Here is a 144,179-nt window from a genome sequence, read left to right on the forward strand (position 1 = left end):
TGTACACACATCAAACTTAATTACTGATCACTAATACGTTTAATCACATCTAGACTTACAGACTCAGTAGAGTCACCCTTGCTATTCAGTGGGGGTTTGGTTAAACCGTCAACTCAACAGGGTAAGTCAGCTCTAGTGTGTTCAAACACACCTCTCTCAAACATCCCTGTTTTATATAGAAGCCTTTTTTATTTTAAACACATTTTTGGGGTTTATTCCCCCCACAAGATTCTACTACACATATTTCAGCTTTTTGCTATCAATGGGTCTCTCTTACACAAAGACACAAGAACTAGTTTCTCACAAACTATTTTTTTTTATTTAAAATACATACAGCTCCTTGCAAACAAATCAAGATGCTCCATCAAAACTTTTATCTCACTTAAGGGCTACACAGACCTTCTAACAGAAACACATAATCACAAAGCCCTTTTCAATAGATATTTTTATTTGCAGCTACCAAGTTTTATATTGCATGTTTGTCCCTCACCATTCTCTAACTTAATCCTTTTAGAGATTTCTTACAAATAGTCTTTTTCTTAAGCAGGGATCTGTAACTTTTTGTGCGGATGAGATGGTTAATATAACGCTGTAAGCAGGTATCTTCTGGCTTGGTCATTTTCTTTAAAACACTGTCAGGGTCTTGACCAAATTGCACAGCATTTATCGAGGTCACTCCTTGTGCTAAATTTTCTTAGTTTAGGCACAGATGTTGCATAGCATAACCTATGGCAATAACCATGTTTAATAAGTTTTCCAAACACAGTTTAGCACACAGGTCCTGGAGCTTGCAGTTTATATCCTCCAAAGTCCAACTCACACAGTTATGGTGCCATTGGGCTGGCGTGTCTATGACACAGCCCTCATGATCTTTGAAAAGCTTTTCCCTAAGGCAGTGATCAAGGACAGCATAAACAGCAACACGTACAATAGAATGCACCATGTAGCACTGGTTCAGTTAGTTCTATACCAAGTCTCCTCCTTAAATTCCTATAGCTGTCAACCTCATTGTCCTCGTCAATGATTTCTACCAGCTTTGAGCAAAAACAAGGCGGGCCCGGTTTGTCTTTGTTGTCTGAGGCAATGCTGTTCAGAGCCTCTGGGTCCTCTAGGAAGACAGTGAGAGATTTTTCAGAAAAGAAAGAGTGTAAGTCCCCACTGCTTATTTTTAGATTTACGCAACTCCGGGTCAGTTCCTAATCCCATTACACCCCATCCTTGACCATCACTACTTAATCGTTCATTTACCTGAATAACATCTTTTCCGTTCACCTTGTCCACCAGTGACTCCCATGAGCCTCAGTCGCCTTCCTCCTCTAGGGGGGGTGGATGACAAGAGGCCATCATACTTGCCAGTGTTCCTCATGAGCACTTGGGTTTCGGGGTTGGGTTCCAGCATATCCATCAACTGCTGGCTCAAAGGACTCCCCATGGCTGTCCCTCCTCTTCCTCGGAACTGTTGCTCATGTAGTATTTTCTCCATGGGTGGTCAAAGGTCCTCAGAGTTAAAACAAAGTCTGAAGTTCTCAGGGGGTTGGTGAAGGAGTGCATCTTTCCTCTCAGCATTTCCATGATTTCTTAAATGTGTACTTGGAACAAAATGGCCTCTTTCACACAGTGCCAGGACTTCTGGGGGCGATGATGTGCTCCAATTGGTAGAGGGCAGTAGGGGTAGTTTTTAGAAGGGTCACATGACCCACTTTCAGACAGATCATCCCACCTCAGAACTTCCCCCGATTGGTCAGATCCCTTCTTGGGGTGGTCCTTTTATGTCTGAGGCCCATCCTGATTGGTAGAGGGTGCTGGGAGGAGTTCTTAGAGGGTCACATGATACCCTTTGCTTCTGGTCATTTGTCCATCTTGTTTCCAGAAGTAATACCTGCCAGGGGCGGGTCTTAGGGTGACAGGTGGGCAGAGCATAATGGGTATGGGGAAGGGGCCTGCGTTTGATTTATGGTAGCCCCGTTATACTACTGTGGCAATTAAAAAACTTTCTAGTATCTTTCTAGTTTCTAGTATATTTCAAAGGCTAGTTCTGCATGCACAGGCAATTACAAATTAAACCTTCCATCAGGCAGACTAGATGCTTACAAATGGAGAAGCATTACATTTAGAATTCACATTCTAAACCTTTTATTTGATCCAAACTTCTTATTTTTGGGGCTTTCTTTTTATGAGAACCACAAAAGGGTCAGACTGGCATTGAAATAACTTTTCTTTCTTGGTTTTTCAATATGGCCAACAAATTGAAAAAATGATCAATTATTCAACTATTAGTTCAGCTTTACTTCAGATTATGCCTTCAATAGCACCCATTCAACTCTTCTCCTTTCAGTGGGTTGCACAGGTATCAGTCATTGGAATTCAGTATACAATCTGCTGCTGAAGTATAAGATGGAATACAGTACAGCTCATTCTCTCTTAGATGTATGGGCTAAAAGGAATAAAAAGCAAACTTACTTTTGTCACTAAAGTCAGTAGACATGACCCTGAATATTTACAAGGACCAGATACGATGAACAAGATGTCATTATTGCAAAGTCATAGTTCAAAGTACACTTTAAAACAGGGAACATAGTACTCCTCACAGCTCTTTAATGAATGACTCCTCATAATCCTTTGTTACCTAGGTAATCCTTATTATATTTCTCTAAGGAATAATACGGCACAGAGAGGTTAAGGGGCCTGTTCAAGGCTACAAGGTAAGTCAGGGAAGGAACTGAGAATAGTGCTACCCAGAACTCTAGCACCCAGGTGTATACACAGCTTTTAGAACAAACCTAACCTCGGACATAAGGGAACTACATTTTATTCATGCTTTTTGATGCAGCATGAAGGGCTAAAAATAAATCCTTGCTTCTCCCCTCACCCCAAAATAATCTAAGGGCTAGGTCCTGCTCACTTTGAAGTTGGTTAATTTTCAGTCTAATATACAAGACAGACAAAGGGTAAGAGAAAGGAAGTTTTGTTATCTCTATTAAATGGATGGAAATTTGAGGCACAGGGAGATTGAGTTCTCCAAATGTCACGCAGAAAGTCTATGGCATAACTGGGAGTTTAACCCAGATCTCCTGAGTGCCAGGCCTGTGCATTAGCCACAAGACCAAATTTCTTCTCCTAGAGTTCTTGAGCTTGATATTTCAGAAGAGCTGAGTACCAACAACTCCAGTTTAGTCAATGGGTGCTCAGTAACTGAAAATCAGTCCCGCCCCATCCCCTAACTGGCAGGCTCTTGGGCATCACCTGCTGACTAAGATGCTTCACATTGATTCAGGGATCTGTACGTGTGAAAAACTGTAGGATGGTCATTTCCCTAAGCAAAAGTTTGGTGATTTCAAGGACCACTGATTAATGATATCCAAGACCTCTGCATTGCAGTCATCTGAAAAGTGTGGTGAACTTGCACAGCAATTTGTAGTGTATCATAAGTTCTGCAAAAGTTAAGCTAAGTGTCAGACTCCTTCTATAGAAACTTGGCAAAAATTCTCAGATAAACTACATCAATTCCTGCAAGATTCTGATGCAAACCACACTGCAGTGATCCAACAGTACACACTTGTTTCACATAGAATAACAGTTCTTTAATTCAGAGATGTCAAAAGCAATTCATACAGAACCAGTTCTTCATTGCTAATGTCCTGGTAATGACACAAGAAAATTAAGAAGGAGCCTGCTGTAGTACTTTTTCATGTTCATAAAAGTTAATTCTTGGGGGGGAAGGATTGCTGATTAATTTTAAGGATGCCTTGGAGTAATAACTTGCATTGATGAATAGATAGCATTATTTTCCAGGGGTTTTCCCAGAATGTGAATTATGAAACAATGAGGGAGATATCCACTGAGGAATGATACCAATACCACTGCTCATTGAATGAAGGTTTACTGTCTTCAAAAGAAGTATTGCAAAATAGAACTAAAAGGTATTTGGACACATTCTGCTCTAAGTTATGCTGGTATAAGTCTGAAATCACTTCAGTGCAGCCAGTGATGTGACTATTTACAAGGTTGTAGCTGAGAGCTGAAATCTGGCCATTGAGCAGAAATCCGCCTTTTAAAGCCCTATTCTGATCTCATGTCAGTTTAATGCCACTGCTTTCAATTCAAACTGATGTGAGATCAGTCAGGCTCTCACTGTTCATAGGTTGTTATAGGCATGGTGGTTCTCTAGCAGATAATGCTTGATATGAAGGGCTTTAACAGGGGCTTGCATTGCTCTGTGACAAGGGAAATGCCATGTGTGCTAACCAACACTTAGTGTAGGTCTATACTTGCCTCCGGGTATGGCGGTAAGCAATCGATCTTCTGGGATCAATTTATCGCGTCTTGTCTAGATGCAATAAATCGATCCCAGAAGTGCTCGCCGTCGACGCCGGTACTCCTGCTCGGCGAGAGGAGTACGCGGAGTCGACAGGGGAGCCTGCCTGCTGCGTCTGGACCTGCGGTAAGTTCGAACTAAGGTACTTCGACTTCAGCTATGTTATTCATGTAGCTGAAGTTGCGTATCTTATTTCAAAGTGGGGGGTTAGTGTGGACCAGGCCTTAGGCTGGAGATGTTGTTTTTGGTGTACTGTAGGCATTGAATCTACATTACATGCTAAAGGTTAGACACCCGCAGCTGGCCCGTGCCCACTGACTCAGGCTCGCGGGGCTCAGGCTAAGGGGCTGTTTAATTGTGGTGCAGACGTTTGGGCTCAGGCTGCAGCCTGAGCTCTGGGACTCTCCCAACTCCAATTATGAATACTTACTAACAAGAACACAATTATGTACTAGTACCAGCTTTTAAACAGCATTAAATCAGGGCTGGTCTACACTACGAAGTTAGGTTGACCTAGCTACATAGCTCAGGGGCGTGACAAAGTCACCCCTTGAGAGAGACAGTTAAGCCGACTTATGCCCCGATGTAGACACCATTAGATTGAAAACAGAATTCTTCTGTCGACCTAGCTACCACCTCTTGGACAGGTGGATTTACTACAATGATGGAAGTACCTCTTCCATTGTTATAGTGTCTATGCTACAGCTGCAGCTGTGCCGCTGTAGAGTTTCTAGGGTAGACATACCCTCGGTATTCTCAGCAACCAACAGAATAGCCTTCAAGTTGGTTTTTGTTATTTTGTTTTTTTAAGGATTGGCTGCCACCAGACCACAATCATTAGAAAAGATTTCCTTGTGCCTATGATTTGCTGTTCCTGAGCAAAAAGCCATAGACACAATAAAAGTCTGCCTGAACGTTTTTCTTGCACATGCTTGTAAGTAGTTTGAAAGACACTTACATAGGCTTGGAAAGATCAGATTTGTATTTGTAAATGTCGATTTCACTGCACACACACACACACACACACACACACACACACACACACACACTATTTCCACTGTAATTTCCAAATAGAAATTTACACACGGCCAAGTGACACAAATGCTGCTTGAGAACTTGAGTTTGATTTAAGGATACTGTGTCTATTTTGACATGTGATCAGAATTTGGGTTTTGATGGGTATAAAGCTTTAACTCTTTGAATCTCAATGAACCCCATGCCATAACTTCCAGCAACTGCAAAAATTTAATTAAATAAAAATGTGCTTAAAACCCATAATTTTGTGCACATGTGAAAAATTAAATTGATAAAAATAGAGAAATGCTTTAAAATAAACATCAATATTATCCATCAAAAATTATACAAAAATAGAATTCTGCCAAGCCTACTTTTACGTTATGGTCTGTGGCAGGCCATTGTCAGTAGGCTATTGATATCCTCAGTCACTTTTGACTTGCCAATAAACAAACAGTTATGTTTTTCCCGTAGTTCATTTATATTATTATCTTCAAGTGTTCTTCCAGAAAGAGAGAGAGAGAGAGAGCCTGTGGAACATATCTAGAGTGATTGTTTGGCACTGGGTTTTATTTATTTAGTTAGTTTGCATACATTTAAAGTGAGGGCAAATAGATAATACAAAAGAATAGTTTATCACTGATAGCTTCTACTTACAAATTGATAATGAATGAAATAATGCAGCATAATATATTTCACAATAGCGATGATCTGTACCTTTGGTAATTTTTCTTGGCCTCACTTGCCATCGATATTAGGGTGTGCTAATTCATACTTGACTGTGAATGTAAAAATGCTATTTCCATATTTATAAATTGTTAGATGGTGGGTGGATTTACTAGCACCTGCAAATCTTTAAAACTGAACGAGCAATAGCATGACAGTCCCTCCCCACACCCTGTTTTTTAAGTTAGCACTGGAGCTTTGGAATCAATTGCCTGTGACTGAGGAAGTCCATACAGGTGGCTAACAAAACCAACATCTGGTTCTTGATCCAGAAGTATCAGTCTGGTTTTTTTTAAGGGGCATCACAGCATTTTGTACGTGGCCAGGTAGGAAAGCACAAGGCGGTTGTATTGGTGTAACTGACTACATGGCATAAATGACTTTAGGGCCATGTGTAAAAATCAGTGCAAGTTAGAGTATCCTGCCCACAAAGTATGCAAAAGCACACACAGATTCTGTGTGTGTGTGTGTGTGTGTCTAAATATGAATTGTGAATACATCAGATCTATAGCAGGCTGAAACAGATTTGTTGTGTTTGTGATTCACATGCCCTGGGGTGTTTTTCTCTTGCCCCTTTGGCACATGTACAGACTGCACAGTCGACATCGGATAGGAGGCAAGCTGCAGCAATTTTGAGTGGGGTTTGAGGAGCTGGGTTCACCACCCAAGCCACAGACTGCATTGACAGCACAAAGCTCTAACTGGCCTCTGTAGACCCCGCTAGCCTACTCTGAAAGGTACCTAGGGAGGGGACCAGCAGGGTCTATGCAGGACAGTCAGAGCTCTGTAAAGTCCGTGTGGCCTGTTGCTTGGATGGTGAATTCAGTGCTCCAAACCCAGCTGCAACTGGTGATGATGACCTTGACCAGCAGCAGCTTGAGCTGCGGCTTCAGAAGTCTGGAAGAGGAGGGATCTAAAGAATTGTTTTGTTTTGTTTTTCACTGCCCACACCATCTACTTTATGGGAGACACCAGGGCCAACCCATAAGTAAGTGCAATGTGCCCAGGATAGGGCAGCTCTATACTGCCCTGGGTGCCTCTCCTCACCAGCGGCCCTGCAACACACAGTACCAGGCTGGCTCTGCTGCTGGCCAAGTCCAATCAGTCCCACATACTTTGGCTGTGCCCTGACATGACCAGCTTCCAGGGACACAATAAGGGAAGGGCAGGTGGCCCATCACCCCACGTTGGCCACAGACAGGGATGGGGGGAGAGGTGATGGCTTCCCTCTGCTGGAGAGGGACGGGAAAGTGGGGAGACCCCATATGCACATCCCACTTCCCCCAAAGTTCACAGCCACCACTGTGTAAACTACTTGTGCCTGGTTTAGCAATAAGTTATTTTAACTGTCCCAGTGCAAGGGGATCATAGAGTCCAGATTGTCCCCGCTTCTGGAGACTACCAAGGAACGAGAAAATTACTCCCTCAAGATGGTGAGTTCGTCCTTCTGATTTGAAGCATTTTTGATCTTGTAATGTAATAAAGAAAAAGATTGCATAGAAGTATTGAGTTGATTTTTTTACATTAATTTACACAAATACAATTCTCTATAGGGCAGGGGCCATGCCTATATATTTGTGTGGGGCCCCAATCTTGAATACGGCCTCTAGGCATTTCTGCCATATAAACATTTAACAACAATTTTGATACAAAATAGAATTCTTCAGCTAATACGGCAGGCATGACTCACACTTAGACTTCAAAGGCTGTTAGGAATATTGACCAAGAGCAACGAGAGGTTGTCACTGACTCATAAGTCTGCAATTCCAACAGGAAGAGAGAAGAAAAGAACTTGATACAATGACCCAAATACCTGAGGGCTAGAATGTGTGTTATGCCAGCTGGAATCTGTGATTGCAGGAAATGTGCCTTGTTTGGCTAAACTGTTATCCAGTTACAAGAAAGTTACATGAGGTGTTATTCTGAGCTCCTTTACTTTCCCTAAAATAATGAGCTTTTAATAGACTGTTTAAAAAGATTATTTTCGGTCTGTTTTGGGGAGTTAATTCACTCAGAAGTAAATGTCTTGTGTTTGAGAAGTTGAACGAGGCATCTGAGCTGCAACTCTGCTTGGGTTCTTTAATTGAAGAGATGGACCCATTTGGTCTCATCACAAAAGATACTATTGGCACTCTAACTATATAATTCCTAATCGGGGGGGAAGGCAAAGACTATAGATGAATGGAAAGGTTGATGGCCAACGGCAAAAATTGTCATAAAGTAGTTACATTTTTAATAGGGGTGCAGGTATTTTAAGAAGAAGTGAAAAATGTTGCCTGTGCAGAAGTTCATTTTTAAATAACGATAATGCATCATTTCTTTATTCATTCAGGACTTTCATTTACTTCAAAGTTTATCTATATGAGAGCTGAATGAGAACTAAGGGATTTGACCAGATGTGTCAATATAAAAATACCCAAGTAGCATTTGTGCACTATGAACTAATGAACTGTAAATTTAATTAGTTTTAAAAAGCTATATTTGTATTGAAAGAGCACCCAACAATTATCTGTAATTGGGAAATCTATTTCAGTTTGGCCTATGATTTAAAGGTGAGCCATTTTGACTTATATTAATTTATGGGGGGAAAGATGGCTCCAGGGAAGAAACCTTGAAATTCTGGTGATTTTGTGTGTGTGTGTGTGTGTGTGTGTGTGTGTGTGTGTGTGTGTGTGTGTCCCCATAGATAAAACACCCAGACAATAAGAGTGTATAATGGAAACACTCACAGACTCTTAACTGTAACATTGCTAGCAGGCATTGCTACAATAGATGGACAATTTTGCAGTAATGAGTGAGTAGGAAGAAAATTAAGCAGTTTGCTACCAAAAAATGAAGCCAGAACATATTTGGCCTCATGTGAGACTTCAAATGCTTAGTCAGTTCATTAATGTAACTCAGCCCTTGCATAAGCCTTTGAGTAATAAATTCTATTAATACAGTTGAAATGCCAGCTGTAAGAATAACTTACCGACTGTTAAATAAAATTGAAGAAGATGGGATAGAATATTGTCTGCCACTTGCTCTTTTCAGCTCGGCAAAATTAGTAGATGACAGGTTTCAGACCTTGCCAGTCTCATGGCAAGAATCCTCATTCCACTTCGTTCAGTCTAGGCCTTAGGGCAAGCCAGTGTTTGCTGCAATTTTGTACAATAATAGCAAGACAATTTAGCAGTAATGGATAAGTAGGGAGAAAATTAAGCAGTTTGCTGAGATACAGAAATGGAGCCAGAAAATATTTGGCCTCATGTTATGCTTCAAATTCATAGTCAATTCATTAGTATAATTTAGTCCTTGTATAAGCATTTGAGTGATAAATTCCACTAATACATTTGAAATGCCAGCTGTAAGAATAACTCACTGAGTGGTGAGTAAAATTAAGAGATGGGGTAGAATAAATCTTTCATTTTCATCTGACACATGAAGATTTATTAAGGCCTTTGCAAAAAGGAGTCTGCTTATTGTAAACGGATAATATTTAGGGAAAACATTACAATATCAACATTACATTCATGAAGTGAGTGTTTTTATTCAGTCAAAATGTTTACTGGGCCTTTATTTTGAATTTACGTTTGACTGACTTAATGGAGGATATTTTATGAACAGCTCGATGTTATCAAATACAGAGCCTACCTGCAATGTTGGTGGAGTATCAATAGGCCTTATTGGTTTGAATATAACCGTTTGAGTTAAATCTAATATATTTGGTTGCGTAACTTAGATCGATCTCCCTCCCGCTCCCCCCCAGTGTATACCAGGCCAATGTATTCAGGGTTAAGTCCTTCATCCTTTAAGGAGTGCCACATGGTTGAAGGAAGAAGCTTCATGGCAACATCAGGTAACTTAGTTGCCCTACTGAACTCAAAGTGTATATTTGTGAACTCTAGAAGGGTGATCAAATTGACTTTTGGAAGGCATTTTAGTTCAAGTTGGAATATTTTGGCTCAAGAACTCTGAAAGGCCTGGTTTCTTTGGTGGGGAGAGCTATATAGGTACTTGGCTGAATGAATGAATGAATCTGTGGAATGCCACAAAAGTTGACAGAGGGTCTTTAATGGCTATGCATAGCTGTGATTTTTAAGGTCTTATCTGAAAGATCCTTACACAAATAGAACAGAGCCTAATCTGCCTTGGAAGGACAAAAGGCTGTGCCAACCTTACTGGGGTTTGAACCTCTGGTTTAAGGGAGTCAAAATTTGAAGCTTCAATCACTCAGCCATTCTCTCTGGCAGCACCCAAAAAAAAAGTGGGGGGGAGGGTTTGAGGAGTAGGATAGGTAAGATAATACGTACAAGCACTGAGGATATGATATGGATATGCTTGTTTGTGACAATAGTGTGTGTGAGGGAGAGAGATAAAGCTGTCTCTCTATACAATGCTGCCAAACAGGCAGAGCCAAATCCACCAAGTAGGCCCTAAAATTTTGCATGCCTCCCATCTATTATTCTTCACCCTTTAGTCTTGATGTACCACTAAAGGGGAGCCTCAGAAACAGCTCTCCTTGGCTGACTCTACAGTTCCTCCTCCTGCCTGCCTATCCTGCTGCCCGAGAGGCCCAACTCTTCCCTCCTCTTTTCCTTGCCATCTGGCGTGCCTCTCTTCCAGCATGCAAAGCTGGCACTCTGTTGCAGCTCCTCCCCTAAGCTGGCTGGCACTGCTTCTAAATGCATGACAGCTGGTAAGCCACTATTCTGGGTTTTCCTGCCCACCTGCCTCCACTTGCTGCTGATGCTTTCACATTCACCTGCCTTCCTTTCCAAAACTGTTCCCCAGAATTGATGCAAATGCAATTCAGGCCTTTTGGGTTTATTAGTTAATACGCAGGCAGGCAGGCAAGCAGCATGGAGAAAAAAAGAGTAGCGATGGGTGAGTCTCAAAATGTTTATAGGATGAAATGTACCTATAGAAGTTCAGATTATTAGCTTTACCTTATCCATACCTCATGAGTCTACAAGATTTGGCTGGAAATTTCACAAGATCTTCCTTTTTTTCATCATATGTTGGCATTTCTGTTTCTGGTGCCTGATGAAAGCTGGAGGTGCAGAGAGATGCAAAAATAAAAACCAATGTGAAGAAATGATACCTAGCCTTTTTTATGTCTCTAAAAGGTTTGTTTTGAGCCTCATTTGCTATTATTACTTTTGATCTTTGTATGAATTAAGACAGACTTTCTGCTTGCGGATTGATGCTAATTTTCTTAGTGCATATATTGTAATATGTAAGTATTTGCTGAATAATTTGGTCCAATAACTATCAGACTATTGGTTGTTTACAGAATAAACAGGAGACTCTCAAATAGGAGTAGAGAGGTTATTTTATTTCTGTATTTGGCACTAGTGTGACTGCTGCTGGCATATTGTGTCCACTTCTGATGTTCACAATTCAAGAAGAGCCACTAGAAAGATCATAAGATTAGAAAACATGCCGTATAGTGATAGACTGTAATCAAATCTCCATTAAAGATTTTGTTAAGCTTAATAGATTTGGCTCCTTGAGTCTATCTACATTTGGACCCAGTATTTAATAATGGGCTCTTCAATTCAGCAGAGAAATATATAACATGATCCAATGGCTAGAAGTTGAAGCTAGACAATTTCAGACTGGAAATAAGGCATAATTTTTTAACTGAGAGTAACTGACCATTGGAACAACTAACCCAGTGTCATGGTGGAGTCTTCATGATAGCCAATTTTAAATCAAAATTGCACGTTTTTCTGAAACGTGATCTAGGAATTATTTTAGGGAATTTCTGTGGCCAATGTTATATGGAAGGTCATATTAGATGATCATAGATTCCAAGGTACCACTGTGGATTATGAACTGTCCACTTTGCCCATTTGATATTTGTTCATTGTGTGGTTGGTCACCTATGTGACATGGGATTGTTTCTGCTGTCTGAATTGGTAACAGTATCTTTAAATGGGAAAATAACAAATGGCATAAAAGAAAATTTTGGTCACTGTTTTTATTAAAGGTACATTTATAAAAAGCTTAAAATGGATTAATTATTAACAGATCTTATGATCATGTTACAGACCTAAGTAGAGTGTTATATCTGCACATCAGTAGAAAGTGTTATAGATGGTTATAAGCCATAGTTATAAACAACCAATTGACATGTCAGAATCCAACAATATGTAACAATTGATTAACCAATTGTTAAAACATTATCATTTAATGAACTTTTATGTTCTATTTATAAATCTACTTAAATCTAAAATGTGACCCAATTTTATTACTATTCATCATTTATGCTAAAATTTGTGAGAACTTCAGAATTGACCAGTATTGTTACAAATACCTGTCAGTTATCTGAATTCTCATGAATTATGAAAAATAATAAATGCCAAAAATAGCAAATTGACCTTGGGACTTAGACAGTTAAATAAATGTGCAAAATAGTTTCTTTACTATTCAACCAGCTCCAGTTACTTTATTTTAACTGCTTCAGCCATCCTCATATATAACTTTAGGTCAATTGTCCCAGAGATAATTTCCCCTACTTTCTCTTAAAAAGGTATGGTAAAATGTAAAAAAGCATACCCTGTTTAAAACTGGAAAGGAAGTGCTTGTCTAAATAATCTTTACTGTGTTTTTACTTGCAAAGCGGTTGTTTTATCTGCGTAGGTTTATACATGGATTCAAATGTTGAACATTTCCACATTCCAATTTTAAATAGGAATCTGTCTGTGTAGCCTAATGCAAAAAGTACTTGTTTGCCAGATCATGATTCTATAGAATTATATTTATCCACATCCTTGAGATCCTTCATAGCACTGAAACCAAAAATTTAATATTTTATATAAACAGTGCAGTACCTCATGCTTGATCTCTATTATGCCCTTTGTCTTCATGAGTGCAGAGAAGAAGGATAACTCATGAACAGCAGTGGCTGTTGCACCCCTCCTGAGTTATCCCATCTCTCCTTGCTTATGAAGACAAATGTTATAACAAAGATCAGCCATCATATATAATATACAATATATATATTTTCCTTTCCCCATGCTGCTTTGCAGGACTTGAGCTGACAGGCATGGAAAATTAAAACACTTGGAAAGTGGGGGAATAAAGGGTTCTGAATAGAGTGAAACTTTTGATGACTTGAAGTTATCAGTGAAATAATAAATTAATTTTAAACAAGAGAAAATATCACATGGAGATATCTCTTCACACACATTGGACCAAAATAATTCACTTCAGTGAAGTCACAGCAGGGAAGAATTTGGCGCAGGGTATGACAAATCCTTGTTGTATGTGAAGATATTTGTGTGAAATTGTTTAAACTAGGAATGGACCAGTGGCAGCAGAGAGAGAATTGTTCAATACAATCATGCATTGGCTGTAGTTGCTTGAGCAAGGTAATGAAGTTTTACATTTTGAGCAAGGTAGTGAGTTTTTCAAATGTAGACCCCAGTCCTTCACAGCATTTGGTCTTGGGACCAATCTTATTTAACATTTGTATTACTGACCTTCCTGCAAAAAGTGGGAGTGTGCTAATAAAATTTGCAGATGACACAAAGTTGGGAGGTATTGGCAATATGGAAGAGGACCAGAATATTAGACAAGATGATCTGGATGACCCCAGTTTAAAAGAAATGGGATGAAATTTAATAGTGCAAAGTGCAAGATCGTGTTTTTAGGGACTACTAACAAGAATTTTTGCTATAAGCTGAGAACGTCTCAGTTGGAAATGACAGGAGGAGAAAGACCTGGGTGTATTGTTTGATCACAGGATGGCTATGAGCCGCCAACATGATGAGACTATGAAAAAGGCTAATGCAGTCCAATGTTAGTACTATTATGCAAAGCACTAGTGAGACCTCATCTGGAAAACTGTGGGCAATTCTGGTCTCCCATGTTTAAGGAAGATGAATTCAAACTGGAACAGGTGCAGAGAAGGGCTATTAGTATTATCTGAGGAATGGAAATCCTACCTTATGAGAAGAGAATCAAAGAGCTTGGCTTGTTTAGCCTAACTAACAGAAGGCTGAGGAGAGAGATGATTGCTTTCTATAAACACATCAGAAGGATAAATACCAGGGAGGGAGAGGAGTTATTTAAGTTAAGTGCCAATGTGGACACAAGAACAAATGGATATAAAGTGTCCATCAACAAGTTTAGATTTGAAATTAGACAAAGATTTCTAACTACCAGAGGAGTGAAGTTCTGAAACAGCCTTCCAGGGGGAACAGAGGGGGTAAAAAACCTAACTGGTTTCAAGACTGAGCTTGATAAGTTTATGAAGGGGATGGTATGATGAGACTACCTACAACGGCATGTAACCAATCTGCGACTGCTAGCAGCAAATATCTCCAATGGCTGATGATAGGACACTAGATGGGGAGTGCTCTGAGTTACTATAGAGAATTCTTTTCCATGTGTCTGGCTGGTGGGTTTTACCCACATGCTCAGGGTCTAGTTGATCATCATATTTGGGATCAAGAAGGAATTTCCCCCCGGTAGGATTGGCAGAGACCCTCAGTTTTTTCACATTCCTCTGTAGCATGGGGCATGAGTCACTTGCAGGTTTAAACTAGTGCAACTGGTGGATTCTCTGTAACTTGAAGTCTTTAAATCCCGATTTGAGGAATTTAGTAACTCAGTCAGAGGTTAGGAGCCTATTACACGAATGGGTGGGGTGAGGTTCTCTGGTCTGCAATGTCGAGGAGATCAGACTAGATAATCATGATGGTCCCTTAAGATCTTAAGTCTGAATCTGTATGCTTGACTTAAGCATGTGAGTGAATGTCCATTCTGATAACAAGTGGACACTTGGCATTTTTAAATCTGGAAGAGGATAGCAGAGAACAAAGTTAAATAGAATGAAAACTTTAAAAGCCAGATTCTTTTCTTAAGTAAATCAGTGATTCTTCACTGCAGCCAATGGACTACCAATGCGCTACAGTAACATAAATAATAAATACACTGATTTATACAAACAGAGGATCTTGCACTAATAGTAATTTAGCCAGAGCTGAGTTCTTGACTTGTTCCTACTGAATTTGTGACTGTTGCTTAATGTGTGGACCATCACATAGTGCCCCCTCCTTCACAGAAAGAGGCGAGGCATCTCACCAACAAGAAATCTCTAACAGAGATGCTTCCCCACTGTGACTTCGTCATATAGAATGTGTTTGGTTGATCTTAAAGAATGGAAGCATTTTATACAAAGAGTGAGAGGGTGTGCTCATAAATCACTGCATCCAGAATGCAGCAGTAAGTTCTATCCCTGCTGACAAAGTTGAATACATCTACATATCCTGCTATTACTATGACATGTACAGAACTTCCAAGATGCAATCAACCTTTCAGATTGCAGTGTGCCATGTGATTGCATGGACACATAATAATTTTTAATGAGTACAATTCAATTTTTGCCCTTCAGAGGTTGGTTATATATAGAATATGAAATGTGTGTTCCCCTGAGCAATCATTTGGCTGTCAGTTTGGAAAAGTCCAAGTGTTCTAAGGGTTAAGGGCTCCATCCAGAAGGGAAAATATTGATGCATCTCCATGGACTCCAAGATCACCATAACTGATCTTATACACTGCTCTGTTTGCATTAGTGCAGTGGTTCCCAAACTGGGGTTCGTGAACCCCTGGGGGTTTGCAGATCATTACAGGGGGTTTGCCAGAAAAAAATCACTAATGGCGGACAGAGGACCCCAGGAATTGGAGACAGCAGGTGGGACCCTATTGCAGGGCAGACACCCCAAGCCCCAGGGAGAGCTGGGCCAGGTAGTTGGGGCTGGCAGCCCGAGTCCCAGCGGTCAACGGGGGAGCCGGCAGCCTGAACCCCAACGCTCCCCATGCAGGGCTGGCAGCCCGAGCCCCAGGGAGAGCGGGATCGGGCAGTTGGGGCCGGCAGCCCGAATCCTGCTCCCCATCAGCCAGGGAGCCGGCAGCCCAAACCCCAGCGCTCCGTGCGGGGCTGACAGCCCGAGCCCCAGGGAGAGCGGGGCCGGGCAGTTGGGGTAGGCAGCCTGAGCCCTGCCCCCGTCAGTGGGGGAGCCGGCAGCCCGAACCCCAGTGCTCCACGGGGGGCTGGCAGCCCGAGCCCCAGGAAGATCGGGGCTGGGCAGTTGGGGCTGGCAGCCCGAGCCCTGCCCCCATCAGCGGGGGAGTCAGCAGCCCAAACCCCAGCCTGAGCCCCAGGAAGAGTGGGGCCGGCAGTTGGGGCATCCATCACACTGAGGAAATTTTAAACTTAAATCCCTGAAAATATTCGTTTTTAGGAGGGGGTTCACGAGATTTCACAATTTAGTGGAAGGGGTTCACGGGCTGTTAAAGTTTGGGAACCACTGCATTAGTGTATTTGTGTCTTAATTCAAGGCCTGATGTGTATAGGGTATAACCCATACTGTACATATCTTGTCTACTGTAGGCATAATACTTAGCTATTGCTTCACTAGATATATGGTAACAGAGAATTGTGACCTGGGATTAGCTTGTACATCATGAGGAATAAACAATCTAGAGCAGAAAGTATTGGTTCTACACAGTTTAGCCAATTGCATCTATACAGAGGGCCACAGTTTCAATTGCGGATGCATAAACTATGCGCACCAAAGTGACCTGCATAATTCAGTCAGATGCACAAATTGGGAAATTGATATATAGTTGTATTAGCAAGTGCTTGTACATGTAGTTGTTTGATATACATACTCATTATTGCAGGAGCAATTAGGTATCCATACTTGCAAGTATTTTCTGAATTATTTGTCCCTAATTATTGTGTTTTAATGTAACTAATTGCATACAGCACAATAATCCAAAAATAATAATTCCTTTCACTGCTCTAATGGATTCCATCTGATGTTAAATTAATAGTTGCAAAGTGCTTTAAGAACAACATCCATATAAAATAATAGTATCCCCATTATAGGGATGAAGAAAATGAGGCATAGAGACATTAAGTGATTTGTCCACTGTTACACACTAAATACGTGACAAAGACAGGAAAATCCCCAAGATCTCTGACTCAATCTTACACTTCAGTCATAAGACCATCATTCCTTTAAAATCTATTGCAGTCATATCTTTGATATGTTTGTGTCACGCAGGAGTATGCAAATAACTGATGCACAGGGCTAAAATCTCTTAATATATAGAGACATGGTTTAACTAATCACATGCTTCTGAAAGAGACCAATATTCCTACTCAGCAGCAGAGTTATGTGGAAGTTGCTTGTATATCTCACCCCTTCAAACACATGGGTTAGTATGTTCTTTGCACTATAGATATTGGGATTGGGGATGGGACTAAATGAATATGTCCTCATTCTTACTACACTACATTATACAGGACCTATATATATTGCAACGTTTTACAGTTCTCGCAATTTGGTATTACATTGCATGCTGCTTAGTGAAATGAAATATATATCACTCACAGGCTGGCTTTTCAGCCATGACAACCCACAGCCTAGATGATAGGCATGAGACACTCAGTTTTTCAATTCAGGCATCTCTTCACAGAGGCATTCCATGTGTTACCAAATGCTAACACCCCCTCATATTTTGTATAATCTGCTACCATTCAGTTGTGTTTTCTCTCACAGGAAATTCTGAAATAAAAGTAGCCTCCATTTCTATTAGTAACTTCTATGTAACTAAACTCGGGTTGATTTATTAAATATTATTCATAATATCCATCAGAGATTAAAAAGCTGCGGATAAGCATCTAGTACTTTATGGACTCAAGGTTCCTCTGAGTGGCACAAATGTGAGTTTTGTGCCTTAGTGCTGGATTTTGCATTTGGATCTTTGATATAGTAAAAAAATGCATGAAATTCCATATCCTTTAAGCAAATAGATCTCTATTGATGGTGCACCTGAGGATCATGATGTTGTGTTTATTCTGGCAAATACATGGAATGTACTGTGGTCATGAAATGTGTTTCTGATATTCTAGAGTCTAAAAGGCGTATTTGCTTAACTGGTGCATAATGCTAAAAAAAAACCCTTCCATTTTAGTCACCCCATGCCTCTTCTAGAACAGGTGCATTATACATATGTTTGTTCTAATTCAGTAGAGCAGCCATCTTGTGTGGAGGCCACTACTACCCCTTCAGACACATAAGTGGCTCCAAGTTTTGGTACTGCACATGGCCCAAAGCCTGAAGAACTTACATTTTTTGCTCAGCCCACTGTTGGCTAAGGCAAAACTTCCACAGATGTTAATGGGAGTTTTGACTGAGTAAAATAAGATTCAGCCCAGTGGGTGGGGTCTGCTATGTCTCCACCCCTGTACCATTGGCCCACTCTCCACTTAGAGTGGTGCTAAATGAAGGAAACTCTCCCATCCCAGAAAGGGAGGAAAGGCCACATGGACACCGCTTCTTTGTCCAGTGGCAGCAGTAAGGCTCTTCTTCCTCTTGGGAGTAGCAGAGGTGCCAGCAGGTGTTTCCTCTCCTCTCTCCTGCCCAAAGAGACAGAATGGTAATATGGGGGTTCTTCAGTGCTTGCTTCAGCCTTTAGGGTAAGTCTCCTCAGGTCTGTGGAAGGGCTGGGCCTATTGCATTCTTTTCCTCCTGTGTCTCTCACACTCACACACTCACAGTTCTCTGCTGGGGTGGTGGATCTCCCAAAACAATTGTTCTTGGTATTGACAGCCCATTGAGATTTACCCATCTGAGTTTTGTTTCATGCTGTCTGCAGAGCTAAACAGGCATCAATGCATCAGTATCACTTGGTTCATGTTTCAAGCTTTTCTTCAGAACCAAGGGGCTAAAACATCTTACACACGCAAACTTTTAAAAAAAATTGTTACAAAATGTTAGCTTTAATCACATGCTTCCAGGATCTGGGACCCTGGCCCCGGGGCTTTTAGTGCCTGTGCCTGAATCCATCCTGTCAATTTGTTGCCTGCTCTATTGGTTAGGTATTATCTAGCATTCCCAATTTAGCATGACATGTTTTGGCAGGGTTCAGTTGCCTCTAGATTGGCCACAGTATAACAGTGTGAGAGTGAGGACCCCAGTGGGTATGGGGTGGGGGACATGTGGACTTACAAATTCAGAAGATCTTTCCTAATAGTTTTATTAGTACAATCAGCAATATCACAAACACTATAACATAGCAATAATATAGGGCATCCAGCTCTCGCATACTCATATCATCCTTTGCAGGAAGCCCCATAGTAGGTGAGATGACTCACTAGTAGTTTATGGTCTGGAAGGTTCCAGAACATCTCCCTGGGATACGCTGGCCGAGTATCAACTTTGTTAATGCTTTACACTAAAGCCCCCTATACCTTGTACATAAGCAATAGGGATTTCATCCCCTTTTCCTTTCCTTTCCCTACTAATGTTGGGGTGCTCTTCTCTTATAGACAATCAAGCCATTTACCTCAAGCTTATTAGCATATGTTACCATGGCATTATTGTAGTTCAACATCTGCTGATGCTCCTAACCTAAAATATCCAAAGCAGGTACAAACTAGTGTTCGGTGCTTACATGTCAGCCCTTGAGCAACAATTATTTCACATAGCACTCTATCTTGTGACATCTTGTAATGTAGGGTCACTTACCGGTTAGTTGCTTATAATCAAGTCATTAGGCCTTAAGCCTCAGTTAGTTTGACTAAGCTGGTGTCTTACAGGGTTGAGGCCTGTAGGTTTTTGTGTTACTGCCTTACTCCATACCTGTACCTTATCTAGCATATGTCTATATAGTTATAGCAAAATAGCAGGCTACAACCTGTGACTGTGAGAGAGAACTTACAGGCAAATTCTTTTCCTGGGGATTGTTGTGGAGACAAGAAGGGAAGAGATCCCTCCCCACATTCTCAGGCAATAAGGGTCATTCCAGGTGTAGCTTCTGGCTGGAATAATCTTAGTTGTTCTAGAGCACCTGCACTCCTGTGTGCAATCGCTGATGGACCTGCACTGAAGACGATCCATACGTGCAGTTGAATGAGGCTGCACTCATACGAGGGTTTCTCCCAAAATACTACAGCTCCCACTCCTGGCACAGTGGAGCTGAGATCCCATGCCCTGCAGAGGAGAGGGATATGCTCCTTCTCTAAGTGAATATGTATTTAAATGTAGTCGCACCAGTTAATACTTCAGGCAATTTTTGTATCAAATATTTGTCTGTTTTAATTGGAATGGAAACATAATAAAATAAAAATAAAATAGTCCATTGAACTGTTTTCTTCTGAGCTGCCAATTGGTGCAGTTGTGAGAAGGGAGCACTAAACAACTACTCTACTACAGCTGCTTTATTAAAAAGAGAAATTCCAGGTTAATACCAGCTATTGACCCTTTGGGCAACACTTTTATAGGCAAAAAGAGACATTTCCCAATGATCTTATTGATTTCCAAGTACAATTCCCCTTCGCTGAAACCTATCCTAAGTCCCACCCTGTGTAAAAGTAATCATTTCCTTTATGAATCAGTCAGACAGTCCATATGACTGGCTACTCTTTGGGGGTGGGGAGAACATAGTCAAAAGGAAATCTGACCTCATAAGAAGGTTTTATATTTGCAGGGCCTTAGGGCATTGCATTCCCTGAAATCCAAAACCAAAAGGAAACTCCACAAAAACAATAGCAGTGGCCACACCACAAGTTTACTATAATATCATCCTGATTTTGTTGCAGAGTGAACATGTTATATTTGTGTGAGGAAGCTTGACATCAGTCAATTTCTATTGAGCTTTTCCCAGACAAATTCCATGCTCCAAATGGCTAGACTTCTCTGGTTGTTTTGCAGGCTGGACTGCAGTTGTTATGCTGCGTACATGAAGATGTATTTGTTCAAGAGGTCCAGTCATCGTGCTAAATAGAATCGCTCACTTTGGTTGGCAAATATTGACTCAAGCTGTTACGCTTTTATGTATTTCAGCGACTCACAATGTTTGAGAGCTCAGCAAGCAAACAAGAGCAGGTACAGGAAGTTATTGTGATGTTTTGGACTGATGTTTGTTTTTCTGCTGCTGATGTATGTTCTCCATTGTATGTGACTTGTTACTAATGACCTTGTTATATAGTGTGCTGCAGTTGATAAGGCCAAAGGCTTTAATAGAATACAAATACATTTTACATTTCCACTTGAAGAGTTTATTTTAATTGTGTTTTGAAATATACTGTACCCTAAAGGCTCTCTTCCCTGTAATGTACTTTCATGAAATAAAATCCTGCAAAGAATGGAATGTGTAATGGGATGGGATGTAATGGACAGTTTTTGTATTCAATATGAGCAGTAGCTCTTGGTATCCATTCAACATATATCTAAACAGTCCTGAGATATGGAAGAAAATTAAATAGTGGCTGGAAATAATTGCTTCTCTGAAATGTCTGGCTTACTCATATCTCTTGAAGGGCGGGAGTGAGGTGGGGGGAAATGATAAATATGTATTTAATGGCCTGCTAAAGTTTCTGAGCTTTTTACTGTCACTCTTTCCATACCCCTCTCTACTGTTTCGGTACAACTTCAGAATCATAAAGGTAAAATATCTATATTGTATATCTATATTGAGTACTCCCTTTCTTGTGGATTTCTGACTCTAGGCATATTGAGAAAGTGTATTATAGACAAGGTCTTTAGTGCTTTGTGGCCACGCTCTGGGAAAAGTTTAGATCAGGCCTCAAAACTAATGGAAGAGCCACCCATTGTTCAGTACTCTAACAGAAAGAATATAACTAAAGTGGTGGGGTTTGGAAAAATAATAAGGGAAAGGCAAAATTAGAAATGGAGTTTAGAATTTAGAAGTTTAGGATGTTTAATTTAAGTCATGTCACTATTTGAATTCTCAGTTCATTCTTTGTAAATAAACAAGTTGCCTGATAGGCAGCTGTTTATTTTTTTTAAAGAAAGTACACACAATCTTTCTGTAGAGCCAATCGTAAATGTCTCTAGGAGTGGTTATAGCATGGTTGACAGTAAGGACCCTGCCCCAATGGCTGGTGTGTAATATTCAAAACAAGTACTTTCATGTTGTCAGGATCATCTCTTTGTGTTTTTTTTTAAATATGGCCAATTGTAATTATTTGCAAAGAAATTATTCTCTTATGCCAATACTCTTCTGGTTGTATGTTAGTGTCCTCCAGACAAGTTATTGTATCAAGTATGATTTTTCTGCAACTAACCTTCAGGCTAAAATAAACTAAAGATATATATTAGAGGTTACATTATTGTTTTTAATATTTTTATTTTTCCTATTGTTGCATAGTGTCTCAAATGTGGTCCTTTAAGGGTGTCTAGTCTTGGATATGCCATCCACATGATGCAGAGTGTGACTGTAGTGAGGAGGCACAAGTATTCATGGACATTCCAGGGTTCTTGAGAAGGAGTTTTTCACATACATACAAAAAAAGCAGCCTGCAGAGAAACACCACTACACAGTCTATGAAGAGTAAGAAGAGATACTTTAGATGTCCTAAAATCTTGCCTCTAGCAAGATTTCTCCAGAACAATGCTGTGTTTATGGAGAAGATGTATTATGAAGAAATCCTCCTCTTTCCTTATAAGGGCCCTCCTAACTCTTATGATACAGATCAGTCTGGAATATACACTAATAAAAGGAAAATTGAACAAATTGGGAGTTGGTTTAATGAGAACCCGAGTCTAGGAACTGAAGCTTGTTCTTCCCTAGCCAATGTGGTAGGCTCTTTATACATCCAAGTAAAGGATGCAAGTAGAGCATTTAGTGTTGTACTATGTGCCTAATAGGAACATGGAGTCTCGTGAGTGGTATTTATGTCTATTGGTGTGTTTTGACTTAATACTTAATGGTGGCAAGATTCTCTTGATTTCCCAACCTGCTAACAGGTGTTGAGACACTGCAGGGAGATGATTAATTACTGCTGAATCACTGGAGCAGTTGTGGCTGGTTAAACCCTCCTGGGATACAAAGAAGATGGGAGTAGCCCTCTGGGCAATGGAGGAATAGTCTGGGACAGATACATACTGGGGGAAAGAATCCAGGTGAAACTAAACCTGAGGATAATGCTTAAGTTGAAGTTCCTATAAAGTTGGTTTGTAACTACTTCTTCTTCATGCATTTCTAAAAGGGAAAATTTAGCTGAACCAGAAGTTATGGGTTTAATGCAAGGACTGATTGATGAAATTCTATTGTCTGTATAAGCAGGAGGTCAGACTAAATGATCATAGTGGTCTCTTGAGCCTTTCAAATCTATTAATCTAATGAAGCCAGACCCAGGAGGGTAACTCTGTAGTGAGTGTGTAGCTTTTGTTTGGAATTTCCCTAGCTTCCAATTTTTCAATTAAGAACCATTTAAGAACACCCTTTTACTGCCAGGACAGTGTTGGAGAGTTAAAGATGACATATCCTTTCATATAAAGTAAATGCTTTTGGTTTTCTTATGTGTCAGTGCAATATTTTGTAATTATCCTCCCCCATTCTGATAGAAATCAAGTAGGCATACAGCAAAATTTTAACATTCACATCTATATTGATTTCACCTGTGAAACTGTAGGAGCACAGTTAGAGGTTATTTACTGGCTTCTATGTAATTCTTCAGGAGCATGGCATACGAATGTTTGTCCTGTGACTACAGGGGCTTATCAAGCTAAATCTCTGTTTACTAGAATGATCACTAGAGTACAAAATTGCCTGAAGTTCAGTAACAGGGGTCAGGTCACCCGATTTGGAGCTTCCTCCAGTGGAACACACTGGCCATTAAAAACAGCCCTTGATATTTTCCAGAGCATTATCTCTTTTGGGGCTCTCTGCCCACTTCTTTCAGAAAGTGAGGTGACTTGGCCCCTTTTATGGGCTCTACTGAAGAGTTGCTCATGTGCACATGGCAGAAAATCAAAGGTTTTATAGAGTAGGACAGCTGAAAATAAAATAACTCTGTACTTATTAAAGAGAAATTTGTACCAACAAAGAGCTATACAAAGAGGAAAAAACTCCTTTGTTTTTATCTAAAACAGCCATAAATGTGCTATGTAGTTATAGATAAGACATAGCCTATCACACATGAGAGAAGACTACGTAGGATGTCTTATTTGCTGTTTACTTCTTTAAATTAAGCTTGGCCTCTCTTAAACTCGGGCAGTTACATTACAGTACGTGTGTGTGTCCAGAAAAAGTCCACCCAGCCATGAGGTCAGCAGGAGGCAAAGCAATGCATTCCAACACCACACTAGATTTTTGTCTATAAGGTTAGAGTTTGCCTTGTGTCTTGAAATATGTCCGTTATGAGCTCTTTCTATTGATTATACAAATAGAATGGAAAAGCATGACTCAGAAGAGAGAAGTGGCAATTATGAACTGCAGCTTTAATTTAGTAAAATGTAGCAAGCTTTGAAACTGCAGTGAAATTCTAAGGATGGTGTAATATGATTTTTCTGGAAAAATATATTACAATCTACTAATTCAATAGTGGATAGAAAGGTCATTGATGCATCTGGAAGCTATTCTCAATGCACAAGTCCAGTGCCACTCCTGTAATATAGAAATCTTTTATTGAGTCAAACAATTCCTTACCTACTTCAGTTCTCTATTTTCATGCAAATATTGCTGGTTATTTGGCTGAAATCCTAAATGTCTCTTTTAATCCATGTGTCTAGACCTGCTTATAATTGCTCCAGGACTAACATTTTAAATGTGTTTATCCCTCCTTTCCCTGTTTCAAAGAACAATTTAAATAAAATACTATTAATTTTATTTAATGTAGATTAAATAAAAACACATGCAGAAGAGGCAATGGTCCCAATGTTGTCAACTCTCGTGATATTTAGTTTTATTTCGTAGAACTCCAACTCCAGAAATCATGTGATTAATTACACACGACTCTCAGCTTTCTTTCTTTCTTTTTTTTTTTAAAGTAAGTTTCTAATTCTTATGGTTACAAAGAAAAGTTTGAAACTTGACTCCTAATATTTCAAAAACCAAAAGGCAAATGAAAAGAATTTAACTAGTTATTTTTTAAAATCTCATGAATAGGAAGGTGGGGAGGGAGGCTAATTCACTAATTGGGACAATCACTTCTACCCCGTCCCCCACCAAGGCACCTTCATGGGCTTGAAGGCAATTGCTAGTTGGGAGTACATGTTGCACCTTTAAAAAAAAAATGTGGTAAATTCTGTTGCTGGGTGAGTTTCCCCATGTTGTTCTGCCACAAGGCATTCCACCTACCTCTGCACTATGCAGGCAGAACGTCTCAGGCCACTTCAGCTCCACCGCTTCAGCTCTGCAATGCATTAGTGCAACTTTTGTGCTTAAAGGCACAATTTAGCGCTTAACCTGTATTCATTCTGATTCTTTTCTATACCATTTTACATGTGGTATTTTAGGGTGTGTGTGTGTGAGAGAGAGAGAATTATTGCTTTTCACAACAAAATAGGCTTTTTTAGCAGCATAGCCTATTAAAGCTCCACACGCTTCTTCAATTTGGCACCTGACACAGGGTTTAATCCAGGAGACAAAAATGTTAGGAAGAAGTGAAACATTGATTAATGGTATGGAACCCTCAGTCAGCTCAAGATTTCATTAAGAAAAGGATAATTGGACTTTTCCTAGTAGGGTGCAGAGCCAAGATGGCTAGTAATTTGTGGCTGTGAAGAAAATTACTGGATTAGATTAACTGGACCAAAAAACAAAAATTGCAGGTATTAAAACCTCCATTTTGGTTTTTTTTTTTCTGTATCAGGATAAGACAGGTTCAGGAAAACTAGTTAATATGACCTGTGTAACATCTTACAGCTTGCACATCAGTTTGTACAGTGATCCTGACGGCCTTCAGAACCAAAAATAGACTTGACTAGTTTAGTATTTTTTGGGGGGTGAAGGACCCCCAGTGAACAGGTAACTTACAGGAAGTGGTGTTAGTAATTAGTAGATATCAGTCTTCTCCTGGAATCAGGAAATAATGCACCAGGCATAGCAGTCTTGTCCTGCTAGAGATTCATCCTTCAGATAAAAAAGATATCCAAATATGGTTTTGGTTTATTGTGGGGCTTTCAGCAGGATAGGGAGATACTCTGACCATGTTCCCTTTGGGTAATTAATTTCTGTGGACTTGTATTTCTAATTCCCTTTATTTTTAACGAATATTCTTATTTTCCTCAAGTCATAAATTGCTTAGTTATACTATGCATGGTTAATAGCTACTGTGTTCCATTCCAGAGGTGGCTGCAATTTTGGGGTGGAGGAAATTATCCCTATATACCCATTACCTAGCTACCAGGATTGTTGTGAGGTGTGGCCAGATAATGTCTGTAAAGCACTTTGAAATTTTCAGTTGAAAGGTACTATAATATTTTATTTATTAGTAAAATTACAGTGGCATTCAGATGTTCAACTCACATTGGTGCCTAATTGGGCTAGGTGCTGAACAAACAGATAGTAACAGACATTCCCTGAGGAGAAGAGTTTGCATGCTAAACTTTGTATAATTACAGATACTTCAGTCACATCTGACTTCTGGTGGATTGGAATTATATTTGTTATAAAACTCTAGTGTATGTAATACTTGGTCTAAAGACCTGTCTACATTAGAAAATTGGTGTAGTTGTCAAAAATGTTCTGTCATTAATGAGCAACCCTGAACTGGGGCTGAAAACTGTTAATCTTCTGGTGTAGCTGGGACAATCTGTTTTTGACACCTTTACAGAAAGATTGTTGCAATTACATTAATTTAGTTTAAATTCAGTGCTAATTTAGACTTGATTGCTGATGCTGGGACTGAGTGAATACCCTGGGAGACAAGAAAATTTCCCATCTCAAGGGACAAAGAGAAATCAGGTGGGTTCAACAAGGCATGCAAGGATATAAAATGACTTACTAGTGGGTCTGTGGTCTCTGTCCATAGATATGCTACAAATGGCAGCTGGGGATCCTCAAACTGTAGGGGTGCCAGCAATTCATAGTGGCCCACTGTCATCATGTCTCTTGGCACCTAAGGGAATTGCATAAGCCAGACAGAATTGCGTGGAACAATGTGCACTGGTGTGTTTGTGAAGAAATGGTGTTCAGTTTTATTTTGTGAGTTAGCATGCCTTTCTGACTCCTATAATAAGACTAAGATATTATTAGGAGAGTAGGAAATATCTATGCCAGGATCTTTTGAGAGCATAGTGTAAGAATCCTAGATTCTATATCTGTAAACCAGTGGGCAGAAATACATGGTGCCTGATGGGATTATGAGACACAAAGAAATGCATGTCATCAGTTGTGGGTTCAAAAGATATGATTGATTTAGCTGTGCACTGATCCATGGAGTATGCCAGCTCTAAAGACTATACAACACTTTGTGTTCTTGTATTTTACCCATTCTGGCCTTTACATTGTAGGTTTTTTGGGGCAGGGTTTGTTCTCTTTTGTGTTTATCAGGGCCGACTCCAGGCACCAGCTAAGGAAGCAGGTGCTTGGGGCGGCCAATACAAAGGGGCAGCACTCCGTCCGCTATTGGGGTGGCACGTCCGGGTCTTCGGTGGGAATTCGGCGGCAGGTCCCTCAGTCCCTCTCTTCCTCTTTGAGCTGCTGCCGAAGAGGAGAGGGAGTGAAGGACCCACCGCCGAACTGCCACCAAAGAATGGAGCAGTGCGATTGAGCTGCCGCCGGTTGAAGTGCTGCCGATCGGCTTCCCCCACCCCCCCCACTGTTTGGGGCAGCAGAAAACCTGAAGCGGCCCTGGTGTTTGTTATTCTTTGTTTTGTAAAGCATGCTGTATTGTCATGGCACAACATACATAAGCCTTGAAACAGTTTTGCAATATGTTCTAGTCTCTTAACTTTCTCTGTTTGGGTTATGACTTCTTTCATTGGTTTTGTGACCTGAAGAAGAGCTCTATGTAGCTTGAAAACTTGTCTCTTCCACCAACAGAAGCTGGACCAATAGAAGATATTACCTCACCTGCCTTGTCTCAGTAATTTATATAGTTAGGGTACTGTCATGGCGGACACAATTAGACCTTCTCTGCCCCCTGCTGGAGGCATCAGCAGCCTGACCCTTCCAAACCAAGGAAAATCTACACAGATCAGGTGACCAATAAGACAGTCCTCCAGAGGCCTAGAAGGGCCAGGAGGAAATATACTGATCAATCAGGAACCAGTGGGCCAGTTAAGCAAGCTTGCCTGCTTTTGATTGGGGTGGGACTGGGAGAGACTGAAATAGAGGAGTGCCTCAGGGCTCTCCCACATCCAGGTCTTGCCCTATGTGCTTGCATCTGAAGGGTAAAGGCACAGACAGCTAAATTCTGGGTTGCTATTGTATTGCTTGATCAGAGACAGATGCCAAATTTACAGCATAGGCTATCCTGTCCCAAGCAAGCAGCCAACCATGGCAGACTAAAGCAGGGAGTTGCTGCAATATCATGTGGGCCCTGAAGGGGGAACTGCAGAGCAACTCCTGCCTCCCACAAATGCTGCAATGCAAAGTGAAGCACTAGGGATTAAGCACTCACCAGCTTCCCCCTCTTTTTTTCATAATGTCGATTCAGGTTTCTTTTCTTGTTCCTTTTTCTCTTCAAAATAGTCTGACCTGTTAAATGTCTGGGATCACTTGTGGCTTTTAGACAATTCTTCAAAGAAATCTCATTACGGCTCCATGCAATGGGCAAGTTACCTTTCTTTTTTTCCCACCCACATTGTCTGCTGTGGATGAGCACATCCGCTCTGCATCCAACCCTAACAGCCACCACACACTGCTTTTTAGAGGGCTTGGCATGGTTCCTGCTGAATCACTTGGCCAGCCATGAATAGCAGATACATGATCTTCCATGGGCTTATCTTTTATGGTGAATTACTACACACAGTGTAAACCGCACCCAGAGCATAGATAGTTCTCAGCATTAAAGAGTATGGAACCAGTCGAGTCAGGATAGATGAAGGCTTTGAAGATAATGTAAACTGTTTTCTTGTTGATGAAATAATCTAATACTTTTGTTATGCTTTTTCTATAAAATACTTTCCAGACATAAATCAACATGGCAGCACCCAAGCCCTAAAGAAATGAGGAACACTAAGTATAGTTTTCAGCACTTCATAACTACTCATTACGTTTATTTCCCAGTTTTCTTTGTTATTCGTTTCCTGTTGCTACTCAGAGCCAACACATTTTTGGCTTTTAAACTGAAGCGTGAGGCACTGCCAATCAGCAGGAAATATAATACAGATAAGATTCATATAAAGTCTTTTGAACTGGTAAAATCTCTGGATGGGAAATGGATGTTAAATTGTTTACATTTGGCATGAGAAGAAAAAGTTCCATTTTTACATTCAAAGCGTTTCCACCTTTGTAAATGAAAACAAATCACATGGGTCATATAGTGTTCCACTTCTGTAAAATCCATCATGAGACTGATAAAAGCTTTCGTAAATCAGCAACTTTATCTGTAGCTTGTTTGAAAGTCTCATTCTGCAACTTAAAATGATATGGCCCTTTGCCCTGTGTTCCTTGGAAAAGTAGTGTATCAACATGCTCATGACACAGTAAAAAGAGCAGAACTTTAAATACTGTGGAAGTGTTTTGTTCTAGTCTAAGAGCTATATATAGCATTTTTCCATCCCGGTATAAATTTACTATGCTAGAGTTATATTGTTAATTGACTAAGAACATTTATACAGAACCTACCTCTGATATTTGCTTCACTTTTACTTTGATTAGTTTGTGAACAATAACATTTTCCAAAGTTAGGCCCAGGCATCCGTAACACCACCAAGTTACAAGATGATGATGTGGAAATTCTTGCCAGTTGTTTAAACATTAGGGTTACTGCAGTTGGCAATGAGTAAAAACCTTGGCAAAGAGATGCATTTTACATCACTTCCTGAATGTGGCCAGGCCATAGCTTGACTACCAAAGGCAAGGCTCAGAATACCCTCACTAGCTCTGGGAAACCTCACTTTTGGGGCAGTTAGGTAAGTGTTGCAGATGAGTGGGTCCGAGAGGGAGAAGTGGTCTCTGTAGCTTCAGGCTCTTATACAGAATTACTTTACTTTTCAAGGCTGGCAAAAAAGCAGCCTTGGCTGAAAAGGAAGTTGAAGACTAGTTTTCCAACAGGAAAGAACTGCAGCAGCTGAAGAAAGCCTCCGGGATTTCCACAAAAGAACTGTGGGAGCTGAAGATTGAATTTGGGAGGAGCATTGCACTGCAGGGATGGAGGGAACACCATGCCCAGATCAGGTATGTGGGTTGGGCTGACACCCAGAAAGCCAGTCTAATTTAGTGAGGCTGGGCCAGATGCTGAAAGACAAACTCTGCTTGGATATCTTCTGTGGTAGTTTCAAGGTCAGATCAATCTGCATTGAGGGAGTCGGATAGGGATTAAGGTGGCTAGTGCCAGAGAACAGCTTGTTCTCTTATCTTGCTGAGATTGCCGTGTGTAGGTTAGTCAAAGAGGAAACATTTCTTTATTGTCACTGTACCTGAAACAAAAGTCGTACAATATATAATATGAGAAGACTAAAATATGTCAAGCTCTTCAGGCTGTACCTCTCCAAAGATATCTGTAAACCAAGGCTGTGTAAAATCTGTGTGTGTGTGTGAGAGAGAGAGAGACTGAACATTCAAACCTGTATCCCACTCCCATCAGGAATGTTATACTGACTGGGTTTTGTATTCCTAGGTCAGTGAAAAAAGTGGATGATATAAGTGCACTTGTAAAATTGCCCAGTTTATTGCACTAAAGTGGAGAACATAACAGCATATCAGGAAAAAAAATCAATATCTCATTCATTAATATGGAGGATTTTCATTGGGTATAGGCATTGAGGTAATAGTGGTGGTGTAGCTAAAATATTATAGCAACTCAATGGCATTAATGGTATTTGGCACCGAGATTGGTAAAGGTGACCCTATAGCATATGCTTTCCTGATGAGATGACTGCCTCTGCAAACACAGAAAAATGTTCTAAAACCAGCCTTCGAATATTTAGTCAGCCATTTGAAATTTTTAAATAAATTGTTCACACTGAAAAAACTTCCTTTTGGATTTTCAGCTTGCATACATGTAAAACAGGTTGTGCAGTTCACTCAGCAGAGCAGTAAAGTAACTGACCTTTTTTTCTCTGCACTTGAGCCAAATCTTCTGAATGTTCAACACTAGCACTATGAAAATAATTTATTTCCACAGTGGCAGAGGGACTGACTCCTCTACCTGATGGATGCAGTAGCTTATGTTTCTCAGAAAGAATTGGTAGGAGAACTCTCATTTGTTAGCCTGGATCATGAGGGATTAGCATATGTTGGATCACACAAGTGGACTTGTGTTTTATTTTTTCCTTTGACACTTTATTCAGCATTGAAAAAATCAGATTCTCTGAAGGATGAAATGGATGTTTGCTGGGGATGGAAGAAAGAGGAGATGTTAAGCATCATGCTGTGCAAAAGAAGAAAGGGGCACTTGGAAGCACAAAATCGGAGTTTCTTCAGGATTTTGGATCATGTAATTCAGGCTTATAAAGGGTTTTTATGTAATCATTGTAAATGAGCCCACTCTAGAGTATTAACAGGGCCTGTTCCTAAGAAAAAGGTGGCTGCAAAATTCAGAGTTCTAAATTGGAAAGTTTTCAGTTCAAAAATAGCCATTTAACTGAATTTTGTACAAATGAGTGTTGAAATTGCATATAATGAAATGGTGACGTTTTAATGTGAAATTCACACATTGCTATTAACTAGCAGCCAGATTCTGACCTGACATGAATCAACACTGAGTTCAATTAGATTTAGTGCTAATAAGGGCAGAATTTGACTTCATGTTTTTGAACGTACATGAATATGTCTGGGTGATTCTGATATTTATTATCCATCCCGCTCTGCAGTTGACAAATTCATTTCCACCCTTTTAGCTGGGTATAGGGAATGTGAGCTGCCTTTTGAGCCTCCATTCTAGTAATACTCTGTAATCCTAAAAAGAAAAGTCAGAGGTAGAAAGACATGTGTTGCCTGCTATTTGAAATCCCCAAGTCATTGTTAGCATCTGCAACCATTAGATATAGTTCAAAGATACATGCAAATCTGTTCTTTAATTCTAATTTTCTCTTTCATCATCATGAAAGACAATGTACTAAAGATGCACCTAGCCCCAGTTATGTGTTTCTTTTATGAGTTTGTGGAGAACTGCAGTTTGGACTTTGAGACTTCTACCTGTCACTGGTAATGTAGCTTTCTGTACAGAGCTAGGTGTAGTCTTCTCTTTAACATTTTGACCTCTTAAAGATGTACAGTAGCTCTTACAACTGCATCAAATTCCTGATTTCCCAGACTCTTCTGGAGGTGTGATTCATCAAAGCACTTAGGATATGCTTGACTTTAAGTAGGAGCTTATGTCCACCCCTATTTAGCAAAATCATAGAATCCCAGGGTTGGAAGGGACCTCAGGAGGTCATCTAGTCCAACCCCCTGCAAGAAAGGTTGTTTCAGACAGCGACAGGACATCACTGGCCATCTGCAATTTGCTTGCAGGATAGAGGCTTCTGGTTGTGCCTTTATTGCATGGTTGGCAGAAGTCAGGATTAGGCCTCACCACCGTTAGGGTGAGCAGGAAGATGAGAGAGGACCTAAAGGTTTGAGACATGTTATTGTCAGAATATAATGGCCTATCTCATGGCATGAAGCGTGGTTGTGGTTGCTAGATGCCAATTTGCAGGTCCACTCAGACATGGCAGGTGGCTTGGGATTCGGAGTATACTTCCAAGGACAGTGGTGTGTGCTAAGGGCTGGAGGCATGGAACATGAAGGGCATTACCAGAGATGTCACATTTCTGGAATTTTTCTTTGTTCTAATGGCTGACACTATTTGGGGTACAAGGTGCTAGGATAAGCAGGTTTGCTTCTGGGGTGATAGCACAGTAGTGCTACAGATTGCCTCATTAGCAGATTGTAAGTTATTCATATTGCAGAGCCTCCAGGTGGATCAATATCAGGAACCAGTATCACAAACCAAAAAAGGATCCAAGGTTGATGCTTCAAGCCTTGTGATCAACATCCAAGGTTTCACACTTGAACTGATGGAAAATTATTTTGCACCACAGGTGCTCTGAACTAACACAGCAGGTATTCTGAATTCATGGATTTCAATATGTGTCAGGGCCTAGCCCACATATGGCTTATCCCAAAATCACACATACTTCAGTTTGTAGTATAGTTAGTGCACCATGGGGCTGCTGTCCTTGACAATTGCAGGTCAATTAGCAGGCAATTCCTGCAGTGCGTAGGCAGGAAGATTCCCCAATCCTTGTACCGGATTGTTGTTGACCATGTTTAAAGGGTGGCAGGGTAGATTCCAGGAAACCAGTTATAACAGAATGTACCCCTGTATTCACACTTTACACACTATTATAATAATCTTTGTACAAAGTATGCCTTGCAAGGTATCATTTGAAAACTCATAACTTGCTGGTCTTTATTCAGCCTCCGTATTTAACCATTTACTCTGATGTGTGTTTCCTGGCTTCCATGGCTGCATCCATAAACATCAGACCATGGCTGCATCAGCGATGGGCTTAAGTGCTGGATCCTGGCCTTAAAAGCGTGGTTTTTGGATTGTAGACCAGGGACAACCACTTGTGCAGAGAGCTCTTCCTGATGGTCTGCAGAACATAATATTTGAGAATCAAGCAAGAATGGGAGATAGGAGCCAAAGAAAGTCCATGAGAAGATTTTTCTTTTATGAAGCAGTTAAAAGAATTAATCCTCTTCTCTAGTACTTTTCCTCATCCAATCAATTTCAGGGGGTCTTAATAACAGTTGTCAGTTAATTAACTTATACATTTTTGTTTATAAACTGATGTGTGGTGTGTGTGTGTTTCTATTTATATCTATGTTCATTCTATACACTGTGTGTGTGTGTGTGTGTGTGTGTCTGCAGGGAATATTTGGCATGCTTATGACCTAGTTACTGTACCTAAATGACCTTGCTTTGAATATGCTATGAATATGTTCCAATCCCAGGTTAATTTAAATAATACCATAGTTTTGGAAAAGGAATTGAGTTCCATGAGATTTTCTTTATCAGTGTTTCCCATCTGGCTTGCTGTTACAAGCATTTAATCCTGTGTTTGCTGCCAATGTTTCCCAGAAAGCATGATAATTGCTTGGAATTTGTATGAACAGTTCCAGTCTGGTGCACAATTAGGGATGCACTATAAAATTTTCATTGCTCGATTTAGTTGAAATTATAAGATGGATGGGGAACAATAATGACCATAGTTGTAGCCTATAAAAATGACTACTAGAAATTTGTGAGAGAAAGAGAACTTATTGTTAGCTCTTTTTTTTTTACTCCAATATACCCCCATAGTAATAGATTTTTTTTTTTTCAAACTGCGGTTGGAATTTTGTGACTTTCATGCCCCTTTTCCCTCCCCTGGAGTTTGTACATCCTGAATCTGGATGCTTGTGTGTGTGTGTCTATCCATCCATCCACTGGAGGAGAGGGGAAGGTGTTTTTAGCCTATGAAAACATGGAATATCTCTTTTTCCCCCTTTCCAAAAATGGTACATGGTCTCATTCTGTTGACCCATGCACCAGTGGCCCAGGGAGGCATATGTCCAGGAATGATTGGCATCTGACATCAATATCCTATAAAGATTCGCAGATTAATCAATGGGAAATCCATTGCACATGAGTGGAAGATCTGTCTTTCTAATGAACCATGTTTCTTGCCACAGAGAGGACTGGTACTCCTGCTTCTTCTCTTATTTGCTTGTTTCACCTCTATGGTTTCACAAAATTGAATGGGATTAAGACACATTTGCCACTAAAGTGAAAAGGAATTGTAATAGTAAATACCATACAACTTGAAGAATTTACAGCTTTCTAATGAACTTACTTGTTCTTAATTTTATTGGCAAAATTGCTACCTTGCTGGTGGATTTGGGAATGCATAGAGCTTTAATGGTTGAGCAAAAGTGTATTGAAAATTTCACCTGCCTTTTGGAAGGAGTAGTGTGTGCTTCCCCTAGCAGCTGCTGACATGTGAATAGGGATGCTGAAGTATGGAAGGGGTTCCAGACATGGCATTTAGTGTGTGCAGTGCTGTGTGGCACCCTAGATAACCCCGCGGTCTAACAATTAAGGGAGTTCTATGCTGATATTGTGTTTGACTCGTGTATGGGGGTGCATGTGGCTCGAGATGGGGAAGGCTCCCTGTACCTATTCCCTCTCAAAACCCAGCCCAGTACAGCCATACAGGAGCAGCCCAAATTGGTCCTGTATATCTGATACCACTCTGGCATCTGCAACTGCAAACAAAACTTCAGGGCCAGAAAGTAGATGCAAACATGTGATCAATACAGACAAGTGAAAGTAAATCAGCCTGCCGTTGCAGCCACAGTGATGATAAGACTTGGAATTCCTGCTGCAGCCTGTGCCAGTGTTAAGCCTTTTATGCTTCTTTCTCTGTAATGTAGAAGAGTGAGGTCTCTCTTCATATAGTTACATGCAAGATACTGATTTGGTGCTCATTATGTAAATAATTTACCCATTAAACTATAGTAATAAAAATCTGTCTTTTGGGCAATAAGGGGTGTATATTTTACATTTCTTCTGAGTGCTAAATGAGTGTACAATATGCTCCTAAGGAAGTTATTAAACCTAAGTAATTGAGTAAAGCTGGTGCTCTTTTACAGTCAACAAAAGTTAATGTTTGTTACCTAATGCATATTTTCATTGACAACATTCTCTCCTAACATGAATAATGCTATCAAAGGATCCTTCCTTATTCAAATGATTTTGAAAATATCTATCCATGAAGTGTAACCTTTCCCTTGAAAGAGTAATAAATAAATCAGCTCTGTCTGGACACCTGCACATTCATTTTCTCTGAAGAATCAGTTTGTGCTGATGATTTTCAACTGGGCTAAGTAGCGGGGAGAGGATGAGACTTGGGAAATGCAGGGCTAAATACTTGTATTATTGGTCATCCTAGACATTCAGTTTATATTTTCCCCTGTATGGGTAAAAGTAAGGATGATAGGGCTTTTATAACTTTTTCTAAATTTATTTTAATGAGACATACAGAAGTGATAACCCTGAAGATTGAAGGCCAGATTCTGGGCCCTGGGTCCATCCCTTTGTGCCTCTCTGTGGGAATCTTCAGATAGACGGTATGGGGGAAATACTGTACAGCCTAGAGCTAGCTCTATAACCCCCTCCATTCCTTCCACCAGGCACAGGGGGCATTCTTGAGCTGTCCAGGAGATATGGGGTAGAGCTGGAGTCATCTGTCTGTTGTATTCTAGCAATTGAGGCTCATCCAAACCCAGAAACCTAGCTCTGAATTCCTTTATCCACTCAACCAGTAGATCAGGGCAGTTTCATCACAAGGCCCCATCAATGGACCCAAAATATGATCTAAAGTGTGTTATACCATTCAGCCAGTAGGTGGCATTGTGTGTAACATACCTTATTTAAGCTAACCTTATTCATACCTGGCAAAGCATTAAAGGATCTTATGGAAGACACATCTCTGTTATATCATTCTGAGAAAGAAGCTCTGCAGACAGTCCATATCTAATACAGAAGCCTGACCTGCTTGTAGCAGCCCTGCAACCTACTGTATACAAGGAGTATATGACAATGGATGACGTCTAGGGGTCAGAGAGTAGGTCTTACTCTATGCCTGGAGTTTATGGCCTTTTTCTTAGGGTTGCTAGTGACAATACCAAGCAGTGCCAATTCTGTAGGAAGTTTTGGGTCTTTGGTGAAAGTTTTGCCTGAGTAAAGAGTGCAGGACACACTCTGAAAGAAGTTGGATGATTTTAATAACCAAAAAGACTTTTAAGACTATAATTCTATATTAACATATACACTTATAGTAAGGTATTACAGGGGATGGCAAAGGAGTGTTCACACTTGGCAAGTAACATAATTAAGGACAAATTCAACTTGAAATTAGAAAACATTATGTGATGGTTAGGATAACAGGGAGTGGAAGAGTTTGCCTGTTGAAATAGTTATGGCATTTCACTCCATGGATTTGGCCTTGATAATGATCTTACATTTACATGAGCTTTTCATCATAAAGGATCCCAAACTGATACACAGAGTGTGCGCAGAGAGCGTTCCATCCACCACTGAAAGGCAATGACTTGGAAAATGGAGGGGCATGTGGTAAATCTTTAACAGCACACAGCAACACCACACCGTGTTTTAGAACAGGATGTAAATAATCTCTTTTCCAAGTTGAGTTGTAGTTAAAGAGAATGTAATTCATTTACAAGTAATTTAATGACCCTTCCTTCTTGGAAAAGCACGGTGAGAAATTGAATGCCCTGCAGAGCAAATGATACCTCCGTGTTTAAGCTCTCTTTCTAGGATAACACAGAGAGAACTTCCTAGAATCAAATTCGTCATCTGTCAGAAGATCAAGGGCTGATTGGATGCTACTGGATTTGAACCTTTGTTACCAGAGAGGCAGAGGTGGGAGAAAGAGGAGGAGCTGCAGAGCTGAGCAAGGTGAGAGGGATTTTTTAAGTGATGCAGTGTGGTGGGATTTGCTCCATCTGTCCCACTTACAATGTGCTAGAAACTGAATCTATGCATGGGACATTGAATATGTAGTATTAGGGCTGAATTTTGTGGTTTGCTAAGGACACTTTGTGTCACATAAGCAGTGCAAAGGGACTTTAAAATAGCTGGAGATGGCCAGTGGAAAGGGGCATTCTGTGGGCAGGGTATGGGTAGAAGGGAATGTGGTGAAATAAGCCTGACTCTCCATTGACATATGGTCCGTGATGGATATTACGCCAAAGGTACAAGCTGGAGTCAGCTTCTGCTGCTTTAACTTCCACTGGGGACAGTTGACTTAGGATGGGGGAGCAGCAGCTGGCCCTCTGCAGCTGCCACTCTCTGCTATGTCTGAGAATTGTTTGAAGGTAGTGGAAAATTGGTGTCTTAATCTGAACAGGGGTTTGGGTCCATTCAGTGTATTGATCCAACTCTGATGGAAGTTAAAACTGAATGGCAGAGTAGTTAACTAAATAAAATCATGTTATAAAGCTTCAGTTAGATATGCCCAGCACCCTAGGATCTTGTTATTAAAGTTGTTTGTTATGGAAAGTTGTCTCTTTTTTATTGCAGTTCTGTGTTAGTGTAATACCACTTAAATCAACAACATTACACTGGGGCAAAACTAGAGTAATGTGGTGATCGTTCAGGCCTTTTGCACACTTAGATGTGTGAGCAAATTTTGTGGGTGCGGTTTAATGTGTATTTTCACAGAAACATTTCTGGATGCAGATGTTTTCCCTTTGTCCCCAGTAGAAACAGCTACAATTAAAGAATTTTTTTAAAACGTTTTTCTTTAGCAGTGGGCTTATTGCATGTTATTTCATTTTCCCCCGGGCTATTCAAAATGAAGAATAGAAGTGGGTTTAAATACAGGCATATTTTATGTTGTTTTATATGTAAACTCCTTAATGTGTATGAGGAAAATCAAAGAGATTAAGAAGTATTAGAGGTCAGTGTTATTTAACCCACTTTAAATTAGTTTGATCCTTTGGAGAAATGTTGATGACAAGCATCAGATCAACTTAGGCAGTTCTTTTGATGCTGAAGCCTCCTTATGGGCTTTTAGGATAAAGGCAAATTCACTGGTTTCCTACTTTAGTGTAATCCTGAGCTAGTCAGACTTGAACTTTTGTGTTACAAGAAAATGTAATCATGAATTTAAAGCAAGAGCCTTATTCTGAAATTCATGGATACTTTACTTAAAAGTACATTGACACAATATTCCATCATTGTGTTACAGACATTTAGGACTAGAACTTCAGTCCTTGAAACTTGGATGTATAGGATGGGCATTAAGGAAGATGGGATTTGTCGAAATGTGTGGGGCAAACAGTGCAGCCTTCATATTAATGAAGGCTATAAATCTTTGCAAGCCATATTCTAAAGTTAGCCCAGTTCTACTCTAGAAACCTGTGCTGGTATAGCAATAATAATTAGGGCTGTGACAAACACCGTAGTGCAGACGCCGTTACACTGGCATAAAAGTACTGTTGCTTGCAGAGCTTATTTTGTTCACCCAGCTGGTATAAGCCAACAAAAACACACTTTTGCCAGTAAACCTCCCTTGACACTAGGAGGATTTGCCACTGTATTGGCTATAGAGGAAGAATGGTACAGTGGTTAAGGGCTAGCGTAGGATTTGAGAGACCCCGATTCAATTCTCTGTTCTGCCACAGACTTCCCGTGTCAGCCTGGGCAAGTCACTTAGCTTTTCTGTGCCTCAGTTGCCCCTCTATGAAATGGGGATAATAGTATTGCCTACCTTACAGGGGCATTGAGGATAAATACATTAGAGATTGAGAACTGGAAGAAAAGCACTATAGAAGAGTTAACTATGATTATACAGGTGTAACTGCATCAGGAAACCTTTTATACTGTAAACTGGGCCTTAATCAACTTCCTTTAACTGTCTCTGCTATGTAGTAGCACATCAGAGTTTAGTTCTCAGCAGTGCTCTGTACACAACACCATTTGCAATCATACTGTGTTTTCTGTTAGTGTTTTTCCATCATCTAACAATATCAGTCCCTCAAACTAATTAAATACTAGACAATAATTAGGAGTAGTGAAAGGGCCATATTAATCAACGGAAAGTAAGGATTAGGGTACCACAGTTTGGGGAAGGTGATAACATAGTTTTAGCATAAAAATAATAGAAAGGTAAGCTGTTTCTTCAATGATTTATTTTAAAAATCCAGGGAAGGAGGGAGGAGGTTGCTGGGAATTTTCTTCAAAGAGGAAGGGTGTTGAGGCATGCATTTAGTAGCTGCACCAGCCAGTCTAGGGAAAGAGCTATAGTTAACCATTCATAATGGAAGATTAGCATGCTAAGGGCACAGAGCAGGATTCTGGGAGAAGGGGACATAGTATGGGAGGAGGAACTGCAGAGCCAATAGGGTGACCAGGTGTTCAGTTTTTGACCGGAACACCCGGTTGAAAAGAGACCCTGGCAGCTCCGGTCTGCACTGCCAACTGGGTCGTTAAAAGTCTGGTTGGCGGTGCTGTGACGCTAAGGCAGGCTAGTCTCTACCTGTCCTGGCTCTCATCACGCTGCACCTTGGAAGTGGCCAGCAGGTCCGGCTCCTAAGTAGGAGGCCTACCCCAAGCACTAGCTCTGCACTCTCATTGGCCGGGAACTGGCCAATGGGAGCTGGGGAGTGGGAGCGGTGCGTGTCGACAAGAGCGGCGCATGGAGCCTCCTGGTCCCCCGGCCTAGGACCTGGACCTGCTGGCTATTACCAGAGTGTGCACAGCGCGGTGCCAGGACAGGCAGGCAGCCTGCCTTAGCCCCGCTGCGCCACTGACCAGGAGCTGCCCAAGGTAAGCCCACACCCCAGCCCTGAGCACTCCCCAAACCCAGAACAACCTCCTGCACCGCAAACCCTCCAGCCCCACCCCAGAGCCTGTACCCAGAGCCCTCACCCCGCCATACCCCAATCCCCTGCCCAGCCCATAGCCCCCTTCCCCGGCCCCACCCCAAAGCCCTCACCCCCTCCTGCATCCCAACACCCTGCCTCAACCTGCACTCCCCTCCCGCACTCCAAATCCCTCAGCCCCTCCCCCTCCAGTCTGGAGCCTCCTCCTGCACCCCAAACCTCTCATCCCTGGCCCCAGCCCAGAGCCCTCATCCCCTCTCACACCCCAGCCCCCTGCCTCAATCCGCAGCCCTGTGCTGCACTCCGAATCCCTCGACCCCTCCCCCCAGCTTGGAGCCCCTCCTGCACCCCAAGCCCCTCATCTCGAGTCCACACCCCCAGCCCGAGCCTTCACCTCCTCCCACACCCCAACTCCCTGCTCCAGCCCAGTGAACATGAGTGAGGGTGGGGGAGAGTGAGCCACCAAGGGAGGGGGAATGTAGTGAGCAGGGGGCAGGGCCCTGGGACTGGGACGGGGCTAGAGTGTTCGGTTTTGTGGGACTAGAAAGTTGGCAACCCTAAGAACCAAGTGAGTAAAGACAGATTTGCAGTCCAGTGAGAGTGCTGCTGGAGCCCTTTGATCTTTGAGCTATTCATGATGTGTGCGACTTTAATATCATGTCAGGACTTATGGTTTAAGAATATATGGGTGGTGCAGGCTCAGCCTTATGAGGGCCTATGGGAGCTTGCTGGCATGATATGACCCCGTTAATGATTGATAGTACTAAGTAATACACAGAATGTTGACACAGATAATACAAATAAAAAGTCTTTACCATCAACCTGATATTTCTAAGATTCTTATCACTTTGGTAAATAAGTATAGTATTAATCATACTAAATTCTCTTTATGTTTAGGATTTCCAATTGAATTTAAAATTAGTGACAGTCTCCAGGATACTAAAACAAAGTCAGTTTATTGCAGCATTTTCGGGAACTTTGTTCCCCAGTATGTATGTGAGCCATGAGCCCACTTCTGTCCTCTTTTTTGCATGCCGCTCTCATTAAATTCACTCAGAGCTGCATGTATGTATCTGTGCACAGAGGTGCCCAATCTCTTTTAACATCCTCTAATTTTAGACATGCTGTTTTCAAAACTTCAGTATTTTGGAGAGTGTGAAAGAGTAGCCAGGACAGTAATGATAGCAGAATTTAATGTATCTGTATCTGCAAAGAAAAGGTCACTAGCAGTTTTGTATGGTAATTGCAATTTTATTCAATTGCCTCCTTACTCTTTTATGTTTGGTTTAAAACGTCTCTGGAATCATCATCTCTAGATTTTTAGTTGATTAATTTATGGGAAATCATGATGATGATGATTTGGGGGGGGGGAAGTCTTTTAATTTTTGTAAAGAAACATTTTATTATTAGCCTTTCATCATTTAAACAGAAAGGCTAAAGCCACAAAGCTAGGCTGAAGCATCTTCTAGCACTAGGATTATAATTAGATGGTCTCTGGTGTGTGTGTCTTCCATGAATTCTCAATTGCATAATTTACTGTACGTATGAGAGGACATGAAAATTAGGAAATGCTGGTCTGACCAAATGAATAATTTTCCCTCTCTAATTTCCTTCAAATTTAAGGATACTGTAATTCATTCTTACCCAACACTTAGCAAAAAGCAGTGCCCATTTAATCTTTGTAATCCTGGCTTTGAAGCTGCTGCAGCTTTATAATTTTCTGTACAAGTAGCAATCACAGCAGTGGTTTTGATTAAATGATTACCAATAGGTCTGCTCTTGAGTGAAATGACAGATGTACTCTGAGAAAGAAAGGTGGGTGAGGTGATATTTTTTTATTGGACCAACTTCGGTTGGTGAAAGAGACAAGCTTATACAGAGCTCTTCTCCACTAAGATTCAGGAAGACACTGTGAACTTGGTAACTTTTTGGGGTGTGAGTTCCAGGTAGCATTATGTACTATTACTAGGAATTATATGCATCACAAAATATAATGTAATACTTTCTCTGACTAGCTTTTGTTGAAGTGGGAGTGGGGGAGGAAGCCCGATGAAGGTCAAACATCTCTTGAGTGCTTATGGCAAGTACGTGTGTGAAATTGTGCGCCCGTGTCAGCAAGTGCTGCCTCAGAAAAATCTTGAAGAGTCTGAAGACTTTTTTCTGCCTTTCTCTGTTGTGATTTAAAGTACTCATCCCCCTCTTTGACAAATTGCCATAATTGTGTGAATCATGTCGACCCTTCTTTTAATAAGAGGCTGGTGTCTGAAAGGAAATTCTAAGAGATACCAGCCTGGGGATCTCTTTAAATGGTGTTCTTGTTCATGTTTTTTTCCATTTATCTTCAAGTACCATTGTGGACTTTGGTATTGTGTGCAGCAACACCCATAATAATATCAATGTAAAGTGAAACATTTGCACCGTGTAGCAAAATTGGTGTGAAAAGTTAAGAGAGATGCAGGCTTTATGGAGAGGGTAACATTTTGCATTGTTGCCTTGAATTCATCTCTGTTTTCCATGAACACACAAGGCAGTTTATGCAGGACAAAAAACAAAAACCTATTTTAACAGCACATTTCGTGTGTGTGTGTGTGTGTGCTTTCCCTTTTTGTGGAAAGCACTAATTTAATAAATTCCCACAGATGTACATAATACCCAGAAGTGCTGTCATAACCATGCCGCTGCATCCTGGAATTGTGTTGCATGGGAACTTCACAGTTTCAGTAGAAATTTGAGATTATTACACAACAAAAAATCATTACAACTGAACTTAGGCAGAATATTCTTGGTGTAGATAGAGGAAAAGTTATTTTGACCCATACTCTGTTAGAAATGCACTTCTCAGAAGATTGCCAATTGCAGTCAATTTTCTGTGTGCTGTATTGTATTTCCTCTTCTGGTAATTAGTACAAGTGCAATTGTGGTAACTATTTAGAATCAAACTCCCTTATGGCAATGGCCTCTGCTGCTGTGCATTAGCTTGTTCACCTCCTGGCTCCATGCCATGGAGCTGGAAGTTATTGGCCTATGTCAGCAGCTGCAACTTTTGAAAATGGGAAACAGAATGGGGACATAGAAAAGGCAGAGAATAAGAAAATAGAAGAGATCAGGGGAAAGATCAAAGGAGAAAAGAGATAATGGGGAAAGTAAAAATGGAAGGAAGAAAAAGGTGAGTAGTGAGCAGGATAGAGAGAACAAGATACCAAGAGGGACCAACTGTCTTGTAGTAGTAGTAAATATTTAAATAAATAAATGGAGATATCCCATCTCCTAGAACTGGAAGGGACCTTGAAAGGTCATCGAGTCCAGCCCCCTGCCTTCACTAGCAGGACCAAGTACTGATTTTGCCCCAGATTCCCAAGTGGCCCCCTCAAGGATTGAACTCACAACCCTGGGTTTAGCAGGCCAATGCTCAAACCACTGAGCTATTATGATAGTACCTAAAGACTATGTCTGCAGTCAGGACTGGACCCCAAATTGTTCTGGACACTATATCTAGAATAGAGATTGATCTGGTCCCTTGCCTCTCCAGGTTGGTCTTCTCCCATTGTGTGTGTGTCTGTCTCTCTCTCTCTCTCTGTTCTTTTTTTTGGAAGATGTTACCTTCACAGAACTTTGACAGAAGGGTGAATTCTCCGCCTCACCACCAGCCCGAAGAGCAAATCTGTGTTGTCCTTGAAATGACCAGGTCTGCTATTTGGAAAGAGAGGATGAAAGAAAAAGAGATGCAACAGAAATGAAGAAGTGGATAGCAAAGGGGTTTCCTCATTCCCCATCCATTTTCTCTCACTTTCTTTCTAGTTTCTCTCCCCCTTTGTTTGTTTTATTATCCCTGACATAGTCTCTCCTTCTCTTCCCCACTGTTCAAAACACTGTTCTTTTCTTGTGATTTGAAGTGGTAAACTCATTGTCCATTCAGATTATGGAAACACATTTCTTAAATCCTTCAAGGGGACAACCAAAGTTGTCTAGTTTGGCTCCACACCTCAGCATCAGTTTTGATCTTCCCCACCTTAAAGTCTGTCGTCATTCCCCTTCTCCCTTATACCATATGTATTTAAAAAAAAAACCCACAGCTGCCTGTCGTAACATCTTCCCCTTTGAAAAATCTCGTTTCATACACTGTCCACAGTGTTAGCTGTTTGTTTACACTATTAGTAAAACTCCCAACAATGCGATAGGTACTTTACAAGACACCCAACACAGATGGTCCCTGGCCTGTAGCGCTTACAGTTGAAAAAAGAGAGGCCAAGAGTAGATCAAGTGTACTTACAGGCATACAGCAGGAAAAGACTAGGATTTCAAATAGGTACGTGGTGTTAGTATTGCTCTTATTGTTGACTAGTTACTTGTGGGCATTGTAAAAAGTGTGACTCTTTAGTGGAATTTAGCTGGACAGAGAGATGGATTGGCTTGTGGACCAAATGTACCATCTGGATGGATGGTCTGCTAACTGCAGTCACTGGTAATCCTAACTGTCTGCAGGCTCATCTCATATTCAGCCTGTTCCAAAGCCCATTGAAGTGGATGGAAAGACTCCCATTAAATTCAGTGGGCTTCCATCAGGCACACATGTACATCCCATTTTCCATTGTGACTTATGTCTTTTCACAAGATCATTTTATTGTTATTTTTTGCCATTAGGTGCTAGCAAGACTTACTGTTTCTTGAAATGTCTCCTTACTGTCTGGATGGCCCCTACTCTTTCTGAAATCAATTATTTAGCTGACAGGTTTCAGAGTAGCAGCCGTGTTAGTCTGTATCTGCAAAAACAACGAGGAGTCCTTGTGGCACCTTAGAGACTAACAAATTTATTTGAGCATAAGCTTTCATGGGCTACAGCCCACTTCATCGGATGCATAGAATGGAACATATAGTGAGGAGATATATATACATACAGAGAACATGAAAAGGTGGGAGTTGCCCTACCAACTCTAAGAGGCTAATTAATTAAGATGAGCTATTATCAGTAGGAGAAAAAAAACTTTTTTTGTAGTGATAATCAAGACATTTCAGACAGTTTGACAAGAAGGTGTGAGCATACTTAACATGGGGAAATAGATTCAATGTGTGTAATGGCTCAGCCATTCCCAGTCTCTATTTAAGCTTAAATTGATGATATCTAGTTTGCATATTAATTCAAGTTCAGCAGTTTCTTGTTGGAGTCTGTTTTTGAAGCTTTTCTGTTGCAAAATTGCCACCTTTAAGTCTGTTACTGAGTGACCAGAGAGGTTGAAGTGTTCTACTGGTTTTTGAATGTCATGATTCCTGATGTCAGATTTGTGTCCATTTATTCTTTTGCATAGATACTGTCCAGTTTGGCCAATATACATGGCAGAGGGGCATTGCTGGCACATGAGGGCATATATCACATTGGTAGATGTGCAGGTGAACGAGCCCCTGATGGCGTGGCTGATGTGATTAGGTCCTATGATGGTGTCACTTGAATAGATATGTGGACAGAGTTGGCATTAGGCTTTGTTGCAAGGATAGGTTCCTGGTTAAGTGTTTTTGTTCTGTGGTGTGTGGTTGCTGGTGAGTATTTGCTTCAGGTTGGGGGGCTGTTTGTAAGTGAGGATAGGTCTGTCTCCCAAGATCTGTGAGGGATCATCTTTCAGGATAGGTTGTAGATCTCTGATGATGCACTGGAGAGGTTTTAGTTGGGGGCTGAAGGTGACGGCTAGTGGAGTTCTGTTATTTTCTTTGTTGGGCTTGCCCTGTAGTAGGTGACTTCTGGGTAGTCTTCTGGCTCTGTCAATCTGTTTTTTCACTTCAGCAGGTGGGTATTGTAGTTTTAAGAATGCTTGATAGAGATCTTGTAGGTATTTGTCTCTGTCTGAGGGATTGGAGCAAATGCGGTTGTATCGTAGAGCTTGGCTGTAGACAATGGATCGTGAGGTGTGTCCTGGATGGAAGCTGGAGGCATGTAGGACAGTATAGCGGTCAGTAGGTTTCTGGTATAGGGTAGAGTTTATGTGACCATTGCTTATTAGCACAGTAGTGTCAAGGAAATGGACACTCCTAGACCAATTCACACAAGCGGTCCATTTCCTTGACACTACTGTGCTAATAAGCAATGGTCACACCACACGATCCATTTTCTACAGCCAAGCTCTAAGATACAACAGCATTTGCTCCAATCCCTCAGACAGAGACAGTCTATGTGGGGGTCAGCCAAATATGAAGATGTGGGTGGCTGGTTGGTTCTGAGCTGCACACGTTTATTGGACATGTTTTTAACCATAAGTAGGTTATTCCCCAGAACTGTAATTGTGTGTGAGAGAAACTAAATCACAGGACCTTTCCTCTCCAAAACACAGTGGAACATAAATGCCTCATTATTAAGGGTTAAACAGACCCCAAACCACACCTGTTCTACAGCTGTTACTACAGACAGTTACACAGTTAGTCAAGTCCATGATAAAAATATTGCTGCAGAACAGTCTAGGTGCCTTGTTTTGGAATGCATTTTTTTCCTGTCAATTGCCACTGAAATTACCATTCACATCACTATAAAAATTGGTCCTAATGCAGGAATTGAAAGGCAGAAAGGAACTATGAAGCTTTATGGAGTAAATCACCTGTCACAATTAACAGGCAAAGACATTATCAAGTGGGTGTGCGCCTATGCCAGAACATTCAGAATTATATTTTACTTATTGATATGTTTTAATCAATGAACTAATTTTCATCCACAGTAGTAACTAAGATTGTATCTATCCTATAATGCTGATTACTGGAGACCTGCTAATCAAGATGTACATCATCTTGGAGCAACTGGATTTTCTTTAGAGCTGCCATGGTGGGTCCTAATGCCTGCTACGTGGCCTATACAATTATTTCTCCTGGGATTAATGTGTTAATTTAACAAAAAAACTTTTATTTAATTGTGAATTTTAAGTGAGAGGCAGAGACCCTGGGTTTTTGTTTTTTTGTTTTTTGCCTTCCAAGGCAGCATGGGGCTCGGGTCAGTTGTTGGTTTAAACTAGAGTAAATGGTGGATTCTCTGTAACTTTATGTCTTTAAATCATGATTTGAGGATTTCAGTAACTAAACCAGAGATTATGGGTCTATCACTGGAGTGGGTGGGTGAGGCTCGGTGGCCTGCAATGTGCAGGAGGTCAGACTAGATGATCATGATGGTCTGTTCTGGCCTTAAATCTCTGAGTCTAATGTAGATATAATATTATACTATTTTCAAAGCTTCCTGGAATCATTATGCAAAGCCATAAATTTGCTCTGTAAAATTAAGGGTAAGCACGCTGAGCTGTGGTGAGTTGGTGTGGTGAGAGAGGGTAGGTAGCGTGATGCTGTTTGTTTTTCTTTTTAAACAGAAAACCAAAGCCAAATCTAAGCCACTGGGAACATCATCTATGCAGCTATGTTTCTGGACTGATCTCCCTATCCCACAATTACCACTTCTTGTCCAATAAGCCAAGTCATAAGATTGGCACATGTTGTCTATAATACACGTTTTTGAGAGTTCACACACAACCACAAGCTCAGATAAATCCCGTTTTGTCCAAATATCATTGTATGGAAATAGCTCAAATAATTCAGTAGGGACACTAAAATGCCAAAAATATCCAAGGAGATCCTACTTGGTTATTATCTCTCATGCTGTTTTCAGCATTCTTCCCATATTCTCTTCAGCTGCAGCAGCCACAGCTTCAGATCCAGCCTGTTTTAAAACCCTATTACCTTGGCACCACTGCCCATCCTAGCGGTGCATGATGGAAATTAGGAATATTGTTCGCAGTGGTTTTGTGGTTTTGACTGAGAATAGCCAAAATAGCAATGGTATGTCACTGCTCTAATGTACTGCTTTTCCAGTATGTTGTAGATAATTTTTCTTATTGATTGAGGAAAAGTTTAATAGTTTAAAACATTGATTTTCATTATATCTTTAAAGTCTCCTTTTAGTAATTAAAAAATCCTCTCATTATTTTTATATTGACAGATTTCTCCTTCATCGAAGTCCAGTTATGTACATCCTTATTAAATATACATCTTCTTGGGATTCTAAAAACAATTAGCTGCAAGATCTGGACTTTATATGGAAATGTAAATTATATAGGGCATAATGGGAAAACACTAGCATTAACAAATCCAACTCCAGTGGATTTCAGTTCAATCTTTCCATTTAAATATCTTGACCAAAACCAAAAATAAGCCCAAAATCCCACAGGGTGATCAGATCCTAAATTAATAAAATACCCCAATTTTGTGATAGTTCCCCCCCCCCATTTTGCATTTAAAAAAAAATTCCACTAAAATAAAGCAATAGGCAACCCAGAAAGACTTCATGAAAACCAACCACTTCCTATTTGCAAATAGGCCTGGGATTTGTAGCAATGAACGAACTACCTGTCACAAGTTTCAGTGATGGAGAGGAAATTTACTGATGCCACAGCTTTACATACCATAATGTCTGGTACATTAAGTATTTCAACTGGTTCCAGTAAGTAAGTAAATAAATAAATCTTCTTCACTATGTATTAAATTGACCAACCCAAAATCAAATTATGAACCTCAAATGAGGGAAATTAACTCCCAATTATGAACTGCATCTCTTCATGGAAAGGAGTAACCCCTTTCGGTCATGTTTTCATTTCAGAGGATAATTCAAACATGAAGCATCAAATAGCCTACCCTCAGGGTGTTCTGTTTTGTTTGATTTAAACACAGTTGTAGAATTACATTGTTATAACTTTCCCTCTAGAAAAACAGGTTCTTTATGCCACTGTTTTAGTCCAAGGAGCCAAATACCTTTTTTACTGCAGTATTTTTAGACATTGAATACATCTGGAAAAATATTCAAGCAGATAATTAGATTGTATTAGCAATGTGTCTGTTGTGGTTTCCCTGATCCCAAAGAAGGCAGCTCTTTATGAAGCACTTGGCCACAGTCTCTGCAAAATCTGCTGTGTAAATTGGCCCACACTAAAGCATGTGGAAAACATTTTTTTGGCTGAAACTTGAAACCATTCATGTGGCTTTGAGACAGGGAAGCTCAGCCTGCCAACATCAATAGAACTTTGTACTACAAACCAAAATGGTCATTTAGACATGTGTACTTTCATGCTTGCAAATGCACTGAGGTCAAATATTTTTTAATCTTGGGAATTTTTCCTCTTTATACAGCCTTGTATTTCATGCAGGAAATGAGGCTGAGTACAACAAACACAAATCATTGAGACTGACAGAGCATATTGGGTTCAAAACCCAAGCTTTGACTCTAATTGCTCTCCAAAGGCCTCTGGCTCAAGGTAACTGTTGATTTAGTTCAGCTGTTTCAAATCAGCACTGTAAGGTCTTGCTAAGACAAACTGGTTAGGCCACATTACATTTGTACCATTGCATCCCTCGGGTATAAGTATAACACAGTTAGCATTTTAAAAGATTGCATTTGTCTGTACACTGCAGGCAGTAATTACAAGCAGGCAAATCTTTTGTGAAAGATGGTGTGACCTTCCTTTTGTTGAAAGAGTGATGATGGCTTCTAGTGGAGGAAAAAATAATGTTTCCATTCAGGGTTCAGAGAGGAGCCCCACCTAGATTCAAATGCAAGCCAATGCTGACAGCCATTTGTTGTTGTTTGTTTTGGGGGTTTTAGTGGCTATATCAGGGCAATTTAAAATTTCAAGTTTTTACTTTATTAGGGGGTGGGGGAAATATACCACCTTCTCAGAGAAGAAAGATTGTTAAACAACATATACCTTTCCCCTGCATGAATTAAAATAGTTGATGTCCACTCAATCCCAAGAATATATGTTTGCTATGTTTGTGGCTGCTTCTGATATAAACTGGGTCTGGCTTTTCAGCAGGGACAAGCCTGGAGGATTGCCCAGGAGTGTGTAAATCTGTTGTATGTTCTGTTATTGTTCTTAGCAGTTTAGGTGCTGAAGTGTGATTTGTATCAATGTATGCATCTGTCTACAGTCAAAATTTGCATACTGAAGATCAAATTCTATTGTAGTGGCGCATACGAAATTAACATCAAGTTTGTTATTTAAGTGCAGCTTTATAATTTAACCCTCATTGGGCCAAATAGGGTCTACCTACATCCAGAAGTGGTTCTACATGTGTCACAGTTGCATTTACAAATTATGGACCAGAGCAACTGGTCTGGTCAAGTTGCCCTTATTATTATAGGATCTTAGTGAGGAAGGAATGTGGCTCTAGACCATCTTTCTCCTCCCCCAGTACTGGGACCAGCTGATCCCTCAGTACTGGATCCTGCTTTTAAGTTACACTGACAGTTCAGGGAATGGGCAATGACTTCTGGTTTTGGCCTGCTTCCAACATGTCTCTATGCTGGAGGGGCGACATTAGCAGTAGGTGGTGCAGAATTAGCTACCTTGACTTTCTGCCACCTAGAGTTTTCCTATGCCAATGGAATCCTCAGCTGCCCTCTTTGGGGAGCATTCTCACTGCTTTGCCCTGCCTGAGCAGTGCTAAACAGACAGATAGGGAGCCTAGGGTCTGGCTCTATTAATTTAGATGTTATCAAGTATAAGCCAGAAACATAAATACGTGTAGGTGACAACATCCATATTTAGTATTATGTTATGTATCTAATGAAAGATGTTTCTTGTTTCTCTTTTACACTACATTGCATGTGACAAGCCAGAAACCTGCAGCAATCTCCCTAATTTCCTTATATGCTGGCAAGGACTTTGCCCATATTCACTTTCTCTGGTATCCCTCCTGGAAGCTGGATGCTCCCCAGAGGGATGTTAGCAGAAAATGAAGGGTGTATCACTATTGCTAGTACTACCTTCAGGACTGATAATTTGGGTAATGGTGCCAAACTGGTTTGTGGCGTGTCGATTGCTTACTCGATTACTCTAACTTTTGTAATGCAATAGTCGTCCACTTCTAAGGCACCAGTATGAGTCCAGCCCAGGTTAGCCATGACCAAATATTACTATCTTGCTGCCTATTTTGTTAAATGAGCTGGTCAGATCCTAGTGGACAAATGACCATATTGTCAAAAACCATCATGGCAGCTGATGACATCCAGGAGAACTCTTTATATGAGTGGGTCATGAACTGCTCTCCCAGTCTTAGAGATGGTTTTCCAAGTCTCAGTGAAATATATGGACAGGGCAGTGAGAAGAAACTTGTGCTGAGTGCTTATTGTATGTTGTTTGTGTCCTGTGAATAAACAGAAATGTGTTTCCACTAGTTTCAATATAGTAGGGTGTTTTTTTTTTAATTAAATTAGTTTTAAAATGTTACTTGCACATGCACTGTTTACTCACAGGTAGGCTATAATTACATTTTCCGAAAACCCTGAAGCTTCCTGAATTAACTAAGTCCATTTTTAATTTAATACCTTTTTTTTTTTTTTAAAGAGAGGAGTCATCTACAATTAAAGTGTAGCAATTATAGAAACACTCCACAGAGCTGTTTAGACAAAAATACTGTGAACTTACTGTATCTATACGATCCAAGATACTTAAAGTATTTTATAAACATTAATTAAAATTCAATCCCTCTATCGGATAGTTCAGAGTGGTTGCCAGTAGGAAGTCAGTATTTGCCGGCTACTATTAGATAGTGGTATCTGAGATTTCATTTTTTTTCTCTGTTCTTAGAAAGGAAAGACTTGCAGTATCTGCTGGCAAAAGTTGACTTCTTTTAGTGGTGACAAATGGGAGTATTTTTAGTAGTCTTACTAAAGCAAACAAACTAAAAACCTAACTAACCAAGGTCACAGCAGGTCTTCAGAGAGATACAGAGAATGAAGATAACACCAATGACATGTACAGTAAGAGTATTATGATAATAAATAGAGATTCTGGAGCTGGGGAAAGACCTTGTGGTTTAGCACAATACACAGAATCACATCCATCACGCTGAATATTATTTATCTATCTCTTAAGCACCCTATCCCTATATTTATAAAATGGAATTATGTTGAGTCCAATCTGTTTGTTTGAAATATCACATCAGCATTTATTAAGAGAATGTTTTACAGTGGTTGCCATTAAAAAGTCAGCATTTGCAAATTGCATCTGAGATTACCAGAGTATGTCCTTGTAGGAGATAGGAGATCTGCACTGAGTCGTAACTTTGGACAAATGTTGACTTTTTAATTACTTGTATTCTACAATGTTTGCCCTTAAAAACCTGTCAGTTTGTCCTTAGTTAAATTAATATGATTCTCAATATTTGCAGTATTCCCTATACAATCCATATATCTGTTTTTTAGAAATCAAAGGAATACCACGAATACAGAGGTAACTGTATTCATTTATATCAGCATATTTTTGAACTGACCACTGTACATGGCAAGTTATCCTAAATAATTCTCTAAATGGTTTGGCAAAATGTTGTCAAGTCATGGTTTCTCCCTTTTTCTGCCCAGTTTTAAATATTAATGGTGAGATTTTGCTCTGATACCCATTGAAATCAGCATAGGTCTGAAGGCAGAATTTGTGCCTTATCTGCCAATTTCATATGGTATCACAAACAATGCAATGTTTAGCCCAGAAGTCTTGATTTCGTGGGCATTTAGGGTGACCAGATGTCCCGATATTAGGGGCTTTGTCTTATATAGGCAACTTATTCCACCCCCTGCCCATCTCAATGTTTTACACTTGCTATCTGGTCACTCGATGGACATTTCTCTCTTGTTCTTTTACCTTCTGTAATTAGGAAGGCAACTGCCACTAGAAACAAAGTGAATCACTATGGTGCCTCTGCAAACAGTAATTTATAAAGCCAGAAGATCTCTCTTGTAACCATTATAACTTCAGAAGAAGGAGATTTCTTTCCTGTTTTGTTCTATGATGTTTGGTATTCAGATTATTCTTCTCCCTGCCCCAGTCTGTCTCCATCTGCAGAGCAAAATAGGTGAAATGATACAACTCTCCTATTCCTTTCATTTGAGAGGTGATTTTATACCCCCCCCCCCCGAAGATAGATTTCTTTCCTGCCTATTCTTCATTTTATTTTATTTCCCCCTCCACCTCCCCCACACGTTCTACGTTATGTTTCTCTTCCACCTCATTTATTGTCCTTCCCTGGGCCTCTGAACAGAAAAGCAATTCTGTCTGAACCACAATATAGTAATTTTACCTACAGAGGGTGCTAACACTAGACAGAGAGGCGCTAAGGGGAGAGAGAAAGGAGAAGGAGGGAGGATCCTTTTTCTTCAAAGGTCAAGTGTGACAACTTGTCTCTAGTAAGACCAGCCCCTACTAGCCTGTAAATCCCGAGAGGTCACATCTTTTCCCCAGCACTGGGTCTTTTGCATGATTGTCCAGTTTATATGCCACCTTGCCATAAGTTTTATTTTTTAGAAAACTGCTTTAATTCTGGGATTCCTGCCTAAACTGGGCAAATCTAATTTTCATACGTTGCCATGGGAAATAATGCTTTTACCCTTTCTCAGAAAGGGAAAGAAAATGAATGAAAGAATGAATGACTGCACTACTGGGCTGCTTTCTAATTATTTAAAAGACCTCACACATCCATGTCTTGGCCACAATGTGGGACTCTGCTCTGTGAAAAGATACATCTACTGTATTAATAGAAAGACCCAACCTATAGCTAACAATAAATCTTAATAAATTGTGTATTTTTAATTGATAACCCTCTTCAGAGTGTAAGTTTCATTCTGTCAAAGGCATATAAAATAAAGGGTTTATACATTCATGTCTTATAATTGGCTAGATATGCTCTCATTAAAGTGGATCACAGTTAGTGCCCCTTGAAAGAGCAGTTCTAAATTATACAAGGTGCTTTTCATTCTGAAAGGAAGTATTTTAGTTGACCCAGGTTTCTGATGACTATAAAAATTTGATCTTAAAGGGACTTTACTGAAGGAGAAAATAATCTGATGCTTAAGATTGTAAAACACTACTGACAATCAAAGTATTTCTCTCTTCCCCCTTACCCCACCTTATTTTTCCATTGTGTATTTTAGGGTTATCTGAGAAGTGCAGTTATGATTGTTAAGATCTTTTTAGTCATCACTTTACTCTATGTGAGTTTTATGTTACAGTTTATAAAATGCTGAACGTTTGCCGAGAGATCAAAGTACTTATCATAATGAGAAAAATGTACATAACAACAGTTGTATAGTAAGGGTAAGAATTGCCTGAAGCAGAACAAATTTCTGCAGATTGTCTGACAATGTAAGAATAATAGAGCACACAATCATGTGAATAATATTACTTAATAAATCTCAACTCTTATGTGTCTTATACAGTAAACTACCTTTTTCTAAATTGCTAAATGCATTTCCCACTTGATTAGATAGTTTTATATATGGAGAACTTACAATAATATCCATCTTTCTAATAGAACATCGCAATTTAATGTTAAAATATAGAGATCAATGGATGCAATGCTAGACTGATAGCAGGTCTGGTACCTTGTTTAGAATTAACTATGTAGCCCTAAGGGCCTGTCCCTGCTGTGTGGTCACAATGGGAGCTTAACAGATAGGCTTCTGCTGTGCACTGGGAAAGGGCAAAGAGTCCTTGCCAGGAGGATTTGTAACTGCCTGCACTGTTGAGCAGTGGCCTTTGGGACTCCATTCTCACTACCATGGGGGTAGGAATGGGGCAATGAATCCAGAAGTCTTCCAAACCCATCTCAGGAGCTGCAGTACTTGGCTGGGTTTGGCTTAATGGGATGGCTATGCTGGCATTCTGCTCTCCGTGAAAGGGAGGATAATTCTGCTCTCCCACACAAGCACACCACCTGGCATGGAGAAAATAACATCAAGTCTATTTGCTCTGACTCTGCTCAGGGAAGAGAGGATATGGCTGAAATGGTCAAATCCTGTAGTCTTTACTCAGGCTTAGCTCTCATTAATTTCAGTTGTGTTTTGCCTGAATAATGACTACAGGATTTTGCCCATGAGTTAGTAAAGCTTGTGTTTGTTGGAAGACAGGGTGGCCAAGGGGTATCAAGCCCTGTCCTGGGAAACAGGAGACCCAGGTTCTATTCCTAGCTTCACTGTTGGCCTGCTTCGTGATCTTTGTCAAGAAATGCCACCTCTTTGTACCTCCCCATCTGTAAAGTGAAGATAAGGATAATGACCTCTCTTGTAAAGCACTTTGAGATCTACTGATAGGAAGTGCAATATAAGAACTTAACTACAAGTATATAGATGGGGACTGAATAGTTAACAATGAGCTTTTCAATCTAGGAGAGAAAGATATAACATGATTCAATGGCTGGAAGCTGAAGCTAGACAATTTCAGACTGGAAATAAGGTATACATTTTTAATGGTGAGAGTAATTAATCATTGGAACAATTTACCAAGGGTCCTGGTGGATTCTCCATCACAGGCAATTTTTTTAAATCAAGATTGGATGTTTTTCTAAAATATATGCTCTAGGAATTATTGTGGGGAAATTCTATGGGCTCTGTTCTAAAGAAAGTTGGACTAGATCACAATGGTCTCTTCTGGCCTTGGAATCTATGAATCTAGTATTAGTTGAGTCACAGAATTTAGGGTTTTTTTTCATTACCTAAAGTATGCTGGTGCCAGGTGAAGCAGGATAAATGTCCTTGATTAATAATACATTTTAAGTGATGTGATAGCACTCAGCTTCTATTCTCATGTCCATCACATATACTGCACCATTAACATATTTACTCTATTGTCTTGTTGTTTACTGGTCAGAGCTCATCTCTGAGATGGTCTAGTGATGGCTTTTGCCTGAGATCTATGGACTTGTAATTTTCTTTGTCTCCCTGTCCTTGCTTCTGTGAACAGAGGTCTGCTAAACCGAGCTGTTCTAAATAGTGCCGTGTTAAGCAGACTTTCAATAAGAGATTGTTTTCTTTGGAATTCTGTCAGCCTTGTGGCTCATTTATGTAGTAACAAGCGAGACATGTTCTGACCTATCAATCAAGCTTTAAAAGAGCCATTCATAACCGTGCATATTGCACACAAAGAAAGCAATGCACAGAAATGTCTATTGTAACAGGTTTGGGCCCTATCCTGTTCCCAATGCGTCCAACAACACAACTCCCCAGGATTTCCCTGGGAGTAGGATCAGGCCCTTAATTTAAAATGTTTTATGGTAATCCTATAGCTGGGAGGCCTTATTTCATAGGGTTTACAAATAGATTGTTAATACCAACATGAAATTTGGCATAAATATTCATAACTCATGAGTAAGGTTTCTATGCAAAATTTGGGTTAAGTTGGGTGGAATAAATTTGATTTGAATTTTCTTTCTCTGATTTTCAGGATCCCCTCACCTCAGCAGAGAAGGGCTTTTTAATAATAATAATAATAATAATAATAATTAATTTACAGGTACCTTGGGCTAAATTCTGCCCTTGGAGAGGAAATCACTGTCCCCATTGGCCCTGGTTTTTACTTTTGGGTGGTTAGAGTGCGTGTGTGTGTGTGTGTGAATGCCAAAAAAGGGGGAAAAAATCAAAAGTAAATGGAAGAGAAGGCCAAAGGGAGGGTTGGAGTGAGTTCAGTTATTTGTCTCTCTCTACTGCAGTAACTGTGCACGCATCTTGTATTCAGAACTTGGGCTTCCTTTAAGCATTTGACCTTTTGCCATATTTCAGTCTAGATCAAGATGTTGTGGTTGATGTATAAACTATGAACACAGGAATTTGGAAGACTGGGTGGCCTAGAGACTGATAATAAGATACAAGCTCTTTCATTTTTAGGTCACCCACTCTGTGCGCCAGTTTGGTGGTAGACCAAATGTTGTTGTCATCTGATGGCTCCTGGGTGGCTTGTAGTGGCCTTAGTTCAGTTTGTAGTGGATCATTATCAACCTCATCCCAACTGGCATGCCTGTCAACAATCCCAACAGAGAAAACAAGGGCTGAATCAGCCTAGAAACTAATTATTTTCTTGGGGGATGGTGTGAGGGGGACTGGAATAAGCTATGCTGGAAAAAGTACAGTTTTGCTCGTATAAATTGTGTACAATAGGAACATTTTGCTGGCATAATATACAGGTATAGCTATACCGGCAAAGCTCTCTTAGTGTAATCCTCTAACTCTCTTAAAAGTTGTTTCCTTAATTTAAGGCCAAGGTACATTATTAAGACAAGTATTTAGGGAAATTCATTCTGCAATTGCCTTTGCTATGTACCTGTAGATAAAGACTGGGATTTTCAAAGAAGCCATTCAATAGGCAATCCAATGGGAATTGGGTACCCTTAGAATCCTTTGAATATTCCAACCAAATAGAGGATTTATGCCAAATAGTATATCTCTTTTTGCACCAATAGTGGAACTGATTATGTGCTTTAACTATGAGGAAGATGATGCCAATATAATTTAAAAGCATTATTTAGAAAGAGATCATTCAAATAATATTTTCCTTAACATTACCAATGGGCTAAAAGGGTAGATAATTTTTGTTTGCTTGACTGTAGCAGTATGTCTGACCTAAACCTAGTGACCTAGTTAAAATAGACACCACAAACATATATTCTGTTATCCTCATTAAAAATACTCTTGAAATAAGGTGTAACAGTTATACATTTCAGACATATACCAAATATTTATCAAATCCATTCCAGTCCATGGGAGTAGTCCTACAAAAAAATACAGATTCAAGGTTAGAGCCAAGAAAAAACCCAGTAGAATTTGCAGAATGAGTTGGGAATGTTTGTATTATATCTGTAAATTAGAGAGGAGGACACAATGCAATTAGAGTACATGGAATACAGCACACAAGACATGTAAAACAATGTCTCTCTCACCAACAGAAGTTGATCCAATAAAAGATATTTCTTCACCCACCTTTTCTCTCTCGTATCCTGGGACTGACATGGTTACAACTACACTGCATGTAAAACAATGTCCTTATTTATTTTCCACTTCCCTTGCCAGCTAATATTTTACCTGCAAGATAGTTAAAATGAGCTTTTGGCATGGGATTAGTGAGCAAAAAATACCTGTGAGAAACAGGCAATTTAACAGTACTTGAGTAGTTCTGAACAGCAGGTGCTGCCACGCTCCCATAGTCTCCAGTGTCAAACAGTGTATTCCATTGTGTGCCTCATATTGGAAGGGCTGGTTGAAGCTTTTATTTTTCAGTGCTGCAACATATTGTGAGAACAGGGGTGGCAGTTTAATCTATCATTTTGTGTTAAATTTTATGCTTTAGTTTTACCACATGGGATTTCTAATAGCATTGATTGTGTGTCCTGTCACAGTTCTATGCACCCCTAAATCCTGTGCAACAATGAAACCAATACTCTGAAGACAATCCTTTTTGTGGCATTTGCCATAAAGGGAAGTTTGGGGGTCCTCAAAGTGGCAGATGGGTGGCTCTCTGTGTTCACTACAAGTATGGTGCACTGCCTTCAGCACTGTACCAACCTGGTGTGAAATCAGCCACCCACACTACCCTCAACACTCAGCAGCTCAGATACTATGGTGATGAGCGATGTGTAAGAACCTATATGGAATAGAAGAGAATAGAACACTCTTGTATTCTGCCTGTTGCAGTACGGTCGCAAAATGTGGACCATATATTTACATTTTGTACTGCCAGGAAACTTGAAACGTGTCAATTCTTGTTTTCCACACAGTATTCCAGCAAGCTCTGGTTGTATCTACTACAGTCTAAGCCCCATCCACTTATGTAAATTCTATGGCGAGGATCCTGGGCTCCAGGGCATTTTGGTGTGCCGGCTTCCTTTAAATGACAGAATTGAATATTTCATTATTTATTTGGATTACACTATTGCCTAGATGCCCCCACAGAAATCATGGACCCACTGTGCTAGGCACTATACAAATACACAACATGAGACTGTCCCTGCTGCCATAAAGTGTACAACTTAGACAAAACAGACCAATGGCAGGAGAGAAAACAGAAGCAGAGAGATGAAGTGACTTGTTCAAGGTCACACAACTGGTCAGTGGTGGAGCTGGGAATAGAACGTAGGTAACACGATTCCCAATCTGGTGCCCTATCCATTAGACCATGCTGCCTCATTAATTTTAATGAATTAAATATTAAAATAAATCCTATGATGATTACAGCAGTTCCTGTTTATTTTGATAGGAAATTCAATTTATTTTACAGTGTCCCCACCCCCTTTTTCAGTTTAATACTCTGTAGATTTTTAAACAGACAGCATGAGATTACATTACAGAAGTTGTTGGGGGAAGCTGGCAGTTTTGACAGCTTGGTAGAAGATAGCTGAGGTTTTTGGAAGCTGGGGAGTTGTGGGAGGCACTTTGGGATTGTAGGATAAGCACATTAGTTGGATTAGTTGACAATTAAACTGATACCTTTCACAGTTGCTACCCGTTGATACCAGTCAGCTCTGTGTTTTGGGGGAACCAGGGTGCAATGTCTGGCCTGTCTGACTCATGAGGGACCCCCCGCCCCCACCGATCTCTGCCTGAACCAAGACCCATCAGAGAAAAGACTTGCAGAGAGCAGTGAAGGGCATTGGGAGACACACCTAAACCCCTCCTGACAAAGGTGACAAGATTAAGACATCTCCATTAGCATACAGAATGGAGAGCAGAGACAACTCCCCTAGCCTCATCTGCATGAAAGATGGGACAGGGATTAGCATACAAAATGAAAAACAGGGAACCGCACTGAATTCTGGGACCAGAAAAGCAGGGAAGCACTGCATCATAGGAATCTCTGCTCCAGATGTTAATGAACCTACGCCTGCCCACACCCAGCTCAGCAGTTATCAGACCAATTCTAGTAATGAATTGATTGATATCCAAAATACTGAAGCAGCCTAGTTGCATTGTAAGCTCCCTGGAAGAAAACACCACCCATAGCCAAGAGTGATCAGCACCTATTGTCTAGCCTAAAGAAAACCCTTGAGTCATCAGTTTATCCATAAACAAATCTACTGTTCTCCCTTGAACCATTGTTGTTTCTCTACCAAAAAAAACCACCCTACCTATGTTCAAGTAAGTGTTCTGATGCTTAGATCCAAACTATGCATCAGTTCCACTGGGACTCCATCTTCTCCTGACTGATCGTGCAGGGGGCTCTGCCTGTCTCCAGCACTCAGGACCCTGAGCTACCACCATCACTTGGGAACCCTGTCCAGTTCAAGCCTCATGGAGTGGGTGAGATCCCCCCGCTTTCTCTCTCTCTGTTTTCCTTTCTACCTTAGGTATTAACCTTTTAATCATCTTTGTTATGTTGGTTTAGCCCTCCTTGTGTAGTTATCACTATTATTCAATAAATAACTTTTATGGTTAAGCTGGTTGCCTCTCTCTCTCATTGAACTTTACTCTTTTTTGTGTTGTTAGCTTCCCCCATTTACTCTACAGCAACACTTCTTTTACCTAAGCTAAAGATCCCTGCAGCGCCCAAAATACTGTGGGGTTTGCTCATCAAGTAGGTTACTGGCAATACAATTGTGATGTGAATGTGGGGATAGGGACGTGCTGAATCTGGGACAGCTTTAAAATGCTGCTTGACCCAGTCCATTGAGCCCAGGGCCACAGAAGGGGGGGGGCAGTTTGAAAGTGCTGCTTGAATCTGGTCCGCTCAGACTTGCTCTGTTAATGTATGTGTGGGTGTGTTCATCCGGTTCTGGGGCTGGAGGAACCCATCCCTGGGTCCTGCAGGATAGCACCATTGGGAAAGGACTTACATAAGGGAGAATTAGAGCTCCATATGAAAACACATGTGACACAAGCAGTGCATTGATAGAATTACAGAACCCCTCGCCGCCTCTCCCCCCCCCCCCCGAAGAGTAACCTAAATAAATGAGCATACCTCAAAGTAATGGGCAAATCTGGTAACACTGTTGACATGAATGGAGCTGTTCATACCTCTTAGAACTATTGGTTTAGGCTGCCTCCAGACTCAGGCCCGACCTACACTCAAAATTTAGGTTGACATAGCTATGGTGCTCAGGAAAATTCAACACCACTGAGCACCGTAACTATGCTGACCTAACCCCCGGTGTAGGGAACATGCTTCCATCATTCTAGCTACCATTGCTCAGGGGTGGGGGGAAGAGATGGTGTTTCTCCAGTGACAGAAAAAAACCTTTTGTCTCTGTAGGCCGCATATACACTGTGGGTTTATGCTAACGTAGCTATGGCACTGTAGCTATGCCCCTACAGTCCCTGTAGTGTACACATAGCCTCAAGAAAACATCTGCATCAATTTAACCTTGGTTCACATTTTCAAAGTTTTTCTTCACAACTATAGGGGCAAGAAACTGAAGGTGAAATGATGGTCCTACTGAAGACAATGGGATTCACATCAATGGGGTCAGAATTTCACCCTTAGTTTTTATAAGAATGACTAATTTCAAATTAATTAATGGTCTAGTAGAGCATCCATTAAATAAAATGTCCTGAACTGATTTATGCAGTGTTGCTGTAGTTGTCAGTCCCAGGATATTACAGAGAAAAGTTCGGTGAGGTAATATCTTTTACTGGACCAACTTCTGCTGGTGAGAGACAAGCTCTTGAGCTACACAGAGCTCTTCCATAGGTCTGGGAAAGGTACTCAGTGTCACCTTGCTTCAGTAGGAGTTGCACTTATATCTTGGCAGGAGATTTAAAGCTAGAAGGAAAAAAGCATTAGTTGTACAAAGGTGAGTCACTTAAAAGGAGACTTTCACCTGATCAGCCAAGTTGCAAAAAATAATAAGCCTGAAGGAATTTAATTATGAACTGGCTGCAAACTTCTCATCAGACACACACATGTCTGTAACTTTATTTACCTTTTTATATGTGCTTTACTTCAAGATAATGTTTCCAGAGACAACCAAGGTTGTATTTTTGAGCATGTAATTAACCCCTGCTACACCCCCCCCCCCAGTACCCCCTCAACCCTCTCTCATACTGCTGGGAGTGTCCTGGGGAAAGGCAGGTGTATTTGGGAAATAGTGGTGTGTCCTGAGTTCATCTGGTCTCTAGTTCATGCACAAATAATTCCTTACTGGTGTTTTCCCTAAAAGAGTCAAGAACTCCTTTACAGTTGATAAAGGTAATAGTGTTGATGTAATATACTTGGACTTCTGTAAGGCATTTGACTCAGTACTGTACAACATTTAGATTAAAAACTAGAATGATATAAAATTAATATTTCACACATGAAATGGATTAAAAAGTGCAATTGTAAATGGGGAATCGACGCTAATAGCTCCGGGAGCTATCCCACAGTGCACCACTCTGTTGACGCTCTGGACAGCAGTCCGAGCTCGGATGCTCTGACCAGCCACACAGGAAAACCCTGGGAAAATTTGAATTCCTTTTCCTGTCTGGGCAGTTTGAAGCCCATTTCCTGTTTGGACATCGTGGCGAGCTCAGCAGCACTGGCAACGATGCAGAGCTCTCCAGCAGAGGTGACCATGCAATCGCAGAATAGAAAGAGGGCCCCAGCATGGACTGATCAGGAAGTCTTGGATCTGATCACTGTGTGGGGTGTTGAGTCCGTTCTTTCGGAGCTGTGATCTAAAAGATGGAATGCAAAGATCTACGAGAAGATCTCAAAAGCCATGACAGAGAGAGGATACAGCCGGGATGCAACGCAGTGCCGCATGAAAATCAAGGAGCTGAGACAAGCGTACCAGAAGACCAAAGAGTCAAACAGATGCTCCAGATCCCAGCCCCAGACATGCCGTTTCTACGAGGCACTGCATTCCATTCTAGGTGCGTCTGCCACCACTACCCCACCACTGACCGTGGACTCTGAGGATGGGATATTGTCGACGCCCGCTTCCTCGGAGATGTTAGCGGATGGGGAAGATGAGGAAGGTAAGGAGGAGGACGAGGCAGTAGACAGCGCTTACAACTCTGATTTCCCAGACAGCCAGGATCTCTTCGTCACCCTCATAGAGATCCCCTACCAACCATCCCCAGGCATTAACCTGGACCCTGAATCAGGGGAAGGATCAGTCGCTAAGTGTTTTAAACATGTAAACATTTCTTTTGAACAGAACAGGAATATTAACAATGGGTTTTTCATTATTTGTTTGCCCTAGGCGCTTAACGTTTTAGTCCTTGGCAGTGCAACTACTGCAAAAGAAGGTCTATATGTCTGGGGATAGAGCTGAAATCCTCATGGGACATCTCCACGAAGCTCTCCTGGAGGTAATTGGAAAGCCTTTGCATGAGGTTCCTGGGGAGAGCGGCCTTATTGTGTCCTCCGTGGTAGGAAACTTTTCCTCTCCAGGCTATCATCAAATACTCTGGGATCATTGCCTTGCAGAGCATGGCGGCATACGGCCCTGGTTTTCGCTGGCTTTCGCGCAGCATGCGTTCTTTCTCGGTCTCAGAAATTCTCAGCGGAGTGATGTCGCTCATGGTGACCTGCTTAGAATTAGGGGAATGTTACTATTGAGACTGCTTGCGTCTTCCTTTACAGAACTGTCACCGGCGGCTTACAGCCACGCGGTAGAGGCAGGAGAGGGGCAGCATACAGGAATATTGCTTTGAACGTGAAAGGAGGGCACTGCTATAAATTAAGTTTTAAGCAGCCAAAAGTCTACGGCTTACCATGTCAGCCTGCTACCCGAATTCCACTGTCCTGTCCCGCTTGTCTGATCTCCACAGCAAGACCCCAGGCACTGAATGCGAAGGCCGAAAATTCGACCTTGTCCTGAGTGCGCATGTGATAGGTGCTGTGCATGGTCTTGTTCACAGAGAAAGACTATGTTCATCGTTCACAAAAAATTATTTTTCCCATCCCACAGCTGCGACTGTCTCCCGACCTACCCTGGCATCCCCCTCGCAGAGGCTGGTGCAGATTAGGTGGAGAAAGAAAAGGACACGGGACGACATGTTCTCAGAACTTATGGGCTGCTCCCAAGCTGATGCGGCCCAGCAGACCCAATGGAGGGAGAACATGTCGCAATACCAGCGAGCACACAGCGAACGGGAGGAGAGGTGGCGGCAGGAAGACCAGCAGGCGACTCAAACGCTGCTTGGACTAATGAGGGAGCAAATGGACATGCTCCGGCGCCTTGTGGATGTTCTGCAGGACCGGAGGCAGGAGGACAGAGCCCCGCTGCATTCTATCTCTAACCGCCCTCCCCTGCCACAAACTCCCATACCCCACTCACCCAAAGTCCCAAGAAGGAGGGGCGGCACGGGCCGTGAAAACTGTCACTCCACCCCTGCAGACCGCTCAAGTACCAGAAGGCTCTCATTCCCAAAGTCCTTTCCTTCCCTCCTCACCCAAGCCCCCGTCCCAGTTTCATCCCCTAACTGTTTAGTTGCTAATAAAAGATACGTTTCTGTTAATTACTGTTTCCATCATGTTCTTTTAGGGGAGAGTGTGTTTGAAGGGGGTTGGTAATTGGAGAGGACAGTCACCTTTATCAGGGTACAGACACGGGGGCAGGTTCAGCAGAAGGTCACACAAACATTGCAGTCACTAGGCACCCTGGTCAGTATGGGAGGTGGTTTTCATGTTCTTTGTGGTGGGGGCCATGTGACTTTGTGGCGGGAAAGGGCGGATAGAGATCTTATGCAGCGGTCCTTATCCTGGATCACAGAGCCACGCAGCAGGGGATCTGTAACTGTCCTCCCCCACCACAAAGTCACATAGCCCCCACACACAGAGTCCCAAAAAGGAGGGGTGTCAGGCTCCGTTGAAACAACCAGTCCACCACTGCGGACCACTCTAGGAGCAGTCGCCTGTCATTCCTCGAGTTTAGAAGTGTTCTTTCCATCACTACGCCTGCTCCCCACCACAGTCTGCGTCCCAGTTTCAACCCTTTACCACGAAATCCGTAATAAAGAAAACGGTGTTCATTAACAAAGTTCCATTTATTTTATTTTGAAACGTGTGTTGGAAGGGGCGGGGATGGGGTGAACGGGGTATGTAGCTGGAGAGGATAGTCAACAGTAAGTGAGTAAAGAAACAGGGGCAGGTTCAGCTTCTCTTTAAACAAACTTAATAGTCACAGGTTACCCTAACTTTCAAAGCCTCCTGGATGCACAGCGCGTCCTGCTGAGCTCTTCTAATCGCACGGCTGTCTGGCTGGGCGTAATCAGCAGCCAGGCTATTCGCCTCAACCTCCCACCCCACTATAAAGGTCTCCCCCTTGCTCTCACAGAGATTGTGGAGCACACAGCAAGCTGCAATAACAATGGGGATATTGGTTTCGCTGAGATCAGAGAGAGTCAGTAAGCTTCTCCATCTCCCCTTGAGACGTCCAAAAGCACACTCCACCACCATTCTGCACTTGCTCAGACGGTAGTTGAAGAGTTCTTTTTCAGTGTCCAGGGCGCCTGTATAGGGCTTCATGAGCCAGGGCATTAGCGGGTAGGCTGGGTCCCCGAGGATCACTATAGGCATCTCCACATCCCCAACAGTTATTTTCTGGTCCGGGAAGTAAATACCTTCCTGCAGCTGTCTAAACAGACCAGAGTTCCTGAAAACACGAGCGTCATGAACCTTGCCCAGCCATCCTATGTTGATGTTTGTAAAACGTCCCCTATGGTCCACCAGTGCTTGCAGCACCATTGAAAAGTAGCCCTTTTGGTTAATGTACTGGCTGGCCTGATGGTCCGGTCCCAGGATAGGGATGTGAGTTCCATCTATAGCCCCACCGCAGTTTGGGAATCCCATCGCAGTGAAGCCATCTATGATGAGCTGGACGTTTCCAAGGGTCACTACCTTTGACAGCAGTAGCTCAACGATTGCGTTGGCTACTTGCATCACAGCAACCTCCACGGTAGATTTGCCGACGCCAAAGTGATTCGCGACTGACCAGTAGCTGTCTGGCGTTGCAAGCTTCCAGAGGGCTATGGCCACTCGCTTCTGGACAGTCAGGGCTGCTTGCATCCGGGTGTCCTTGCATTTCAGGGCAGGGGACAGCAACTCACAAAGTTCCAGGAAAGTTCCCTTACGCATCCGAAAGTTTTGCAGTCACTGTGATTCATCCCAGACCTGCAGCACTATGTGGTCCCACCAGTCCGTGCTTGTTTCCCAGGCCCAGAATCACCATTCCACAGCATCAACATGACCTATTGCCACCATGATGTTCACGGCGCAGGGTCCCGTGCTTTGAGAGAGGTCTGTGCCACTCTCAAACTTCATGTCTTCACCGTGCTGCCGTAGCTTCCTCGCCCGATTTCTCAGCATCTGCCTCTGGAAAAGGTGGATGTTAAGGCGGGAGGTGTTGACAACGGCCATAACTGCAGCGATGGTCACAGCGGGCTCCATGCTCGCAGTGCTGTGGCGTCTGCGCTGTCACTCACCAGAAAAGTGCGCGAACTGATTGCTCGCCGGCGCTTTCAGGGAGGGAGGGCAGGAGTGATGGTTGGATGATGACAGCTACCCAAAACCACCCTCGACACATTTTTTTCCCCCAGCAGGCATTGGGGGCTTGACCCAGAATTCCAATGGGCTACGGGAACTGTGGGATAGCTGCCCACAGTGCACTGCTTCCAATATCGACGCTTGCCCCGTTAGTGTGGACTCACAAAGTCAAATTACTGTCCTTAGTGTGGATACACACGTTCGACTTTGTAATATCGATTCCACATATTCGATTTAAGTACAATCGAACTACTCTCGTAGTGTAGACATACCCTTAATCACAGTCTACAACTACCTCCCTGGGGAACAAATATTTGATAATGGACTTTTCAATCTGGCAGAGAAAGATATAACATGATCCAATAGCTGGAAGTTGAAGCTAGACTTCAGACTGGAAACAAGACATATATTTATAAGGGTGAGAGTAATTAACCATTAGAACAATTTACTAAGGATACTGGTGGATTCTCTATCACTGACCATTTTTGAATCAAGGTTGGATGTTCAAAAAGATCTGCCCTAAGAATTATTTTGGGGAAGTTCTATGACCTGTGTTGTACAGGAGGTCAGACTGGATGATCACAATGTCCCTGCTGGCCTTGGAATCCAAGTATCTATAAATGATTTCTGAATGAATTTTTCTTTTAATAATAATTAAATCTGGTGGTGTTAATTTTGTATAAGGGAGCAAACCCCTCAGTTATTTAATAGTTCTATTACGCTTACCCTCACTCAGGTCTACTCTTATTTTACAATGAATCACCTATTTTTTAAATCACATTAAAAGAAAAAAATGAAAAAATTTGCTCACAATTACACTACTGTAGATGCAGAAAAGGTCAATTAAAATCAACAGATTTTCTCTGAATTTTCAGTGGTGTACATGAGCAAATAACTTGGGCCTGTTTTAAGTATTTCTGCTCTTTTAATTATTAATCAATTTTTTCAACTTACAAATATTTTAACTAAAACTGGAGCTGTTTCCTGTTGTCAGAGGTTTTTGTGCATCATACAGGGCAGTCAGAAAGACAGCTGATGAAATTGTCCTATGGAAGGGCCAAAAGGAAAAAGACTCCGAGCCAGTCATGTTGATGTCATGTTGTACTTAGATTTATGAACTGCCTCGGCACTAGGCTCATAACAAATCCCTGGATGTTGCAATTTCCTCCAGAGAGCTGCACTACCACTACCAAAGCCCTTTAGGGTTCGGTGGACAGGAATATCATGCTAACGCTTTCATTCTAATACACAGTAAATCACAGTTAGACCCGACATGGAGTCTAGCTGGTTGTCACCACCCAGCAGCTGAACCAGCAAAGATAAGAATGATATAGGTCAGAAGTTTCATCACCTGAAAGGTCATAAAGTATATTGTAGGTGGGAACTTTATATCATGGATCATGTGGATAGATAGTAGAAAAGAAGGTCCGTGGCCTTGTCACTGACATCAAGTAAAACCATGTTTGTACTGAAAGGTATCCCATCCCATCCAGTACAATTAAACTAGCTGGAAACGTCAGGATTTATTACCCCACCTGTTGGATTCAGCTACTGCATTCATGGTGATGACATTTGCAGTTTAAACCTGGCAGGCTGCAAAGGGATTAAATAAAATACCCACCCTCTATAAGTACATTTAATACTTTTTCCAGTTTGCACAGGAAGCCAGAACAACCAGCTGTGAACTAACTTACATATTCAGTGGCACTCAATTCACTGAGTCTTGCCACTGCTGAATCCAAATAATCAGAACAGATGACAGTTTTTTAAAAAAGGTAACAAAAGATGCAGGTGCAGTGCTCTTCTGGTTGATTAGGCCGGTCAAGGAGACAGAAAGAAGGGAAATAAGCCTCTGAGATCCCCATGTTTTTTAGAAATGTCCAAGTCTCTTACGTATGTTGCAACAAACTATAAAATGATTCGTAAGGACCTTCCCTCATAACAGTGCATGGGGTGACTTCATTTAAGTTCTGTGGGTATGCTGGAACAAGTTGTAACAAATCTGAACCAATGTGTCACATGCTGAAATACAGAGCAGTGCCCAACTGAAAAACGGATAAAGGCAACAGTCAGTCAGAAACCAAAGAAAAGGGAGAGGCCCAGAGCTTTGAATGTGGCTAAGGAGTGTACTATGAAATTTAGGAGGGAAAATGGGTTGGTACAAAGGTGACCATAAGCAACCTTATTGCTTCACTGATGCTGGTCCATTTGTGTACGGGGCCAGTTTTCTAGCACATGTCAGAGCAGCCTTCAAGCTGTTCTGACATGCACCAGCTGTTCCAGAGACCCAATATGGCAGCTTGGTATCACTGATGCACAGGGAAGCCCTGACTACATCCCCCTTTTTACCCCAGCATGTCCCTGTAGATCGGCAGCTCTGAAGTTGCTTTGATGTGGTTCCCTCTGAATTATTCCTGTGGAGTTGCCTCTGTGGACCAAACAGGTTGCTCAGACACCCAAACCTGAGGATCCAGTGATACCTACCAAAGACAAGGACATTCATACAGAGAGTCCCCACACAAAGCATCTTGACTTCCCCACTCCTCTATGGCAGCCTCTCCAGGCCAGCTGCTTCCCCTGGAATCCTCATCCTGGGAGGACAGGGCCCATGTTAATATACTGACTCTGTGATGATTGAGATGGGGATAGCTCTCCCCTTCTCTATCCATGAATACCAGCCCTGCTGAGGGGCTAAATGAGACTGAAATTATGCACCTCACTTATCCCAAGGAGCTGTTTCACAAACTTCCCAGCCCACCTTACAACTCCACAGGAAACTGATAATGGCACAACTTCCATTATTGCTTCTGCATGAGCTCCTGCTGAGCCTGCAGTCATGTTGTACCACCACTACCATATGGGTATTAGGGAAGGTTTCCCATATTCATTTTATTAGAGTCTGGACCAGTGAAAACCAGTTTTTGTTTTTGTTTTCGTTTTATTTTGAGATTGGGAGGGAAATGAAAAATCTGATACTATTTAAGTGCAAGGATAAAAAGAGAGTTTTAGTCTGATCAAACTTCCAGATAAGTGATTTCCCTTTCTGGCACAGAGGAACATATGGTGTAGAATAGAATATGCCTGGCATATGCTCTCAGCTGTTTCTTTAGTCAAGTTTGCTCTAGAAAGGGAGTGGTAATGATTGTAGTTTATGGTTACAATAATAGGGATGGAGGATAACCATAACCATGTTCCCTTTTATCATTGTGTCTTTAACAGAGACCCTCAATTGGTCCCATAGCTCGCAGAACTCAAATATATTACACAGAAACAAACCTACATAATAGTGGGTGGGATGCAATAGACCAGTTATGACTGATGGTATTCCATTGCCTTTATGCTTATTTTTAAAGTCTCTGGGACACAGATTGATTATAGGCAAGGACCTATATCAACCTATGAAAAATGTATGGATTTTGAAAGAGCTTTAATATGTACCATTTGAGCACAAATAATTTCTTGGTTGTCATTGTCCTCTCCCGCCATCCTCCAAATAAAAAAATCTCACTTAAGTTGGTAATATATGCTTAATAATCAGAAACTGATGCTACGGATTAAAGAATCAAGATGTTAAAGAATAAAGTAAAAAAAAAGAGAAAGAAATTAGATTTGTATGATTTTAACTATTCTTTAATCTGCTTCTGGGCAAGAAAAGTGATTTGTGTCAGCCGTTATTGCATTAAACTTTAATTTTCTTCCACGAGTACAGGATTATATACAGGAGTATTGGATTGCACTCAGCATGGATTAGTTGAGCGGTGTCTTTTCAGCCAAGGACCAAATGGATTTCCTTCCTTTTGTGATTTATATTTTTATTGCTGTTTTTTTCCCTCCTTCTAATTCCCATTACCCTTCTGTTTGCCAGCACTGAGATACCCTCAAAAGCAGTAGAAAGGCAGGCAGAATTATTGGCTTATTGCATATATTTATGTTCCAAGGATCCTCACTAGCCAGCGTCAAAGGAATAAAGTGGCCTCTAGCCTTGGAAACTGCTAGCTAGTTTAAAACTAGAAAATTAGAAACTTTTAATTGTAAAAGAAGCATATTCTTCTCTTTCTAAATTGAAAAATAAAATCCAGAGTAACTGGTTTGATGTCCTTTAGAATCGGATAAAACATCCATAGTTTTGCCTTAACCTGGTCAGCAAAGTCCCACTGGAAATATATAATGACAAATGGTAAAAACAGAGATCTTGGCAGTGTGAATGGGAGAGAATAAGATACACTCAGTTTAAAAAGGGAGATCATCCAGGGTTTGTAGAATGGGATCAAGGGAGGAAATAAAAACTAGTCACCAATAACAGCCTGAATATTATTCATTAGTTTGATTTTTGCAGCCAGTTTGAAGAATGACTAATGAGTTTCCTGCTCTCAACATGGCAGCCAGTGAGGAGCGGCTCCAACAGTTGAAGAGACCTGAAAGGTATTTAAGGAAAAGTATTTAAGCTATTAAATTACAGAATATGATCTGGAGTTACTCTTATCAGTAACCTCCACTGGGTAGATATGTCAACACCAAAGAACCTTCAAATTGTATAAAAGACAAAATTAAGGGAACATAGTATAAGATAGAAAATCAGTTAAAAGATGGAAGGTTTGGTTCTGCACCATGGGAGTCAATGGAAGCAGGATCAGGCGCCAAGAGTGCATTAAGACAGCAAGACATTCTGGTTGATGATAAAGTACAGAGCATATTTTCCAAGCATCCGTCATAAAAATATGTTTTGGGTGACAAACAACCCAGAAACTTGAAACTGAGATGTGTGACTAGTGAATAAGCTATCCCCATCCATGTGCTTAAATACCTTCTTCAGTATATATCGCCATTCACTGTGTGGTAAATAGCTCAATCTATAGACAACATACCCAGACCTTTCATTTTTTCCAGACACCAAAATTGCTGTGAAGTAACTCTGAGCTGCAGGAGCATTCTGGCTATTGATATGTAAAGAGGCGCACACAAGGATCCTCCCTCTTCTGGCAGCGCCATAGTATGTTTCACTCATGGCCATTATACAATGAAAGGATGCATGTAGTTGGAATGTGTTGTTACCTGATGTTTATCATGTAGCATCTGCTAAGGGATAATATCATATCCAATACCTAAACAAATTATTTTGTTTACAAAAATAATAGCTTAGGTTCATGTCATGCAAGAGCAAATCTATTAACCAAATTAAAGGCAACATTGTACGCTCCTACTGAAACCCATATGAGGGGATAGAGGCCTAACACACTCTGTGAGGTGGATCTTGCTGAGTTTCCAATGGATCCATCCCTCAGATGGGAGAAGTTTGCCTTGGAAGAGGAAGAGCATGTGGCCTCCCAATTCTGAGGAAGTCCAGTCATGAGTATGCCAGAGCATCAGACCAGAGGGGGCTTATTCATAATACTCTTCTGGGCCTTCTGGCTGCACAGCTCTGACAGGAGCCATTCTCTTATTGGTTACCAGGCTAGTGCAAAACCCTTTTCAGATGGGGTAGTGCAGTGGTGGAATATAAAATAAAATTGCTTATACCAGCATTAATTTTGCCAATCACTTTTTTGGGGGGGAAGGGTTCTGCAAAGTGTGACACAAAAGGCTTGTCATCAAAAGAGAAATAGACTTGAAGGATCAAAAGTTCCAAGGCAAGGTTATGCATGGTCTCTTCTTTGCACTGCCCCTGGAGTGGTCATTTAGAAAGAACGTAAAGATAGGGGCGTGTAATGGTGTGTGTTTGTGTGTGTGTGTGTGTGTATTTTTTTTCCTTATAACCACTATATTGACTTAGGCCCTGATCCACAAAGAGACTTAGATATTGTGATGATGAACATTACAGTGCCTAACTAATGGGAGATGATGAGGATGGGGATTTCTTAAGCCCTGCCCCTCTCACAGAGAGAAATGCCTAAAACCAGGCTGCAGGAAAGCACCTAGCTTTGCTTGTCATTCACAGCTGGGAACCCCTCTCCTGGAGTCAGGTGGCTTAAGTGCCTAAGTCATGTCTTGTGGAAATGAGTTAGGTGCTTGCCTCATTTCATACAAAAACGCTGGAGGAGGAGGAGGTGGTGCTGCCTGCCTTATATATTTTAACCCAGTGGTTAGAACACTCCCTGGAATGTGGGAAACCCAGGTTCAAATCTGCTCTCTGCATAAGGAGAAAAGAGGATTTTAACAGGCATGTCCCACACCACTGAGGAGAATCTCTGACCACTGAGCTATGGGATATTCTGATTTGTGGTTCCCCCAACCTCTCCCGTTGAAGCATTTCCATTGTGTATAAATATTAAGGGTCTTTGGGCAGAGAGAGAATGAGCGGGGGAATGACTCTGTAGCCTGGTGGTTAGGCCACCTGGGAGGTGAGAGACCAGGGTCCAGACCCCCTGCTCCAATTACTCTTTACCACTACCATCTCCTACTCCTTCTCCAGAGAGATTTTGAATGGGACCTGAGAGAGTAGGTGGCTTCTAAGCACACCTACAGGATTGGGGCCCCACACACAAGTTAGGTGGACAACGATTTATCTTCCCCTAGTTTGTGGATTGCTCTGGGATTTAGGTAGGAGAGAGGTTCCCAGAGTTGTGGCAGCAGTGTACCTGTCCAGTGGCTGAAAGTTAAACACCTAGAGAATTTTTACTGCAAAAATGTAGGTGCCTACAGAGTTAGGCAGCACCCGAGTGGGAGTTTTGTGGGTTGCAGTGATGCCTAAAACTGGGTCTTAGGAGCCTAAGTACCTTTGTACTCTAGGCCTTTATGCCTGGAATATTTGGCTTTTACTTTCTGCCAGTTCTAATAAAGATTTCTTTTTTTTACTGTAGTCGTCAGTGTTAAAGGATGCATTATAAGTACTAGGGCCCATTCATCCTAGCAAATGAAGCACCTATATTGTTTGCTTTTGAGTTCGATGTTCATATACTCTGTGGGGTATCCAAAAGGAATTTAGATTACCACTCCTACATTCATGGCACCAAAAAAGGAGTAGTTATTGAAATTCAGCCTCAGAATTATTACCCTGTAATTTTCTGAATCAATTGCAGAATTGGACCCAGCTTATATTGTCTGTTTTTTAAATAAACCTTAGGTTTTTCAGAAATATTTTTCAGTTCATTGGTAAATAGAACCCTTAAGTAATTATAAACTTTCCAGTCAAGCATTTAGTGCCTTGGATCCATTGACAGAGACACCAGACTGTCAAACACTAAATCAGAGAGGATATTTCCTGCTGCTTCCATCACATCAGAAAGACACAGAGAGTCAGAGAGACTCCCCATGGTGACTTTCAGACATGACGTTTCCCCATCATTTCTGTCTCAGTTGAGGCAACTATTTGTGATGCTTAAATACTGTGCTATACAATCACATTCTTGCTATCTTCCCCCAACCCCCTTTTTTTTTCAGCTTAGTTTGGCACATTCACCACATAAAGTCAAAATCAGTGATTCTGCTGTCAATAAGCTCTCTGTGAAATGGAACACAAGGAATCGTTGGTAGCTAACTACCAGTCTGCATGTGTCACTTTCTGACTGATGCCAGTTAGAAAACATTTTTATTTCAGTAGGTTCTGTAACATTTAGGACTTGGTTGTTCTAGATAGAGTACTGGTCACCTTTCCCTCTTTTAGTCACCTGTTTACATTAAGGTGAAGGCTTTAAATATAATGCGCCACATTGATGTCCGTGGGATTAACTGGGCCCAATAAATTTCATTTCAGTCCCTTCTAAAAATCAGATTAGGTGCATGAAATTTTTGGCTGAAACTTCTTTTTTTCCAGAGAAAAAGGCAGATTTGGTCCAACTGAAATGTTTCATGAATTTGTGTTGATTTTGCTTAATTGTTTTGCTCCATGGGAAAAAGCCTATATAATTTTAAATGTAAATGTTTTTTGAAATAACAATTTAATTTGAAATAACTGCTTTGTTTCAAAATTTCCTTCAACTTTATTTAAAAAGTAAATGTTAAATGGCTCAAAACTGAAACAAAACATTTCAGGTCAAAGGAAATGTTTCAGTTGACCCCAAATTGACTTTTTGATTCACCATTTTTTTTTTTTTAAATTTGGAACTCCTACTGAACCAAAAAATCAGTTATTTAAATAGCTCTAGTACTGACTGAGCAATAGCAAGTATGTAGACTTCACTTGCCTAAGAATCAGAGACTCAGTTAAAATAAGCAGCTCAATTTGTAAACAACTTTTTATTTAGGGACAGCTGGCAGCCAATCCCTTTTCATATGTGTCTGGTGTGTGTATAAGCAACAGTCTCTCCTGTCATCCTTATTCTTCCTGTTCAGGGTTTCGGACAACAACTGCGGTTTTTGTGTTTCCCTTGCAGTTGTTGCAAGCTCCCATAACTGCAGTCTTTAAAGGGAAGGAATGTGTGACAGGGAGGAGGTGTGAAGCCAGTGGAAAATGTGTGGTTGCAGAATGTAGTATATGCTGTATGGGCATGCTCTCCCTGCATGCACAGGCTCTCCAGAGGTCAATGGGTATGTCTACACTGCAATAAAAGACCCGTGGCTGGCCTGGGTCAGTTGACTCGGGTTTGTGGGATTTGGGCTGTGGGGCTAACAATTCTAGTGTAGATGTTCAGGCTCGGGCTGGAGCCCAGGCTTTGAAACCCCGTGAGGAGAGTGTGTCTCAGAGCCAGCCTGAGCCCGAATGTCTACATTGCAATTTTTAGCCCTGCATCCCAAACCCTGAGAGCCCAAGTCAATTGAACTGAGCTCTGAGACTCAGTGCCATGGGTTCTCAATACAGTGTAGACATACCCATTGTGATTTCCTGAGGTGGTGCAGTTCCTTACAAAAAGACACAGTTGAGTTCATCATTACTATCTTTCAGTTTTGCCTGCTTCTTCTCTTCCTGGTTCCAGCTGCAAGTGAGAATCCATCAGTGAGGTTGTTGTCTCAAGTTTTCCAGCTTAATTGTGCAAACACAAGAGATTCACACAGTTTAGCTCCAAACTTATGGGTACTTACCAAACCTCAAGCCATTAGATGGTAGCCCATCACTAGACTGAACTATTTATTCAGAGTTGGAAATAGTCTGATGATCATCCTCATTACAATATTTCAGTCCTGGTTTTGGCTGGAAAGTGGTGATGTAAACACAAATGAAGAAAAGGGTTAATGAAACATTTTGAACTTCAAAAAAAGTTCATCTTGGCTTCAATGTCAGTGAAGTTTAGGAGGAAAATTCTAGTTGTTTCATATTTTAATCGGTACTGGAATTTAATCACAACATACCATGCAGGACATAATGGGACAAATAAATTCTTGGTGTAACTCTATTTGTTTCAATAAAGTTATAGCAGTATACCATTGGCCCATAATGTTTAAAAAAATACAATATGCCCACAACACAGTAAAATAGAAGAATGTACACAGCAAAATGTAGATACACATGTCTAGCAATCTCAACCCTACCTTCTGCTAGAATATGTTGCAAAGATACATTGTGTGGCTAATTAGTTGGTACTATGCTTCTTGTGAGTCAGTCCAAACATTTAGTATGCTGGAAAATCAGACATTTTCTCATCCATCGCTTGAAGTTAAGTCTGGATATCTTTCTAGAAGGTATGTTGTTCAGCCACAAGTTATTGGGCTTCATGGAGGAATTACTGGGTGACATTTTGCGCTTCTGTTTTGCAGGAGGTCATACAAGATCATAGTGATCCCTTCTGACATTGAAATCTATGCATCTATTAATTATAGTTTCTTGAGCTTCTAGATGAATTCTCTTTAACTGATCTGTTTAAGGACAGTTCTTTGAAGCATGAGATGCTGTTTGGGCACTTTTTTCCACAAAATGTTAGTTCCATTATTTGTGCATTATGGGCCAATTCTTCTGGTTCAATGTGGATGCTTTGTGATGCCCAGCAGATGTATTCTGTCTGAAAATCTGGAGTAACCAGCTCATTCCTCCTGTGCCATCAAGCTCATGTGGGTGTAAGAGGGAAAATGGGTATGGGTGGAGGGAAGGGGGGCCTGGCCAAAATGCTCTGTGCTCTGCCAATCCTGTCTGTGTTTTTGGCTCCCTGTGCCTTTTGCTGTCTGGCGTAAATGTTTCAGCTGCCCCTTGACTGCTGTAACTCAGTGCAAAGGACTAGCTTGCACAGAACAGCACTATGATCAGAGTACAAAGGTGAGCTTAAACCACCTTTGCTCCACATCCCAAACCCCTTGAATTGTGCATTGTGTAGTTTGCCTGCACTAGAGGATATGCATCTATCATTACTTTGACCAAATCTCCATGAAATAAGCATAATCAATTATAGATCAGACATCTGGGCAGGAGAGTGGCCCACTGAATTTTCAGCCTCCCTGGAAATGTATTTTTGTTTGTTTGAAGCTACGTACTAAGTGTAAATCAAGGCTCACAGCTGTTCAATTCAGGTCTCCCAGTGACCTGAGTGCCCCTCTCACTTTGTATAAAAAATACAATCCGGATTTTGACAACTGTTTATGACAAGTATGAAAGTATTCAATACCAATGTGACAATACCCAGCTAATTCACCACTGGAAAATCAAATTTTACTCTCCTTTGCTCTCATAGTATTTCCAGTTTCAAATATTTTTCTTTATGAAATAGTAATAATTTTTACTATATTTATATACAGTAGTTATAATGTACAGTGGTATACAGAGGCACAGGATATCAAGCATAGCTTACTTCTGGATCTCCTTTAAAATAGGACAAGACTAGGATTGATATGTTGTAGGGATTGTCAACACAGACACAAAGGTTCTTTCATCAAAATATAATGTGCATCCAAGAAGTTAATTTTGAGTTCTAGCTCTTTAAAAATATGCCATAGACACTCCAGTTCCTAAAGGGATTTTAACAACAACACTAAAATAAGAGACTTTAACATTAATGGCTTAATTGTTTTAATTGGTTAGTTATGAGTTTTGGAGAAAACTCCTTTATTTCTACTAGCTTCAAGAAAGCCAGAAAATAAAATCATCTGCTGTCTGGGTCAATTTAAAACAAATGCAACAAAATTGGCCGTAATTGAAAATGTATTATACTGTGCGACTATATTATAAATAATTGCAATTTTCCCCCCCTGGAGGTCGAAAGGGAAATTTCAGTCCATCTTGATTTGTCATTTGTACCTCATGTTAATCAGCACTGGAAGAGAGACAGAGTCACCCAGTCTCTGACCTAATTTCACACAGCATCCCCCTGCGAAACTGCCATTTGGTGACTCGGAGGACAACGAATAAGATCGACAGAGGTACTGGAATTCTGCCATATGCTATAACATATGGACAATCCGTTTACACTACACTGAATTTATGTGAAGGTAATGACCCTCCCATTCAAATATATTATATTATCTTCCCTTAAGACCTTAATAATAATACTTAGCACTTTAATGGCACCACACAAACGTTAACTAATCCTCACAAAACCTCTGTGGGTAGGCAAGTAAATATTATTCCTATTTTAAAAATAGGGAAGCTGAGGCAGAGAAATTGAAAAACCCCAAAGCGCCACATGAAATCAGTATTAACACACAGGACTCCCAACCTTCTATTCAGTAATGCAAATAATGCTCCTACTCAATGGTTAGCTTTTACACTTAGAGGCCTTTGAATTCTGTACCTTTTTGTGAACTGCGTCTGAAATAATCTTTCTCATGCATTTTCAGTGACAGAGACATGTAGCTGTCATCAGTTCCACAAATATGGGAACATATATATTTAATATTGCCATATACCTACAAACGCTGGGCCAAATTCAGTGGTAACATAAAGAGCGGTATAAGTTATACCTTGATAAATCAGTGTGAGTCAATGTAACACAATGAGGACAAGATTTTGCTCTTAATTCTGAGGGTGCATATGTGGAGTAGCACTAGGATTTACTTCAGTGAAATGATTACACATTTAAATTATTATAACTGAAAACTGAATCTATGTTTGGGGCCTGGAATGTGTGATGCTGGCAAGAAAAGCAACCAATAGGGGATGTATCAAAGCAATCATCTCTTTTCCCCCACCCCACACAATCTCCATCTTACACCTTCGTATTGGTTGTTTTTCTGCTCCAAATGTTCCCCCTAAATATGGAAACTACACCCATTTAAACCCTCACTGAGTTACACCTCTTTATTGGAACATAATCTACATGACACCAGAGACTGGCCCACAGAATAGAATTTGGTGTTAGCGATCACTGCTTGGCTGTATAGATCAAAAATAAATTTCCAGAATCCATTTTCTATTGGTGTCATTCCTGATGCCTTTGCTCCTCACATGGTTCTGAGTATAACTCATTTGAAGGCAAATGGAGGTTTTCCAAACTGTTCCTTTAAACAGGATTCCTATAAAATATGTAATTACTTTTGGGCACTACCATAATACAATGAATAAATCATAATAATTTGGATAATTAATGTTAAACGTGCAAAGAAAGATGCAAGGGACTTAATCTGGTACATTTATAATATATGATGTTGTACTATAATATATATATGTCATTTATAATAGGAAATGATCTGATTGTGTATTCAAAATATACAATTTTTATTGGCACACCTGCTGCAGATTATATGTGGGATGATCATATGGGCAAATTCTTCCTGCAACTATGCATATTTGAAGTGAATGAAGTTAGTGGGAGCGTAACCAAGGGCAGGATTTCTCGTGATAGGTTTAAATTGGAGGACCCCATGTTGACATAAATTCAGTGCAATGTAAGCTGACTGTACATATGTTATAGCATATGGTAGAATTTCAGTTCTCATCCCTCTCTTATGCCTCATCCTCAGAGTCACTAAAAGGTTGTCTCATGGGACGACCCTTTGTTAAATTAGGTCAGAGGCTGGAGGATGCCATGTGTCAACTCCATTGCTGAATAATGTGGCAGGGTTAAAACAGCTTGAAAGAGACCTTTTTCATTATTTTTCTTAAAGAGGGAAGAGTCAAGCTAGTGAGGATACTCTGGCTTTACTTTGGGTGGTCACACTGACTTTATATACCACTCTTCAGATATTTTTGAGCCGTAGATTATATCTGGCTTGAATTTACCTTCAATAACTTTGTGTCCTGCACAGCTTTGGTTTAACCATATTTGTCTCACAACTGACTCAAAGCAGAGATTAAATTTCTGTAGGTTAAAGATGCCTTTTACTACTTTGGGGTGAAATTCATTCCATCTGGATAAGGCCCAAGTATTCAGGGAGTGTGGTGGAGGGGGTGAGGAGCTGAAATCCAACCCCCAAACCAGGGCCAGGATACAGGCTTAACATTTCACCTTATGGGCCAGTTGGACGTAGTATTCGACTCAGGGGGGAGGGGTGGATTTCACTGGTTTTGCACAAGCCTGGTTCTGCAGAACCTCCTCTGCCCTCGTCTGCCGCCAACATAGCCTTCTGCACCAGCCTGTGTGGGGAGAGTGTGAAGCCCCTTCCTGCAACGTGCCAGGGGGATGTACCCCTATACAATTGGTCAGAAAGAGAACTCCTGAGCAACCCCTCTGTGAGGCTTAAATTGCACCAAAGTCTTGCAGTAACCCTCCACGTGAAGTGAATTTCACCCAATGCTTTCCATATTAAGCACCTTCTAGTGCTATTTTATAGTACAGATTCAAAAATTATTAACATTTTTGCATGCAGCATTAGTTACTTGTGCCATATTGAAGATATGTCCTGAATTTCAATATTGGTAAATTGGTACTTTTGTTAAATTAATAACTACTTTTAAAACAAAATGTCACAAGCAGGAGGCTTAGAAAGCATTGGAGACCTATATTCAAATCTAAAATTAAGTTACCAGAGAAATTGGCCATGAATTGAAATGAGTTTGTTGGTTTCATTTTAACGTCCATTTTTCTACAAAATCACAGCATCACTTGGCCTCATGGACAAGGGCTTGGCCTACAATTTAAAGTTATATTAACATAGCTACCTCAGTCACGGCTGGAAAAATTCCATATCCCTGAAAGGTGTAGAATTGCCAGCAAAACCCTGAGTATAGACACAGCTAGGTGGACAGAAGAGTGCTTCTGTCGATGCAGCTAATGTTGTGCAGGGAGGTGATGTTTCTTCTGTCGGAGTAGGCTGCATCTTCACAAGGGGGCTATGCAGGCATAGCTATGCCAACGTAGCTATGCCCTCATAGGCTCTGTGGTATAGACATAGCCAGGTTCTATTGAAGGACTGGAACATGTCATGACTGAAATGTATTTGTAGAACTGTGAGGCAGTAGGAGGCAGCAAAACAGATGACTGCAATGTGCTTAGCTTTAGTCTGTTTGGGTTTTTTACATCATTTTGTAACATCTTCCACCTGAGGATGCCCAAACGTGCCATGCAGTGATGTGAGGCCAAAGTTTTAACAAGGGGCTCCCTCAAAAAGTTTTCATCTCAGACCCCATGTTTTTTCAATGGAAGAAAGCTCAGGGAATGAGGTTATGTCCTAAAACTGTGCCTTCAGATAAAGATAAAGGAGGAACACACAAATAAGGGAATTTCCTGGGGAGGTGGTTAGTAGGACTGATTAAATGTTTTTTAAAATGTTGGTAAGATGGCATCTGTGATCCAGGATTGCTATCCTGAAATCATTTGTTAAGGTTGTCTCTGATCAGGATGCATTTGCTGATTTCAGCCATTCTTAACCTTAAGCCTCAGGTAAAGGACCATTTTTCTTCAAACTTGGCTTTTTTATAGGTGTTAAGACTTAAAAATCAAAGAAAACTGATCCAGTAGTTGTAAAGTTTATGGGTGGTTAAGTTCAGCAAGTGCTTCCTGAACTGGGATAACTCTGACACAAGAGTCATAGGGACACTAGAAAAAAAAATCTGCAAAACAGGTGACTTTAAATATTCATAACTTTAAAACTTCTGGCCAATTCATTTTTCAAGCTAGGCTTGAAACTTGGATGAACAAAGCAAGAGAAGGGAGAAGTTTCTAACTTCAGTTGTTTTGCATTTGGATAGCGTGTGTGTGTGTGTGTGTGTACACATATATCAGATTATTTGTGAAAAACAATGTTTCTGGCCACAAAGAATTTGCCTGAGAAAATTACATGGAATTGAAAAATGTGGTTAACTTTAATTAAAATGTGCGTTCTTCATGTCTGCTATGATATTGGTTTATTTTGTGACTAAATACCCTATACTCTTCTAATGCAATATTTGTAGACAAATACCAAATATTAAACAGGGTTACAATTCAGTTATGATCCTGGAATCTTAACAGCATGACACATTTGCAGTATTTTGGTTTTCACTGTCCTCCAAGTCTGCATATTCCAGGTCTTTATCATTTCAAACTGACTGTGGGCCTGACCTCATCGCAGAGTAGAATCTATCTCAATAGAGGTAAGGAAAAGGAGAAGAGGAAAGTAAGATTTGTGCATTTTAAACTTCGTTTGAATTGATGTAATGTACTCAAATGATTGAAGCGCAGAGTACTGTATGTCTCTTGAATCAGGCTCTGGATGTAGAATATTGCTTATCTTCATTCTTGTCATACATAGCTTTCTTTCCCTCCTCCACTCACTATGTTCTTTTGTGTGACAGTTGTGGCCCTTTCAAGTACATTTTCTTATCCATATTATATGTTATTCTAGCTCTTTTATTTAGGATTTTTCACACATCCTTCACATCTCCTTTACTGTCTCCAGTCAATAAGCACTAAGACCTAAATACTCCTTTGCGCTTCATGGCAATTCCCTTATCACATGCATTTTCTGTTGCCTCAAGGCAGATCTGTACAATTTTTGTTATTGAAATCTGGGGTTTTTTTCCTCCCAAGCAGATGGAGAATGTGTAAATGTGTCTAAAGACTGAGAATACCATTAACTTGTTTTTTACAGAGTCTTGGGAACCACAATGTCTCTCCAGCTCCTTTTAAACCGAGATGAAAAAAATAGCAGTAACTCCACAATACAAGCAAAGCAACTTTAGCACATTATTGTGTCTTCCTTATGGCTCTGACTTCAGAAAAAAAATGTACTTCTGCTACTGCGCATCAATCTTTTGCTCTTTACAAGAGAACACAATCCCAAGTCAGACATGGGCTGGATTTACATTATTCCATTAAGTATTGATTGTAATGCTTGAAGCCTTTATTGTTGCTATTTATCAGAGCTTTTTGCACTGAGCTGGGTTGAAAATAACACTGCCCAGCTATTGCTTATTGTGCACTTCACAGCCAATCGGGCATAAAGGGGTCAAAAATGGTGGATTCTTTTTTTTTTTTTTTTGGATTCAGAAGATTCAGAAGGGACAGCTTCATTAACTCAATTTGCTCAACAACTGGTGTAAAATGAAGATCATTCAATATCTAATTGGCCAGGGGAGATCAGAATTAGAAGACCATCCAACCTTTGTAAAGTAATTCTCTTACAGCAACTATAGAAAGTGAACTATATAAATTCAATAAATGAAAAAGATTAGGAAATGCTTTTTTGGCAGGAAGACTGGTTAAATCTTATTATTGTTATCAAAGCCCATCTATGCTCCCTGCTTCACTTCAGAGTGGAGTTATAGCTTCAGTAAAACATCAGATTAAATTTTTTAAATAAAATTGAATATAATCAGCAATATTTTAAACAAGCGATTCTGTGACTGAGTGAAAAAGTATAAAGGTATAAAGTAGCAAAGAAATATGCTTTGGCCCCTTTAAGAGACATTTCATACAAGTTTTCAGCTCTCTTGATACATTTTTCATAAATGATGACCCAGAGGACTAGATGGCAATTGAGTCAACTCATTGTCAAAAATCTGCCAATTTTATAGATTGAAAAGTGTGACAAGTGAGATCAAAATCAACAGTGCGGGATTAGCTGGGCCAGAACCTCATTGGTATAGATCAGCATAGCTCCATAGAAGTCAAATCTTATTTGCTGAGATTCTGGCCCATTTGACTGTATATGGTAATTTTAAACACAGCTGATACCATTCTCAGCCTGACCCTTTGACAGGTGTCTCTCACAGTTTGACTGCTACCTTCATTTTAATTTAGGAATTTTTCAGTCTGTGATCTTTCGTTAATTGCAAACATCATTGAAGTAAAAGCTGAGTTGAAAACTGCAAGATGTAATATTTGGGAGGTGAAAGATACCCTTCTATCATGTCCCTAAAAGACAGCACAGTTCAGTGTAGGGATTTAAGCTATGTTGACAACAGCAATGAGGTCACCCAGTTCACACTCATGTTATGGATTCTCATGGTTTGATGAAGACTGTTTTGTTCAAAATCAAAGTGTTTACAGAATTCAGTCCTAGTACAGAAATTTGCTTCATTGTTTGTATATAGTGCTGAAGATTACTATGCCTAAATAGGAAGTATATCCTTGACAAAGATCTCAGAAGTAGATTTTTTTTTCAAATTGGTGAAATATTTTGCTTTCTTATTTAAAATTTAAATCTTATTTCAGACTTACTTGAGATATTTAAAATGTACCTGTCTATTTAAATCTGGATGCAAATCTCAACCAAACATCTTTGATGACTCCCATTGTATCCAAGTATGGTCAGATAGGGCCCAGGAATATGGGTTAGACCAGTGGTCTCCAAACTTTTTTGATCGTGCACCCCTATCAGTAAAAAAATTTTGAGCACGCACCCCCTGCTGCGCCGGCTCTACTATTTTTGCCGAAGTGCAAAAAAAAAAAAAAAAGCCACTCAGACTCCTGCCCAAACTGCTGTGCACCCCCAAAGATCCTTTTGCGCACACTACTTTGGAGACCACTGGGTTAGATGTTCCTAGCTTTGTGTAGATGCATAAAGGTGGAAGAGAGGAGTTTCTTTATGCTCCTGTGCGGGAGTCAATCTAACTGGTGAGTATGTACAGTGCTCCGGGCTAGCACAGCTGATGACAGTGTTCTGAAAGGCTCAGAAAGGACTTGAGGAGAATTTAATGAGATAAGGTCCAAAGCTCTGCCTCCTAACTCTACGCTGCCCAAAGCAGCTAGCTGGGTGCAAAAGGGAGCACATTCCATACAATGTGAAACAGTGGCAGAGCTGATAGGACCACAAGGGCAGTTTTGGCAAAACCAGCCAGAATTCCTCCAGGGCAGTGGTTCTCAACCTGTGGCCTACGGGCACTTGCAGCCCAATCAGCACACAGCTGTGGCCCATGTGACAGCCTCAGGGCCATACAGGTAGTATATATATTGTCTGGATGAGGCCCACATAACACAGAAAGCTGCATATGCAGCCCACAATGGTAAATAGGTTGAGAACCACTGCTCCAGGGCGCCCACTGGCAAAGTTGCTCATCCTTACCCTTTATGCAGGCCTGGACTAAAAAGCCATAATCTGGCCCTGTTTGTTTACTGTTGTATATAGAACAGGAACAATACATGTTCAAGCCACCCATGGCCTTTTAAGAGATTGCTAAAAGGAGAGAGAATAAAGTGTATACTTTAAACCTCCCAGGAAGCATTATGTTATAGACTCCTCCATTCATTTGGTCTGTGTAAAGATTGGCAATTCAGTAGGCTTTCAGTCCTCCTAGAGCCAATTCTCTTAGCACTTTGGGATCTTCTCAGTTTGTTATATTACTAAAATAATTTGTTTCTCTGCATATGTTTCATATATACATACAATGAAATTATAATTTCTAGTTGGCTGGGTGGGAAGGAATATCAAAGACGAATAATTAATTTGAACTTTTATTTCAATGTTGATGTATTGAAATGAGTATTGGGTATTTATCATTTAAAAAATCTGATGATAAAGTCCCTACCAGAAGGAGTAATTGCAGGTAGGTGACTGTCAGTCTTTGGTGAATAATGTTAATGAATAAATCCTTCTAGAGGAGTAAACTGGTTGATAGTCCTCTCCCTCTCTGACACTAGATCAGAGCCTGTTAGCTAAATACATTTCAACCGTGACAGCCAAAAGTAAATCCTAGTCACGAATTTTTTGCCTCAGCTACAATAAATTGTCTCTAGTTCTGCCCCCTTAATACTCACTTCTTTAAGGAGGCTGGTCAGGGCAGGTGAAGGAAGCGAGGATGTTTCTTATTTTTAAATTTAAAAAATTAAAAATATTTATTTAGCTGTCCTTGGGTTCAGTTCTGTGTTGGAAACTGAGAACATATCTAACTCGTTACAGCCATTTTGAGACATGAACGTGCGCAGTATGTAGCATTGCACATACTTGGACTGGGTTGCCAACAATTGCTTTTGGGTGTAGAAACTTCTCTGAACAGATGATGAAAATGTAATATCTCTCTGTTGATGGATTTTTATGAGTATGTGGGTAAGAGAATCATTCAGTTTGCTGAGTGAAATTCTAGCTCAACTCATTCACCATGTTGCATTTGGGATGCCTTTAAGGCATCTGCTTATGGATGGGCAATAGGATATGCTGCAGGAATAGGAAATGGAACTTGAATAAAAGTGGATGGCCTTTTAAAGCAGCAAAAACTGGCATTCAGCCTGGGTTTATATTGAAATTATCTGAAATAACTTATGAGGTGCTGTCCAGTAAATAGAGTTTATCATCTAAGGAGCCACAAGGAAAAAATCATTTAAAAAACTATTGTAAAAATAAAGTGGATGTGAGGCTATAAATCTGGAGCTGATAGGGCTGTCTTTATAAAATTCATCGTCTCAGGCTTAGTGAATTATGATGGTGTTGGTTATTGGATGGACCCATATCGTCAACTGAGGTTCTAAAATTGTTTCTTTACTAAACAGAGACAAAGCCAATTCTCTCTCTCTCTCTTTTTTTTTTTTTTTTTTTTTAAGGCCATCACTTCTGCTGCTGCTACTTGTGAAATCTGTTCTTTTCATGAAGAGAAACAGCCATTATCCCTGTGAGTGTTTAATGGTGGCCACCTTTACAGCTCTCTCCATTGTTTACTATCACCATGGAACCACTGGATGAACATGCACTTATGTTTTATGTTGCTTTGCATTTCAAGTTGCCACCCTCTGAGAGAAATTAAAAGTTTGGTGGTTAGCTTTCAGTAACAATGTACATATGTAAATAGCATCAGATGAACAGTAGAAAGGGAAGAAGAAATGTGTTGGGATGAAAACAAAAAATGAAGACCAATCATGCAGGAAAAGAGTAGTAAGGCAGTGAGTTAGGGGAAAAGGTTACAGAGAACAGAAGTAGAGCATCCGTAGCTACATCAATGCTATGAAGTAGGGGTGCGATTCCCCAGCTTGCATAGACATACTCCTCCTATCTCTCATCTGAACGAGCATGCTAAAAATAGTAGTGTAGCTGTCGTAGCATGAGCAGTGGCTGTACATGCTAGCCTCCCCAAATACATACCCACGGCTAGCACAATGAGAGTTAGCATGAGTATGTCTACACAATACTAGCACCTAGTGTAGACATACGTGTTTATGTAAGGAGAAGGAGAAAGTATGAGACAAATGAAGGTAAAGAGCATGATCAGGAATGAATTTGCTGTTAACGACTCTGTGATAAAAGAAACTGACAAATATACTAAATGCTTATATTGTTAAACATATTTTTTGAAAAAATGATCTAACATAGCATGGATAGATAAAATACAAAATGTACAGCGGGGAGTTACTTTTATCTCTGATAAAAATGGTGTATGTGCTGAATGTGCTCCTGATATAACAGTGATCATTTTATTTTGATGGATGAAAAAATATCAATGCAGGTCAGGGCAAGGAATACAGAATTATTAATTACATGAATTTTGCAGAATGCTCTGTAGTATAGATATGTAGATTGAGATATGTAATATGGCATATAGAGTTTGAAAATTAAGGACAAATTTCTGTCTTCAGAGATGAGAGCAAGGCTCCCTTGAAGACAACAGAGGCTGCGTCCTTCATCCAAGATGAGAAATTGATGCTAAAAGTTTGCAGTGAGGTTTGCAGAAGATCTTTGGGCAGACAAGTAGAATTTGAAATGCAACAATGATAAAATTCTCACAACAGTCACTGAATGCTGTGATAGGAATAACTTGATCAGGTACTTCACTGAGACTGGCTTGAAAAAGCTGAAGTCTAGGCCAGAGTTCTTAAAATTATTCAGGCCATTTCAAAGAGATTTTTCCTATATGTACCAGTAGAATTCCAAAGTGTTCGAAAATATCCCCCTCCCACCCACACAACTTTTGCAAATATTGTTTTTTAATTTAAAGGGATGTGTAAAGCCCAAAAATGGAAAAAGGAAGCAGAGACGTGTTTAGCATATGTATGTGTTTACTATGTATATCTTAGAATATTCATGTATACTATATATTAGTCCAAACATTGGACCTGTCTGGATCAGAACTTCAGTCTCTAAGTGCTTGATACAAGGTTCACTATAGAGATAAGGACCCACTGTGAAACTTGAATCCCCATCCTGAACCTCGTTGGGTGAAATTCTAGACCTAACTGAAGTCAATGAAAAAACTCTATTGACTTCAGTGGGACCAGGTTTGGTTCCATTTCTCATGACAGAAGACCTACTTTTTAAATAGGTTGTAGATGCTAAAATAAGTGGAATGTACTTAGTGCATCCAATATACTTCTGCCTTTCTAATTTACACCTCAGAGGTCTGAACAAGAAGGAAGTGAGAGATAATCTGAGACTGCTTTATCGCCACAAAAACTGTGATGATCTCCTGAAACGGGGCATCTGTTTACTAGCTGAATAATACAAAGTACAATGAAACGTATAAGAACAAAATATTTTAAACTGCATGGGTGTGCTATTTCTGGCTTGTTTGCAAAACTCACTAGATACCAGTAGTTTAGGGAGGTGTGAGAGCAAGAGAGAGGGCAATTACAGAGGAGAAAGTACACAGCATCATTAAGTACCTCTTCCCTTCTTCTGACAGCTCTTCTTTTAATTCCTTTCCTTTTAATGTTTTCTTAATTTACTCCTTTATTTTCTGGCACCCGTGCTAAATGTTGAAGAGACAATACTTGTTCTAATCTCAGTGAGTCATGTTCAGGTAATTAATTCAAGCTCCAAACATTTTGATGTGGATTTGTACAGTTAATTGCATGGTTGGGTAACCAACCCACCAGCACTACAAGGAAGCCGCTGGAGGCATATAATTCAGTTTTGATCCATCTCAAATGTATAACTCTACTTTGGCCCTACAACTGCTATATAGTGCTTTTATATAATTAATTTATATTAATATTTTAAACATATACATTAGAACATAAGGATGGCCATACTGGGTCAGACCAGTGTTCCATCTAGTTCTGTATCCTGTCTTTGGACAGTGGCTGGTGCCATATGCTTCAGAAGGAGTGAACAGAATAGGGCAATTTATCAAATGATCCATCTCCTGTTGCCCAGTTCCAGCTTGTAGCAGTCAGAGAAACATCATAAAGTATATTACTCAACACTTAAGTATATGTATGTACATTTAACACAGATAATAATTTAGAACCCAATCTTGCTTTCCTTTTGCAATTGATGACTGCAATGTATTTAGAGTTTGTAATATTACTATACTGATCGGGTGAGAGGTTTTTCCTTGTTTGTTTATATATCTTTTTATAATTCTCTAAGTAAGGTGGATAGGTGATCTAGCATAGCAACAAGGCAGGCAATGGAGAAGCCACTTTGGGAAATTCTGCTTCCTGTGTACATTGTGTCTGGTTCTGTAGCAGTGTGAACCAGGGACTTGCGGAACATGAAAAGGTGTAGCTAATGGGACTATTTAGGAGGAGAATGGGGAAATTATATCTATTTGTAATGGTTGAACTGTTGCTCTGTGGCCTTGGGTTGAAGGTACTTTTTTCCCATAGAGATCTCTTGAACAAAGCCCATTTACTCAGATTTTGTTCAAGTCCCTTCAGATAATAGGAATCTAGTCAGAAGACCATAAAAGAGCGAACTGCAAAGTTAAAACAAGATGGGATTAAGGATTCAGCAGAGACAGGATCAAGGCAAGGATGAATTCTGGCCATGTTCCAGAGGTGGGAATAGGCAGATTTACAGAGAGAAGTGACATACAGTCAAAATACAAGGGAAAAGTAGCTCCGGGTCAAACTAAATTAAGTGTTTAAACATGCTGCTTTCCTTTTGTTCTGGGATCAGAGTTATTCCTTCCAGCCAACTGATCTCACTTTAAGATAAAACCAAACACCTTCCTTCCCCCTAAAACAGCTTACGTTAAAAGAAAAACATATGTGCTGCTGCCTTTCTTCCTCAGACTGATCTAAAAACAATGTAGTTTTATTTATAAAATCTTGGGAATGGGGAGAAGACAGAGACAGAGATAGGAAGAAATGCTTCTGTTTTTATTCTGTTAGGGTATTTAATTGAAATTTTTCCTCGTCTTGGAAGATACCTATTTATAATTAATTCTGTGTAAAAGCTGGACAAGGACAGCACAGTAGGATATAGTAGGATATTTTTAAAAGTTTTGCTGATTAGAAAGGTAATTTAAATTAGCTATCTCTCAATCTGCACACTCTGTCTCCTCCCTCTAGGCACAGCAAAGAAATCATATACAGAACAACACTGACACAATGATCTCATTCTGAACGCTATGTTATCTCATTTCAGCAATGGAGGGATTAGATCTGTTAGTTCCCATGCTGACGGTGCACTGGCTGGCTCAGCGTAGTATGTTTCTCAGCAGCTTTCTGGCTTGCTTTTTATCTTAAGACTAATGGGCAAATGGCAGTGAGCTTTCAAGCTTTCTGAAATAGGCCTGCAGGATTTTCACCGATTGCTGGGTAGTTTATTTTACTTATGCTCTGAAAGTTATATTTATGCTTTGTTTTGATAACTACATTTACAGGATAGGCTATGGGAAAACATGCTCAATTTTTATACAACTGCTCCATTAAAACCATAAAGAAACAACTGGCAAAATGCAGAATGTAATGTTTATGCAGACTGCGGTTTTGGTCTGAATTTGCCTATTTGCATTTGTGTAAAAGACTTACAAATTTGGAGCAATCTTTCAAAATTTCCATGAAATAGTGTACAATATTTTTCCCTGTTAAGTCTGACAGCAAAACATTGGCTTCAGATTTTCACATTTCTTTTTATGATCAAGTTGTGCTGGTTATGATTGGTCAAATCAGTGAGATGGTATTATTTCTGACTCTGTGATCAGAATTGTTTGTCCTATGGTCAGGAGTGTGTGCAGAAGCCATTGTGACTCATTTTCTTACGAGCAGCCGCTGCTTTGTTTGGAGCACTCTTTAGCCAATCACAAAATGTTGGCCTTCACCTTTCTGTGCCTGAGTTTCCTCATCATTATAAGTAGATTAATAGTATTTACTTCTCATGGGTATTGTGGGGATTAATTAGATAATGTTTTTACAGCACTTTGAGATCCTGGTAAGGAAGAGATGCTGCTGCAGCACAAAGTATTTGATTTTTCCTTCCTCGGGGCTGGATTAAGACATAGGCCTATAGTGCTTATACCTAGGACCCGAATTCCTAGAATCACCTGATCAGATCAGAATTTCAGCTTTCACTTTTAAGAATTGTCTAATCTTTATGATTGCAAAGAAAAGCTTGAAAATGTGATTTAAGTGAAACCCATGATTACCTGAACCTGCAGGGAGCCTGAAAAATAGCTTCAAGAAGTGCCAATTGCCCCATTCATCTTAACTCTGAAACCTGACACCTCTCCAAGGAGAGTAAGAGTATTGGCGTAAAATCAGGGTGGCTTTGGGACAATGGTAGGCCCCATATATTGCCTGATTTTGCCTAAGAAGCCTTTTTTGAGGTTACTAGCACACAATTCTTTCTGTGCTTAGACTCAAGCTCTGACACTTCCAAGAAGTATGAGATGGGAATTACAAATATTATTTGATATGAACAGTATGGTAATTTATATAGGAATGGAGGTTAGACATCTTGTCTATGGTACAGTTAAGATGGCTGTTAATAGTCACAATTAAAAGGATGGAGAGTTAGAGAAGCAAATATTTATATAAACACTGTACATTTTTTAGTGTTTACAATGTATGCTGCTCATCTGCTCAGCTTTCATCTGTAATAACATTGTTATGAGGCAATAAATGTGGATGTAGTTTAATAACAGATGTTAAATGACATAATTTATTTAGAAATGTTAATAATTACTGCAGTGGCAGCATATAAAAGTATTGCATCTTACATTAGATATTTCTTATGTGAAATCCAGCAGAGGCGGTGGGATTGTTACATTTACAAATAAAGTCATCTGAATAAAGTTATGATAGCTTTAGAGAAAGACAAGTTACTATAAAAAAAGGATTAGCAATTTTAATGGCAAAGTTAAACAAGATGTAATTGTTTCTTCTTGTTTCTTTAATCCGTCACAGCCCAGTCCTACATTCCTGTGCAGCAAAAATCTTCATTGACTACAATTGGAAATGGAGTAAATGAGAGCTGCTTAGCACCTCTCAGGACCAGACCCTATTGGTAATGGTATGAAACTATAGTATATAAAGCTCTGTTCATCTGCATAACTTTTAGCATCTCAGTATGTAAATACTCAATTTCTGAGCTGTGCTATTTTGTGGCTTCCATTTTTGCCTCCATAAATGGGTAGTGAATTTTCTAATGACTATTTGTGCCCACATTATTGCTTATTTTCAGGCACAAAATCAAATCATTATAAAAGGAGGCCATCTCTAACAGTCAGGCCCAGAGTCTTTCTTATCTTTAGCTGAGTACACGATAGAATTGGTGATAAATTGTGAGTGAAATAGTGGTAAAATGTTAATGATCTAGTGCAGTAGTTCTCAACCTTTCCAGACTACTGTACTCCTTTCAGGAGTCTGATTTGACTTGTGTACCGCAAGTTTCACCTCACTTAAAATCTACTTGCTTACAAAATCAGAGATAGAAATACAGAAGTGTCACAGCACACTATTATTGAAAAATTGCTTACGTTCTCATTTTGTCTGTATTAAATTTTACTTTGTCCTGACTTTGCTAATGCTTTTTATGTAGCCTGTTGTAAAATAAGGCAAATATCTAGACAATTTAATTTACCCCCTGGAAGACATCTGCATACTGCCAGGGGTGCACGTACCCCTGATTTAGTGTTTCCTGATTTTTCAGACAGTAATGTTGCCTCAGCCTTTCACAATAGAGAATATATGGATACCAGGGATCAGTAATGTATATAAAATTGATTACCTACAAGAAGTTGGTATAGCAATAAATAATCCTCACAAAGGGCCTAGTCCTGCAAATTCTTACTGACACAAGTAGTTGTCAAGTCTGTTTATGGGAACAATGGTTAATGTGTCACTCCTGTTCTCATTGGATTTAAAGGAAGTTTTGCAATTGACGTCAGTAGGAGCAGGAGGATTTGGCCTCAAATTGTCATAGCTGTAACATGCAGTTTCCAAAATGGGTGTAAGACTCCATAGGTCTAGAATACAGACCTGCAAAGCTACCAAGCAGCTGCCGTCTCCAAGCTGCCACCCAGTGGCAATTTCAACCAGCTTGTGCTCCACTTACCATAACCTGCTGTGGACACAGATCATGGGAAACTCCTTCTCAAGGGTTTGATAGACAGCAGCCTCCTGGCTGGCTCCCTGCCATATATAAACCCAAGAGGCACTCCAGGAAGTTTGTAGGCAACAGCATGTAGCTGCCACGATTGCACCTGAATTCCTGGCTTTGGTTTTGGCTTGATTTGAACTTCACCTCCTGAGTCAGACCCTGAAACCTGAGTCAGACTCTGATCCTTGGTATTGACCCCTGCCTAAAAGCTGACTATTAACTCCTCCACTTCTCCCAGCTGCAGGTTTGCCCCTGCTCTGACCTTTGGTCCTGACTGCCCTCGTAGGGATCCTGACAATGGGAAATTATGGACAATTGCTATGTTGTGCATAAGTTCCCCCCCACATTTGGGGCCTGATTCTGCTTCCATACTCCTACTGAATAGCGGCTTGCCCCCCAGTAATTCCTTTTACCATGATCCAAATTCTTCTTGTTCATTTTATCATGAGGCCAAATGCTCAGCTGGTGTAAATTGGAATACCTCAATTGTAGGTAATGGAGTTACTGATTTATACCAACTAAGGATATAGGCCTAAATATCAATTTGTTTCCTGAGCAACATCTCAACACTGGCTTGAGTTTCCCTGAAATATACAGTAAACTAGAAAGGTGTGGTTTCCCAGAAGTTGGTGGTAATAAAACACTGACAACAGCCTTTTTTTTTGACCCTCTGGAGAAGCCTGAGGTTTGCCTTCCCAGCAATTGTCAACTGTAGATTAAAGCAGAGGCAACTGTGTCTATCTGAGTGATGTGGGAGTTAGGAAGGAATCTAACTAGCCAGCATGTTTCATGTTCTGAAGGCTCTCCCTCCTGGTGCAGATCCATCATATTCCCTGCAAAGTTATTTTTATGTCTTGAGGTTTTTTCCCCCCTAACCACAGTAAAATATAGCCCCATACTATCAGGTCATGCAGTAGCATTATAGCTGAAACAGAGCTAGGATCATTGGTTTAATAGAAATGTGTTTTAGGTAATGGTTTGAAAATCAACAGTTATTTTACAGATTTAATTATCCATGGACTTTGTTCTAACTAGCATACTTCGCATGTATGCAGGACAGAGTGGGGAAGGGAATAAGATGACTTTCCCCTTATGTGAGCCAGATAGAATTGCAACCCCTGCACGCAGTGAAGCATGGGAACTATTTCTAAGTTACTCCTGCAGAAGCACACAGGACTCAAAAGGAGGTTTTGCCTTCCCCGCACTGTGCAGGAAGAAATATGCTGCACCCCTTAAAGAGGTACAACCATTTTCAGGGCTCCCGTAGGCACTGATTTTCTGCTTTTTTTTGTGCTCCCTTTGAGACAATACAGCTTTGTACTACCCACAATCCAGGACAGGGCCTCAGAAGCACGCTGTAGCTCAAGACTGTAGATGACTCTTCAATATCTCCCCATCTGTTTTCTCTCAAAATATGTATTTTTAAGTTAACCCCAGATGCCTGCTGTATTTTCACTGGGTAACCAGAGGCTGCCCACACCAGTTATCATTTAGTTACTTTACAAGGCTGAGGACAGAGGTAATTTGTGGGGGTAGAATCCAGTTTTACTTGCTTCTCTTGCCTGGCTTAAAAGATTAGCTGTGTTAGCTCGAGTCAGTGATAAGCAAAGACTTTCTTTCCCATTATTCCTCACAATAAATAAATTATAAAACACAAGCTATTTCAATGGGCAAAATCCTGGATGGCGCTGAGCACCTGCTAACCCCATGAAAGGTCATACATTGTATATGTTTTGCCATATGTAGAATCTCAAAATTAATATTTCAATTCCATGTATTTTATAGCAACCAAAAGTGCATGAGGCATTGCAACACATAGCTTACTGGGTACAATTTTCAGAAGTGCTTAATTATGTAGCAGCATAGGTCTCATTAGACATACCTCCACTAGTTATGTTTGAGATAACACCTAACAATAGCACTGTGTCCACGGCGATATGGGTGATGACTTGAGCTAGCCGCCCCAAGTACAATCCCACTTGACCCCCCTGAGGTATGTACTCAGGAGGCTAGTCCAAGTCACTGTGTATGCAGTTGTGGACATGCTATTATTTTTAGGTGCTAGCTCAAGAAGAACTATATGTCTACAAGCTGGGAATCACACCTTCCGAGTCAAATGTAGACATATTCTTAGTCATCTTCCTTTGGAACTCTGCCTCAGGTTTGTTCCAGGCAACTGGTATGTGTTTATTTAGCATTTTGCCACTTCAGCCTTAGATGGCAGAGTGCCTATGGAACCCCTGGATTATCTAAAGCTGTCCTCTGAAGTATAAAACTGAGGGATGGTAGTGGTGGAAAAGTACCTGCCTTCTTCGAGTATAGCTATCTCCCTCCCTGACACAGGTAGTTGCCCTCGCTTCTTCAGCCGTGAATTTGGCCTCTAGTTTAAGTGTTATAAATCAGAGAGAAGAGAGTTCAGAATGACTTGTTGGGGAGTGGGAGGAAGAGGCGGGATTTTAATTTAATGAGATTGCACTTCAAAAAAGCTGCATATGTCCACTTTTGTTTCCTTTCTGTCAAAAACCTGGGAATACTTCCAAGCTTGGATTTACAGAATTATTGTATTCCTACCAAAAAAAAAAAAAAATTCTGAAGTCCTTGGCTTACTATAATATTAGAGCTTGCTTGAAGCAGCTTGGCTGTGATTGAAACAAAATTCCCTCTGCAGCTTCCAAGTGACCAGTTCTTTCTTATCAGTCTGACAAGCAGGGATTGGGATGAGGTAGGTTGAGACACAGGCAGAAATTTGTGAGCAAAGGATAATACTGAACATGCCTGTCAACAGTTCCTTGTTGAGAAACCCGGCTTTGCTACTTGGATCCATTTTCCTGCCCGTGTTCCCCAAGTGGAAAAATATGTTGGCACCTGCTTGCTTCCAACTGGCATGTGGTATCACGCACTTAGGAAGCAGTTGCCTGTGATGTTGACAGTCCTCATCATGTAGTTTAAGACCAGTACAGAATTGAAGTTTACTTTTATGATATTAAAATGAGTGGAGATCACTAGATCACCTATCCACCTTACTTAGAGAATTATAAAAAGATATATAAACAAACAAGGAAGAACCTCTCACCTGATCGGTATAGTAATATTACAAACTCTAAATACATCTCAGTCATGTGAATTATTAGGCTAAGGCTAATGTGATACAGGATGCTGAAAAGGTCAAACTTCCACATTGTAATTACTACCACAACTCAGAGAATATATTCAGCTTTCAGCTTCTCTAATTACTTGTATTTATGGAAAAAAATATGCCAATGAGCATAAAAAGGGTCAGCTTGGACTGCTTTTGAGTCAAAGGTTAGTAATGAGACTTGGAAACTGTACAGTAAGTAGTGCTCTTTCAGATACAGTCTTTAAAGCATATATTTTATAGTCTCCTTTTAGGCATAGACGTGAATTTAAGGATCAACATAATTTTTCAAGTTGTTGTGTTAAAAATTAAAAGGAGAAACCGATCTAAAGACAATTCATTTGGCACCTGGTGAGGGAAGAGAGAACATAACATTTGGGTGTGGACCATTCCCCAGCCTCTTAAGTGATATCTACATTGGGGAAAGGTTTCATGTTAACACCTCAAGAAAACAGGGGCAAGCATTGTTTAAAAACTGTTTGATCATTCTTGGGCTTAACCACAACCAGCTAAGACATTTGTAGACATGACTGTCCTTACCTATAATAAGGGCAATATTATGTTTAATGTAGTGTTAGTTAATGTTTTCTAACATAATGCATTTTCTCAGTGCAGACTAAGCTAACAATTTTCTGGTCCACCATTTACACAAATTATTCATATTCTAATCACAGTCACCCTCAGTCCCAGTTGAAATTACTTGCTGTGGAAACTGTTCTTCATCTAGAAGGATGGTATATTTAGGGGACATTTTTGGGTGCCTGTCTGCTGATCAAATGATGGTGGTGTCTGTCCTTTTAGTCTTTTATTTGCTGGGTGTTTTTAACCATTTTTTTGCAGATGCGGACCTTCCTACAATAGTCCAGGCATTTGTCACTTCAGAACTCGACTGCAGTAATGAACTCTACATCTTAAATCAACCCAGAAATCAGAGATGCTCTGCAGGCTGCATTGGCCTTGATTTTTGTATGGATGTACATTTGATTTTGACCTATAAAGCCTGAAATGGTTGTGGACCTATTTATTTGAGAGACCGCCCTTTTCCCAGTATAACACAGCCACTGCTGCTATCAACAAGGGTGCCTGAGGTGGAGTCTCTTCAGTTTAAAAGAGAGAGATGCACCATCTGGTCATTTTCCATAAGTGAATTTACTCCCCTGCTTGCTGTGAATTAGCTTGAATTTGTTGTGTTTCAGGGCATAAAAGGCCCATCTATGTAACCATGCTTCTGGGAGGCCAGGACATGATAATGGCTGGTGTCCTTGGATGAGAGATGTTACTGTCTGGCGTTGGTTATTTTCTGGTTTAGGGCTGAGTGGAAATGGCTGGCTTATTCTGTGTTACTATTATTTGTAACTTATGTCAAAGGTTCCTAGAGCCTGGGAGCTTTTTCATATTTACCTAATCTTATTATGAACGAAAAGAGAGAAACTGAAATGAATAGTTCTCTCAGAAGGCAATTAATAAATCTACTGGTATTGGAGCAGTATACCATTCCTGCATGAATGGCAATCCTTCCATTAAACTGGCAATTCCATTGTTCTGTGTAACAAATGTGATGGTCATCTTTATTTCCTAGATACTAGACTGTTACCATAATATCACTTTACATTCCTGGGGAACAGCCATCAAAAGATTTAAGTGGTAGCCTGGGCCACAGTCAAACCAGTAGAGGTGTATAGCAGTAACTCTGTCAGTTCTCTGATCATCCAGTGCTTTCAACAGGAAACTTTTTAGGTGTCTACAGACAGGGTGTAAAATATAAAATAAATGTGTCTCCCTCCGTAATAGATATATGAATAGCAGTGTTTTACAGGGCCTTCTGAAGACTCCCATTGTACTTACTGTGATTGGAAGACCCCTCCCCCAAAGAAGCAGTGGGTGAGAATATTAAATATTGTTTCATTTTCTTGGGCTCCTGTAGTCTACATACATGTGAGAGACCTTATGTGTACGTTGGGTCAATTTTTTTTTTAAATGATCAGAAAAATAGTGCTGAAAAATGCCAAACCGATCTAGCCAAAGAACCATTTCCCTCATTTTATTTGAAACTTTTGGGATTTCTTGTCTTCCCTAGTTTTGATTATTAATAGACTTATCCTTGTAGTATTGTTATTTTTGCTGATGTTCTATTCTAAGGCTGCAATACTTTTCAAATTTTGGTAAAAACGGATTGGGTCAGAATTTATCCATTGTGAATGGTCCCAAACCACAAATTAAAGTAATTACATCAGTGCAATACCTTTGACTTTAACAAAGAGGAGAACATGGGCAATACTATGCAAAATAAGCTTTAGCATGTACATGTATTCTGTCCAGCAGCTGCCCAATTAGCAAATAGTGCCGGCATAGAGTAGAAATAGACTGACTGAAAGAGGAAGGATAGCCTTGTGATTATGGCACTGGTCTAGATTCCTCAGGAGACCTTGGTTCAGTTTCTGGTTCTGCAACACTTCACTTCAATACCTGTGCCTCAGCTCCCCATTTATAAAATGCATCCCTCTCTCACAGGGGAGTTATGAAAATAAATCTATTCTATTAACATGTATGAGAGTCTTAGGTAAAATGCCATTCTAAGGAACCATAGAAGGGCAGAGATTGATATGTGAGTGCCATTGTATCTCATTGCTTCTGTGGCTTCTCTAATGGAAGGCCTGTAAAATAGTCTCTGTGTCAGTGTCGGTAGGAGCCAGAATGGGAGAGGAAAATTCCCACCCGGTTCTCTCCCCTGTTGAATACAGGCTTTCTTGCTGTCAGAATTTGAGCTATGTTTTTTCTACCTAGGTAGCAACTAGAACTACACTGATAGCTATTTAGAAAATGCAAGGCTATTCTTATCAGCTCTGAGCTACTTGAAGAAAAATTTAATATTTGTAATGTTTATATAGAGATTTATCTTAGAGCCACTTCTCTCATATACATTATTTCCTGGTCTAATCTAATATTTGCTTGGAATCTTTCTTGTGTTCAATACTTTTTAGAACTGTAATAAATAATCCAATTCAATTTAAAAAATAATGTTTTCCTCCAAATTCTAATAATCCTGTGATACAATCTGTCCCCAGTTATAGTAACATGTAGTAATTTCCTTTCCTTTTCAATTTCTTTTAAAGTTCTTTTTTTTTTCAATTAATTTCTTTTTTCTAAGAGGCTCTTTTGTTCAAAGGGTTTGGAATGGGATGGCAGGATCTTTTTGAATTCATAGTTTCATATCTTTTTCAATTTCTTCATTTAATGTACTAAATATTACTCTTGTAAAATTATATACAGTTATTAACGGATATTATTGTTTGCCAGCACACACTTTTCATTCATACATATAAAGTTAAACATAATAAGTGTCTTGATTGTTTGTTTTTTCTGTTCCATCATCTTGTGCAGCACACAGTAGAGGACTGTGTGGCGTGGTTGATTCCTGCATTATTTTAGATAGTTTAAATAGACATCCTATGTTCTTTTTATTAATGCATTGATCTTGGAGGATAAGGGGATACATGTCATATTTGGGAACATTATTGTCACCAAGCAGCCTAATGTCACTCCAAGATGTAGTGTTACGATATAGTACCCAGCTCTGTCTTAAGATATGTCTTCACTGCAATTGGAGGTGTGACTGTAGCACATATAGACATACCTGAGCTAGATTTAATCCAACTAGCTTGTGTACAAATAGCAATGAAGCCATGGCAGTATGGGCTAGCCACCACCATGTATATCCAGGCTCCCTGGTGGGCTTGTACTTGACTGACTAGTTCATACTGCCGTCTTTGCTGTTGTGGCTTCACTGCTATTAGTATCTGAACTAGCAAGAGTAAAGCTAGCTTGGGTATGTCTACATATGCTGCAATCACTCCTCTGACTGCAGTGTAGACGTACCCTTAGTGTTGCACTATTTGTACTACAGACTGCAATCCACCAGGGCTCTGATATGCGGGAATAAATGCCTAGCCTTGTGTCACCTTACCCTTTTTTTTAAAGTTATAATTTATCTTTATACAAGCTTTTAAACTTTATTGTTCATTGCAAAAGTTAATGTTTTCAATATAGCACCATGTAGAACAAATATTATTTTCTGTGACTAGCTATTTATTTGCGCAAACCATTTTAATGAGTGTGGGATTGTGGGGAGGAGAAAATAAGTTGTGTGGGCAAGTGTGGATAATCAGAGGGAGCAGTACAAATCATGCTCTTGTGTGATAAGGTGACTGGCCTCACAATCAACTAGTACATGGTTTGAATGGAACCCCTTCTCCCATCTGAAGTAATCTCATTCCCTGAGGAGACTGCGCTAAGGGTAATATAAGGGCAGTTGATAATTAGAATTTTCTCAAGACTTGCTGTAGGTATATCCCATCTCTAGGGAAGTTATATTAACTAACCCTCCTATGAATGGCACATGGCACTTCCATGCAGGAGAAGTGGCAGGCTGGATCTAATATCTGTGATTTCTTCACATAGCTCTCTGGTAGGCACTTGTTGTGCCCACATTAACCATCACAGATAGAGCATGGCTCCTGTGTGTTTGGCTTTACAGATTGCTTCATAGCTCCACAAATTGGTTCATTGCTTCTGTCACACCTGGATCTTTGCAAGAATTTCTTCTGTGACGTACAGAGAGCTACTCTGTAGGGCCCCAACACAGCCATTCTTTCAGACACTCTTTCCCCTTGTACCACATTTGCTTTGATACTCAGTTGTTGGGCACAAACTCAGGCCATGTAATAGCATTCATAATGGCCTAATGTAGGGGCATTCAATGCTTTGAAATTTTGGACTTAGGTGTCTCCATTTTTTCCTGTGAATTAAATGTGTCACCTCTGTAGCACATATTCCCTGCTCAGCAGAGTTTGAGTGCCAGGTAAACATTGACACAGGTTTAATTAGGGTGGCTTAGGAAAATATTCTTTATTCTGGTAATCATTTAAAGGATACTATTGATTCTTGCAATTTTAAAGAGAAAAGCACTGAGGATTTCTACATAAATTTAAAAACCTACATACAGTGAGCTCAGATGGGGGTCTGATGTCTTTTTTTTTTTGTTATTTTTTCTTTTATGACTGACTAGCATTTCCTCTTAGTTTGGAGACCAAATCATTTTCTACTAAATAACTAGCACTGCTCCGAGACGTGATATTACCTGGTACAAAACATGGTCAGCAAAACAACTTCCCAGAACAGTTAGTCATATCTTAACTCCCTGGAACAATCTTACTCTACAAAGTCTAAAAACATTATTTTTGTTTTTCTTAATGCCTCTAAGTCAAACCTTTTCTTTTTTGCTGCTGTGGGAGACAGCTAGAAGACCAGTAAACTGTTTTCTGAAAATCCTTTTGTATCAAATTTTTTACTGGACTATTTTTCTCTCTGTAATTAGGATTATTATGTTGTAAACCTATTATTGTGCCAAGCATGCTATTATTAAAGTATTACCATACTATTATGTGATGATCACTAGAACATGCTTTATAACAGTTAAGCAATGAAGCAAACTAGTATGTCTGTTACTGTCATAGAAGGACACACCCTCTCAAGTTTGTATTTCTGGGGATTAGGCCAAAGGATGCATGCCCCCATCAAACATCAGGTGTGTTTTTGTCAGGCATTATAAAAGAAATCGTTCAAAATGCAATTAAGAAACCAGATTGGCTAATGTAATAATGAGATATTTAAGTCCCTTTACCATGGAAGCCACCATGTTGAAGCCTCCTGATCAGTGTGATTCTGGGTAAAGAAGACGGCTTCCTCATAACCTTTCCAAACTTCAAGGTCCAGCCTTCTCCCAGACACTAAAACCTTTCTGTTCCATTAAAAAAAAAAGATTATGAATATTTTATTCATTACTTATTATTAGGGCTGTTGATTAATCGCAGTTAACTCACACAATTACCCACATTTTGCCATATATTTTTTATGTTATAGCAGTCTCAGATGATGACCCAGCACATATTCATTTTAAGAACACTTTCACAGCAGATTTGACAAAACTCAAAGAAGGGACCAATGTGAGATTTCTAAGGATAGATACAGCACTCAACCCAAGCTTTAAGAATCTGAAGTGCCTTCCAAAATCTGAGAGAGACCAGGTTTGGAGCATGTTTTCAGATGTCTTAAAAGAGCAACACTCAGATGCGGAAACTATAGAACATGAACCACCAAAAAAGAAAATCAACCTTCTGCTGGTGGCATCTGACTCAGATGATGAAAATGAACATGCGTTGGTCCACTCTGCTTTGGATAGTTATCAAGCAGAACCCGTCATCAGCATGGACGCATGTCCTCTAGAATGGTGTTTTAAGCATGAAAGGACATATGACTCTTTAGCGCATCTGGCACGTAAATATCTTGCAACGCCAGCTACAAAAGTGCCATGCGAACATCTGTTCTCACTTTCAGGTGACATTGTAAACAAGAATCGGGCAGCATTATCTCCTGCAAATTGTAACCAAACTTGTTTGAGCAATTGGCGGAAGTAGAACTGAGTGGACTTGCAGGCTCTAAAGTTTTACATGTTTTATTTTTGAATGCAGTTATTTTTTGTACATAATTCTACATTTGTAAGTTCAACTTTCATGATACAAGTACTGTAGTGCAATCTCTTTATTAAGTGAATTGATGTACTATTTCTTTTGTTTTTTACAGTGCAAATATTTGTAATAAAAAATATAAAGTGAGCACTGTACACTTTGTATTCTGTGTTGTAATTGAAATCAGTATATTTGAAAATGTAGAAGACAACCAAAAATATTTAAATAAATGATATTCTATTGTTTAACAGTGCGATTAATCACAATTAATTTTTTAATCATGCAATTAATCGTGATTAATATTTTTAATCGCTTGACAGCCCTACTTATTATTTCTATTTCACTATTAGTGTGCATGTTACTTTACTGACAAAGAATAAAACAATGGGTAACATTTTCAAAGCACCTAGCAGCCAGATTTTTAAAGGTATTTAGACACCTTGTGGGATTTTCAAAAGCTTCTAGGGACCTAAAACTCATTGATTTTCATGGGTATTAGGCACTAGCTGCCACTGGATAATCCCATTTGCTGCCTAAGTACCTTTAAAAATCTGGCCCTAAGTGATTTAGATGCTTAAGTCCACTGACTTTTAATGCAATTTAGGCTTCTGAGTGCTTTAGTTACTTTTGGGAATTAGACAGGCTCCTAGAGCGGGATTCACAGAGTTATTTAGGTGGAGTTCAATGGGAGCTGGGTACCTAAATATCTGTGAATCCTACTCCTAGTCACTTGTCCGAGCTCCTAAGTGCTTTTGAAAATTTTACTCAAGATCCCTGGCGTACAAGGATTGGCTACTGTGTTTATAGGCACCTTATAAAATTTTAGGTTAAATGGTTTTACAGTCTAAGTCCCTTTGCATCAAGGGGAGCATATTGACCAGAGTGTGTGTTTAATACAAAGCATTAAAACCCAGGTCATCTGCAGAAAGATTGGGAATAGGTCATGTTTAAGGTTTTCTATATTGTTAAAGTTCTCTGGTTGTACATTTTGACATTTTCATGAAATAGCACTTGAATTTATTATGATCAGTACTTTCACATGGAATACCACATTAATTCATAATGATTGATGGGATACTTAAAATAAAGTGGTAACCTTTTCATATGGTGACTAGGTGACCCAGCATCCACTTCATTAGTAATATTCCTTGTACTGCATTTATGTAGATGAAGAAGAAAAAAATCAGTAGGCTACTTCACTCCACATTATGATGAGTAAGTCTACACTTAACTAGGTTCTACACCATGCAAAGCATAGCCCTGCTTTAATTCAGTGTTGTACAATATTTGATTCTAATTTCTGAAAGATGTAGTGCACTTGAAATAGCCAGAATGAAATGAGCCACTCATGATTAAAAGTACGCCATAATTCCTCTCACAAGGTTTAAAGGAGTGCTGCTTGTGTCTCTCGTTGTCAGAAATGACTATTTAATTTTGCTTTAACGAGTCAGTGGTGAATCCTGGTAACATGATTCAAATAATGTTCTGGTTAAATACTCATGAAGCAAAACTAAAGCCCTTAGGCCACTGAAAATGGTACTTTAGAATAAAGGTTATTTGCAAAGGTCTGATTTTTAATATTTAGAAACTGCAGAAAGTGAAAAAGGAAAACATTCCCAACTGTAAATTACTTGGTTATTTTAACACTGTAGGTGTCAGACGCCACAGTTACATTTAGTATTTGTACTATGACAACTATTACTCATACTAGAAATAAGCCTGAACCAACACTCTGGATATAAGCAAGTAGCAAACTTTGGGAAAGTTCCATGCTGGATCCAGTCAGTGCAGTTCAAGTACATCTTTGATTCTTACCAGTTCTATTCTATTATAAACCCTTGTAATGCAGATTTTTATGAGAGAGATATATATAAAGAGGGTCAAATTTTGCTCAGAGTCCCTATGTGCTTATACATTCCATATTGCAGTAGAGATTTGATTTTAAAAAAATGCTTTAAAATGACTGTTATGCTAATACATTGAGCCATTGCACAAGTTGATGTGTTCAAAAGTAGTCAACTTTCTCTTCCATAAAGAGGGACATGTGTAGAACAGAATGAACTTAAAAAAGAAAAACCTTTCCAATTTTGGGGGTTATAAGGTGTTTTTTAACCAGGAAAGGGGTTAGAGGAGGGAAAAGAAGGTGTTAGTTTCTGAACTAAATAAATAAACTATAGATCTTCAACAAGGTTCTGCTTTACATCAAAAAGTTTGGAGATTTACATCAGAAGTTTGGATGTTACACCAAACTTCTTGGGTCTGGAAACTGGGCTGAAAGTCTTGCAACAGTAAGCAGTAGTACAAGAGTGCCAGCATTTTCTGACTTGAGCTGGCCTGGAATAGCACAAGAGTAACCTCATTCTTCTGGTATTTGCTGTTTTGATCCTTCCTGAAATCAGGAGTGGAAGTAGCTCAGGTGATTTTTATTTCTTTTAAATTTGCAACTGAACCTTTTTCAAACTTAAAAAAAAAAAAAGGTGAAGGACAAATTCTGCCGCCTTTGATATGACTGCAACCATAAGAATGTGACCCATAAAGTTGTAAGCCTGTTCTAGCTTTATCTAAACTGGTTCATCCTATTGCTGTATATTAACTAGAGCTGGGTCTCAGATGCAAAGTTCAGATCCAGATTTGATCTTGCCCTAGTGCTGATTTGGAACCATATTTTTGGTTCAGGACCAGCTCTATCTTTAAACACTTTCATCTTGGTTGACTGAGTCACTCCTTCCAAATCTACCACCTGAATGGGGGTGAGAAACTAGAATCTTATCTCCTAGGCCATTATTTCAAGCACTGGCCCACATAACTTCCTGGACACTGTCCTGCTACCTGAAAAACAGCAAATCCAATCAGAAGCTTATTAGTGTCTCAAGGGGCATGGGTTTGCTACAGAACTTGGCATTCCTTAAGTAAATTGCTATAAAAGATCTATGCGGGGGTGGTGTAGCACTGTTGGTCCATGGATATTAGACAGAGAAGATGAGAGGGACAAGCTTTTGAGCTTACACAGAGCTCTTCTTCTTTATTGGTCTACAGAAGCTGGGCCAGTAAAAGATATTACATCACCCTCCTTGTCTCTCTAATAAAAGATCTGGTCAGCTGTTACAGCTTCTCTGTGGGATGTGATAAGACATAGCTTCAGGAGACAAATTTTTCCTGTTGAATATGGGAGCCAAATTATTTTGGATTTGGTCTACTCAGTTCTTTAGTGAAGACCTAATTTAAATAATTACCAGCTGGTCCAATCCAATACTGAGAAATTCATATAATCCATGGAATAATGCATCCAGACGTTTTTTACTAGATTATCACAATGGTTTCTTCTGACCTTGGAATCTCTGAATCTTACTGTGATGTTTTATAGCCTGTGATCTTTTACTGTCTTTTTCTAACTTCCATGAACTACCTCTGTGTATTCACCTTACCGTTCAAGATCCATCTTCACAAACCCCAGTGGAAGTCCCTATTAATTAGAAAAAAGGTAAACAAAAGCTTAACTAATCAGGTGTTAACAATCAGTACCAGATTACACTAATGCAGTTTGAAAACCAAATAAGGAAGGGGGGACCCTTAACAATTCATGAAGTAGGTACTAAATCTTGCTGACAGAAGATAAACTTCTTCAGCTCTGAGGCAATGAAAGTGATGTTGATCTATATAGCTGCAGATGTGGCTCCAGGGTGCAATCTGTCCAGCTGCTCAATATCAGCACTGCCACATGGGCACTGCAATAGGGAAGATAAATAATAAAACCTCTTAGTCAAGGAGATAAATACAATCGGTTGTCGTTAGTTTTTACACCAAAAGCCTGCTGCTTCCCATTGTTAGGGAGAGAAAGTGCTACTGAGAGGTAACTAATGAACAGAGAGAAAAGAATAAAGTGTTTTCATGTTAACGCTCTCATTTTAGGCAAGCAAGCATGGCTTTTGAAATTCAATGAAGAAATATTGTATAGAATTCACATTGCAATCAATTTCAAATGCCATAGAACATCCTAAAAATCAGGGCTCGGTGGATAGTTTGAGTACCAATCCAAGGAAGCCTAAACTAGTAGCATTTGAGTCTGCTGCCTTCAGCCTGACTGCTGTGAACTCATTTTGATAGACGAAGGGTTACTATTTGTGTCATGATGTAATAGACTTTTCATGTTGCGCTGTGAGCCTAGAAGAATCCTGCATGCTTGGACACTAGTCCTGGAATGCTGAGAGAAGGGGACTGGTTGTGTGCTCATTTTACACCATTGGAATTCAAGAGTAACCCCAATAAGGTCAGCAGAGGTACACTGAGGAAGCTATACAGTGAAAGGCGAATCGGGCCCAAGCCGTTCAGTCTGGGGCTTTGTATTGGACAAAGGTTATGGTCAGCAGCAGATCTGAAAGGCAAGCCTTGGCAGGTTCACCCACCATTTGTAAAAATTATCTTTAAAAACACTGACAAGTCAAAATGAGTACAGGTTCTCACATGATATTTTGCAGATGACAGCTCCATGTCAGTACAAATTTTACCTACAAATTTATATCAGATGCCAAGTGCTTGATTCATCAATTATAATTCCATCCAGAAGTTAATTGGTAAAGTATTTTGTCATTTCCCCACAACTCTCATTTCGATTTTTAAAAAATTAGTTGATTTTTCTTTTTGAAAGGATTAGAAATTTCTCAGCATGGCTTTTGCTTCCTGTGATCCATAGCACCTCATTGACTAACTCTTTTTGCCTGCTTATAGGTGATCATTTTCAACAGATTAATGAGGTACAGCAAAAGGTATTACAATAGTCTCCCTTAATTTTATCTGGTGGAAAACTGCTGGTCCAAAGTTATCAAGAAGCCCCTGAGTGTGGGCTTTTAAAAAATTAATAATAGAAGAAAATCAAATCATCTTGCAGGCAGGTGGAAGGACACTGCCTGCAGGACTGTGTTTTCCAATGGCATCCAGTGAGATAATGAGTCCATGTCTATGGAAATTGATTCATTAATATTTCATTAACTCTGCTTCAGTACAATTCATGAACTGCTCCTAGAAATTCAGGAAGTGAATTCAGTGACTCACGGAGCTTAACAAATTTGGAGCAAAAAGTAAAAATACTGGGAGATGGTAAATACCAATGGCATTGGCTGCCTACACTGAGCCTTAGCAACAACACAGTGATGTTAAACTTAAACTAAATCCAAACACAGTAGCCACAACAAAGCTTAATGCAACTCTAGACCTGTAAAATGATGCTGAAGTAGAGAAACATGGAACTAGTTATAAGCCTGAAATAAACCTCAGTTCCAAACACTCCTGGACTTTGGGTTGTTTGAAATCAGCACCCTCTGATAGCCACTATCATTAAATGAAAGAACTCCTCCATCAAACACTACTCAGAGAGGGAAAAATTTATGGGACTTAACAACATAGAGAAAATACAAAGAAAGGCCCAGGATCGACAAAGATGGGAGAGTATTATGATCACTGGAACTGGAGTTAGAGGGACCATGTTTCCTGGAAGGACTGTTATTGACGAGATACCAGGGAAATAGAGAAGGAGTAGACAGCCACACGGACAGAGAAGTGCACAGGGTTTAATAAAGTTCCATTTGTTCAACCTAACTTGCATTCAGCTTCTCTTTTTGTGAATGAAACGGGGAACCTTGTTTGGACCCTAAGTGACATCTGACACCAGGGGAATGAGTTAGACTGTCTTTATAATGAGCCCCTGGTATGTACTACCCAAACTTTGTCATGTGCAGATCCAGATCAGAGTGCAAATTTCATGGCATGACTCTCTCTCTATGTAAATGTGTGGGAAATAAAAATTTTACCACATATACAATGGAACTCATTATTTATGCTTCAGAATCTTAGGCTATGTCTACGCTATGGGGGGGGGATCGATTTCAGATACGCAAATTCAGCTACGGGAATAGTGTAGCTGAATTCGACGTATCTGATCCGACTTACCCCGCTGTGAGGACGGCGGCAAATCGACCGCAGCGGCTCCCCCGTTGACGGCGCTTACTCCTACCTGGGCTGGTGGAATACGCGCGTCAATTTGGGGATTGATTATCGCGTCCTGATGAGACACGATAAATCGATCCCCAAGAGATCAATTTTCTACCGCCAATCCAGGCGGGTAGTGAAGACCAGCCCTTATTATGTACCCAGAGGATGTGGGACAAATGTGAACATACAAAACAGCTGGAAAGGAGGAATAGCCATTGAATGGTGCATTGCTGAGATTTGGTCAGAAACATAACTGTACAAGTAGCTCAATTTACCACACAGCATACGTATCAAGAAGGGCTGATTAGGAAAAACAGATTCAAATTACCTTGTTGGCTAAGTAATTGGTCTTCCGGTGTCCCTAAAAAGGAAACTATAAATTTTATTTTCATTTTGTATCAGTGTCTCCTAGCCCATGTCTAACTAACCTGTATTGATGTCTTTTAATTAAACCACGCTTGATATGCTTACACTGTAGTGGTGCATACTGAGTGTGCATGCTAGGAATTCCAGATAAAGTAATTATGCTATTTGTCACTGTCATGATTAATGTGTGACAGCTGTTATGACAGCTGTGCCACTGTTTTGTCACAACACTATGTTCATCCATAACAAAATTAGCTGTCTCGCTCCAAGGTACACACTTGCTGCTATTTCCTTAAGAAGTCAACAATGAAGAAAACTGAGAAGGAATATTACATGAACTCTGTGACAAATAAGAAAAATGGCATCTTTATTTTTTTTTCTTTAAATGAATATATAGACTGACTGCATTGGGAATGTAGATAGCTCACATTTAGCAAACAAGCTGTCACACTGAGCCAATCTCCCACTAATCTAACTAACAAGGTCTCTGTATGTGAAGGGATCGCTTCATAATTTGAATTTACCTTGTCAGGCCAGGCGTTAGATGTTACTCAAATTAGCACCGGCTGTAGCTTTCCTGTCTGTCAGGGTGGCAAACAGCAAACACAGTATACAACAGATGCAGAGGAACACATCATCCCCTCCTTTAATAGCCAATCAAGCAGAACACAATAAATAACTTTCCAGGTAATACTGCCCCCTTCCCCCCCCCAACACACACACACACATACATACAAACACATGAATCTCCACTGGGTTTAAGCTAATTCAAAATTGAGACTTAAATCATTAAATTAAATGCTGTTATTAATGTTAACTAATATAATTTCTTATGGAGCCTTGAAACCGGACTATAAAAATCATAAAAGACTGATGTGAAGAGACAGATGGCTACAATAATAGCATAATTTCATTATTCTCTAGATTTGGGTGAAGTGCTTATTGTGGATTTCTTTAAAAACAGAACAACATGCTTTGACTTCTGTTTGGCATGAAAAATAAATATTGGAAGGTCAGGACTCTCAGCTGTATAGAAGAAAAATCAAATCCTGCACATTTATGTTCATAGGAGTGTGTATATTTAATAATAAGAGACACACTTCTAATTATCAACTTATTAGGAAACATTAATATCTGCATTAATTGTACCTTCTTTTCCCCAGGATTCAGTTCAAATAAGAGACATGTGGTGCCTCTTGCTGCCCCAGCCCACTCACAAACCCAGAGGAAGAATATGCACAGTGTTAATTATATTTTATCACATGCCTAAGATAAAGGGGACTAACTCAATTACTGTTATCACCAGACATTTTATGTCAGAAATCATAGGCAGCCAGCACTGCTGTTCACAGCTCAGTATTTAGATCTCAGCCAAAGTGGAATATTTGGAACAAACAGTTAAAAAGTATCTTTATTCCTAATTGGTGAAAGATGATGCATCAGAGACTTCCTGAGTCAGTCCAAGGATGTATTTGCTGCATGGCCACTTCTACTGCAAACGATCATTCCAGTAGCATGCAAACAAAATGCTTTTTTATTAAAAAAAATTATCTTGAATAAATAAAAGGTAAACGGCAACCTCTGAATTTCTCTGTAGTTTGTTTCACTCTTTCTCTTGGCTGTATAGATGAGATTAGTGCAGCATGTTTGTGCCAGTAATGTGGTATACAGGGAAATACAATGAACACTTTATTTAGATAAAGAGTGATAGGGCAGAAATTAAAACATAAAAACATGGATGATATTAAACTCCCACAAACACTATATGCAGGTATTTCCTATGGGACGGTCTAGATTCATGGGACTAAAAACACACTATAAGGAAGCCCCAACTCTTTAGGCTCACTGCAACATTGGCTGAGATTAATCACCAAGCTGTTACAATTTCCCAATTAGGAGGGGATGCTGGATTTTACAGAGGTGGCGCTCCTCCTTTTACCAAGCCTAAATAGGCAGTCTTCCTTTTCCTGTTAAGAAAGCCAATGTCTTTAGGTGTTGGTGTGGAAATTGCAGAGTCAGGTTCTTTCTCTAGTGGAAACTGCCCTACAAGTGAGTATGAATCTGGAGAATTTTTTCAGCTGTTAATTAATAAAAGTCTAGTGTTTCTCTCCAAATAATGGATACGGACAGTAGAAAATGTGCTACATACAGCAGCATAAAGTGCCCTGATCTGCGATTAATACCATTGAAAGATGCAAAAACAATTTCCTTAAAAGTAAGCACAGCCCTAAGATCTATGTTCCAATTTTATAAAGTCAAACAAGCCTCAGTATTACTGAGAAGCATTAGTCATTCTTAGTCATAGGGAGATTACAAAGAGCTTTTTCTCTAAAGTTCTCTTCCTTTTGTAGCTTTGGACTGGAAAATTAATTTGGTCTGAAAATTGCCAGGAAATATTTCTGTAAGCACAGTTCTGAGTTGAAATTAATTAAAAATTACTCTGACTTGGAATTTTGACTTTTGTATAATGAATGTTGTGTCCCAATCTAGTACCATTGTGGTTTGTGACTCTCTGTTCCTTTTATGAACTTTCCATATAGTTCAGTTTATTTTACAGCTCACCAGTTGTTTATAATTGAAGAAACTAGCCTATACTAGATTAATGGGTTTGTTGTTATTGGTTGTTGTTGTGGATAACATTTGGATACATCCTGCTCCTACTGATTTCAGTTAGGGTTTGTTTATTCCCATTGAAGTCAATAGAAGCAGGGTCTTACACTGTATGTATTTGTGAGTATTTTCCTTTCTCTTGGCTGGTTGCAGCTTATAAAGAACATAATGATCCTGCTAGATCTGAGAATTAATAGAAGTTGTATTTTAGCTCATGTGGTAGAGGCAGTTGTTTCCTTGAGCTGTAGAACCAGCTCTTCCAGTGTGTGTGGCTTGTCATGCAGAGGCAGTGGCATCCCCAGAGTGAAGCTTGCAACCAGGGACTCAAAAAAAAGTTGATTTGATCCCCTTTGTAACTATAATATAAACAGAGACTTACCCAGTCATGTTTCTCACAAAGATCAGATATAGGCACACCTGCAATAGAATTTAAGGTCATGCATCTAGGAACAATGTGAGCAATATTTACAGGGTGGTGGCTTGGTCGAATGGGGTGGCCTGTATCCTGGAATACAACTATGCTGAAAAGGTCTTGTTAATAATTCTCATCTGACTGTGCATTCCTAGTTTGATACTGTTGTAAAGGGGCTAATGTGATCCTTGAACGAATAAACATAGCCATAACGAGTACGGAGGTGATGTTTCCTCTGTACAGGGAATTGGAGAGACCACTTCTGGAATACTGTGTCCAGTACTGGTGTCATTTTAAAAAGAATGTTGAAAAATTGTAGAGGGTACAGAGAAGAGCTACAAGAATAAGTGATCTGGAATACATGCCTTACAATGAGTGACTAAAAGAGTTTAGGTTATTTAATGTTGTGTGATGACTTAATCGTGATTGCCTTTTAACCTTACACCACAGTATAATTATCTACATAAGGAAAAGATAGCCCAGGTCTCTCTAATCTAGCAGGCAATGACCTAAGATAAGATCCAGCTGGAAACTGAAGTCAGCAAAAGTCAAACTGGAAATAAGACATTTTAAAGAGTCATTGTAATTAACTTTTGGAACAGATTATCAGTTAGAATCTTTAAATCAAGAGGTGATCTTTTTTTCTAAAAGATGAGCTTTGGTTCCTACACAAGTTATTGGGCTAGATTCAGGAATGCTATGGCTTGTGTCATGCAGATGGTCAGACTACATGATGATAATGGTCCCATCTGGTCAGAAAATCTATGGCTCTTACTGAAATGATATGTACCTTTGTGATATAACTCAGATTCTAGCAGGAATAATTTTTCTAACTATCATTAGACTCAATATCAAGCATGTGTGTGAACTCTCTTATGTTCAAGAAAACTACACTATTATAGTGATTTGTATACTGGAAATTCTACTTTCCATTTATGTTTGCATTCCCTTCCCCTTTCTCTCTTACACTAAACCAGGGTTGTCCCTATTGTAAGCTACAAAAGGTTTGCCGATCCAGCTTTTCTCAAAGTACTGGCATTTGGGTTTGAACCATTTCTGGTTTTAATCCTCTTCTGCACCTGAAGTTCTTTGTATATGTTTTACTTATCTTTTAGAATGTGCCAAGAATATGCTGTGCTACCAAGCAGAGCTCTTTGGACATCCAGTGTGAACAACATCAGGACCACTTAACAAGATCTGACAAAGTGGAGGTAGTTCTTTGACATGATAAAATCAAGTCAAGCTTTCTCCTGACTCCTGATGTGCCAGTGAAACTTCTTCCCATGTTGCTGCTGAAGATCAGGTAAGGTGTTTTACATCTTATATACAATAGTTCTTGCTCTTTTTTGTACTGTATATGTTTAATGGGAAATGAAAGGTATCCCTCTCCTCATGAAATAAAGGAAAATGAATCCCTCTCCCCACTCCTCATGTAGGTTAGACACCTCAAATGGCAACAGAATGCTGGCACCTGAACTCATGTTATTGTAAATGTATTTTCTGATGGGTGGCATGCAGCCAGCATACTCCTCCTGCCAAACAAGAAAACAGTGGGAAAGACAAGATGCATGAGGCTTGTGAGCTTAAGTCAGTTGTCTAGGAGCAAAACACTGAGCATCAGAAAGTTTAATAGCTGCTGAGGTTATGTTAAATGGAAGGACTGAGTCAACTGATTCTCTCATATTAAACCACTATTGCTGTGCTTACAAACAATAACTCATAACTTTGTGCATGGGTGGGACCAGATGGATTCTAAAGAATTACAAGCATTTAATAAAATATTAATGTCTCAAGCCCAGAAGAGTCTTGAATAAAGTAGAGTACCAACACTAAAAGTTAAAGGCTTTAGAAGTACAGTATGTCTAGCAGACAGTAAAATCAGATGATTTCACTAACAGTAATGACAGGGAAATCAGAGACAAGAGAAAAGGAAAGAGCAGAGACAAACAATTACTTACAGCTATCTTTACAACGGTTAAAGGGCAGACATTTGTCCCACTTGTGGATCAGATTTCTAGGAGTGAGTGGAAAAGAACTGGAAAGTGTGTAGATAATAGTAGAACTAGAGGCATGAATAAAATATAGTTAAATGGATAAGTTGCCAGCCCCTCTTTCCCCTCTCCCCCCCGCCATAAAAAGAAGAAAAGGGGAAAAAACATTAAAGAGAATTAAAAGAAATTGGAATAGAGACTGGAAAAATTTTAGCAGACATGTTTTATAAACTTGCATTGCACCAAAAAAGGTGTGAGAGGGTTTAGACTGCAGATATTATTACTGTTTAATAAACTATGGACTAATGGTTTTCACCCAATCTCTGTCTCCGCTTACTGAAACTTGGACCCTGACCTGCATGGCACAAAGTCATAAAGTATCCCATAACATGCAACATGTATCTGGGGTTGAAAGAAACCTAGAAAGCGAAACCTAGAATAGGATAACTTTTAGCTCATCTGTAGAGCTGTTTCCTAGAGCCCATGAGGATCTTAATTCAAGCTGAACATTTAGCATGCACATACCATCTCCAGGCATTGGATGGAGGATTCTGATACTAGCTACGATAGTACCTGACCACTAATTGGAAGACATGTGAGTTGTGATGAAATTGCATCAGTTCCCAGAAAGAGACTGGGTGGAAATAAGATATGCAAAGAATGACCAAGCTGAGACTGTAACTAACCAAATACATTCTAATGTCTGACACCATGTAGGAAAACAATAATGTATAGCTCTGCTTGGGTAGGTGAAGAAACTAGATTTGGCTCATTCAAAAAAAGTAGAATTGTGTAATTTCTGCTCCTAGAAAATGCATTGCTTTCACCCTCGGCAATGACCGTTTAAGGATTATCTGCATGAGATCATATTTCACATTCATATGCTTTGCATACTTTAGAGCCTTGGAAGATGTGATCAGCATTCGTGGCTTAAATAAGTCAGTAGGCAAAATGGAACTTGCACATTATGCATAATCACCAAGCAGAACCAGGTTCTGTGCATCAAGTCCATAGGGGAGCAAAGGTAGAAGCCACTGATGATCACGTTATTTTCCTGCAAATCATGGAAGATGGCAGCACTGGAGAGGGAGGAGGCCTGGGCAAGTACGTTGCTGCCTATCAATCATACAGAGAAAGAAATGAAGCTGTGAGGTTAGGATTGTCACTGGGGTACAGGGAAACTGTTTCCTGCTCTCGTGCCTGATTGGAGGGTTGTTGTATGGGAGCACTGAGGATATAGAGTAACTCTCACTGAGGTCAGTGAGAGATGATTTTTGTTTTGCTTTTAGCAGAGGCTGTTGCTCCCTCCCATTCCTCCTTTAAACCATGACCAGCATTGTATAAAGAAGGTGTGGTTTTCTTTTTTTTTTTTAGTTTTTTTTTTTTTTTTTTTTGAGAATAGATACTACAAAATTTCACTGACAGTTCAAAGTTTCAGTCAAACAAGATAATGTAAACTTCCTTTCGTTCTGTATTGACGATCCTGGCTGTGGCTAAACTTGTGGAGACTTTCTGCACGTGTCCTATTCTTATCAAACTGATAAGTACTTGTATAATTGTTAGCCTTCTCCTACTAACATAGGAATTTGATTCAAGGGCAGAAAAATGGCATGCAACATTCTTGAATATACTAACTGTATTCTAGGCAGATGGTCTGTCCAGGCAGCAAATCTTCACTTTCAAGAATTGTAGCTCTGCTATTTTGCCCACGTTCATTTTCTGGTTTAGTTACTCATATTTTTTTTCCTTTTTAAAAAGAGAAAGCAGGCTTGATTAGAATTGATATTGCCTTTCCATAATATTTGGTGTTTTTGTCTGTCTCTGTCTGTCTTTTCTCTCTCTCTCTCTCTCTCTCTCTGAATGTATAAATATGCTTATATCTTCTCATTTTACCTCGAATGTAACACATTAGATTCCATCCCTACAAACACTTATGTCTGTGTTTCCATTTAAGCTATTGCAGTCAATGGAACAAGTAGTTCCATTGAGTTATGCGTGTGCTTATGTGTTGTGCTGAATCATACCTTAGTTTGCTCAATGATGTTTTTAAATAAAATGTTGCCATCATATAATGATAGTGAAAGAAAATTGAAAGAAATAAAAAATGTCAGCTACAGAATTTAATTCCTTCACATGTAATTTTTTTTTTTTCATTTTCAAAAAGGTTTCTAATATGTAAATAAGATTGGTGCAAATGCATGACAAAATTCTATCAGTGCTCCATACTTGGAGGCGTATGGGAAAGATGACCCTAAAAGCTCCAGAGAGATCTGGAGAATAGGGAATGGAGCTGAGAGTAATTTTTGGGGTCTGGCTTTTTAGCTGAAAGTATTTTTTCCCCTCAATGTTGTCAAATTTGCTGTCACATGAAAGTGATTTGTGTAAATAAGTATCGTTGGTTAAAACATCACCAAAAAGCACCACATGACCATGGTCTTGTTGTACTTCCCCTCCAACAACTTTCAAAATTCAAACCTAACCTGAACTTAGAACAAGGACAGGAATATTTAGCTTTTACATCTCTCAATGCATTGCCATAAAACTACCAAAGTGGCAATTAGACCTTAGGTGCTGTCTTTTCTGATTATCCACTGTTAGTTTTAAATAACTGACAAATTAGCAAACATGGAAAAAAAATCACAGTCTTGGACAACACCCCTCTTTCTTATTATTTTAAGTTAGTTTTGCTTAACTGTACAGCCCTGCAGAGAATAACAAAATAATTGCAGAGTGATATCCCGACTATGAGATGCCATGATTCCAAATAATCCATCACACATTGACGCAGTGCTCTAATGCTAGCATCACATTGCAGTGGCAGGACATTGTATCATCATTAAACCGTGTGTCTGGAATTCCACACAATCCAATATCTTATCCCGCTCCTTCCTCATGCCTGTCAGGAGGCGTGAAAAGGGAGCCTGGCAGCTGCTAGTCCATTAGTTTGTCATTGTCTGTCCTGCATTGTGTGTGTCAAAGAATATCAGGAGTGCACAGCTTACTCTGCCTATTGATGGTCTGATCAAATCTGTGAACTCTAGAAGAACTGGATGCAATAAACCATTACACTGTGTGTGTGTGTGTGTAATAGGCATTTCAAGTCTTGTCCAACTGCATTATTTAGGTATGTTCTGCCAATTACTTACCAAACTACAGTGAATACTGAGAGTACTGCTATTCACCAGCATTGTTCTGGGCACTTTAATTGACAGGTCCTGCTAATTTTTATCACCATTGTCTTCTATTGAACTTCTCTATGATATGTTGTGAAATCCTGATGACTGACAAGTGCAGATCAGGTATCCCACTCCCATGAGCATTGCTTTAAAACCCTATGTATAGTACCTGCAAAATATATTGATCAGATTAGGTAAGAAATAATCCCAGACATTAGCAGGGCTGTATGTCTACTAATCCAATAGGTTTCTACAGATATGCACCAAAGGGAAGAGAAGTATTTAGCAATCACAGTCTCCACTTCTATAACGATGAGAGTGTTCCCTATTGGAATGTTGTTTCATTCTGCTTCATATAATACCTTTTCCCTAGCCAGTAAAATCTATGTAGAGAGGACTATAAAAACATCACTTACTGCTGTGTGGCCAGCTTTCTGCCACAGCAATTTTTTTTGTCCAGTCAGGTTACAAGGACTTTCCTTCACTGGGTTATCACACCTGGCACCGTCACAGGTTGCTTTACTGCTTTGTCAATGGCAGCCAGTCAGAAACTGACGTAAATCAAATCCAAGTCAGCATCAGGAATGTTACACAACACTTGCTTCCAAGTTTTACTTTAATACCTGAGGTTTGCATTACTGATATTAAATAAAAATTCTTTGCAATGAATTTTAAATGAAGCAAAAGCTCTCACCAGAGATTTGTTAAAAGCAGACTAACAGTTGTTCTCTCTCTCTCTCTCTTTTTTTTTTTCATCCTTTTTAGTAGAAGGGCTTTAAATTATATATTAACCAAAAAGGTAAACAGAATAAAATGGGCAATTAAATATTAATGGAAGATGTAGTGAAATTGTCCTGTGCTGCACTTAAAACGGCCTGAAAGATTGAGCTGTGAATTGCTCTCCCTTAGGTATTGAAATATTCATCAGTTCTATTTAATAAATGTTCGTATTCGTAGCCACTCATGTTTACACTACAGCACTTGCAGGAGAGTGCTTACTAAAGAAAACATTTTAATGGAAGGTGAACTTTCCTGTACAGTGAGTCACCTTAAATTATACAGAGTATGGAGCAGAGGAGACAGAGAAATTTCTGAATTGACAAATGAGAAGGCTGCATAACTTAAGAGCATCTTTTGTTAAAAGAACTGCCAGTGGCTGGGAAAAGGGCCTTATGGGTCCAAGTCTATTTTGAAGTTTTTAAAAATTCATTTTGTTTGCATTTTAAAAATATTTAACTTTGCCTGCCTGTGCTGAAGTTGTTTTCTGTGATGACTTAGTCTCAATATGGGATTACTGTAAAACCCATCTGCCTGACAGGAAGGAAGGGGGACATGCAGCAGAATAGAACTTGCATCACAAATTAATTAAACAATTGAAGTAAAAGTTCTTCTTCAGGTGACACGGCACTGTCTCGGTTTGCTTATACAGCATGTTAAACTGTATTAATATGATTGGTAATTAATATTTTGGGTTAATTAATGACCACACCAATGATTAAGAAATAACAATGCTTAATGCTGATCTAGAAACTAGTAAGCATCCAAGGATCTCAAAATACTTTATGAACATTAAGGATTCAAACATAGTCCTGCAGTGGGGGTGCTAGGAGGCTGTGTTTGCCTTTGGGGAGCACCTGGAGAGGATTTCCTCCCACAGCTCCTGGATGCACAGAACCTATGCATTCCCTTCCTTGTGCGTTTGGAGAGAGAGGATGGTGGAGAGAACCATGTTCTCCCTATCTTTTCCATGCTCCTGAGAGGATAGGCATGGAGCAGCCCCTGTGCTTTCCCAAATGACTGCAGTTCTGCCTGGCCTTTACTCTAGGTATGTAAGGGGGCGGGGGGGAGGAAGGGGGGAGATTTCAAAATTTTACAGTAGTTTCTTCTGAGCTGTGAAAGCCAAATTGCTCATAGTGAACCTGATTTTCAAAAGAGCAGAAACCCTGAGTCATGCATAATAGTACATGGCTAAGGGGTACTATGTGTACAGCTGTGAGCTTCATTTGTGCAATTATCATGACTACATGCATGAATCAACTGGCAATTAGATTGTGCAAATGGGCATGGTTCAGAGCTGCTTCTCTTTTGGAAATCAGTCCAAGGATGAAGTTGACTAGAAACAACAACTGTGGGCATTCGGCGGCTATATCAATAGCTACAGTATTGGGAAATTGGTTTGGATAAATTGGTCTAAAACTTCACTTAAAACTCAAACTGAACCAACCTGAAACTTTTCTTATTGAAAAATCAGTGAACCTCAATCTTCTACATTCTGGAGTTTGAAAGGGAGGGGAGAAACTCCACTGTGTCAAGTCATTTAGCAGTCTGGGCCCCATTAGAGAGCCTGGCTGACAGAACAGTGTTAGGCCCATTCAGTGAAGATGACTAATTGAACTGATAAGCCCCACAGATCTTCAACAGAAGGTGGTGACTAGAGCCTGGGAAAGAAGGAAGAAGCTAACTGTGGTGCGGATTTGGGCAATTGGCTCACCTAGAAACTTCCAGGGGAATGTGAGGTTATATCAAAAGACTTGAATTTGAGGATAAGAATCTGAACTGTTGTTTCAAGCTGATGGATATACCAATAAAAGGCAGGTGTTGTCACACATGCTTTCTTGATTTGCATCAAACCCTTTGAGTTTTGCCTGTCATTAACTCATATAATGAATGATGCCAGAACTGTGGGTTGCTCCCCTTCAGATGGCATGGTGATAATAGATAGTTGAACATAGAGGCTGAATAGATCTGCTACATATTTCCTTGTGGAAGGTCATTTTCTTTATAAAGTAGTATGTTGAAAAGTCAGATTTGTCTTAATTGCAGTACTGAAATCTGTTGGTGAACTAAAATTTAGTTTAATGTTTTTCAAAGTTTAGATTTTAGGTGTTGTGTGCTATTCAATGTAATTTAACATAAAGTCAACCTTTTCAAAATTCAGATCTGGCATCCAAGGAACACTTCTCAGAGGTTATTTTCAAGCTTGCAGTAGCAAACACCTATCACAAACCAAGGATACGCCAATCATAAACTTTTCAGTATAAAGTGCTACCCAGTGAAGTTGAGTGGAAAAGTTGGTACCATGAAATCCTGCTTTACTCTTATTGATGTCCCTTAGCCTGATGCATGTACCAGTAAAAGGGGAGGCGGGGAGCTTTACCACTCAAGTGAAATGATAATTTTACAAGATAAAATTGAAGATGTCTAAAAATCTGAGAGATTTTTCTTCATTATTTGCCTTTTTTTAAAAAAAAAAACAAAAAACAACTAGATAAGATGAACAGTGCTTTTTTTTTTTTTTTTTTTTTTTTTTTTTAAAAAGGGTATGCATGGGGAAAATTTTTTAAAACAAGATAGTTTTAACACTTTTAAAATGCTTTACCTGCAAAGCCTTATAAGAAGGGAGAAGAGTTATACAAAACATGAAAAATGTCGTCTGAATTCATTCAAAACTAATCTGGATTTGGTTGTCATTAATGAACCAGAAACTCACTCCGAGTTTGTGGATAGGTTTCAGGCCCTCTTATGCTGACACGTTTCGGGAGGAGTGGTAGGGGCTGCAATGTTTGGCACTATGCAATGTTTTTGTTTTGTTTTGGGTGGGAATAACCTGTAGGCAGAAGCTGTGCCTAAGAAATTATTCTGAGAGAGAGATTTAGGGTGGAACAAACTTTTCTGGTGACATACTCAGCTTCTAAAAACTGCCCCTGAGTTGATTGAGCTTTGTTTCAAGAGTGGATTGTTAAATTTTCACTTAGTGTTATTGTTATGCTTATCTGCAGTAATGTTGTCTGGTTTCTCCCAATGATCTTACAACGGCTGTTGCACTTCAAGTCCTTGAACTATGGTTTGGGAATGCCTCTCTGTGGGGGGCGGGGGGGGGGTTTAATGACCGCACAAGGGATCATAGAGCACAAGGACAACATAAGAGATTATAGAACATCTCTCCCCAGGCTAAGAACATGTGGTTGCTGATAGGAGAAACAGAAGCTTCAGGACTGTATAGAGGCAGAGGCTAGGGCTTACACTATCAACAAGTGTTTTGGAGGGCAAGTGAGAGAAGTTACAACAGTTGCTTTCCCACCATAGATTCAAGTTACAGGAGAGTGGTTGTCCAGCACCCACATATAGACTAAATGGGCCAAAAGTGGACCAGAGGAAGAAAAGCATGACTTGCAGGTTGGGATATGCTCTCCCCCAGAAGCATTCAATGGTATTGGAGTAAGGATCCTAGGATTGTGATTGGGGGACTCAAGCAGACCTTCCTCCCTCCTAAAAAGAGTAATCTTGATTAAGCCTTTTAAAGTTTCTGGAGCAAAGTCTGTTTTCCAAACAAACCAGCTGACTCAAAGAGATTAAATCATCTTCTGTCACATGTCACGAGTTCACATGTGACACAGCATGGCCATTTCCTCAGAAGAAATCCTAAAGTGAAATCACAGATTTCCCCACAAAGCATCTGTGTGAGAAAGATGTAGCATTTAAATAATTCTTCATATGTGCATGGAAATAATGGACCTCAAGCTCAGAAACATCATAAATCACATTGTTGCTATGTGTAATATTCTTGCTAATTGCAAAAGTGAAGGAAATGTGTCTAGCTTCCTATTATCCAGAGCTGGAATTGACTGATGTTACAGAGAGCTCTTATTCCTGTTTTATTTGGGGATGAATATAAATCTATATTTTCTTCAGCACTCTGCTCCCACAAACACAGCTCTCAGGTTCCACTGTGTGACTGGAAAAATGCAGCTGTCTTTGTAATGAGAACATTGAAAAGTTGCTGGATCAACTGGTTTAAGGCCATCCTGCCTTCGGAACAGAATGGATCAAAGAAATTTGCTGAAAGTTAGGACAAAGAGGCTGCAAAACCCATGCACTATGAAAAACAGTCCACATACCGTGTTGCAATTTCATCAGCATCCTTTCAAAGGTAGAATCACAATAGATCCATACAAAGTTCTCACCATTGCATTGACTAGGCAGTGTTGCCTCATCTTGTATTAACACTAATCGTTCCATACTTGCATCAGTACAAGTATGTATACTATTTGAGAAAAGTACTGTCTTAAAAGTAGGAAATCTTCAAGGTGAACACACAACACCGCTTGTCTGTCTTATCACAAGTATAATGAAGCATAACCATCCTCCATTTTTTAAATTTACACTTCCTCCCCATTCATTTATCTAGTTTAAAAATGGTTTTAAGATCTTCCTCTATGGATTTACTCCAGGCCACCTCATAAACCTCTGTTTTCTATTCCCCTCTCTGTTTATTTAGCACCAGGCTCCCCTCTCCTCATCAGACAATTGCACTACTACTGGCATATGAGTCTTTTTCTCTGAAGATCACCTAGTACAGAAAACTTATTGTACCTCTCAATCTCATTTCAGATCTCTGCTGAAAATTTCTCTTTTCTTTTCCTGTACCTCTTAATTTATTTCTTCCTTTGCTGTGCATTATTAACATGGTACCTGAATTATTTACAGTAACTTGGTAAAATGTCATTAGTGAAAGCAGTTTCACTGATGAGGAGAGGATGAAAGCCAGGTTTCAGGAAGCTGAAGAGGAGACAGGAGATGATGGAAGTTGGACAAGCCAGATGGAGAGAAGAGAGGGATTTTAGGAAGGCAGAAACAAAAATGTAGAGAGGAAAGTGCTTGCGGAGGAAGAGAAGATTAGGATAAGAAATAAAATGTGGTACAGTATGGCCATTCACTTGGGGGGAAAAAACAGAAGAAAATACTAAAGGGAGCTAGACATTGGGGTGGGGTATTGGTTGAGAGGATAGGCACTCGGATACAGTGGTGATGAGCATGGAATGAAACCCTAGATGGTGTGAGGTTGGAGGAAGACAGGAGAGAGGCTCCATCAATAAAGGAGGATGAGCCTATGAAAAGAGGTAACAGGAGAAGGGGAGGAGAGAGGTGCTGAAGAAGAGTTTGTGTTGGATGGTGTTGATTTTTGTTTTGAAATAGCGAAATCTTGAGGAAATGGAAGGCGATGGAGTAGCGAGTTGAAGAGGAGAAGCCAAAGTAGAGAAGGGGTGGTGATGGTGAAAGTCGTAGGTGTCCCATTAAGGAAGGAGAAGAATAGTTTCTTAGCATGGGAGAGATTTTGGGAGAGCAGTACTGAAGAGGAGAATCATATATTGAAGGCAGACAATTTCTTCAAAGAAACTCCATGTAGGAGTAAGGTTATAAATAGAAACTCTGGAATCTATGAGGGGAAGAACACTCATACAGGAGGAGAAAGCTGAGAAGTCAGAATGATCAATACACGTGAGATTCTGGAGGGAGTTAGTGATGGTGGAAAGGAAGAGTAGTTGAATATTCGAGATAGGGACCTTCTAGAGAGTAGTTGCTGGTGAAGATCACTTTGTTCCATTTTCCTTGAAATCGTTCCATCTGCGCCTCTTTCTCCCCCCCCCCCCCCATTCTATAGCTGTCTCATATAATGCGCTTTGTAACATATTCCTTTAACATCAGCCAGAATCCTCAGTACACCTATTAAAGTACCCTTTGTCCTTCCCTAAACCAGATTAGGTATATTATCAGATTTTGGTGATCCCCATTAATACATAGTTGTGGCAATTTTAGTATTCCATGTACTTTCTGTAAAAGATTAGTCCGTATTCCATAGGTAATGGGGATATTTTAAACTTCACCAAGTGAGCTTGCATACAGCAGTTCTGAGCAGTTCTGTCTTGGACCTGCAGGCTTAATATGTAATTACCATCAAGGTATATAACACATCTGGCTTACACGTAAATATTCACACTGTAACATGGTATACAGTGACATGTTCACTGAATCTTCTTTATTAAACAGAAGGGGCCATCCTGTCTGCCCTCCCCACACATAGCTCCCACTGAGGTCACTGGGAATTCATCTCATGTGCTGGATCAGGCCCCAGAACTGCATATCATTTGTGAAGAGAAGGGAGGAGAGATTGGTTTGGATTGAGAATCTAAACATTCAATGCAGTTTCTTTTATAATTAAAGTGTATTTGACTTCATTTTCCATTGATGTGTGTTTAAAATAAAAAGCATGGAAAAAGGTGCTCCAAAAATGTACTACAAAAGTATAAATTGCATCCTATTCTCCCATTGAATCCACATGAACCTGCAACGTGAACAACAATCAGTCGCTGGTAGGTCAGTTTCAGTGAGAATAGGGGTTTTGCATCAGGAAGTGCAAGCAATATTTTCTTAAATGTGGAAAAGCACAATCATTTACAGCCCCAGAAGACTCAACAGATTGCTGTGGTAACCAGCAATCTTCTCAATATGAAATATCACTGTTGTGCATAGCACAGATGCGTGATGGTGGCAGTTGGAGCTATCAGCAGAAATGGGTAGACAGGCAGCAAGAATTCTTAGATGAGTGGATAATGTGAATGCTGTTCTGTATCCCAGGTGAACAGCTAGTAGGAAAATGGATGTGGGGGTGGAAATTGTTAAAAACTGAGTTCCTAGTTTTGATCAATTTTTTTTTATCCTGTTCTACCTGTAAGATATAATGAATTATAACAAGACTAATGGCTCGAACCACACCACGTTTTGGAAGGTCATGGCAGCATTTTCTGCAGTTTTCTTAAAATGATCAGGATATATGTACAACCTTATTATGTTCCCTATCCCCTTGCTCATAAATTAGCATAATTTTTGGTGTAACTTGCATTTATTTGGTCAGGTGTACCATGCACCAGATGGAAGAATCGAACCTATATTTTCCCCACTACGTGACCCGTTCAGTGATGATGATATAGAGGCAGAAGACAGCATTTAAACTAGTCTGCTTTCTTCCTCTCCTGCTTCCTACATGGATTAAATAATATGAACTAATGAAGTAAAATATGTGTAATGTTGACTTTTCTACCAAAGCAAGCAGACACATAGATGGACTGGCAGACTTCAGTTTACAGTTTCCACAAGAATACAAGGGAGATATCTTGTTAGTTCAGGTAGAACATTAAGGATACGGTTGAGTAAAGTATCCAGTAGGATATTAGACATTTTTAAGACTTAACCAGTGTGAATTCTAGGTAATAGCTGCTTATTTATAATCAGCAGAAGGAGCTGATCTAATTAAATATTTTCAGTTTTTAACTGAATGTTGGTTATTAATGGAAGCTGCAGAAAATTCAAGAAGAAATAGAGCAAGCACAAAACATGAAATGTAATTTATGTTAAAATATCTATATTACATAGCAAAGGTTTAAAAGTAAGATCCATGTTCATATTCTTAATCAAGTAACTATGTTGAATCAGCTAGGTGTAGTGGATAGGGTAATGGATTGAAAATCATGAGACCCGGTGCTACCACTCTGCAAACTTGGACAAGTCATTCTAGCTCTCATTTTCTCTCCCATCTTTGACTGTCTTACCTATTGATATGGTAAGCTCTCTGGGACCGGACTTCTAATTTGTGTAGGTCCCTCTGTATGCTATCCCTACCCTCCAGCGTATCTACCACTCCTTCCAGTTTAGTGTCCTCTGCAAACATGCTGAGGGTGCAGTCCACGCCATCCTCCAGATCATTAATGAAGATATTGAACAAAACCGGCCCCAGGACCGACCCTTGGGGCACTCCGCTTGATACCGGCTGCCAACTAGACATGGAGCCATTGATCACTATCCATTAAACCTAATGAACTAGCTAGCTTTCTATCCACCTTATAGTCCATTCATCCAGCCCATACTTCTTTAACTTGCTGGCAAGAATACTGTGGGAGACCGTATCAAAAGCTTTGCTAAAGTCAAGGAATAACACATCCACTGCTTTCCCCTCATCCACAGAGCCAGTTATCTTTCATAAGATGAGGGATAATGTTGTCCCTAGAGAATAAAGTCTGGTCTGCACTACAGACTTACATTGGTATAACTACGTCACTCAGAGATGTGAAAAATCTGAGCGACCTAGTTATACTGGCCTAACCTCTGGTGTAGACAGCGCTATGTTGGTGGGAGAGCTTCTCCTGTTGACATAGTTGCTATCTCTCAAGGAGGTGGATTAACTATACCGACAGGAGAGCTCTATTCCATCATCATAGAGCGTTTTCATTAAAGTGCGACAGTGGTGCAGTGGTATCATTTTAATGTAGATCTGCCCTAAGCGAATTACAAAATGAAATATGGTTGTGCCTGGAATGAAGACATGTAAAAGGTAACTCAGAGCAGGGAACAAAAAAAAATCAAGTTATTAATACACACACACACACACACACACACACACACTCCCTGTTTCAACTGGATAATGTTCAGGGGGTTCAGATGGGATGGGATAAAGCTCTTGAGGGGGACCCAAGAATATCTTTGTATGTTTTCAGTTCACAGTGGGCAAACCATGCACTTTATTAGCTTATTCCCTTTGTTAGGTTTGGGGTGGGAAGAAGGGAAAGGGAGAACAAACATGAAATCTTTATGGGTAAAAAAGTGCATATCTTAGCCGCTCAGATCCTCCACCTTGAATGGAATAGCCTCTGAGCACTGCCTCTCCCCAGAAGACTAGCACAGATAGGGTGACCAAATCACACTACTAAAATATCGGGACACATTTGGGGTGCCATCAGCCCTGCCCACAGTCCACCCCTGCTCCTCCCAGGCTCCGCCCCAGGTCCCACTCCCTCTCCACTCTGCCCCCACCACCGTGCCCTTCCTCAACCCCCCTCCTCAGCCCTCTGCTGGCTTACTGCGTCCCTCCTCACCCCTCCGCCCACCTGCCAGTCGCTCACTTGCCTCTTCACCCTCCCTGCCCACCCCTCACCCCTACGGCGCCGACTTCCCCTCTGCCCGGTGGGTGCTCACCCACCCCCTGCCTCTTCCTGCCCAAGCATCCACCCCTATTCCCCCAAGTCCCTGCCCCTGCCCTGCCTCTTCTCCATCTCCTCCTCTGAGCGCATTGTGTCCCTGCTCCTCCCCCTCCCTCCTGAAAATCTCTAAGCACCGCCAAACAGCTGTTTGGTGGCGGGAAGCGCCTGGAGGTAGGCAGAGGAGCAGGAATGTGGTGCACTGGGGGGGAGGGGGAGAGAAGGAGGAGGGAGCTTGGCTGCAATTTTTCCCTGTGGGTACTCCAACCCTGGAGCACCCACGGAGTTGGCGCCTCCCTCCTGCTCGCCTCCTTACCTGAATATCGGGACAAATGGCATCCCAGTCGTATGTTGATCAGGATGCGGCACAAAGGGTTAAATATAGTGACATCTGGTCACACTAAGCACAGAAGATCCACTGCTTTAAATTAGTGGTTCATAGAAAAAACAGTACCATCTTCCATACCTTCCCATATATAACACATTCATAATGCTTCCCCGCGGGGGAGTTTTTTGGCAAGTACATGCTAGTTGGTGCATCATGGAACATTTCAAAGGCAAATATTGTGGTCTTTTGAAGTATCTTTGTGAGCCAGGGATAAGTCATTGCTGGAAGAATTGCTTCTAAGAGGCAGTTGAATAATACCAGAGGCATAAGAGTCCCTGCATCTCTTTTTCCATTCAAATACCAACCAAATTTGGTTGAAATGCTTCTGTTGGTGTCACATGTATTCCAATCAAAGTCTCCATCAAATAAATGTGAAGTGCTAAGGGGATTTGAAAAGCCTGCCTCAGTGAATCACACTGTGCAGAATACTTATCCTGAATACACTTATGTGGGATATCTAAAGATAGAAATAGTTTGTCATACAGTGTGAACATTGAGTGATTAGCTATTAAATCCTCTGGCACAAGATGGAGATCCTCTGGCACAAGATTTTTGAATGTGAATGCCCCTTATATTTCATGTAAAGCAGTGAAACCAGAGATACGCAATCAGTCGCCTGTTAGAAGGGCAGTGACGGTATGTTTACTGTGACAGATTAAAAAAAACTGCCACAAAAGTAAAATGTTTTCTTTTTGAAGATAGCAGTCTATAAAAAATGTTTCTCAGAACAATCTTCTGGTTTGAATGTGGCTTTTGTGGCAATGCAAACAGAACAATAGGGTAATATATGTATGTTTTTAATTCCATACGTTTGATTATATATGGTCATAGACTCCAAGGCCAGAAGGGACCATTGTGATTATGTAGTCTTACCTCCTGTATAACACAGACCATAGGGCTTCCCCAAAATAATTCCTAGAGTAGATCTTTTATAGAAAAACTTCCAATTTTGTTTTTAAATTGTCAGCGATGGAGAACATAAGAACAGCAATACTGGGTCAGACCAACGGTCCATCTAGCCCAGTATCCTGTCTTCTGACAGTAGCCAAAGTGAGGTGCTTCAGAGGGAATGAACAGAAACAGGTAATCATCAAGTGATCCATCCCCTGTTGCCCATTCCCAACTTCTGGCAAACAAAGGTTAGGGACACCATCCCTGCCCATCCTAGTTCTTTTTGAACCCTGTTATAGTCTTGGCCTTCACAACATCATCTGGCAAAGAGTTGACAGATGTTGACTGTGAGTTGTGTGAAGAAATACTTCTTCTTTTTGTTTGTTTTAAACCTGCTGCCTATTAATTTAATTTGGTGACCTCTAGTTCTTGTGCTATGAGGAGGAGTAAATAATACTTCCTTATTAACTTTCTCTGCACCAGTCATGATTTTATAGACTTCTATCATAGCCCTCTTTAGTCATCTCTTTTCCAAGCTGAAAAGTCCCAGTCTTTTTAATCTCTCCTCATAGGGAAGCTGTTCCATACCCCTAATAATTTTAGTTGCCTTGTTGATCTTTTTCCAATTCTAATATATCTTTTTTGAGACGGGGTGACTCCATCTCAAAACCCACCATTACCCTTGATATATTGATGGTTAATTACTCACTGTTAAACACTTAGACAAATTCAGACCAGAAATAAGGTACATCTTCACCTTCCAGTCATTTGTTTGTGTTTAAATCTTTCTCTGCTAGACTGAAGAGCCCATTATCAACTATTTATTCCACATGCAAGTACTTATAGACTGTAATCAAGTGACCCCCCCCCTTCACCTTCTGTTTGTTAAGCCAAATAGATTGAGCTCCTTGAGTCTGACACTATGAGACAAGTTTTTTTTTTTAATCCTTTTATCATTCTCGTGGTTCTTCTCTGAACCATCTCCAATTTATTAGCATTCTTCTTGAATTGTGGACACCAGAACTGGACACAGTATTCCCGCAGGGGTTGCACCGGTGCCACATATAGAGGTAAAATAACCTCTCTGCTCTACTCGAGATTCCCATTCATGAATCCCAGCACTGCATTAGCTCTTTTGGCTACAGGTTTGCATTGGGAACTCATGTTCACTTGAATATTCATGTGATCTGGTGGGGGGGGGGGGGAGAGGATCTCCTGCCTAGTGGTTAGTGCCTACGACATAAGTCACCCTTAACAGGTGTGGTTTAGGGAACGGTAACTCTGCCTAGTGAGGTAACTCTATCTAGTGAATACAGTTCTTGGGGGTAGCAATGGGTATGGGGGCAGGGAGGTGAACACAGGCCCTTCCACTCCACCTGGTTCCAACCCAGGGCCTTAGGAGGCTGGTTCAGCTGCTCACCTGTTGGCAGCATTAAGTCAGCTTCCCTGGGTCACTTCCTAACTTGGTCTGCACCCCATCCGACTGCCGCCTGTCTCTGGAGAACGTCTCTCTCCAGGCTTTCAGCCCTGGTCCCAGTCGTTGGGTGCTCTGGCTCCTCTGCTCTCTGGCTCGGTGTGGGCTCAGCTCACATCCTCGCCTGCAGCTCCCAGGGCACACCCTCCTTCCTGGCTTGCCAGCCCCTGACTGAGCTGCCTGACTGGGTTTTAAACCCTGCTTCCAACTCAAGCATGCTTGGCATGGGCAGAAGAGTGAAGCCTCCTTAGCCCAGAGTTGCTCCGTAACCCCCTCTGTTCTAGTGAGGGGTTTATAATAATCCACCACAACACCAAATCTTTTTGAGTCACAGCTTCCAGGGATGGAGTCCCCTATCGTTAAGTATGGCCTGCATTCTTTGTTCTTAGATGTATACATTTATATTCAGTCATATTAAAATGCATGTTACTTGCTTGCACCCAGCTAACCAAGTGATCCAGATCGCTATCAGAGATCTGTCCTCGTCATTATTTCCGACTTGCCCAGTTTTTCTGCCAGCTGTAAACTTTATCAGTGAGGGTTTTGTTTTCTTCTCGGTCACTGATAAAAATATTAAATAACATAGAGCCAGGAACCAACCCCATTGGAAACAAACCCGCTCAATGATGATTTCCCATTTACAATTACATTCTGAGACACATCAGTTAGCCAGCATTTTAATCCATTTAACATGTGCCATATTAATTTTATATCCTTCTAGTTTTTTAATAAAAATTTCATTAGTTACCAAGTCAAACACCTTGCAGAAGTCCTAGCAGAAATCCAACACTATTGCTTTTATTAACCAAACTTGTAATCTTATTTTAAAAAAAAAATCAAGTTAGTTTGACATGATCTATTTTCCATAAATCCATGTTGGCATTAATTGGCATTAATTACATTACCCTCCTTTAGTTCTTTATTAACAGAGTCCGGAATAAACTGCTCTATTATCTTGCCCAAGATCAATGTCAAACTAACAGGCCTATACTTACTCAGGTCATCCCATACCATTTTAAAATGTTGGTCCATATAGTAGTATGCAATGGATATTTTTGCAAAGTTCTATTATCTTTTCAGCTTCCTGCAAAATAGCTTTCATGAGTCTCTTTTCTTTCTTTGGTTGCTGGGTTTCATGTAGAATTAAACTGTTAAGAATTGATTCAATCAGATCATGAATGCTGCTTATATAGATTTAAAACCCAAGAAATTGCAGTTTTAAGTTGAAAATAGAACCCACCCACCCCTATATCCATAAGTATTTCAGAAGTCTCAGGTGCACTACAGAATATCCCTGTATATTATGCATATACTGCAAATCAGGGAATGGAGAATAATTAACGTTAGTGTTTCTCCTCATTGTGATTGTCCTTGTTTTTTTGATGTGTGTGGTGGGTTTTTTTATTTATTTATTTTATTTTTTAGAGAAAGAGCTTTTATTGGACCCACTTCTTTTGGGGGAAGGGATAAGCTTTTGAGCTTCACAGAACTTCTCTTCAGAATCTCAAAGATTTGCCCTTCTACCTACAGAAGTTGATTCAATAAAAGATATTACCTTACCTACCTTGTCTTTCTCATATCCAAGGACCAACATGGCTACAACAACACTGCAAACAATTTGGTGGGTTTTTTTGTTTTTTTTTGTTATCCCCTTAAAGCAATTCATCTCGTTTGGATTTATTTTTTCCTATGGTGGTATTCAATATCTCTGGATTCTGTGCAGGTCTGCCTTTGAATACATATTTAGTTACTTCTTTTAAATGTATATTTATTAAATTAGGATGTTGAAGAATCTTGAGAGCAATTAAGATGAAATATGGTGTAAATACATGGGGTGACATTTTATATGCTAGGCATTATCTGTGTCCTTTGGAGCCCTCCAGATCTGTAACTTATTATTAATCCATAATATTGAATCATTGCCAATTAACAATGCCGTGTGAACTCACTACATTTAAGGCTTCACTGGGATCACTATGTGCTCAGCATCTCTGCATATCAGGCCAGTTTTTAATTGCATAACTTCTGGCATCCAGAGCTGAAAATTTTGGACATAGTTTTTGTTGCTGCTGCTCTGAATATACAAGGCAATGTGCATAGAGATCGTGTGCTTTCATAAATGCTACATTGGCCTAACTCTGTCCCCTTGAAGTCCATAATAAAACTCCTATGACTGCAAAGCATACTCTATTATTTCATTTATTTATTTATTTTATGATGACCATAGCACCTAGGAGCCCTAGTCATGGACCAAGATCCCTGTTGTGCTAGGTGCTGTACAAACCTAAAACAAAAAGATGACCTGTGCCACAGAGAGTTTACAATCTAAGCATAAGACAAAAGACAATAGATCAATACAGAAGGCCAAAGTAAGAGCTCGGGGGTCACATAACTAATTATGGACTTAGTCCAGTGCTGAGCCCATTTGAAAACTTCAACCTATATGTCAGGAGTACGTTGAGACCCCCTCCCCCACCCCCCCCCCCCCACACACACTACTCTCAAACCTGCCCTCCAGAGAGGGCACTGCCAAGGAAATTCCTTGGTGCTCTTTTCTCCCCTTCCCAGCTCTCGTGAGATTTTCCCCCAAGGAAATATCATTTTGACAATTACACTGGAAGTTCACATGTTCGCTTGGGGAAATATAGGACTTGAAGAAAATGCAGACGCAGGAGATGCTGAGTAGCATTGAAGTTGGGCAGGCAACATACAATTCTAATTAAATACATCCATGCAGTAACTTCTGAGCCTAATACAGATATATATGATTAAAATATATATATTAATCATACATGCAATGTGTCTGGGTATTTTTAATCAGATTATGAATGTTAAAGTCATGAGTCATAGAATATCAGGGTTGGAAGGGACCTCGAGGTCATCTAGTCCAACCCCCTACTCAAAGCAGGACCAATTCCCAACTAAATCATCCCAGCCAGGGCTTTGTCAAGCCGGGCCTTAAAAACCTCCAAGGAAGGAGACTCCACCACCTCCCTAGGTAACGCATTCCAGTGTTTCACCACCCTCCTAGTGAAATAGCTTTTCCTAATATCCAACCTGGACCTCCCCCACTGCAACTTGAGACCACTGCTCCTTGTTCTGTCATCTGCCACCACTGAGAACAGCCGAGCTCCATCCTCTTTGGAACCTCCCTTCAGGTAGTTGAAGGCTGCTATCAAATCCCCCCTCATTCTTCTCTTCTGGAGACTAAACAATCCCAGTTCCCTCAGCCTCTCCTCATACGTCATGTGCTCCAGACCCCTAATCATTTTTGTTGCCCTCCGTTGGACTCTTTCCAATTTTTCCACATCCTTATTGTAGTGTGGGGCCCAAAACTGGACACCGTATTCCAGATGAGGCCTCACCAATGTCGAATAAAGGGGAACGATCACGTTCCTCGATCTGCTGGCAATGCCCCTACTTATACAGCCCAAAATGCCGTTAGCCTTCTTGGCAACAAGAGCACACTGTTGACTCATATCCAGCTTCTCGTCCACTGTGACCCCTAGGTCCTTTTCTGCAGAACTGGTACCTAGCCATTCGGTCCCTAGTCTGTAGCAGTGCATGGGATTCTTCCGTCCTAAGTGCAGGACTCTGCACTTGTCCTTGTTGAACCTCATCAGGTTTTTTTTTTTTTTGGCCCAATCCTCTAATTTGTCTAGGTCCCTCTGCATCCGATCCCTACCCTCTAGTGTATCTACCACGCCTCCTAGTTTAGTGTCATCTGCAAAGTTGCTGAGAGTGCAGTCCACACCATCCTCCAGATCATTAATAAAGATATTAAACAAAACCAGCCCCAGGACCGACCCTTGGGGCACTCCGCTTGAAACTGGCTGCCAACTAGACATGGAGCCATTGATCACTACCCGTTGAGCCCGATGATCTAGCCAGCTTTCTATCCACCTTACAGTCCATTCATCCAGCCCATACTTCTTTAACTTGGCGGCAAGAATACTGTGGGAGACCGTATCAAAAGCTTTGCTAAAGTCAAGGAATAACACATCCACTGCTTTCCCCTCATCCACGGAGCCAGTTATCTCATCATAGAAGGCAATTAGGTTAGTCAGGCATGACTTCCCCTTCGTGAATCCATGCTGACTGTTCCTGATCACTTTCCTCTCCTCTAAATATTTCATAATTGATTCCTTGAGGACCTGCTCCATGATTTTTCCAGGGACTGAGGTGAGGCTGACTGGCCTGTAGTTCCCCGGATCCTCCTTCTTCCCTTTTTTAAAGATGGGCACTACATTAGCCTTTTTCCAGTCATCTGGGACCTCCCCCGATCGCCATGAGTTTTCAAAAATAATGGCTAATGGCTCTGCAATCTGACCCGCCAACTCCTTTAGCACCCTCGGATGCAGCGCATCCGGCCCCATAGACTTGTGCACGTCCAGTTTTTCTAAATAGTCCCGAACCACTTCTTTCTCCACAGAGGGCTGGTCACCTTCTCCCCATACTGTACTGCCCAGTGCAGCAATCTGGGAGCGGACCTTGTTCGTGAAGACAGAGGCAAAAAAATCATTGAGTACATTAGCTTTTTCCACATCCTCAGTCACTAGGTTGCCTCCCTCATTCAGTAAGGGGCCCACACTTTCCTTGATTTTCTTCTTGTTGCTAACATACCTGAAGAAACCCTTCTTGTTACTCTTAACATCTCTTGCTAGCTGCAACTCCAAGTGTGATTTGGCTTTCCTGATTTCACTCCTGCATGCCTGAGCAATATTTTTATACTCCTCCCTGGTCATTTGTCCAATCTTCCACTTCTTGTAAGCTTCTTTTTTGCGTTTAAGATCAGCAAGGATTTCACTGTTTAGCCAAGCTGGTCGCCTGCCATATTTACTATTCTTTCTACACATCGGGATGGTTTGTTCCTGCAACCGCAATAAGGATTCTTTAAATTACAGCCAGCTCTCCTGGACCCCTTTGCCCTTCATGTTATTCTCCCAGGGGATCCTGCCCATCTGTTCCCTGAGGGAGTCAAAGTCTTATTTTCTGAAGCCCAGGGTCCGTATTCTGCTGCTCTCCTTTCTTCCTTGTGTCAGGATCCTGAACTCGACCATCTCATGGTCACTGCCTCCCAGGTTCCCATCCACTTTTGCTTCCCCTACTAATTCTTCCCTGTTTGTGAGCAGCAGGTCAAGAAAAGCTCTGCCCCTAGTTGGTTCCTCCAGCACTTACACCAGGAAATTGTCCCCTACACGTTCCAAAAACTTCTTGGATTGTCTGTGCACCACTGTATTGCTCTCCCAGCAGATATCAGGGTGATTAAAGTCTCCCATGAGAACCAGGGCCTGCGATCTAGCAACTTCTGCTAGTTGCCAGAAGAAAGCCTCGTCCACCTCATCCCCCGGGTCTGGTGGTCTATAGCAGACTCCGACCACGACATCACCCTTGTTGCTCACACTTCTCAACTTTATCCAGAGACTTTCAGGTTTTTCTGCAGTTTCATACCGGAGCTCTGAGCAGTCATACTGCTCTCTTACATACAACACAACTCCCCCACCTTTTCTGCCCTGCCTGTCCTTCCTGAACAGTTTATATCCATCCATGACAGTACTCCAGTCATGTGAGTTATCCCACCAAGTCTCTGTTATTCCAATCACATCATAGTTCCCTGACTGTGCCAGAAACAACAAAGAGTCTGGTGGCACCTTAAAGACTAACAGATTTATTTGGGCATAAGCTTTCGTGAGTAAAAACCTCACTTCTTCGGATGCATAGAGTGAAAGCTACAGATGCAGGCATTATATACAGACACATGGAGAGCAGGGAGTTACTTCACAAGTGGCGAACCAGTGTTGACAAGGCCAATTCAATCCTGACTGTGCCAGGACTTCCAGTTCTCCCTGCTTGTTTCCCAGGCTTCTTGCATTTGTGTATAGGCACTTAAGATAACTCAATGATCGTCCCTCTTTCTCAGCATGAGCCAGGAGTCCTCCCCTCTTGCGCTCTCCTGCTTGTGCTTCCTCCCAGGATCCCATTTCCCCACTTACCTCAGGGCTTTGGTCTCCTTCCCCCGGTGAACCTAGTTTAAAGCCCTCCTCACTAGGTTAGCCAGCCTGCTGGCGAAGATGCTCTTCCCTCTCTTCGTTAGGTGGAGCCCGTCTCTGCCTAGCACTCCTCCTTCTTGGAACACCATCCCATGGTCGAAGAATCCAAAGCCTTCTCTTCGACACCACCTGTGTAGCCATTCGTTGACTTCCACGATTCGACGGTCTGTACCCCGGCCTTTTCCTTGCACAGGGAGGATGGACGAGAACACCACTTGCACCTCAAACTCCTTTATCCTTCTTCCCAGAGCCACGTAGTCTGCAGTGATCCGCTCAAGGTCATTCTTGGCAGTATCATTGGTGCCCACGTGGAGAAGCAGGAAGGGGTAGCAATCCGAGGGCTTGATGAGTCTCGGCAGTCTCTCCGTCACATCATGTATCCTAGCTTCTGGCAAGCAGCAGACCTCTCGGTTTTCCCGGTTGGGGCGGCAGATAGATGACTCAGTCCCCCTGAGGAGGGAGTCCCCGACCGCCACCACCCTCCTCCTCCTCTTCGGAGTGGTGGTCGTGGAACCCCCATCCCTAGGACAGTGCATCTTTTGCCTTCCAATCGGTGGAGTCTCCTTCTGCTCCCTTCCCTCCAGCCTCCAGTCTGCCAAAACAGAGCACACTGAGACCTGGCAGAAAAGATGTACCATAATGTAACAGCCAGGATAAACAAGCTATTCTCATTCAGTAGGAAGACAGGTAGTCAGAACTAGATTGTAGGAGAATACTAAGAACAGTGGGATGGGATGGGCACTGAAAATCACGAGTCAGCTGGATAGATGTCCTGGACTCTGATGGTGGTTGGATTGTTTGCTTAAGAAGGATAGAATGGTATGTTTATCACTGCTCTCTGAATTCTATAAAGCATGTTTTTAATGCAAGATTGAAAACAAAAAGCATGTCCCATAGAATCAGAACACATCATCTCTATATAAATTGCAGTACTTTATTGCTGTTTTTTGTTGTAGTTTCAAACTTCCATTCTGGGGCCGGGGGAAGGGGCATTCTGCTGGTGAGAAGAGAGAATTCACAGTGCTCAGTGCCTGCTTGCTGCATTAATAAAAATCAAATGAAAAAAGCAATCTGATTAAATTATGTGTGTCTTTTTCTTATGCCAATGTAGCTTAACTAAGCAAACAGAAGCAGTGAAGTAAATCAGTGTTGGTTTATTAAAGATCAGAATTCAATATCTCAATGGTTGAAGGGCTTATGCACCAGTGTGCTCACTGTTTAGCTTTTCTATGCAAAGAAAGTAAACTCAATGGCATTGAAGGAAGTCTTGTTAGGAAAGTGACACAGAAGCTTAGTTTCCTAGCAGGGAAGATGCTGTTCTCTCTCTGTTGCAACATGCTCCTTGCTGAAAGATTAAAATGGAAAGGTCAAAACTACCTGCGCATTAGGATTTTATGTTACGATAGCTGTATCGCAATGTAAAATTCACTTTTTTTCCAATGAATGCATAGTTTAAGTTTCAGAGTGAGAATAAGACAATTGTTTACTGCAGTTCATTCTGATTTAGATGTGGAATAACCTAGAGCTTGGCTGTTTTGGTTCACAGCAGTTAGTAAAAAAAACTTCTTTTGTTTTGTTTTCAATTCACTTGTTTTACTCTGAGTATCTGTGAGCTCCTGCTTCCTCTCCTTTTTGTTCGTCATGCACAGGCACTGAGCGCAGTCACAGTCCTTGGGATCTACACTAGCCATTCCCACTGCCTCCTTCACCCCAGTCATTGGAGATAAGGGGCCACAAAGAGAAAAGTACCCAGAATGCTCTTCAGGAGCATACCAGCAGTAATGCTCCTTCTGTGAACCAGGAACCTCTTGCTGTACATTATACTGTGTCAGAGTGGCAGCCATGTTAGTCTGCATCAGCAAAAAGAACGAGGAGTCCTTGTGGCACCTTAGAGACTAACACATTTATCTGAGCAAATTTGTTAGTCTCTAAGGTGCCACAAGTACTCCTCGTTCTTTTCATTATACTGTGTGTGAGCCACAATACTCAATGTGTTCCTTCTAAGTGGCACACCTTTGTGTGGCCCCAATGTGGACTAGTGCTTAAGAAACCCAATCCTGCCCATTATGAATATCTGGAAAAATAATAGATTATTGCCTAATGCTTCAAGTATGAGAGGAATTAATGAAGAATCATGAGTAAGAGATAGGTAACAGTAAAATCATTATCTTGGATAAGATCTGAATCCAAAACTTTGCCTGAAGTTGGCAAGAGATTCCTCTTCCTTTAAATAGCTGTTTTTTTTCAGCTGTGACGCGTATTGTATCATGTATCACAATATGTGCAGGGTGAGTATGATAGGGTGAGCTGCTCATCATACCTGAAAGGCCGGGAGGAGATCTTCTCCCCTCCTCTCTTCTGCAAATACTATTGCCTGCTCTTTCTTGCCCTTCTCATACCCCAAAGTCCTCTCTACTCCTGAGGTTCAGGGTGAGGGGAAAGCTGTGTCTGCCTCCTGCAGCAGCTGTGATTCCTGCCTCCTGGGAAAGAGCAGCTAAAGCAGGGAAGTCAAGCAGTTCAAAGGGGGGGGGTTCCCCTGTTCAGTGATGAAAATCACATGATGTCTGGAACTTCTTGCATCCTCCATTGCCAGACCAGCTCCAGCAGGGGCTAAAATCATGTTACTCCACTAAATCTCAAGAGTTGGCAACACTGGGTAAGTTCTTAGAAGGCTTGGTTAAGGCCGAATCATGGGACTCTGCTGCCTCTGGGCTGAATTCTTTAGTGCCTTGGAGCCACTTAATGCCAGCTACACTAGTGTAAGGTGGCTGTGAAAGCCTTGTAGTTCCCTTGAGGAATAACCCTGACATTGAAGACTTCTCCAATAGGTGCAGAGCTGACTCCCTCACAGGAACCCTAGTAGTGTAGTTGGCAGGGGCAGTGAGAGGAGGCAGAACAGTTTCTAGCTCATTTCTGGCTGCTACAAGGCCAATAGGGGCCCCAGCCATGAGGGTTCCACTGGGAGCAGCCCTCAGGCTGACCTCATCTCTGACTGGGATTGAATTGTCCCTTTACATCCCCTAGAATATGGAGGTGAAGCTACTTCCATTCAGTTCCTTTGAAAACAGAAAGGGCACAGGGGAAAATGGAAGCCCCTTGGAGGTTCCCCCTTCCTTTTCTCCTGCATATGAAGAATTTGGGCAGGACCTTTGTGTTTTTTTTTTTTTAATTTATTTATTTTTGAATGCTGGATACGAGGGGAATTTATCCTAAGGAGTTGTCTCTGGGTGCATATGCTGCTGAGAGGGGGCAGTATCTCGTGAGGGTAGGCAAACTTGGTTATAGTTGGAGGTGCTGTTTGGGAAGAGGAGAGAATCAGCTGGCCTCACCTCAAACTTTGCAGGAATGGTTTCTTCTCCAGAATTGAGTGGTATGTTTGCAAGACCTTGTTTGCTGAAGTTCATCTAATGGACTGTTATTGGTGGTTATAATATTTCTGTTTGTTTTTCTGTCAATAAGTGGCCATTTTTACGACATCCAGGACTTTGAATTTTGTTTACCAAGAGCAGGATTCATTGTCTATCTCTGTCACAAATGAAGAAAACAAGATAATATCTAATGGCATGTTCCTTCACAAAAGCCAAATTGTCCAACAACTGGGGTCATGTTCAGAGCCTTAAATTATCTTGTGGTTTCTGGACAGAATCCAAACTTTGGGCTATTTTTTCAGTCCATCTCTTGGCATTTAAAAAGAGAAGCTCACCATCAAATCTTGAACAGTGGTTGTTTGAGAAACTCTGGAAAAAATAAATGTTTAAATATATGATATTCACTTAAGAGCAATGAACCCAGCAGAGAATTGGAACTACCCACTACTTATAGAATGACCTAAAAATAATATTAGCTTTGATTGGAAATCTTAGATGTTTACAGTATCCAAACTGCTGGATTGTTTGATCACTCTTACAAATTCTTGCCAGCTATAGAAAATAGAAGGGGAAAAGTTGTACACTTAGGGTATGTCTACACTATGAGAGTAGTTCGATTTTACTTAAAGCGAATTTGTGGAACCGATATTACAAAGTCAAACGTATGTATCCACGCTAAGGACAGTAATTCGACTTTGTGAGTCCACTCTAACGGGGCAAGCGTCGACATTGGAAGCGGTGCACTGTGGGCAGCTATCCCACAGTTCCCGCAGTCCCCGCTGCCCACTGGAATTCTGGGTCGAGCCCCCAATGCCTGCTGGGGCAAAAAATGTGTCGGGGGTGATTTTGGGTAACTGTTGTCATTCAACCCTCACTCCCGCCCTCCCTCCATGAAAGCGCCGGCGGGCAATCAGTTCGCGCACTTTTCTGGTGAGTGACAGCACGGACACCACAGCACTGTGAGCATGGAGCCCGCTGTGATCATCGCTGCAGTTATGGCTGTTGTCAACACCTTGCACCTTATCATCCACCTTTTCCAGAGGCAGATGCTGAGAAATCGTGCGAGGAGGCTACGGCAGTGCAGTGAGGACATGAAGTCTGAGAGGGGCACTAGACCTCTCACAAAGCACGGGACCCCGCACCGTGAACCTCATGGTGGCAATGGGTCATGTTGATGCTGTGGAATGGCGATTCTGGGCCCGGGAAACAAGATTCTGGGCCTGGGACCGCATAGTGCTGCAGGGCTGGGATGAATCACAGTGGCTGTGAAACTTTCGGATGTGTAAGGGAACTTTCCTGGAACTTTGTGAGTTGCTGTCCCCTGCCCTGAAGCGCAAGGACACCCGGATGCTGACTGTCCAGAAGCGAGTGGCCATAGCCCTCTGGAAGCTTGCAACGCCAGATGGTCAGTCGCGAACCAATTTGGAGTGGGCAAAACTACCGTGGGGGTTGCTGTGATGCAAGTAGCCAACTCAATCGTTGAGCTATTGCTCTCAAAGGTAGTGACCCTGGGAAACGTGCAGGTGATCATAGATGGCTTCGCCGTGATGGGATTCCCAAACTGCGGTGGGGCTATAGATGGAACTCACATCCCTATCCTGGGACCGGACCACCAGGCCAGCCAGTACATTAACCAAAAGGGCAACTTTTCAATGGTGCTGCAAGCACTGGTGGACCATAGGGGACGTTTTACCAACATCAGCGTCGGATGGCCGGGCAAGGTTCATGATGCTCGCGTTTTCAGGAACTCTGGTCTGTTTAGATGGCTGCAGGAAGGTACTTACTTCCCAGACCAGAAAATAACTGTTGGGGATGTGGAGATGCCTATAGTGATTCTCGGGGACCCAGCCTACCCGCTAATGCCCTGGCTCATGAAGCCCTATACAGGCCCCTGGAAAGTGGAAAAGAACTCTTCAACTACCGGCTGAGCAAGGGCAGAATGGTGGTGGAATGTGCTGAACGGGTGATGGAGAAGCTTACTGACTCTCTCTGATCTCAGCGAAACCAATATCCCCATTGTTGTTGCAGCTTGCTGTGTGCTCCACAATCTCTGTGAGAGCAAGGGGGAGACGTTTATGGCGGGGTGGGAGGTTGAGGCAAATCGCCTGGCTGCTGATTACGCCCAGCCAGACAGCCGGGCGATTAGAAGAGCCCAGTGGGACGTGCTGTGCATCCGGGAAGCTCTGAAAGCTAGGTTCCAGAGTGAGCAGGGTAACCTGTGACTATTAAGTTTGTTTAAATAGAAGCTGAATCTGCCCCCGTTTCTTTACCCAGTTAATGTTGACTATCCTCTCCAGTTACCAACCCCTTTCCTCCACCTTCCAACACACCTTTAAAAATAAAATAAATGAAACTTTGTTCATTAACACTGTCTTCTTTATTAAGGATTTTGTGGTAAAGTGTTGAAACTGGGACGCAGACTGTGGAGTGGAGTGGGTGTAGTGGATGGAAAGGACGCTTCTAAACTCGAGGAATGACAGGCTCCTGCTCCTAGAGCGGTCCGCAGTGGTGGACTGGTTGTTTCAACGGAGCCTGCCGCCCCTCCTTTTCGGGACTGTGTGTGTGGGGGCTATGTGACTTTGTGGTGGGGGAGGGCGGTTACAGATCCCCTGCTGCGTGGCTCTGTGATCCAGGCTAAGGACCGCTGCATAAGATCTGTAACCGCCCTCCCCCACCACAAACTCACATAGCCCTTCCCCCCCCCCCCCCCCCCACACACACACACAGAACATGAAAACCACCTCCAAGACTGACCAGGGTGCCTAGTGACTGCAATGTGTGTGTGACCTTCTGCTGAACCTGCCCCCGTGTCTGTACCCTGGTAAAGGTGACTGTCCTCTCCAATTACCAACTCCCTTCCCCCACTTCAAACACACTCTCCTCTAAAAGAACATGACGGAAACAGTAATTAACAGAAACGTATTTTTTATTAACGACACATTTAGGGGATGAAACTGGAACAGGGGCTTGGGTGAGGTGCTTTTGGAGTGAAGGAAAGGACTTCTGCTACTTGAGCAGTCTGCAGGGGTGGAGTGACTGTTTTCACGACCTCTGCTGCCCCTCCTTCTTGGGACTTTGGGTGGGGGGGATGGGACTTTGTGGCGAGGGAGGGCGGTTAGAGAGAGAATGCAGCGGGGCTCTATCCTCCTGCCTCCGGTCCTGCAGAACATCTACAAGGCGCCGGAGCGTGTCCGTTTGCTCCTTCATTAGTCCAAGCAGCGTTTGAGTCGCCTGCTGGTCTTCCTGCCGCCACCTGTCCTCCTGTTCGTTGTGTGCTCGCTGGTATTGCGACATGTTCTCTCTCCACTGGGTCTGCTGTGCTGCCTCGGCTCGGGAGCAGCCCATAAGTTCTGAGAACATCTCGTCCCATGTCCTTCTCTTTCGTCGCCTGATCTGCGCCAGCCTCTGGGAGGGGGATGCCTGGGTAGCTGGGGAGACACTCGCAGCTGTGGGATGGGAAAAAGGGAATGAATTCCTCACAAAGATACAGTTTTGCAAACAATGAATATACTCTTTCTCTGTGAACAAGACCATGTACAGTACCTATCACATGCGCACTCAGTATAAGTTCGAATTTTCGGCCTTCCCATTGAGTGCCTGGGGTCTTGCTGTACAGATCACACAAGCAGGGCTGGACAATGGAATTCGGCTAGCTGGCGGACATGGTAAGCCGTAGACTTTTGGCTGCTTAAAGCTTAATTTATAGCAGTGCCCTCCTTTCACGTTTCAAGCAATGCTCCTATCGTTGGCCAGTTCCTGCTGCCGGCAATCCGGCCAGCATGAACTCTGCCCCTGTCCCACCCCCACTCACGGCTGTCCCCGGGAAAGATCCCTGCATGCTGCCCCTGTCCCGCCTCCACCGCATGGCTGTAAACCGCCAGTTACAGTTATGTAAAGGAACAGGCAATCAGTCCCAATACTAACATTCCCCTAATTCAAAGCAGGTCACCATGAGTGATATCACTCTGATGAGGATTTCGGAGACAGAGAGAGACCGCATGCTGTGTGAATGCCAGCAAACACCAGGGCCGTATGCCGCCATGCTTTGCAAGGCAATGATCCCGGAGTACTTGCTGCTAGCCTGGCGAGGAAAAGTTTCCTACCATGGAGGATGCAATAAGGCCGCTCTCCCCGGGAACCTGATGCAAAGGCTTTCACAATACCTCCAGGAGAGCTTCGTGGAGATGTCCCAGGAGGATTTCTGCTCTATCCCCGGACATATTGACAGAATTTTCCAGTAGCTGCACTGGCAAGGACTAAAAACTAAAGCGCCTAGGGCAAACTAATAATGAAAAACCCATTGTTAAGATACCATTCCTATTCTGTTCAAAATAAATGTTTAAAACACTTACCTACTGATCCTTCCCCTGATTCACGGTCTGGGTTACCGCCTTGGGAGGGTTGGTAGGGGATCTCCATGAGGGTGATGAAGAGATCCTGGCTGTCGGGGAAATCAGAGTTGAAAGCGCTGTCGACTGCCTCGTCCTCCTAATCTCCTTCTTCATCTTCCCCGTCCGCGAACATCTCTGAGGAGGCGGCCGTCGACAATACCCCATCGTCACAGTCCACGGACAGTGGTGGGGTAGTGGTGGCGGCCGCACCTAGAATGGAATGCAGTGACTCGTAGAAATGGCATGTCTGGGGCTGGGATCCGGAGCGTCCGTTTGACTCTTTGGTCTTCTGGTACCCTTGTCTCAGCTCCTTGATTTTCACGCGGCACTGCGTTGCATCCCGGCTGTATCCTCTCTCCGTCATGGCTTTTGAGATCTTCTCGTAGATCTTCGCATTTAGTTTTTTCGATCACCGCTCCGAAAGCATGGAATCATCACCCCACACAGCGATCAGATCCAAGACTTCCCGATCAGTCCATGCTGGGGCCCTCTTTCTATTCTGCGATTGCATGGTGTCACTTCTGCTGGAGAGCTCTCCATCGTTGCCAGTGCTGCTGAGCTCGCCGTGATGTCCAAACAGGAAATGAGATTCAAACTGGCCAGACAGG

General features: G+C 40.9%; 1 protein-coding gene across 4 annotated transcripts; it reads left to right on the forward strand.

Annotated features, from left to right (window-relative positions):
* Positions 1 to 37,207: 37,207 nt before the first annotated feature.
* LOC128839433 (uncharacterized) lies at positions 37,208 to 102,723 on the forward strand. 4 transcript variants are annotated; one of them, XM_054032444.1, is made up of 4 exons: positions 37,208 to 37,430; positions 70,931 to 71,016; positions 86,286 to 86,353; positions 102,059 to 102,723. In XM_054032444.1, exons 2-4 carry the CDS (start codon positions 70,943 to 70,945, stop codon positions 102,607 to 102,609), a joined length of 693 nt encoding a protein of 230 aa, XP_053888419.1. In that variant the 5' UTR covers positions 37,208 to 37,430; positions 70,931 to 70,942; the 3' UTR covers positions 102,610 to 102,723. The 4 variants fall into 4 exon arrangements, 2 of the variants coding, with proteins under 2 accessions (XP_053888419.1, XP_053888420.1); XR_008445421.1 differs by lacking the exons at positions 37,208 to 37,430; positions 102,059 to 102,723 and adding an exon at positions 91,806 to 91,896 and having other exon boundaries at positions 70,930 to 71,016; XM_054032445.1 differs by lacking the exons at positions 70,931 to 71,016; positions 86,286 to 86,353 and having other exon boundaries at positions 102,056 to 102,723.
* The last annotated feature ends 41,456 nt before the right edge of the window (positions 102,724 to 144,179 follow it).

This window comes from Malaclemys terrapin, chromosome 6, assembly GCF_027887155.1.
Source record: "Malaclemys terrapin pileata isolate rMalTer1 chromosome 6, rMalTer1.hap1, whole genome shotgun sequence".
Classification (NCBI taxonomy): Eukaryota; Metazoa; Chordata; order Testudines; family Emydidae; genus Malaclemys; species Malaclemys terrapin.

Excerpts from the sequence above, each read along its gene's own strand:
- LOC128839433 (XM_054032444.1), top strand. The coding sequence starts at position 70,943 with ATGACTAATGAGTTTCCTGCTCTCAACATGGCAGCCAGTGAGGAGCGG. Across the intron at positions 71,017-86,285 it reads CAGTTGAAGAGACCTGAAAG|GCCATCACTTCTGCTGCTGC; the intron begins GTATTTAAGGAA and ends TTTTTTTTTAAG. Across the intron at positions 86,354-102,058 it reads GAGAAACAGCCATTATCCCT|TCTCAGATGATGACCCAGCA; the intron begins GTGAGTGTTTAA and ends ATGTTATAGCAG.